This window comes from Pseudopipra pipra, chromosome 17 (assembly GCF_036250125.1).
Source record: "Pseudopipra pipra isolate bDixPip1 chromosome 17, bDixPip1.hap1, whole genome shotgun sequence".
In the NCBI taxonomy this organism is placed as follows: Eukaryota; Metazoa; Chordata; class Aves; order Passeriformes; family Pipridae; genus Pseudopipra; species Pseudopipra pipra.
The window spans coordinates 3556501-3682145 of record NC_087565.1 but is presented as its reverse complement, the minus strand read 5'-3'; the positions used below and the strand labels follow the sequence as shown (position 1 = coordinate 3682145).

The 125645-nt window shown below is 56.3% G+C and overlaps 10 protein-coding genes across 24 annotated transcripts; 5 read left to right on the top strand and 5 right to left on the bottom strand.

The window, feature by feature from the left end:
* Positions 1–2580: 2580 nt before the first annotated feature.
* On the bottom strand, positions 2581–15292 carry STK35 (serine/threonine kinase 35). The gene is made up of 3 exons (XM_064673883.1): positions 14854–15292; positions 8697–9444; positions 2581–2680 (listed from the first exon to the last, which is right to left on the bottom strand). The coding sequence occupies exons 1-2, from the start codon at positions 15275–15277 to the stop codon at positions 8732–8734; spliced, it is 1137 nt and encodes a 378-aa protein (XP_064529953.1). The 5' UTR covers positions 15278–15292; the 3' UTR covers positions 2581–2680; positions 8697–8731.
* A 4692-nt stretch (positions 15293–19984) lies between these two features.
* On the top strand, positions 19985–24582 carry PDYN (prodynorphin). 2 transcript variants are annotated; one of them, XM_064673888.1, is made up of 3 exons: positions 19985–20154; positions 22968–23115; positions 23377–24582. In XM_064673888.1, exons 2-3 carry the CDS (start codon positions 22987–22989, stop codon positions 23947–23949), a joined length of 702 nt encoding a protein of 233 aa, XP_064529958.1. In that variant the 5' UTR covers positions 19985–20154; positions 22968–22986; the 3' UTR covers positions 23950–24582. The 2 variants fall into 2 exon arrangements, with proteins under 2 accessions (XP_064529958.1, XP_064529957.1); XM_064673887.1 differs by lacking the exon at positions 19985–20154 and adding an exon at positions 22109–22282.
* Positions 24583–25527: 945 nt separating this feature from the next.
* Positions 25528–37353, bottom strand: LOC135423546 (tyrosine-protein phosphatase non-receptor type substrate 1-like). 4 transcript variants are annotated; one of them, XM_064673880.1, is made up of 9 exons: positions 37280–37353; positions 36813–36942; positions 29917–30270; positions 29398–29709; positions 28897–29247; positions 28544–28642; positions 28182–28206; positions 27750–27789; positions 25528–27021 (listed from the first exon to the last, which is right to left on the bottom strand). In XM_064673880.1, exons 2-9 carry the CDS (start codon positions 36883–36885, stop codon positions 26767–26769), a joined length of 1509 nt encoding a protein of 502 aa, XP_064529950.1. In that variant the 5' UTR covers positions 36886–36942; positions 37280–37353; the 3' UTR covers positions 25528–26766. The 4 variants fall into 4 exon arrangements, with proteins under 4 accessions (XP_064529950.1, XP_064529951.1, XP_064529949.1 ...); XM_064673881.1 differs by lacking the exon at positions 37280–37353 and adding an exon at positions 37109–37127; XM_064673879.1 differs by lacking the exon at positions 37280–37353 and having other exon boundaries at positions 36813–37190.
* Positions 37354–49925: 12572 nt separating this feature from the next.
* On the bottom strand, positions 49926–53014 carry LOC135423549 (uncharacterized). Of its 2 annotated transcripts, XR_010434831.1 has the most exons (6): positions 52809–53014; positions 51507–51854; positions 51180–51381; positions 50798–50837; positions 50268–50465; positions 49926–50170 (listed from the first exon to the last, which is right to left on the bottom strand). XR_010434831.1 is itself a non-coding variant. In XM_064673886.1 (5 exons), exons 1-5 carry the CDS (start codon positions 52987–52989, stop codon positions 50337–50339), a joined length of 900 nt encoding a protein of 299 aa, XP_064529956.1. In that variant the 5' UTR covers positions 52990–53013; the 3' UTR covers positions 49926–50336. The 2 variants fall into 2 exon arrangements, 1 of the variants encoding a protein (XP_064529956.1); XM_064673886.1 differs by having other exon boundaries at positions 49926–50465; positions 52809–53013.
* A 576-nt stretch (positions 53015–53590) lies between these two features.
* LOC135423551 (signal-regulatory protein beta-1-like) lies at positions 53591–55667 on the top strand. Its single transcript, XM_064673889.1, is given in 6 exon segments — positions 53591–53672; positions 53927–54280; positions 54488–54799; positions 54950–55159; positions 55162–55299; positions 55448–55667. Coding segments are annotated over 6 exon segments (1266 nt in total). The 5' UTR covers positions 53591–53605; the 3' UTR covers positions 55633–55667.
* Positions 55668–56179: 512 nt separating this feature from the next.
* Positions 56180–64128, top strand: NSFL1C (NSFL1 cofactor). The gene is made up of 9 exons (XM_064673884.1): positions 56180–56330; positions 57071–57168; positions 57769–57843; positions 58938–59103; positions 59434–59526; positions 60158–60267; positions 60689–60826; positions 61331–61495; positions 62457–64128. The coding sequence occupies exons 1-9, from the start codon at positions 56229–56231 to the stop codon at positions 62617–62619; spliced, it is 1110 nt and encodes a 369-aa protein (XP_064529954.1). The 5' UTR covers positions 56180–56228; the 3' UTR covers positions 62620–64128.
* Positions 64129–78197: 14069 nt separating this feature from the next.
* Positions 78198–87580, top strand: FKBP1A (FKBP prolyl isomerase 1A). The gene is made up of 5 exons (XM_064673876.1): positions 78198–78424; positions 78540–78587; positions 84546–84658; positions 85413–85565; positions 86565–87580. The coding sequence occupies exons 1-4, from the start codon at positions 78301–78303 to the stop codon at positions 85539–85541; spliced, it is 414 nt and encodes a 137-aa protein (XP_064529946.1). The 5' UTR covers positions 78198–78300; the 3' UTR covers positions 85542–85565; positions 86565–87580.
* A 127-nt stretch (positions 87581–87707) lies between these two features.
* Positions 87708–92733, top strand: SDCBP2 (syndecan binding protein 2). 3 transcript variants are annotated; one of them, XM_064673873.1, is made up of 9 exons: positions 87708–89117; positions 90408–90473; positions 90569–90644; positions 90878–90981; positions 91154–91315; positions 91535–91710; positions 91799–91970; positions 92094–92185; positions 92277–92733. In XM_064673873.1, the coding sequence occupies exons 1-9, from the start codon at positions 89109–89111 to the stop codon at positions 92329–92331; spliced, it is 912 nt and encodes a 303-aa protein (XP_064529943.1). In that variant the 5' UTR covers positions 87708–89108; the 3' UTR covers positions 92332–92733. The 3 variants fall into 3 exon arrangements, with proteins under 3 accessions (XP_064529943.1, XP_064529944.1, XP_064529945.1); XM_064673874.1 differs by having other exon boundaries at positions 89589–90473; XM_064673875.1 differs by having other exon boundaries at positions 87708–89756.
* SNPH (syntaphilin) lies at positions 92586–105753 on the bottom strand. Of its 8 annotated transcripts, none has more exons than XM_064673868.1 (6): positions 105687–105753; positions 105473–105530; positions 98833–98909; positions 97889–98089; positions 96069–96218; positions 92586–95180 (listed from the first exon to the last, which is right to left on the bottom strand). In XM_064673868.1, exons 3-6 carry the CDS (start codon positions 98874–98876, stop codon positions 94043–94045), a joined length of 1533 nt encoding a protein of 510 aa, XP_064529938.1. In that variant the 5' UTR covers positions 98877–98909; positions 105473–105530; positions 105687–105753; the 3' UTR covers positions 92586–94042. The 8 variants fall into 8 exon arrangements, with proteins under 8 accessions (XP_064529938.1, XP_064529939.1, XP_064529940.1 ...); XM_064673869.1 differs by having other exon boundaries at positions 97889–97990; XM_064673870.1 differs by lacking the exon at positions 97889–98089.
* A 2065-nt stretch (positions 105754–107818) lies between these two features.
* On the bottom strand, positions 107819–122856 carry RAD21L1 (RAD21 cohesin complex component like 1). Its single transcript, XM_064673878.1, has 13 exons — positions 119337–122856; positions 119062–119191; positions 117494–117593; positions 116560–116657; positions 115996–116181; positions 115283–115384; positions 114192–114302; positions 112918–113147; positions 111955–112057; positions 111046–111188; positions 110272–110352; positions 109725–109802; positions 107819–108910 (listed from the first exon to the last, which is right to left on the bottom strand). The coding sequence occupies exons 1-13, from the start codon at positions 119478–119480 to the stop codon at positions 108701–108703; spliced, it is 1716 nt and encodes a 571-aa protein (XP_064529948.1). The 5' UTR covers positions 119481–122856; the 3' UTR covers positions 107819–108700.
* Positions 122857–125645: the final 2789 nt, after the last annotated feature.

Here is a 125645-nt window from a genome sequence, read left to right as displayed (position 1 = left end):
TGCAGCCACAAAAGACAGAGCCAGCCTGGCCCAGGCTGGGTAATGGGCTGCAGACTTGGTGTTGCTTTCTTAAGCTCGGGTTTTCCCAGTGGCGCATCCTAATGTCAAAAACATCCACAGCGGAGGGTGAAGTTCAGCCTCCAGGAGCTTAGGCAGGTGAGGCCAGATAGGCCCACCTGGCAAGAGAAGCCTAAACATCCTCTATCCCACAGCACATGCAGGTTTGAGCTGTTCCCTGTTCCCAGCTTGTTCTAGAGGGAGTGCTGGTCTGGGCCAAAGTAACTGGGAGGAGAGATGTGGGGAGCTGTAAACACAAGGCAAGTTCCTGTATAGTCTGGGGAGTTGAGCACAAACAGCAGCAAAATCATCAGGGAGAAATGCTCTTAAAAGGACAAACTAATCAGGGAAACATCCACGTTGGCCAAAGGCTAGCAGCCCTAGGACTCCTCCTGGGAAGTGTTTGCTAAATCCTAAGTAAGGCACTACGGTCTAGCTCACTAACATCAAGCTGCTTTAAAAACACATCTGCAATTCAAAAGCTGAGGTGGAGACGTGTGGTTTGAACATGGCCTGAAACAGCAGTGGACCAAGAGGACTGACCCTCCCAGGGCCGGCCGGGCTCATTCCTGTCCCCAGAGAGGAGCAGGAAGCTGGCAGCTGGCTGGAGGCAATGGTCCCAGGGAGCAACCCCACTCAGTGCCTTCCATCCTCACCTCCTGCCTTTCAGGCTTGGTATTCCTGCTGCTAGGAAGCTCCCTTCAACAGCGATGAGACACCTGCTGAGGTGCCATTCCAGCAGGGAAAGCCCCGTGAGCAGGGCTGGGAGGACAAAACCCTCTTATTGCACCCGTTCAGGCCAGGGTTCGGTTAGAACAGTTGTAACAGTCAGGAGCAAAGGCTCTGCCAGGTGGAGGAAGGATGGGTCCAGTGATCAGGGCACTAACACTGCACTTGTGAGCTACAGGGTTCACTCTCCCCCTCCTCAGGGATGCAACACAGAGAGCTGCAGGAGAGTCTCACCTGGCTGCACCCTACAGAAGCATCCCTAGGGAGAAACACAAAAGCAGTGTGAGAACAAGGGCTTGGCGCTGAATCTGTGCTGTCTGAACCTTCACAAGTCACAGACAGATGGTCTGGAGCCTCCTGGTCCTCCTAAGAGGGACTTGGCCTTCCTGCAGCCACAGCCTTAGCTTTGTGTCCTGGAATAGATGCAAAAGAAGAAAGAAGCCCCTCCTTCCTTTCTCTGCTCTAGCTCTGCCTTAGCCCACCTGAATTTCCTCCATTTCCATTCATTCCCATGAGGTCAGCAAAGTACACTGAGGAGATACACAAAGATGCTGCCAGTTAGGAACCTTCCAGTGATGACACAGGAAAGCTGCAGCCTGCACACAGGCAAAGAGCAGTTCCCACAGCCAGGGGCTCAAGGGGATCCCCTCCTGCCCGTGGCCATGGCCAGCTCCAGGCTGAGCACCCCAGCAGCTTGGGAGCATTGCTGGGTCAGATCAGCCCTCTCCCCAAACCACTGCTGGGTGATTTAACCTGGTGAGAAACATTTTAGGTGGTTCAGAAGCTGCAGGGTGGAGAAGAGGTGGTGCTTTACATTGCATTTACAGTGAGCAAAGTCTAAAGATCATCAACATGGGGGCAGCCCCAGAATAGGAGTTTAACTACAGGCAAGGAAATCGAGTATTAACTGCTCAGCCTGAGGTTCCAACCTCCTTACCTGAGCTGTACTGTACTGTAACCCACCCTGAACAGCAGCACTGCCTTTTGCTTCCTGGAGATCATTAGCTAGCAGGGAAAAGTGTCCCATGAGAGGCAAGAATCCAGCCCATGAGCCACTCAGGCCAAACCTCCTCCTCTCCCCAGCATTGTTCCTAAAAACTAGAGCTCAGCATTAAATGGATCAGAGCAATGGACTGCTTTGTGTTTCTCTTGTATGCAGGTGATGTCCACCTGAAAATGTACTCAGCAGCTCCACAGTTACCTCTGTATAGAGTACCAATCATCATAGTGAAATCCAGCTCAGGGAGAGCAGAGGTCTGCCCACCACAGCAGCAGATATGCCTTGCCAAATGGCTTTCCAGCTTGTTTATCCTACTCTATCCTAATGTCAACTGCTCACAGCCTGGGCAGCACCCACCTATTCAGGAGCTGCCTAGCTATGAAATTATTATTATTTAGCTGCTTGCAACATGTGATTCAAGAGACTGGTTTTTCCTAAAGCACTGCACTCCCAGTGCAAACCTCACCATCACTTTGCTTCCATTTTCCCTAGGCTAAATCAATAGCTTTCAACCCAAAATTGTGCCCAGCTGGACTCAGAGCTGGTGCCTGGCAGCACACCTCAGTGCCAGGCCACCTCCTTATGGAACCACATCTCTAGACACATCTACAGAGTCAAATGGCAGCACAGGGGATGTGGGGAGGGCTGGGCAAGGGCAGCTCCACTCTCTGGATGTTGTTTAAAAGTCTCATCAGTGTGACAGCTGCCAGCTTGTGCTCTTCCACAGGCCCCTGCATCCCCCTCCCACACCCCCACAACACCCCTTCCCGACACAATAAAGTAACACCCAAAGATTTCACATTGCCAGAGATCTTCTGTATTATCATCTTCCCTTATCTTTGACTTCCTCGTTGCATGTAAATAACGGAGATTATGGGTCCCTGGTAAATAAACCTGTAAGAGAAAACAAGAGAGGAGAAAGACAGGTCAGGTTTGTCAGTGATTTGTTCCAGTTACTACACTGTAACTTCATTGTCACTGCTGGATGGAAAGGGTGTAGGACACCACTCCCACTGCCTGCCCACTGACCCCAGTTAGTCCAAAACGGGTGCTGCCACATCTCTCTACCTCACAGTGCTTTTGCTATCGATCCAGATAGGAACTGGGCTCAGTTTACAGTCAGTTCTTTCCCAGAGGGACTCAGCAGTGCATGGAACACACTGTCAAGGTCAGCACACATCAGCAGGAGCTGAGCTGGGGTGGGCTGACTGGGGGCTGAGCGTCGCCCCATCCCACAGGGCTCCCTGCAGCAACAGCCCTGCTGGAACAAGGACAAGTGTTACCATGGCAGAGCCTGGTCTTGAGCATCCACGTAATGCATCCGTGAGCGCTGGCTCCCTGTGCTGCACCAGGAAAGGTGGAACAAGCTGTGATCCTGGGATGCCCTGCACCGCTCACCCGGTGCGTCAGCAGCAGCTTGGGCATCTCAAGTGGCTCTGCAAGGGGTGGCTAAAATCCAGGTTGGTACAACTGGAAGCAGAGCAGGATGGGTTCACAGCTCAGCCCACAGAGATGCTAAGCACCAAGAATTTTAGGGAAGAGCAGGCAGGTATTTGCTGCCCCAATCCCTGTTCTGGCCAAAGCCCTGACACTCAGCATCCCCCATGGTCCTTGTAGAAGTAGGGGTGCTGCACCCATTCATCCACAGCCCTGGCACTGCACCCACCCATCCTCTCCACTTAGGGATGCTGAAATGCTCAACTCCACACATAAGCCACCAGCATTTTCCATCCAATTCATTTGCAACCCAGAAAACTGCCTGCAGACATCCCATGCAGCAGCAGAGCTGGACCCAGCAAAGGAACAGGACACGCGCACGTGATGTCACTTCTGTACTGGAAATACACCCTTCAGGATGCCCCAAACTCAGAGGAAGGGACCAGCAGAGCCAAGGGTAGCAGTTGTGCTGGGAAGCAGTGGTGGCAGTTCCATGAAAGTCTCACTTTGTCACCCCTCCCTCATGCTACACAGGGGTGGTAATTTTCCAGGAGTTAACGTCAGTTTAATTTTTCCTCAAACTTGACCTCCAAGCTCAAGTTATATGGAAAAAAGTTGGGGGCTGGATTTAGCTCCCCCCTTCATCAGGGGCAGGTCCTCCCCCACCAGGGATAGGACCCCAGGCTCTGCAGAGACACCAAGAGAGCAGCAGGAGAGACCTACTGCAGAAAAAATGCCACTGCCCAGCAAATTACTCCAATCCCTTAGCCCTAGGAAATCTCATTAAAGAAATCCATGCCTGAGGAACACATTTCTAAAGGGAGAGGCTGCTCAGAGCAGAAGGCAGGGTCATGGGCACACTCCTTTTCAGGAGAGGTCAACCAAGAGATGCCACTTTTGCAGGCTGCCATCAGAAAAAAAACCCCTTCTGTTTGAGGAGGCGAGAGGCACCCAGACATCAGGTCAGGGGCAAACACAAGGATTTTTCTGGAAGATTTCTCCTGTTATGCAGCTTCATTAGCAAGTAGGGCACTGTTTCTGTTTGTGCTTCCCTGGAATAGGAGCATTTTCAGGGAGGGCTCTTGCTTGAGTAGGCCTGAGCTCACAGCTCTGAGACCCCACTGACGCACGTTGTTGCAGGAGCTTGTTCAAGAGCTTTTAATCCCTCCTCTGATGCCACTTATAGTTTTAATCAGCTCGAATGTTCATTCAGCATCAGCAGGACGTGAACCAGCACCCCATGGAGTCCTCACCCAGCATGCAAAGGTGACACCAATGCGTGAGTCTCGCAGAGAGGGGAGTTGACAATGGGGTCTGCACGGCAGAGAGGCCTCAGTGCAGGGGAGGGAGAGATAACCCATCACCTTCTCGTGCTAACCACAATATCTGCCCCCATGTGGGAACACAGAGTACCAGGGAAGGGGGTTGAGAGTCTGATTTATCTCCTGAGCCCTTTCTCACGCTCTGTACCTATATTTGTGATGCATTCTTTGGGAGCAACTTAAATCCAACTGCAGCAGTCTCCCCTAGAAGGCAAAGCAGGGCTGACAGTGAACAAACACAAACACTAATACATCTGGCCACAGGTGACACGATCCAATTCACCTGCAGGGCTTCATTTCACCCCAGGTAGAATCAATACTGCCAAGAAGAGTATCACCAAACTTTGGGGTGGCCTTGTGATGCTGCACCTGCTGCTACGGCCGAGAAGAGGAACTGACTTTGCTTCTATTGTCCCATGGCTTTTGTCCTTGCCAAGATCCACAAACCACGTTGGAAACAGTCCAAAGTCAAAACCAACACTGTTTCAGGAATGAAATTGCTGTCCTTAGACTGGCCAGTGGGTAAAACTTGAGCTGAGTGGTACTAACAGACAAGATGTAACTTGATGCAGCACCCCTGATCACCAACAGCTATCAGAGCTGCTGCTGTGTCCCCGGTACCTCTCTGTCCTCCAGCTCCAAAATTCCACAGGGCAGCAGTTTATCAGCGGGCTGGGAGTGGCTGGGCACAGCACCCGGGAGCTCTGGCCAGACAGACATTGTCATGCAGGGTGAGCAGATGAGCTTGTTCAGCATCACCTCCCGGTGCACGTTGGAAATGCAAAGAGCAGAACAATGCAAATGCAAACAGCTACTTTCAGCCGAAACTGGAATGATCAAACCCAGTGACAGAGGAGTGCTGGAGAGAACCAGGCTGCCCTCGGCTGTCAGACACCCTCCTGCTGACAGCAGCCCCCAAGATGCTGCAGCAGCCTGCAGATATTCCTGCCATTCATCTTGAGCATCCACCCCAACATCAGACCAACTGTTTCATCCACAGTGAAAATATCATGGAATACAATCTGCCAAAACAAGCTGCCTTCTACACTGATCACAACCATTGCAGTTTGATGTCCTGTGTGAATCAAAACTATAAAGTTTCTTAAAAGCATAGCAGTCAGTGCTGGGCTAGCAATCAAGAGATACATTAGCAGGTACCTAGCACAACCCAGCCACTCCCTAACTGTACCAGAAAGGCTTTTGTCCTCTTTGCCCAAAAGGCTTTGGAAACAGCTATAGAGACCTGTAGATAAACTTGGCTTTAAATAAACTTCTGCAGAAGATCTCAGACTGTTTATAAACTTCTGCCCAAGGTGGGGAAGCAGAGTATTCAAATGAGAAAGAGAATACCTTTGTTTTCCCCAGGAAAACGTTGCCCACCTCTGCTGGAAGCACTGCCCCAGGGCCACCAGCAGTGCTGGGGAGGAGGGCGAGGAGATAAGGAACCATCTCCACCTCAAGCACCCCCAGTGTCCAGCAGAAATCAAGCCAGAAACACTTTCCTCTCTGAGAACTGACATTTCCTATCTGCATTTTGGAAGAGCAGCAGAGCGTGGAGCTGGCAGGTGCGTGCAGCATCCCTGGCAGAACTAAAGGCTGAGACACGAAGTGAAATCTGAAGAGGTCAGTGGCATAGCAAAGAATAAGCAAAAATCCGATTGCCTGGGTCAGGGAGGGTTACAGTTTTCCAGGTTATGACATGAACCAAGGCTGAGCAGGTCTGAACTATCCTGGGGAAGAACTCACTGCATGACCAAGCTACACGCCAGTGGCCACAAATAAGTTGGAAGGGGTTACGTGAGTTTCTCGGTCAACTAAAATTACCTGAGAGCAGAATTCAGGCCCTGCTCTAAATCCCATTTTAAGCTTCTCAAGCAGGTTTCCAATTTAAGATTTGCATTTAACAGCAGCCAGAGGAAGGCTGATTTGAATGCACTACTACACCAGGCATTAGAAAATCCCCATAGCAAAGCCCACCAAATACTCTGGTGCCCCACGAGTGAGGCAGAGGAACGCTCTGGGCTTGCAGGGAACATATGGCTGGTGCTGGGCTCTATGTGGGCCAAGCGACCACGCTCCGTGTGCCAGGTTGGGTTATGTAAGAGCATCCATGGCTGCTGCAGCTGTGTCACCATGGAGAGATCGGTGCAGCCTCATGGATGGAGGGGGGGTGGTTGCAGGAGGCAGCTGGGACTGAGCAAACAGCCGCAGGGTAGGACTGTCCCCTCGGTGTTTGTTATCCCTTCATGTACTATTCCGCAGATCTGCGCAGGATGAATTTTCCCCGGAGGGCAGGGGCTGGTTGCATAACTCAGCAGCATCATGTCAGCACAGAGCAAGCCCAGATGGCACAGCCCGGCCTGACCCTCGGCAGAGCTGCTCCCACCCCAGACCAGCCCCCATGCCTCGCCCCGGGGCACAAGGTGGGGTGAGTGTCTGCTCTTGCCCCGGGGCTGAGCACACCCTTCTTAAGGGCTCACATTTCCGCAGATTCACTCCTCTCACACTAATCCCCAGCCCACACTTGCACTGGGACCAGTATCAAGCCCCAGGCAGCAGTGCTTGAATCAGTTACCTCCACTTGAGACCTCAAGGGTGTTAAATATTTTGTGCTGTGGGATGGTGCAAAGGGGATGGTCCATGCACAAGTTTGGACAAACCAACAGTGACAGAACGAGACCCACCCAATGGGTCTTTCCATTTCCATATCCTTATTTTTCTACATACAGCACAGAGTGTACCTGGGCACACGTAGAGGGGGGATAGGCAGCACATTGTTTTCCATAAGCTCAGGAACACTCAGGTGGGCAGCAATGAGGGGTTTTAACAAAATCTGCCAAAACAGCCCCACCTTCCCCACTACCTGTTGCTGGAGGCTCTCTCTTGGAGCAGGTCAGGCACACAGCCATCAGCTGAGGGCTGGTGAGTGCTGGCCAGGGAAGCCATTTCCTCCCTCTTTGCCCTCTTGTATCCATGGTCTGCTCCAGTCCAGCTGGCTCTGTGTGGTTTTGGGGTGAGGTAGGTGCTGGGGGGTCAGGCTGCAATGCCAGCACCTAACGGGCAGGCTGTCAGAGGTCTCCTGTGATCACTGACAGGCAGGCAGCTCTGCATGAGCCTGAGAAAGGACCTGGGGTAGGAAGAGATCAGCCTCACCCCTGGTAATCTGTAATTCTTCAGTTCCATTGAAATGCTTGGCTGGGAAAATCCCTAGTAACAGCTCCTGTTTACAGACAGCTTTGCCATGTAGGCAACACCTCCCAGTCCTTCTGTGTCACTGGTTAATGACAGGGCCAGTTACCCCACGCCCCTGGGGATCCTTCCAGACCATGTGTGACCACCCAGGTCTCAGGATCAGGACCTCTGAGCTTGAGACTATTTAGCTGGGGGGAGAAGGGAGGGGACTCTTGAACAGAGCAGAGCTCAGTCTGAGCACTGCTGTTTTGTAAGCTTCCTTCCTGAGCAGACACAGGTCTACAAACACAGATGCTGGAGGCCAAAGCATCTCCTGGGTTTGGGCCACTGCAGTTCACACCAAAGGGAAGTCCTACCCTTAACAGGGAAATGAAACAGAGCCACAAGACAGACCCACGTGCCTCATAGGTGAAAGGAAACAGCTTTGTGCCAAGGCAGATGTGCCACTTGGTGCCTGCTGACAGAGCCAGCTGAGCCCCAAGGTGCCCTGTCCAAGTGCCACAGGGGAGTGGGATGGTGCCAGACAGTGAGGTGCTCCCAACACTGATCACAGAAATTACACCACATAGCAGAGGCAGAACTGGCAGCTCCCTCCCTGCCCCTGGGGGAGACAGACACCCCCATATATTATACCAGGTGCTTACAGGTCTCTCTGCCACACCCCAGCCTGCCTCAGACACTGGCAAGAACCTGTGAAGAGCAGGACTCCTGCCCAGCCTTTCCAGCTCCACTGGGCCTTCGGGCAGTGGCAGGACATACAGCTGCTAATTCTATTTCCCACCTCTACTTTATTTTTGCTATTTTTGCAGTAGAATAGGTGAAAACAACCTCAGAAGCACTGCTCTGATGAGTCACTACAGAAATAGCTCTGGGAACATAAGACTCCTTTGTGTCACTACAAAGTGCACTATGGGGCCAGTATAGCAGACAGATTAAGACAAAAAGTGTGAATCACTTACCCAGCTGCAAAGCACAGCAGTGCCCTGCCCTGAATTTAAGCAGCACATGTAACCTGGTCCATTCTGGTTTCAAGCTCAAAGGCATCAGGTCGATCCTGTGGGTTAGCAGCCAACATGTCTTTCAAGAGCTGCTTGATCCCCTCAGACATGGAAGTCCTGCGTTTCTGAGGGATGTGCAGCTCCATCTTTGGGTTTTCTAGCAGCGCTTCCCCAACGGGCACAATCTCGGTCCCCTGCTTGATGTAGGTCCCCAGCAGCTCCTTCTTGGTCTCGGCGTCAATGAAAGTGATCCTCTCAATCATGGCCCAGATGATGATGCCGAGGGCGAAGATGTCAGCCTTGGCAGTGTAGTGTCCTTCCCAGACCTCAGGCGCCATGTAGAAATCAGAGCCACAGGCCGAGGACAGCCAGTACTTGTTCACATTCACATTTTTGTTCTCGTGCCCACCCTCCTTGCCCCGAGCAGTCAGGCCAGCGCAGACCTTGCTCAGCCCGAAGTCGGCCACCTTGAGCACAGGGGTGCCAGACTTCTCTGTTATCAGGATGTTGTCTGGTTTCAGGTCCCGGTGGACGATGTGGTTCTTGTGCAGGAAGGCAATGGCGCTGGTCAGCTGCAGCATGAAGCTCTTGTTGGTCGCCGGGTCGGGTCTTCGGGAGAGCACGTACTGGTTGAGGTCTCCCCCTTCACAGAACTCCATGACGAACCACAGGTAGCAAGGCTCCTCTGCGTAGCCCAGGATCCTCTCACCTAACCAAGAGGGATAAGAGAGTGGGTTTTTCAGGCACATTACAAAGTCTATCCTAACCCAGGGCGGATAAGGCATGGGTCTGGTTTATGCAGATACAGGAACGTGACCGGGATCTGTCACACTGCAGGGCACTATCAGTGGCACTGCTGTGGCTTCAAGTGCCTTGGGATCCCGTTGAGCACCACGCACCAGGCATCCCATTTATCCAAGCCACTGCCTGGGAGCCAGCTCAAGGGACCTCTTCCCAGCAAAGCACAGCGAGTGGCACTGAGAACACCTCTGCTCCAGTCCCACCATCAGGCCATTCTCCCCAGGCTGACAGCCAAGGGACAGAGGCTAAAGGCACAATTAGCAGCAAGTCTACAGGAGGAAAAAAAGTCAGTTCTATGTGAACACCTCCTCTCCCACCTGAGCTCTGCTGCAGGAGGCAAAGGCTGGCTCACTCTGCACAATTTACTGGAACTGCACGTGGGGAGTAACCTACAGCCCTGAACTGAGCCAGTGCAACCTCACTAAGAGTGGTCACACCAGTGTCCAAGCCCTGCAGCCCACGGGGTGTTCCCAGGCCAAATTTGTGTGTTTAGCTGCATTTGTGCTGGGGGAGCTCTGCCACTTCATCCAGCTTTCATTAAGTGCCAACAACTCTTTAACGAGATGAAACTGGAGGTCCAAGCAGCAAACCATGCCTGCTGAGTATAATCTCAGCCACGCTGGTGACTGTTACTGTTGCTACTACTCAATATTATACCCCAAGCAGCTTCTCCCTTCACCAGACATCAAAGTGAGCTCTTCAAGCTCAGAGCATCTCAGGGTCGATTCATTAAATCTGGGTTTTACTCTATAAACCTCCTGCCAAGGAAAGGACTCTTCTGCACATAAATTAGGTGAGTGGAAAACACAGCAGAATTATATCAGCTAATGGGGCCAGGTCTACCACTGGTGCTCCCTGGGGATGCCAGGGTGCCCCAGGGAGCACTGGTAGACCTCGCCCCACTAGCTGGTGCCAAGATGCAAACCCCACTGCCAGACCTCAGGTCTCTTCCATAGAGCACCCAGGAGACAGGCAGAGCCTGCACACACCACCAGAGCATCATTTTACTCTAGAAACTAGCTTTTTTTACCCTCAAGCACCATAAGGGAGAAGCTGGAGGACACCACTCAACTCTACCACTGTTAACAAATCCCACAGCCAAACTCCAGTGTTTTGAAAGCAGTTAAGTAACTCCACCCATTTGACAAAGTTGAGTTTTGTTTGAGCAAAGCCCTAGAGAGCATCTGGGAAAGCTAAAAACTTCCAGCAGCAGGTAAAGCCAAGGACTACCAGGGACACCCAGCTCTGGGCTGCACTGGTCAGTGATCGGTGTGGGTGGGAATATCGGTTATTTGCACAAACAGTCTGTATCCATGGCTACTGCTATGGAAATGGAAAGCTGCACAACACAAGGATTTGGCTGCACCTCTCTGCCCTCAGCAATCTTCTGCTGAGATTAGGTCTGAAGGTTAAATCTAGGGAATGGAAGAACAGGCTGGAGATACTCAAGGCACTGGGTGCACTTTGGGGGTCTCATTTGGCTGGAGGAGGGATCAGCTTGCAAGCCCAAGGGCCAAGTGGGAGCAGCACAGGACAGGCTTGGCTCTGGAGACCAAAATGCTGACTAGGAAAAGCAGCTTCTCTGGTGTGAGCCACCCTTTGGCATGACAGCATGGAAACTGCAGCAGAGGTTGCTTGTCCTAGGAGCAGAGCCCTTGGCACAGCCAGGACAGCCCCAGCTCACACCACTGCCACCACCACACTTTGCTAAGTCCAGTGACATCACAGCAGGACACAGGGTTTGGCTTTCCTGCTCCCCTCAGCATCCATACAGCCCCAATCTGGGGAGCAGGAGGGTCTGGCTCTTCTCTGCTGGGAATCAAGCCATGACAGGGAGCACAGCAGAGCCTCACTCCCCTCACACACAGCCAGGTGGGAGCATCCACACAGTGCTGCCGACAGCCCCTTCCCACAGGACGTGGCTCAAACACTGGCTCAGCAGCAGCCAGGACCTGTTGCCTCTGACAAGCCAAGGTTTGTTTTTAGCATAACGAAGGCTCTGATTTAAAACTTGGCCCCTGAACCTCAGCAAGCGTGGGGAGGACAGCGACCCACCAGTAACTGCAAGCACCAGGCACTTCAGTTTGGGTGGAGCGCTGCTAGGAGAGGCTTAAGCCAAAAGTAATATTTCCTCATTTTCTTTCTATAATCTAAAAGTGGTTTAGTTGTTAAATCATCTTCCTGCCTTCAAAACAAACAGCTTTAAACATAAAGAGCTGGCAAGCTGCTTCCTAAAGATGAGATGTTAGCAAACTGAAGCCAAGCAGCCAAGAGCTGATGACAGGCCAGACCTGTTCTCCATCACCAAACCAGCTCCCTGCCCAAACCCAGGATGGCACACACTCATCCTCCATCCTTCCAGCAGCCCTCCCCCACCTATCCTGGGAGCTCATTAGCAGCATGCTAACTTGCTTGGCTTCAGAGGGAAAACAAAAATCTAGGGAGAGCAGAAGCAGCATCACAGCGCCTACTACCACGTGTAACCTCTGACTCCCTCTGTGCAAAGAGGCTGTGCCAGAGAGATGGGAGCTGGCAGCACCGAGCCGGGTGCTTGGAATGATGGCAACACACATGGGTGATGCCAGGGCAGCCCACAAGTGAGGCTGAGTGCTGGTGGCAAGTTGGTGGCCCCACAGGTGACATGCTAGGAAGCAACACCTTATACCTGTTCGCTTAAGGGAGCTCTGTTATTGCTATAGGTTAGGAGCAAGAGGGCACATGGTGCCCTGGAGGTGCTCCTGTATCAGGGCTCTGAGCACATTGCACTGGTCTGTGCCTCTCCTTCAGCTCAGTGCTGGGCTTTCAGCTTCCTTTTTACACCCTGCCCTTAAATTTAATTATTCCGCATCTCGTTAAAATGATAAAGGTTCAGGTTCCTGTGCTGTAGCTGAGACCCAACATTGCCCGGGTGTCCCGACAGTTGTGCTCCCAATTCAGAAGGTCTTGGATTAATCCTCAGCGTGCCCTGAGCCCCAGCACGTTGGCACAGCATCTGCGCTGGCCTGTAAATAGCCCAGCTGCGGTCGTGCAGAATGGCACGGCAGCACAGCTCCACGGCCACCGCGCAGCCCCGGCACTGCTGCGCACGGGGAACGGGAGCAGGAGACCTGGGGGGGCTCCTCCAGCTCTGGCTTTCGCTTTGGAAATATTTATCCGTGTCTATCTGGACCCAAGGCTCGGGAAGGCATCGAGCACAGGCTGCCCCGGCACAGCGCAGCCCCCAGGGCAGGCAGGAGGAGGGCAGATGGAGGGGGGAATGTGCTCTGGTTTGGGGAGTCAAACTGCTCCTGTTCAGCCCGGGGCTGCAGCAGGACTGGGGCAGGCAAAGCCCTCCTTGGGAGTTCAGGGAGCTCAATCCCCACCTAGAGATGGGGGCATCTATGGGGCTCCCTCCCCACCTGGAGATGAGGCACTTACAGCTGCCCAAGAGTTTTCCCCAAGCCAAGCTACCACTCCTCGGGGTGTGCAACATGACAGAGGGGGTGTGGGAACCCACCCCTGTACCTGCCGAAAGAGCTTGACCTGCTACAGCTGGACACACACTCGAAGGGAAGAGTTGGCTCCTTTCCCAGGGAGCCCTGAGTCCAGGCTGCACAGGAATTCGGACACTGCCCTTCCCGGGGAGCCTCCCTTGGGTGGCTGTGTGAAGGGAGACCAGGAGCTGGGCTGCATGGGGAGAGCAAGGCAGGTCTGGACATGTCCCTCCCAGGGATACAGAGGGGACAGGGAAGGCAGGGGTGGTCAGAGCCACAGGTTTGCTCAGAGGATGGGTCTCAGCAGCCTCACGTGAACTCTGTGCCTGGCACAGGGTTTGGGGGCTGCCAATGCCGGGGCTCAGCTGGGGGGCACTGAGAGACTGAGCCCCTGAGGAGCAGACAGGAGCCCTGGCACACAAATTTGGGGCAGAGGGATTGGGGTGAGCTGGCTCTGCCCACAGCAGGCTGGGGGGCCCAGGGGGCATCGAGGGCTCCAGTATTTTTCCACATCTTCACGGCACGTTGGCAAAGCTGCATCTGACAAGCAGCCAAGAGAGCAGAGGGAGGGAGCATTTTGGAGATGTCACCATCACAGCCATCGGCTGTGACATGAGAAGGTGACCCCTGACAGCCCCGTGATGCTGCTGAGGAACCCCAGGGGAAAATGGGGATGTCAGCCCGGGCTACAGGCATTGATGCTTCTCCTGGGCTGTTCCCACAGAGCCAGCACTGGGGGGGAATGGGGACAGTCCCAAAGCCACGAGAGTTCGAGGGAGCAGGCAGGGCACCCTAACAGCCTTGGGGTGCTCAGAGATGGGACATCAGGCAGAGATGGAGAGATGTCCCCTTGGTGTGACTGGGGCAGAGGCTGTGAAGGTCCCCAAGGGATGTGTGTGGGCTGTGGTAGCAGAGGGAACCCCAGGATTTGGGGTGCGAGGGAGGAGGACGAGGTCAGTGCTGGCACAGAGTGCAGGGAAAGGCTGGGGTCATCACACAGGGATGTCCCCCAGGGCTGGGTCTGAGCCTGGAGGTGGCAACAGGGTCCCTCAGAAGAAGGGGATGGGGCTGGGGTGCTGCAGGACCCCCCCCTCACATGGGGCTGCAAGACATAGGTGTGGGCTTAGTGAAGGGTGTCACTGGGAGCAGCACACAGGAAAGGGTAGAGAGGATACACAGGCAGAACCTAAGGGCAGGGCATGGGGGGACAGGGCCCAGAACAGGGATCCTCCAGGTGTGCTCAGGGTGGGTGGCACAAAAGAGGGGCAGCAGAGAGACCTTGTAGAGGAGCCTGCAGGGACAGGATGGAGGTGAGTGATGGGAACAGCAGGGAGCAAGCCTGGAGCAGGTACCCCAGAGGGAACCCCAGGGCTGGCAGGGCTGATGGGGTGCCCAAGGGCACAGTGGGGGGAGCCCAGGGGTGGTTATGCTGGAAAAACAGTGAGTTAAAGCGGAGGGAGGGGTGTTATGAGAGCTGGGGGGAGCTCTGGGTGCTCCTGAGAGCAGGCACTGCCATGGAAGGATTTGAGCAAGGGGGTGATGGGGAGCAAGGGAGGGCAGCAGCAGTGCCTGGGGTGGGGGGTGTTGGAGAAGGGTGTCCCATGGGAAGGGGGAAAACACCAGGGTGTCCTGCATGGTGTATCCCAAGGGGGATAAAACCTGGGGGTGAGGTGACGGGGGGGGGGGGCAGGAGGACCTGGGGGGGGGGCACTGATGGCAGCAAGGAGGGTGCAAATGCAGGTACTCAGGGAAAGGGGGGGGTGACACAGGTGCCAGGGACAGGGGCCCCGGAGGCCCTGGGCGCGGGAGCAGCCCCGGGGGTGCCCCAGGAGGGGGGTCGGTACCTTTGAGGGAGGTCTCGACGAGGCGCAGGTAGAGCTGGCTGCGCTTGTTGCCGTGGCTCATGCGCTGCCCCAGGCCGTGCCGCTGCAGCACGCACTCCTCGAACCGCACCACGTTCGGGTGCTGCCGCCGGAGGCTCGTTAGGGCCCAGAACTCGGCCAGCGCCAGCTCCACGTTCTCGGGGGCGTCGCAGCGGATCCGCTTCACCGCCAGCCGCGCTCCACTGCGGCCCGACACCGCCTCGTACACCACGCCGTAGGCGCCGCGGCCGATCTCGGCCAGCAGGCTGTACCGCGGGCCGCCGGCGCCGCCGCCGATGCCCGGCCCCACCGCGGCCGCCGCCATGGCCCCGCGCCGCAACGCCCGCCGCCGCCTCCCCGCCGCCGCCGCCGCCGTCCTTTGTGTCCCGCGGCGGCCGCCGTCCATGTCCCCCCCCCCCGCCCGCCCCGCGTGTCGGGCAGCGCCGCGCGGGCGAGGGGGCACGCGCGGGGGCACGCGCCGGGGCCGCGGCCGCGCCGCGGGGCGGAAAAGCGCGCGCTGCCGGCCCCTTTAAGCGCCCGGCCAATCGCGGCCGCGCGGGCCGAACCACCGCCGCGCCGGGGGGTGGCGGCGGCGGCGCCCGCCGCCGCCCTGGGGGTCGGCCTCTCCTCGCCGCCGCCGCCCCGGGTCTCGGAGCGGGGCGTCCGGGTTTGCGGCCCCGCGCGCGGCCGCCGGGGCGCGGCGCCGCCAGCGCGGCTCGGCGGGCGGGGGGAGGTGGCTCAGCGCGGCGGCCGGCCCCCCCCGCTGCCGCGCCGCGGTGGTACGCGCCGCGCCGGTGTAAACAGGCCGGTCATGGGGGCCGCCCCGGGTCCCCCCGCCCGGCCCTCCCGCGCCTCCGGGCGCGGCGGGAGCTCGGGACTGCCCCGCGGGGCTCACCTGGGGCGCGGCGGCGGCGGCGGCGGGGGGTTCCGGGCCGGGCGCTGCGCGGCGTCGTGTGAACGGGCGGGGCGGGGCGGCGGCGGCGGCGGGATAAGAGCGGGGCCGCGCGCCCTGACGTAACCCCTTATGTAACGGCGGGGGGTGACCCGCCCCCACCCGCCCCCTCCCACCGCCCCGGGTCGGGCGATGTCCCGGGAGGGGCCCCGTGCACCGGCGGTGGCCGTGCGGTGGAAGGGATCTGGTGCACCGGGGACGGTCGGGTGTGATGCCGCCCGGCGAGTGGCGCCTTGGGAGGCGCCGGTGTCCCGGGAACCCGTGAATTCCCGGGAGACGCCGTGCCTTGCTGGGTGCTCGGTACACCGGGGAGCGGGGCGATAAACCCGGGGGTGATGCCCTGGGGAGAGGGTGATGCCGTCAGGGAAGTGATTCCCCGGGGAGGGGGTGATGCCCCGGCACCCGGTGAATCCCCGGGACCGGGTGAATCCCCGGTGCGCCAGCGGTGGCCGTGCGGTGTTGGATGCTCGGCACGCCGGGGGCATTTTCACAGCCCCGGCAGCATTTGGGGGCCCCGCTGGTGACGGTCCGACCCCGCTCCCGGCGATCACCGGGAGATTTCAGCTGGAAGTTCCCCGGAAAGTAGCCACGATCACAGGAGGCATCGCCCTGCTGCCCTGCGGGCCGGGACCGGGGTTTTTTGGGGCAGCCCAGTCTGGCGTGGGGCGGCGCGGCACCCACCGGGTGTCCGTGTGTGGGACGTGCATCCATCGCCGAGAGCGGGACTCGGCGACTGCCCCACGCCGGGGCTGCAGTGCGTCCCCCCGGGGTGGCCGTGTCCCCCGGGATTGGGTCCTGGCTCCCTGCGGGGCCGCATTTCTCCCGCGAGCAGGGAGTGTGGGATGGCCGCGTGGCCACGCGGGGGTCCCGGTCCTACGCACCGCCCCCAAACTGCTCTTCACAATTGGGGTCTCATCCTGGTCCTGGCGGTGCTGGGGGCTGGCAGCCTCCTGGGATCGAGGCTTTCCACGCCGCCGTCCCGCTCTCCGTGGATTTCGGGGTGGGGGGGGGGGGGGGACGGGAGGGGGGAGAATGGCGATGAAACCGCGTAACAGGTACTTTTCCAGCCGCGTTTTCCTGCCCCTCGCGCAGTGCCGTTGGCACCGGTCAAGGAGATCGTCTGCAGAGCCTGTTCACGGAGGAGCTCTCGAAATTCCCCGATTTCTCGCCTCGCTGCTGAGCCATGTGCCGCTGCCATCACGCAGCCCCGGCAGCTCCGGGCTGCGTCACGCCGGTCCCCGCGGGGAGAGGACGGCGACCCTCGGAGCCACCGGTGGCTCCAGCGCGGGGCTGCCCCGCGGTGACACGGCGGCTGCAGCTCCTGCGAGTGGTTTGACCTCAATTTGCTTTTAAATGGAGCCACTTCACCTCCCCGGGGGGGGCTGCGGGCGCCGCGTCCGCGGTGCCGCTTGTCAGCGCCGTGACTCGCCGCGTTCGCGTGGGCGCCGCTTCTCGCACCGCCGTCGAGTGGCCCTTGTGCCTCCTGCCCACGCAGGGAGGTCACCGTGTGCCCGCTCCCTGCTCCGGTGCCCTCTTTGCCGGTGCAGTCGCCGGGGGTTCGCTCCGGCGCTGTCACGGGCGGTGGGAGATGGTGCAGCTCCCGCGGGAGGTTTGGAGCAGAAGCTCATCCCGCATTTCTCCCAGTGTTCCTCAAAATGCAGCTCCTGCAGGGCCAGGCAGGAGTGTGAATGTTTTAGGAGTTTCTGGAAAAGCCCTGCCCCGCTGAATGGGATAAAGCTGACCGTGCTGGAGGATCCACTGCCAGTCCCGCCGGCAGCGCTGGGTCACGGTCCCGCTGCTCGGGGACAGCCCCGGCGGACGGCAGAGCTTGTCCCAACCTGCAGGGACAATTTACCCCATCCCGGGATGGGGGGCCGAGCGCCCTGCCTGGTTCGGGCAGGGTCCCCGGGGGGATACTGGGGGCGCAGGGGCAGAGTGGCAGCGCCGTGTGACGTGAGCTGCCATTAAACTCCCACCTTCTTCCGCGAGTGCCTGGCACGCTCGGCCCCCTCCTCGCCGAACCCGCCTTTCACTCATGTAGTTAAGAAAAGTTAACTTTTCTATTACCGCACATTCCTCTTTCCCAGGTGCTTAATTACCATTGTCCCAGGGAAATGTCAGTGTGACTCAGAGACACTTTCCCATTAGGAAGAGACAGATGAATATCAATTAGAGTTGCTGGTGGGTGGGCTGGATCCCAGCTTCTCTCCTGGGGGACCCTGTCACCCCCCACGCCTGCCTGGACCCTCTCACCCAGCTCAGCACACCTGTGACACTTTGCTCTGGGGACAGGAGTAACTCGACTTCCCACCTGGAGCAAAGGGAAGGAACCTTATTCCAAACGACTCTTCCCTCTGTGTCCGTGGGGTTTGCTCCATCCCTAGGAACACATCTCCCTCTGGTGCAACTACCCTGCGCGGGGAGGTGGCTGCACCCCAGGCTGCTGGGTGCATACATAAATATATATATATATATAAATAATGGATTTGGTGCAGAAATGGTCCTCTGCACCACATTTGCAGTGCCTACAGGACAGCCAGTCCCCAGCAGCAAGGATTAAACTGCCAGGGGGCTGCCCACAGCCCCTCACCCAAGGTGTCAGTGGTGGTTTGCAGCTGTGTTTCTTCTCAGCTTTGTTCTGTGCCTGCACAGACCAGCACAACCCAACACAGGGAGGGGGGGCTGTGGCTGCTCTCCGCTTGTGTGCTCCACGGGTCCTTAGCTCCATTCCCCCTCACTGTAGCACCCGGGGTGGGTTCCTCCATTGGCCCTCGAGGGGATGCAGGATGCTCTGCCCTTGCCCCCCACCCCATGCGCTGCTCCCTTGGTCCCTCTGTGCAGGCACAGCCCCAGTCCGGATGAGTTAAAATTCACCTCCAAACAAAAGCTGTGGAGTCCCATCTGCTTTTGGGGAGCAAACATGGGTGCCAGTGGAGGTGACCACCAGCCTAGGGGATGGAGGACCACGTGCCCAGGCTGCTGTGGCTGCTGGGTCCTGGCTGTGCCAATTGCCTCCATGTCCCTCACCAGTGCTGGGAGAGCTGAGCAGGGGGCACCAGGTCCAGCAGCTGGTGTTCGAGCTGGGAGAACGGCAGGTTGCTGGGAAACATCCCTCTTGAGCTCTGATAAAAATAGCTCCATCTTCAAGGCAAGAGGATGGGCTGCGCTGCCGGCGGCACAGGGGACGTGTCTGCGCCCACCGGGCTGTGGGGCCGGGGTAGGCTGGCCTGGCCTCACAGGGTCTGTGCCATGGACCCCCATCCCACACCTGTGTTGTGACACGGTGCAGTGGGACAGTGGTGCACGGGCTCAGGGTGTGCCTGTCATTGCCCAGTGCTACCCTCCCTCACCACCAAATCAGACTTGGAAGTGTGAGAGAACAGGAATGAGGGCTGAGCAGGGAAAGTGGGGTGTCTCTGCCGCCCCACACAGCTCCCCCTGCCCCTTCAGCTCATCTCTGGATTTGCTCCCATGAGGAGGGGTGTGGGGGATGTGGACTTGGGGGGAAGCTCAGTGGGGTCTGAGCCTTGATTTTGTAGAGATGGGAGGTTTCCATGTGAGGATTTTTTCGCCCAACGGCAGCCAGGCTGGGTGGGTTGGGGGCATCCAGCCTTTCCTAGGGCATGAAGACCCTCTCTCCCTTTCCAGCAGCTTTGAATGTGTTCACTCCTCTCCCTGGCATCTCCATGGAACAGTGCCTCTTCCCAGCCTGGGGAGTGGGGTAGGAGGAGGTCAGAGGGCTTCACTCTCTCATCCTTCTTGGGCAGGATTTGAATTTGGTGGCCAAGGGGATTCACATCCCCAGCAGCCAAACTCCTCTGGCACACAGCTGTGGGAGACGATGGACCCCATCCCGGTCCCCAGCCGCCTCCCTTGTTCAGGGCACGCGTTTTGGCCCCGAGGACCAAAGGCTGGCCCCGACGGAGGTCCCCGAGTGATGCAGCCGCCGCGGTGGGACGTGCACCCCGGCCCCAGGAGCGGCCGGGCGGCTGCGGGGAGGCCTCGGCGGTGCAGGCGAGCGAGCTCGGGAGGTGGTGGGGATGCTGCGGGGCTGATTATTCACAGCTTCCCTCGCCCCGATTGGCTCTGCCGCCGCGCACAGCCGGGCCCCGCCGCAGGAGGAGACTCCGTGGCCATAAAAGCGGGGTGGGAGCCAGCGGACGGCGAGTCCGGTTGGCAACCCGGGCAGCACCGTGGGGCCACTCGCCAGTGTGGCCTTGCCACTGCCACCGATGTCTGGCTCAGCCTGACGCCCGTGGAGGGACACCCATCACCCACGACCTGTCCTGACTTGGCGAAGTGGGTGCTCGGCGGGACGGGGAGCAGCACAGGTAGGTCTATTGGGGTTGTCATCCTGCTCCCATGGCATGGGCACAGCTGGGGATCGCTCCTGCTCCCCTAAAAGTGGCTGTTTAAAAACACACCCTGAGCTGCAGTGCTAAGAGCAGCTCGTGGTTGGGCTTGTGTTATTTTGAAGGGGCTCCCACCTGGCTGCAGGTGCTCCTCTTCAAGTGGTTTTTCATAGCCCATGAACCACTGTCCAGAGCTCTGCTGGGGTTGATTTCCATGCTGATGCCATGTCTGCCACACTGGCAGCAGGGTCACCCAGGGCTCAGAGGGGCAAAGGGAGCAGGGAGAGAGGATGGGGCATTTCTTTCTCCCCACTGCTTGGCTTAAGCAGCAGTGGTGGCCACAGCAGCGGGTTTTGAGCGATTCTGTTCCAAAAGTTACCAGCTTTTTTGAGAAGCCAGGTAAATTTTTGCAGTGAGGAAAGGAACAGCTGGAAGGTTGATTCTTCTTCTCCACTAGGAATACCTGCAGGGTCCAAACCTGCGTAGTTAGACCTGTGTGGGAGGAGGGATCTGGTCAGTCTGGGGTTGCTGTTCGTTTCCCTCATTAGGAATAATCACAGGTTAATCAAGAGAGGGTTGGTGTCTGCTGCTTGGCACACTCCATCCTGATTCCCCATCCTTCCTTGGGTCACGAGGTCTATAACTGGCCCCTGGAGTGGATGGATGCAGTTTGTGGCTTTTCAAACACAAGCAAAGCCTGAGCTCTGGAGACTCAAGTGGAAATGGGGCAGGGCAGGAGAGGATCCTGGCAGGCACCTGGCACAGGTAGAACAGAGAGTGGCCACAGTGGCTGGGACCCAACGCTGGCATTTCCAGACCCTGCCACAATCCTGATGAGGTGTTCCTGCAGGAGGGGTGGCTCCGGAGCCTTGGGCTCCTCCAGGTAACGCAGGATTGAGCTGGAACTCTGCTTTTCTTCTTCCTCCCTTTGTGTTCTTTTTGCTTCTTCCCCCCCTGCTGCTTCTTTTCTCTATTGTCCAAAGCCCTTTGTTTTCCTCCTGTTTTCCTGCTCCCATTTTTCCAGTCCCCCCTCCCATCCTCAGGAGCAGGCAGAGGACTGCCTGGACCCACCTGGACACGGTACATTTGCTGTGGGGTGTCTCGGGGTGTCCTTGGACACGCTGTGCCCGGAGAGCTGCAGCTCCCCTGAGTGCCATGAAATCCTCCTTCTGCAGCAGCAGGACAGGGATGGGACACACCGTGTTCAGAGTGCCAGGGGACTGAGCTGTGCAGTGCCACTCTCACCGGCAGCTTGTTCCCGGCACGGAGTGAACATTCCCGCTACTCTGGCGTCACCCACATCGGCAGCAGAGGAGCACGGCAGGGCAAGGGAGGGGAAGCAGGTGGAAAAAAAGGGGAAAAAAGTGTTCCCAGTGGGGCTGCTGGGAAGCAGCTGGTAGCTATTTTTGGGAGCTTCATTCCTCCCGGTGCTGCAGCTGGCACCTACCTGTGCGGCCGGCAGGTCCTCACTCCTCGGTGCTGTCTCTGTGGCTCCGAGGCAAAAGGGGACCGTCCCTGTGTCTCCGCAGTGAGGGCTGGGTGAGGTCCCACCATGCTCATTGTGGTCCCTGCCCTGCTGCCAGGGCACTGGGGGGATGCACGGAGCCGGTGGCAGCGCAGCCGAGGAATGCAGACAGCTCGACACACGATGGTGCAGATAATTCAAATTAAATTTTAATCTAGCGTGAATTAATACTGTGGCATTAACATTTCTTCATCAGTACCAATTACAGTACATTAGCAGCTACTGCTGGAGAACACAATAGTCTCTAATATGCGTCATTAATGTGTAACAGATCCCTCTGGGTCATGCCTTCCCACCCCAGATAAAAGCAGCCACGGAGGCAGGCAGGGGTTTGCAGCCAGCACACCCCTTTGGGGTTGGCTCTTACTCCCGGGGCCATCGTGGTCCTGGTGGCACCGTGATCCTGAGCAGGGGTTGGCACCGGCCCCTCCAGCCTCATCCAGGGTCTGGCTGAGCACTGCCACCTGGAGAGCCCCTCTCTCAGCTGAGCCTCTCTCTCAGCCCTCCCTGGCCTCATCCACGGATGCCAGAGGCTCCGTCACAGCTCCCAGGCGGCTGCAGGACAGCAATCAGGGCTTGCAGGTAGGCTTGAAGCCAAAATCTGGATTTTTCCCCCCTCCCTCCTGATGCACCAGCCCAGCAGAGTTGGTGGGTGGGAGGGAGGAGAGATGAGGCTGCACTGGTGTGGGGTACAGCAGCCTGGGGTGAGTCCGTACTGGGTGATGGCATCACCCCATCTCCTTCCCACCACGGCTCCAGTTGCTGTGGTTCTATTCCCCAAGGCCAAGGGGAAGAGCTGGTGATTCATCCCTCCACACCACACAGATGTGGCAATCGCAGTATCACAGAGAAACACAGCACTAGAGAAAAAAGGCACTTTTCTTTCTAATGTTATGATAAGAGGGATAGAGAGGAGAGAGGGGATGGAGTCGGATGCGATGGTGGCTCTGCCCCCCAGTGACCTTGGTGGCCCTGAGGGCCTGGCTGTGCCTCAGGGCTTGTGCCAGGAACCAGGCAGGGATAAGGGATTGCATCCTGTAGTGTCCTTGCCAGTCACTCCTGTCCCCTCTCTCCTGGCATGGAACCCAAGAGCAGTGCCTGGAGGTAACTCCCTCAGAGAGGGGCACAGGCACAGGTCCCTGTGCGTGTCCCCAGGAGCAGCTCACAGGTGGAGGTGGTGGGTGCCTGGAGCCCACAGAGCAGTGGTGGGTCTCCCAGAGCCAGCACAGGGAGGATGATGGGCTCTGTGCTGTCTCCCCTTCCCCAGGCAGTGGTTGCAGGGCGAGATGGCACGGTGGGCACTGGCACTGGCACTCTGCCTGTCCCTGGCTGCGGTGGCATCTGCTGACTGTGTCACCCAGTGTTCCCTCTGCGCGGCCCAGACCCATGGCACCGAGAGCAGCGTCCGGCCCCTGGTGAGTGCTGGCCCTGTGCAGATGTGAGCGGGGTGGTCATGGCAATGGGGTGTTGTGGGTGCATGGTGGCACCTGGGGGGGTGGTCATAGGCACCCCGGGGTGCTGGGGATGTGCAAGTTTTGGCTCCTCACTGAGCTGTGCAGCATGGTGGGCATGGACCCCTGGGCTTGGGGTGGGGGCATCCCCAGGGTGGGGTGGAAAGAAGGTGGGGTGGAAGGTCACCCTGAGTACCTGGGGCCTCTGTGGCTGCTATTTTGCAGATGTGCCTGTGGGAATGCCAGGGCTCCTTGCCACCCGGCCCCGAGTGGGAGATGTGCAGGAAGGCACTGGCACTCCTGGCCCCGCTGGTGGCCCTGGTTGAAGGGACAGACCCGTCACCACCGGAGGTGGAGGAGAACGAGGCAGAGCTGGAGCAGGAGTTGGGTCCCGGGGAGCAGCCACTGGCACTGGCCAAGCGCTACGGGGGCTTCATGAAGAAGATGTCCAAGGGGAAGCTGCTGTCCCTGCTCCGCGAGAACGCCCACAGCAAGGGCGGCCTCACCAAGAAGTTCGTGGGCTTCGGCCACAAGCCAGAGGAGCGGGCAGCCCCCGAGGACTACCTGGGGCTGGGGCCAGCAGGTGAGGGGAGCGAGGAGCCCACAAGTGCCGGGCCCGAGGGGCAGGAGCTGGCGCAGCTGCACAAGCGTTACGGCGGCTTCATGCGCCGCATCCGGCCCAAGCTCAAGTGGGACAATCAGAAGCGCTACGGGGGCTTCCTGCGGCGGCAGTTCAAGGTGATCACGCGGTCTGAGGAGGACCCCAGCGCCTACTCAGGGGAGGTCTTGGACCTATAGAGCCAGGCGTGGGACGACAGCACCACAGTCCTCACGCTGCCAGCCCCGACTGCTCCGTCGTCCCCAGCCCCGTCCCCTGCCCAGCCCCGCGTGGCTGGTGTCATCCCCGCCTCATTCCCCCAGTGAACCATGGGTCCCATCCCCAGTTGTCCCTCTCTGGTTCACCTGCCCATCCCTTAGGAACTCTGTGCATGGAGGGGACAGTGCCACCCCTCTGGTTGCTGGCGGTGCGGCCGTGGTCCAGCCCTAGAGCTCCTGGGGGCAAACTGCTGGAAACATGTATCCTCCGTTCTCCTGTGGCTGCTAAAGTGTAGCAGCAGGGTCTGGAAATCATCATAGCTGATGTACAGGGCAGCGGCCTCTGAGCTCCAGGAAGGATCAGGGAGGTAGCTCCCATGGCCGTGGGCAGAGGTGGCTGGTGGCACCACAGCCCTGTCACCGGGTGCTCAAGCGGTGCTGAACCCAACCCTGACTCCCCTCCCCGAGATGCTCACCGTGTCCCACCCATCCCAGCGCCCTCCTGGTGCCCCTGGGCTGCCCCTCCAAGAACAACCCCAGAGGCAGGGCCAGCCCCACATCCCGATACCCAACTCCCCCTGCAGTCAATAAAAGGCAGATGCCAATGAAGCCGAAGCCACACCGGGTGCTGGGCATTCTCCATGGGGCAGAGCAAGCCCTTGGCATGAAGGGACCCCCCAGGTTTGGGGCTGGGCTGGGTGTCAGTGGTGCCACCTGCGAGACCTGCAGGCAGCACACAGTGGTCCCCTTCCTGTGCCATGGGTGTCAAAGGGAACGTGGGACCCCATGCACTCTTGGAGCCATGTCCTGGGGGTGACAGGGCACCCCAGCTGAGCAAGGGCAGGGCAGGCATGCTCAGCATGGTGTAGGGGCATGCAGGGTGCTGGCAGGGTACCTCCTGCAGCAGCACTCAGGGGAGGCTCCCTTGGGAATCATGGCTGCTGCTCCAGCAAAGGCAGTCATGCCAAGGGGAGTGGGCACACTGCCCCTATAGTGCTCACGTGTGACCCCACCAGCAGCAGCACAGTACTGAGGAAGCCCAATCTGGGCAGCAACTTCCCTTTTGAACTTCTTCATAACCTCACACTACAGTTCCTGGCTCCCGTGAGACACATTTTGTGTCCCAGACATGGCCAGGCTGCCAGCTCCAGGGTGGGAAAGGGAGGAGGTCACTGCAGAGCACTGGCATGCTCAGCTCACCCACAGCACAGGTTGCAGCCAGCACCCAGCCCTGCCTGCACCCCAGTTTGGGCACCCCAGCTCCAGTTCAGCTCCCAGAGAACAGGGGGCACCTAAAGATGCAGCAGGGCCAGACCCTGACCAGTCCTTGCCCATGTCCACTGCTGCCCTCCCTCATGCTGCCCAGGGGAGCACCAGCACAAGAGCTCCAATCCCAGGCTCAGCCTCCTGCCTTCCTCTTTCCACAGCACATTGCAGGGCTGTGCAGGATAAACCCCCTCCCTTTCCTTTTTGCTGCAGGACACACAGACCCCCAACCCCACCCTGCACGCCCAGTGCAGGTGACAAGGTGGCCTCCCTGAGCACAGGGACACGCTGATGTGCAGGAGCAGCACAGGACTTTTCACTTTTATTATAAAAATATCTTGCAAGCAAAAAGAAAAAAAAAAAGAAACAAACAAAAAAAAGTCTGTACAAGCAGTCACATCGCTCCCAAAGCACCCCCAGCTTCCCCCAGCCCCCTGCCAGCAGCCAGGGGGGCAGCCCCACACATTTCCTCTGCTGCAGGAGCCAACACAGGGCAAGACCCTGCATGTTGGCCCAGAGAGGGGGCACATGGAAGACATTTGTCCCCACGAGTGGCCTGGGGGGAGCCTGCCTGGCCCCCAAAACAGAGCTGGGGGTTGGGGCATGTAAGTCTCTTATAAACTCTGTAGGGGTTGGAGGGTCTTTTTACTGAGGCCTCGGTCTTAATCTCGCACATCTTATTCTAGTGTTAAGTACACAGCAGTACACCCACGTACAACACAAAAACATTGGGGGGTTCAGCTCTAAAAATTAACAGTTACATATCAAACAGTCAAAACATGTTATGTGGTACCTGCGGGGAGCTCCCGGGGGGGGAGCCAGGCTGGGGGGACCCCGCACGCTTTGTACAAGCCTGGGGCAGTGCTGGTGGGTCCCGGTGCAGGGCAAGGCTGTGCAGAGGAAGATGATGATGATGAGAAGGATACTTGGTGCTGGGGAGCCAGACCTGGAGCCCCCCTGGACAGCAGGGTGGGGGCTCGGCTCAATGGCCTTCCAGCCTCTTGGCCTTGGGGCGAGACCGAGGTCCCGCAGAAGGGACACTTGGGAAGAGAGGCGGACACTTCGGTCCTTCCTTTAAAGCCAGAGTGTGGTGTCCAGGCGTGGTGGCAGAGCCCCAGAAGGCAGTGTGGGGGGCCCTGCTGGTCCCGGGGAGCCGTGGGCCAGGCAGTGGCATCCCCATGAGAGCTGGTGTGGAGGCACTGTACCTCTCCCCTCAGCCCAGCTGGAGCTTCCCAAGGAGCTGCTGCTCCGCTGGCTGAACCCGCTCGTGGGCAAACCCGGCACACTGAGGCTGAGCAACCCCCAGGGGGGATCCTGAGGGGATGGAGTGGGCAGCCCTAAGACCAAGCTGGCCCCAAAAATCAAGTCTCTGTGGATGGGAGATGACCCTCCACAGTATTGTGGGCTCCACTTCCATCCTAAAACACAGGTACCGCAGCACATCTTCACATCACTCCCAGTGCTTCCAAGAGAACCCTCCCGGGGAGGAGCAGAGCTGCCCCCCACGGGACAGGGGGTCCCAGCAGCCACTGCTCACTTCCTGGGGATCTGGACGCTGGCATACTCGGAGCTGGCCTCCTCGGGACGCGGGGCCGGCCGCTTGGGTGCCTTGCTGAGGTGCACCATGTCCAGGTCAGCGTAGGTGAGGTTGTCGTCACCGTTGGGTGCCTGGCTGGTCTGGATGCAGGCGTACTCCGACTGCTGGCCCATCTCCACCATGCGGCGGATGGTCTTCCTCTCCTTGTCGAAGTTCAGGTCTGCATAGGTCAGGTTGTTGGGGTCGGATTCCTGGGCGAGACACCAAGAGTTCCTCTTCTGGGAGGACAAGCAAAGACCTCCCTGTACCCACCACCCACTCACCAACCCACAGCTCCATGCTGAAATCAATCCCGCTGCAGTTTGTCTCGGGACACCTCAGTCCCCCTGCTTGTACCGGGGGAACAATGCCAGCAGCCACCATCCTGCAGCCATGCCCTACCCCATGCTACAGCTTCAAATCATGAGCCACCCTGTCACCCTGCCCTGGTAGGAATGGGCTTCAGAGCCACTGCCACAATGCCAGAGCCACCACTGAAGCCACTCCATCACCCTGTCCCAGCAGGGCCAGCCTGCCCAGCGATGCCCACGAGGGAGCTGGCAGAGCCTGGGTGGGATGGACCGATTGCTGCTGATCACGATTTAGCTCGCAGCTGCGTCACCAAATGCAAAATAACTCCACAAATAGCCTGGCTGGCTATCGCACAGCTGGTTCTCCAGGCAGCACAAACCCAGACTTTACTGGGAGGAGGAGGGAGGGCGAAGGCAGGAAAGATGCTGGGAATTGGCTACCCCATTCCTGGGGCAGCTTCTCTTCCATCTCCAGCCACAGTGTGGAGACACCAAGAGGTTTCACTGGGGAACCACCACCCTCCACTGGAGACACTGAGATGTTTCACAGGGGAACCACCACCCTCCACTCCCATCTCCAGTGTCTCTCAGCCACTCTCCCTCCACAGTCCCAGAGTGAATGGACCCACCTGCATCGTGGCCTCGCTGCTCTTCTCCGGTTCATGTAACCTGGAAGGGGGAAAAAAACCAGACAGACAGACTGAGTGCCTTGTTGCCTCTTCCCTGGTGATGGAGCAGCTGGGAAGGTCAGATGCAAACTGAGGACCTTGCAGCTGCACCCAGTAGGATGGGTCCTGAGTGTTTGCTCACGTGCTGGTCCAGCTGCCTCTCTGCTGGCCAGAGACCAGCTCCCACATGCCTGCTCAGCCCCAGCACAAGCCAAAAATCACCATGGGGGCAGAACCCCAGCCAGGGAGATGGGCAGAGCCCATGCTCCTGCCTTCCCTTTCACAAGTTTTGGGGATCCAGCTCTGTCCCAATCCTGAGGGACTCTGTGGCTAGAGGTGTCCCGGTTGGAGTGCCCACAGGATACCCAGTGACTAGAGGAGATCTGCACTCACCTGGCAGTTGGTGAGCTTTTACCTGCTGGAAGAAAAGTAGTTTAGGAAAGAAATAATCCAGGAAACAACATAACTTCCCACATTTCCCTAGGCATGGAGCAGAGACTGCTACAAGGGCAAGGACACATCTCTTCTCAGAGGCAAGTGCCTACATTTCCCTGGAGTTTCACTCCATTCCCTGCAGGAGAGGGCAGGGGTCAGACCAAGCAGAGCTTTCTCTGCTGCCTGCAAATAGCCAGGTCACCTCTATCCGTCATCCCACTGGGCAGGAGCCACCAGGAATTGTCCAAGCACTAATATGAGAGAGAGAAAGGAGGAGCTTGGGAACAGCTGCCTCCCTGCCACACACTCAGCTCCCTTACCCTTGATCTGCTTTGTCCGGATGAGGTACAGAATTGCAGCCACCAGCAGGGCCAGCACCAAGCAGACCACGGCCACCACAACATAGATGAGCAAATTGCCTGAAACATCAATGAAAAGGTCACCACGGCACAAGAACCTGGTACCACCAGTCCCTGCAGACTCACAGGTGGGGTTGGCCCAGTTACACATGAAGCCCCAAGGAGGACAGCTCGATGCCGGCCACTATCACACCCTCCATCCCCCCGGTACAGAGATTTGGTCCTTCAACCAGATTTTGATGGGACTTTGAGCTTTCTCAGGGGGTTACACCATACAGCCACCCTGGCAGGCACCCCACCCAGCTTTGACGCACCACTGTTTATCTGGGACCACTTGCTTGGTCCCTTCTCATCCGGGCTGGCGATCCACAGGATGGCTGACTGGTTGACAGGGGCCTGACCATCATGTACCACCAGGCAGGTGAACACGGACCCATTCCTCTCCTCTGTCGCTTGCACCTCCACCTGGCTCCTCAGCTCCAACAAGCCCTGGCGCAACAGCGATGGCCGGGAGTCGTTCTGCACCTTCATCTTCATCCCGTTCTCCAGCCAGGAAACAGCCACATTTGCTGGGTAAAAGCCCTTCACGTGGCAGGTGAATTTCACGGTCTTGTTCAGCTCAATGGGGCTCATCTGGTCAGGGCTCACATCCACACTGGGGGAAACTGGGAAGAGAGGCAGCGCCTGGTGTCTGACATCCCTGGCTCTGCTGCCCGCAGGGTGCCCTGTCCTCACCCCATGACCCACTGTACCCACTCCAGGACCCCCAGCCCCACAGGAGCAGGACACCCCAGCACAAATGCCCCAGCCCTCACCTCTCAGGACTCTGTTGAGCTGGTACATCCCCCGCAGCAGGGTCTGTGATGCGGAGTGCTGCACCTCACAGATGAGCCGTGAGGGGACGTCACCCTCCCCTAGGACCACTGTCACACTGCTGGACATGTTGTAGGATTTCTCCCGCCATTCAGTGACCTGGGGCAGCTGAGATGAGATGGGGGCCCTGTCCTTGAACCATTTCACGCCGATGTCTTTGGGAAAGAACCCTCCAGCCGTGCAGTTGAAAGCCACCGATTGCCCCGGCCCCGCTCTCTGGTTGGGCCCAGACACGATCGGGGGGGAGGGTTGGGCTGTGGGGAGAAGCACAGGGCTGTCAGACTCTGTCCCCCTGCCCAGCCTCAGGTTTGCAGGGAGTGGGCCATAGGGATACCCCATGGCATCCTCTCCTGGGACCAGCCCCCAAAGCCCCCTCCCCATCCCTGCTCACCCTGAGCGGAGCCCACTGGGCTGGGCTGGGCTGGCTCCCCCCAGGAGCTGCTCTGGGATCCCTCACTCACCAAGCACAGACACCTCTGTGCCAGTTCCACGCCGAAACACCACATCCCCACCACTCAGGGACTTGGTGAATTTCACACAGTAATAGGTGCCGACATCCTCGGGCTGAACATCCCTGATGTGGATGGTGAAGTCTGTGTCTGTCCCGTTCACTGCTCTTGTCACACGGGGAGCAGAGCCCGTGTCCGCATAGATGGTCCTGTTCCCACTGCCCCAGCCCTTCAGCCACTTCACAGGACCAATTTCACTGGATCCAGAGATGGTGCAGTTCAGGGTGAGCGTCTCCCCTGCTTTCACCGACACTTTGTCCTGGGGCTGGTGCAGCTTGAAGTCCTGACCCCCCTGGGCACCTGCACCTGGGGAAAAACCAGACCGAGTCTCAGCTGGCACTGCACATCCAGATGCCCCATTGTTCTCCCAGTCCTGGGACATGCTGAGCACCCCGCTGTGTTAGCAGGGACCATGGGTCATGGGGCTGTCCCCATGCCAGGGAGCCCAGGGCAGAGGGTGTGGTTATGGGCACAGTGCTGTGCCCACAGTGCTCAGCAGCAGAGCCGAATGAAGCTTTGCTCCGTGAGTGCCTGCCATGCTCTGTTTGGCTAAATCATGGAGCAAATCCCAGCTGCCCACGCCTCTGGGCTGCCTCCCACGGCCACCTGGCTTTGTCAGCCAGGAGAAACAAGGGCACAAAACAAGGCACTCCAAAGAGTGCCCCTCACTGGTGTGACACCGTGTTTTCTGCCCTGAATCTGTCCCATTTCTGTATGGAATCCCAGCCCTGGTGATGCCAGTGGAGCACAGCCACCCCCATCACCAGTGCCAGCCAAGCAGGCACCATTCCTGCTCAGCATCAACCGCAAGGAGCCATCTCAGAGCATCTCCACACCAATGCTCCCTAATCCAGCTGCCCGCGCCTCACCTCTCGCAGACAGACACGTCCCAGGTGATCTCCACTACACATCCATGGGTTACCCAGGGGTTAATTTTGTCAGTGCTTCCCATGCCAGTAGAGTTATTGCAAACAAATTCGGTAAGATTTCAAAACTGGTCACAACATTTTTAAGCCACATGGGGAAAGAAGCGAGGAAACCAGTTAGATCCACCTGCTGACAACAGGGCTCACCACTGCAGCCCCAGAGCTGGCAGTGGCACCCAGAACTGGTGTCATGGTCACACAGAGACTGTTGCCTTTGAGAAGGTAACACTGAGCAGTGTGGAGAGCACATGGACCAGCACCCCACATCCCTCATACCAGAATCATGGAATCACAGAATCCCTTAGGTTGGAAAAGTCCTCTAAGATCACTGAGTACAACCATTAATGGAGCACTACCAAGCCCATGACTAAACCATATCCCCAAGTGCATCATCTCCATGTCTTTTAAATCCCTTCAGGGATAGTGACCCACCCCACTACTGCCCTGGGCAGCCTGTGCCAGGGTTTGACCACCCTTTTAGTGAAAAAATTTTCCCCAGTATCCAAACTAAACCTCCACTGGTGCAACTTGGAGCCATCTCCTCCTGAGCTGTCACTTGTTACTCAGGAGAGAAGAATGACCCCAACTTGGCTACAACCTCCTTTCAGGGAAACCCAGGGCAGTGACTCCTGCCAAAGCTGCCTTTGGGACACAATCTCCGGCTGGATGCTCCCAGGAGGACCCACTGTAGGACAAGCTGCTCTGACTCCTCAGGCCACAGCTGGCTCCCACAGAGACCAGAGCTAATTTTTGGCATCTGTTAATCCCTCCTGACTCCCAGCAGTATGTGCCGTACCCACAGATGTTCCTGCTGTTCCTCAATGCGTGGAATTACTCGATCCCAGTGGTCAGAATTACCACAAGCAATATCTCCAGACTTCTTCAGTTAGTCTTTTTGCTTTTTTAGTTCACAACATCCCCAGCCAAAACCTTCAGCCCTCGGTGTTTCCCTTCAAAGGCACATCAGGGTTAACGTGGCAGCAGCACTTGACACCAGAACACGTTTTTCCCATAAAACAAACACAGAAGGACGGAGCTGGTTTGTGTCATGTCCAGATGTGTTGTTCAGTCTGAGACTGGGTCTTGCATTCAAGCAGTGGCAGTCTGGCCATCTGTGAGGTGACCCTGGGCTTCTCAAGTGACACCCAAATCACAGGGAGCAGCCCTGGAGCAGAGGCCTCGTGCACTCCTTGTTCTGAGCACGGTGCTGACACAGGGCACACGCTGCCGGATCTGCTGCTGTGGCATCTCCTGAACTTCTGCATCTCCTGAGCTTCCCCATCGCCTGCTGCCCCCAGACCTTCCACAAGAAGCGGTTGAGAAACACACAGAGGAAGTTTGAAAGCACAGAAGCACCATCACATCATCCGCCTCTCGATGAGCCCCTACATGAGGATGTGACGCAGGCAGGGACTGGGCTGCCATGGGCACGGGGATTGGCACCCCCAGCCAACAACTGCACAGATCCCCCAGCCCCAACATGCACCTAGGGGGGTCACAATGCCAAGTGCTCACTCCACCAAACTGAGAAAACCATTAGCAGGTAGCACTGCAGTACAGCAAGGGCCCTGTGCCCTGTGTGTGCTCACAGGAGCAGGGGGCCAGGCCCCCTCCCCACCACACGGGCTCTGTGCCCCGTGATGGGAGTGTTGCTCACTGCTCCCCTCTGCAATCTGCTGTAAAAGCAACTTCTGGGGGGTGGTGACCCCCCATGTCTCCTTTAGGGTCCCCTGCACCAGGGGCAATTGCCTGTGCCGCCCTGCTTAGCCCAACCTGAGCAAGCTGAGTGCCTCCTCTTCATCCTCCCTCTCTCCATCTGTCCATCTCCCCACAAGGCAGGCGGTGTGCCGAGGGGCTGAGCTGGGGAAGTGCCTACATTGGGGCCCCAGAGCTGACCCCTGATACCAGAGCATGGTCGGGGTGGGCATTGCTCAACCCCAAAGTTCATTTCTTGTTTGCAGCGATGAGTCTCAGAGGAAAATCCGCGTGAGCACTGGGACATTGAGCTGAGCGTGGCCAGGTGCCCTGCCCGTGGCTGGTTGCCACGCCTGGTGGGCAGCACGGGCTCCCCACTGCCTTGGCATGAGGGTCCTGCCTTCCTGAGACTACAGGGATTTATACCTGCAGGCAGCAGGCACACCTCTCCCAGAGCCCAGATTTGCAGGAATGTGGATGGTCTGTATGCATTCCCCATCACCCAGCCCACGTTCCCTCCTCGCCGGGCAGCGGCGTTTGAGCACCCTGTCTGCCTCCTGTGCCCAGGGATTAGCAAGCACAGAGCGTGCTGTTGTCCAGCGACAGGCTGCGAGGTGCTTTCCTGATTGCTGCTGCTCCCAGAGGAATCGGGAACAAAGGGCTTCGCGCTGCCGGCAGGGCTGCCTGCCCCTGAGGCTTCACTGGTCACAGCACAAAACACCGCGTGGCTCCAGGCAGCCTCTCGGACAGGATTAAAATGGGGCTTTGGGGTATTTTTCCCTGTGTTCTGTTCTGAGCCATCACTTCAGAGACTCCCCCCATCTCTGCTCAGACCACCTCGTTCAGGGTTTGCTGATCTATGACACGAGCTCCAGCCATGACCCACCACAGCAACACCTCCGCAGGACCCACACACACCTCTCAGCCCAGGAGCAGGAGTCCCCGGTCAGACCTGGCTTCTCCTCCTCTTGCCTGCACCCAACACCCTACATCAGGACCAAGATGAGCCCCCACCTGCTCAGAACCATCTCAACCCCCTGCAGCAGCACCCAGCAATGCCCCCACTCCCTGGATGGGAAAACACAAAGGGGAAGTTGGTAGAAAACCCCAGAACAGGCAAGTTAGAAAATGCAAAGTTTCCACCAAAGCTCCTTTCCTCTTTCCCCCTGAACACAGCTTCTCCTTGCATGCAGCAGATGCCTCCCCTCCTCCTTCCCCTTTCAGGGCTCTCACCCCAAGAACTGCGGGACCAGGAGCCTATCTGAGCCCCCTCCCAGCAGCTCACAACAGGCTTGTGCACTAGGAGTGGGATGCTGGGAGTCTCTATGCCACAAGCACATGGGACACCACAATTTTTCACTCTTTCAGGGCAAACCTGCCTCCCACCTGCCACCAAATGACACTATTTTCTTCGACTTGGATTTCAAACTACCTGGAATGGGAGCACGATCCTCTCGCCTCCAAGATCATGGGGCATTTAGGTGCTCTGACCCTGTAATCTGCTCTATCCTACACTCCAGAATTAGCCAAGGGTTTTAGAGCCCTGAAAAGCATCACCTGACAGTTCCCATGTAGGTGGGAGCACCCTTGCAGTGCAGACCCAGAGCACTTCCAAGCCCAGAGCAAAGGCAGGAGCTCGATCTGGCAGAGCCTTCCTCCCTCCCGTTATTCAGTTTAATTTGGGAGCAAAATAATCCCAGTTCTCACTGCAGTGCAAGTTTTCCGTGTCGGTGACACATTTTTTTCTATATTCCACCTTTTGAAGTATTTGATACTGAACAGATTGCAAGAGGCCGGGGTTTAATTCAGGAGAGGCTGCTTAGATGCTTCCCGATAAAAATAGATTTTTTTCCTCTGAAGGAGCCGGATAAGGAGCTCTGGGATGGCTGTGTGCTCCAGAAACAACGTGCAGCTGGTCACCGGCATCCGAAGCCCCACGGTCACTCAGTGAAGGAACAGGCCGATGGGCAAGAGAACCCCAAAATAATCCTGCTGGAATTTCACCTGCAGCAGTGCTGCCAGTGGCGGAAACTAACAGGTGCTGCCTATAAAAGGCCTGGAATCTGCTGTTTAGGGAAGCCAAGGAGAGCCCCAGAGATAGCTGTCAAGCCCCAAGCAGATCCCGGGGCGCTCAGGGAGGGCTGTAGTAAAGGCTGTGTTTTACATCCGTGACATCAGAGGAAGCCTCGGCTCACACGCAGCCACCATTTCCAGGCTGTCCTCCTCCAGCATCAGCAGAAATTCATCCCAAGAGCCAGATCCCCAGAATCAAGCAGAATTCCCCTTTGGAAGAGGCTCTGGGAAGCGCAGCTGAAACCCTCTATGGAGACACGGAAGGGCTCTGCAGGGCGCAGGTTTCACAACAGGACTTTGCTGTTTGGCTTCCCAGGATCTCAATGCCTTTGCCCTACAGGAAGGTCTCCTGCAGGACCTTTCCCTTTCCTCTTTGCTTCTGCAGAAGCTTTTGGAGCAGCTGGCAGCAGGAGCCTGGGCCAGCTCTGCTGGAGTTCAGCTTAGTTTGAGCTGTGGCCCAGGAGGGATTCACCATATGGGGGGAAAAAAAAACCCCATCCTGCACGCTTGCACTTGAAATGAGGGACGTGAACCACCCCACAACCCAGGGCTTTCTGCCCCAGGGTGGTTCTTTTCCCATGGCTGGCCTGAAAAAACGGGGCTCTTACTCCAAGGCCACATTTCATTAAGCTCGGGAGCTTTGCTGGAGCCATTCTTTCTCTCACTGGGAAGTCGCACTCACCGCCAAAGTCTTCTTGGCTCTCAGCAGCCGGAGTTTTCAGTTTGGGGCCAGCACTTCTCAGTTGTGATCAGGCGACTCAAAGCAAGGCGTGTTGTGTTGAAAGCATTTGCTTTCTGCCCAAGTTTGCATCCAACTCTTCGTTCAAGTAAAGCTTTGATGGTAAATATTTCCAGTGGGCTTGGGAGAAGGTGGGTTTCCCCCATGGAGCCTGGGCTGTGCTGTTTGTAGTGGGATCCAGCTGGGAAGGGTGGGAGTTGGACAGACCAGGCAAAAAGCTCAGCAGCAAGATGCTCCTGGAATTGTACCAGTATTGCCCAAGGTTTGCCCCAAGAACCTTGTCCCTCCACTGGCAGGAAGGAGAGCGATTCCTTTGCAATTAACACCCAAAATGAAACATCCTAGAAAGGAGACATCCTTGAAAGCAGCAGCCACCACAGGGCTTCGTTCCTGGTGGAACCAGAGACTTCCCGCTGCCGAGAGGGGAAGGGAAACAGATGGGGAGCGGCACACTCTGACTGGCTGTGTCCCCAGCATTTATGAGGGACTGGTGGAGACATGAGCCCTGGGGAGGGCTGGGGAACCCTGAGGCCGAGGTAGCCTAGCGCTGGGTGGTGCCCGTGGATGGTGCAATCCCACCACTTCGGTGCCCAACAGTTGGGTAGAGAAAGAGCCCACAGGGGGGTAGCAAGAAAAACAAGTTCCTGGCAGAGGAGACAGGCAGCACTCACCAGAGCCTCCCCATGCCTGCTCCACCACCATCTCCAAGAGGGAATTTGGGCTGCTTGCTGAGATTTGCCTCTCCCATAGCTGGCAGGGGGTGCTCTCAAATGGGTGGGAACAACATGCCTCTTCATGCCCCTGCAGAATTCCCTGTCTCGCTGGGAAGGGGAATGTCTGCCTGCCTGCCTTGAAGTTTGGTTTGAGAGGAGCCGCCGAGCGAGGGCCCCGCGGGAGCCCCTCGGCCATCGCCGCGCTCTAGGTCATCCCGGGAAAGGTCAAACCAACCGTGCGCGGAGAGACGGCGTCATGTCGCGTACCGGAGGTGTGCGGGAGCGGGGAGAGGAGAGGATGGGGGAAAAGGGAGGACAGGGCAGGGAGAGAAGGGGGGGGGGGGGGACAGGGCAGAGGAGAGAGGAGCAGGGCGGAAAAAAGGGGAAAACAGGGCAAAGCAGAGGAGAGGAGCAGCGTGGGGAAGGCAGGAACAGGGAACAGGACAGAGCAAGGCAGCAGGGTGGGAGGGAAAGGGAGAAAACAGGGCAAAGCAGGGAGAGAAGCTGGATGGAAGGGAAAGGGGGAAAACAGGGCAGAGGAGAGAGGAGCAGGGTGAAAAAAAAGGGAAAACAGGGCAAAGCAGAGGAAAGAAGCAGGATGGGAAAGGGGAGTACAGGACAGAGCAGCGGAGCAGGGTGGGAGGGAAAAGGGGGAATAGGGCAAGGACAGGATCAGGGAGGGAGGCAGGAGCCATGGCTTACCGGGCAGGGCGAGCAGCAGCAGGCAGGGCAGTGCCCAGGCGGCGCGGCCGGGATCCCGGGGATGCAGCTCCATCGGTGCGGGGAGCGGAGCCCGCGGCTTCACAGCGCGGCCCCGCGCCCGGCTCGGCGGCTGGATTTGATATGTAGGGAAAAAAAAATAATTAAAAAAAAATGAGAACTGCAGCTGGCGAAGCAAATCGCTGTTCTCAGCCCCAAAATGAGGAAGGAGGCCGGGCTCCCCCTCCTTCCCCCCCCTCGCCGCTCCGCGGCGGGCGGGCAGCGCACACGCAACGCACCGACACGGACCCGCACCCGCGGCCCCGCCGCCGCCCGTGGGCACCGGGCCGGGCTCGGCTCGGCTGACGGGGCCGCCGCGGCGGGGCCCCGGGCGGGCGCGTGCCCCGGTGCCGCGCGGAGCCGCCTCCCCTCCGCCGCCGCGCCGCCTCCCGCCGCCGTTGCCGTGGTACCGGGGAGGGACGGGGCTGGCCCCGGTCTCGAGAACCCCTCCTGGCTCTCAGCAGCCGCGGTTTAGCGCCGCTTCCCCCCGGTGGCGGGGGCGAAACCAGCCCCGCCCGCCCCGGGGCAGAGTTCTCCGGTCACCCCGGTGTGCGGCTGCCTTAAGGTGGGCTGGGAGAGGACCCCCGGGAGCGCCCGCCAGGAGCCCCGGGGTGCCCCGTCCCGCTCCGCCGGAGCGGATAAAAGACGGTTCAGTAGCCCCAGGGCTGCGGGGAGGGGGACAGGGGTCCTCTGACGCTCCACAGGCTGCCAGTGTGACCACTGTTTTGGCACGGCCACAGCCCAGCATCCTTGCACTGGGATTGGGGTGCAGGGGCACAGCCTCGGGGGTCCCGAAACCCAGGGACCACCCAGGGGACCACCTGGGGCTGGGCTAGGACAGCCTGTAGCAGAGGCACAAGCAGCACACAGCCTTGGGGGTCCGAAGTGTCCAGGGACCACCCAAGGCTGAGCCGTGAAAGCCCGTGGCAGAGGCACGGGTGGTGTTTTGCAAGTGTCACAGGGATGGATCAGCTTGGCCCACGAGGGTCAGAGCAAAGGGGGGACACTGGTGCAGCACAGGCAGTTGGAGGGTGGATGGAGAGGGAGAGGAAATTCCTGCACAGCACACTGGGAGCATGGGGACATCCCCTTGATGTCCCCTCAGCAGGAGCCTGCAGCAGGGAGGGGCGAGAGCCTGAGGACAAGGCAGCTGTAATGGTAGACAGGGCTGAGGAGGAGGGTGTTTTGGTGTCAGCATCCATGGGATGCGTGTCCCTGCACTGCCCTGCTTCTCCCTGTCAAAAAGTCCTTCCCAGAGGAGGCACAAGGACACATTCTCCATTGCCTGCACCTGTCACAGTTTCTACAACTGCCTGTGGGCACTTCAGCAAGGCCAGGACAGGTACCTGGGATGCAGATGCAATCCTGGCAGCTCCCAGCACCACCCCGCTGTCCCCTCTGCCCTGCCAGGGGTGAGGTAGACGCTATGCAGAGCAGGAGCTCCCAGCCCACCCAGCATCACCCGCAGCACCCCCAGCAGCACAGATCACACCGACCGCTCTCCCGCTCCGGGCCGGGTCCCCGAGGGCAGCACCAGGTGCCGTGCTGGGGGACCGGCTGCCGGCTCCCCCCTCCCTCCCTCTCTCCCTCTCCAGGCAGCCGCCGGGGCTGTCGGCTTTATTTAGAGCCTCGCACAAACACACAGCCGAGATATCTGAAGTGACTTGGCACCATCAATCTGCGCACAGCGTCCGCCCGCGCATCCCCGGCCCCGCCAGCCTCCCCCTCGGCCCCAGCTACGCCCACGGGGCACATCCAGCCTTAATTTAGCGCTGCTGGGAGCTAGGACCAGCTCCCCAGGCATCTGCACTCACCTTCTTCTGGGACCCACCAGCAGCTGGAGGATGCACTCAAGGGCTGCAGCCAGTGCTGCTCCCACTGGAGGAGCATCAGTGGCCAGTGCTGCTCCTGAGAAGCCCAGTGCAACCATCATTTCCCTTCACACGGCTGGCCAGAGTGGGAGCAAGGAGCAGGGACCCAGAGGAGCCCTCAGATTTGGCTTTTTGCACATGAGGTTAATTGCCTTGCACAGGGATGGAACATGGAGACACGTCCCCACAGTCCACAGGTTCCCTCCCAAGAGGAAGCAGAGGGGCATGTGCTGAGTTCTACTCTCTCATGACCAGCGACAGAACCCAAGGGAACAGCGTGAAGCTGCGTCAGGGAAGTTTAGGTTGGATATTAGGAAAAGGTTCTTCATCCAGAGGATGGTTGGGCACTGAACAGGCTCCCCAGGGAAATGGTCACAGCACCAGCCTAACAGAGCTCAAGGAGCATCTGGACAATGCTCTCAGGCACATGGTGGGATTGTTGGAGCTGCCCTGCGCAGGGCCAGGAGTTGGACTCAATCCTTGTTGGTCCCTTCCAACTCAGGATATTCCCTGGGATTAGCAGCACTTTGTGCAGCTACCCCATGATGGGCAGTGCATCTTAGTGGGCCCGAGTCCAGAAGGAGGGACCCTTGGGGCAAGGGGGTTCCCAGCAGGAGGGGAAGTGCCAGGGACACGCTGTAGCCATTCACAGCCACCTTTCCTGGTTATTTTTACATGGAAGCACAGTTCCTGGGGCCTGGCTGCCTTCAGCCTGTCTGGGCTGTTCTCCTGCTTCGTGTTGAAGGTTCAGACAACCTGTTTTGAGGTGATTGCAGAGCAGAGCCAGCCTGCACACAGGCAGCAGAGCACTCGGGAAGGGAAGTTAGAGCTTAAAAAAAGCTCTGCGAGAGAAGGTACGGCGCGGAGCAGATGGTGCGGCGCGAGCTTCCCGGGAAGAGCTGCTATTGCTCCCCATTAGGAAGCATATGGGCAGGCTCAGCTGCCTCCCCTCCTGCCCACGGCCCTTCCACTCGGCATTGCAAGGGCCCTGCTCCAGCACAGGGGGTTTGGAGGGTGCACCCCAGTAGGGCAGCACCTGCCCCGTGTCAGCCAGGGAGCCTCAGCGAGAGGAGCGTTCAGCTCCTTGAGCGCCCGAGATGGAAGGAGAACGCAGAATTTCGGGAGTGCAACGCTGCCATCACCATCATCCTTCTGCACCGAACACCCACGGTGAGCAGGAGGCTGTGGTGCTGCTTGGCAGGGTGGGCAGCACTGCCAGGCTCTCCGTGCCGCCAGCGGGCACACGGGCTGCGCTCGCTTTGCAGCATCTTAGTGCTCCAGCTCAAAACCACTGCTCCCACAGGGGGGATTCCAGAGACCCTGGAGGATTCCAGAGTCTGACTCTCCCTGGCCCTGGGAGCCAGGCAGCAGCCAGCACGGGGATGGGGCGGCGTTCCAGGGGAGCTTTTCAAGAATAAGTTGATTTTCGCAGCTTTGAGGCGCAGCAAGGAACTCGCGTCACGCTGCCAGCACCCGTTTGGGGAAGGCACGTGCTCTGTGTGGTGGGTCTGGGCTGGGCTCAGCCACCCCCACAGGTTTGGGTGCTGGGGGGTGGCTGGGAAGGCAGGGCTCTGCTCTCCCTCCCTGCTCCCACCTGGGGCCAGAGGCTCAACGTGCTTTTGCATTCCCCCATTTCCAGCTGGGCGGCAGAATCTGTCCCCTCCCCAGGAAGGGGTGAGGATCCTTCCCCACACGAGGACCCCCAGCCAGGGCAGCAGCACCCATCAGCATCCAACAGGGACAATTACAGCCTCGCCAGGGTGATCCCAGTGGAAAGTCTTGCAGCACTGGTTTTGCCCAGACTGTTGTTTCATCCCTTAAGCAGCTGCCTGTCTGATCCTCTCCCGGCCCCAATGGCCCCTGGGGGACAGCGGTGGCTCACTGAGCTGGAGGGGATTCACAGGGGATGGAGACGGAAAAGGTTCCAGTTCCTGCCCTGCAGAGCCAAACCCGGGCCTGTTAATGAGCCACATTTCATAAACAATGGAGGTGAATGCAGTTTGTTCCCTGCCTGGGAATTTCTCCCTCAAGATCCCCACTCCAGCATGGGATGGCACAGTGGGAAGGGTACCAATAGCTTGACTGACCACATCATACCAGGGCACAGCAGCTGTCCCAGAGGGCTCAGTCCAGACTCAAAACCCAAACCAGCTCAGGGATAAAGGGAAAAAACACCAATACTTTGGACATCAGCCTGGAAAATACCCCAAACTCAGTATCCAGCAGTGCAGTTCTGGAGCTGTGAGCACAGAGCTGTGCCTGAGCACCAGCAAGCAACCAACACCCATGGGAGCCCTCCATCATAATGACTCAATGATCTTAGAAGTATTTCCCAACCTCAATGATTCCATGATAAACACAAATAACAGTGCACACCCCCATCGAGGCACGTGGGGCTGCTGGGACTCACTGCCCCGGGCAAGCTCAGAGCCACCCAGATATATCCTGGCCCAGTCCCAGCCCCAGACAGGCCCCAGCCCAGCTCCAGCACCCTGAGAGGTGCTGCTTTTGCAGCTCACCACAACAAAACACCATGTGGGACCACATCAGAGCACCAAGCCCACACGAGGTCTGCTCGGGTACCCGCAAGCCAGCGCAGCCTCCCCAGCACATGCACAGGGCTGGGCACGTTCACCCCATCCATCCTCCAGCTCCAATCCCAAATTTCAAGAGCCCCCCAGCTTAAGAACCAAGTGGACACATCCTACAGCCCCACTGCTTCTCCTTACCACCCCTCAGGCTTCAATCAGAGCTCACAGAGGGCTTTTAGCTTGGAGGAAAAACACACAAATGTCTCCTGAAGTTGGGAGCACCAATTACACTGCTGATATTTAGGGCTTCCAGCACAACAAATGGAGCTTCAGCTTCATTAGGTACCATGCCAATTTAATCCAAGACATCCAGTACAGGGGGAGCTTAAATTAGTTTATCTGATGTTAACTTATAACAAGCAATATGTTACTGTGGGGATGGAAGGAAGTGACCTGTGAACTGTTTACATGGACCATGACCCATGGAAGAAACACACAGAGCCCTCCAAACACTGATTTAAGAAGCAGGGGGATGTATCCTACCTGTCTCCTCATACTCCTGTCACAGCACCCACCACCATGAACACTATGCAGCTGGGGAGAGGGGCACCCAATCATCCCTTTATATGGGAGAGGCCCTCAGGAGAGTGATGAGCTGTAGGGGCTTTGTTATGGCTGTGATTGCCAGGAGAAGGGTGGGGCTGGGCTGTGGGGGATGCTGTGTGAGCAGCCTGTGCATGGGCTTTGCCCCTCACCTTTTGGGGATTTCACAGGAACTGCCTGTAATTGTTTTGGTCAAGCTTTTATTGGGTGATTTAGGAGTTACAGCTGAGTTATTTCAACTCTCTCACGTGCTTTTCAGAGCTCTCAGGCCCTGTTGGTGCAAGGGAGGTGTGGGGTGCAAGTGGGGAGGAGGTGAGATGCTCCCTGGCAAGGGGGATTTTCCCCTCTGTGCACACTGGCCAGACCTGCTGCCCGCTTCTGCCTCTTCCTTAGGGAGCAGGGCTCTGAATCACAGCCCACTTAATTTAAGTGTCCCTCTGCCACTGAATTAATCCCCTGTACTGCTGGAATCAGCTGGTTCCCTCCAAGCCCCTGAAATGACTTTCAGAGAGGATGAAGGAGGGATGTGGCACTGCCTGCCCACGCTGGGCTTTGCTGGGGTTGGAGTGATGCTCCAAGTGCCCTCATGGCATTCACATGCTGTCATCCTGGACTTCAGCAGTGGCAGCAGAGCCTGAACAGTGTCAGACCACCACTCACCAACATCAGAATGTCCACCACTGTCAGACCATCCACCACTGTCTGCCAAGCAAGCAGGGAAGCCCATGGGCTACAGCAGGGACTGTATCCACAGTGCAGCTCACTCATCCCAGGCCATGCTGTGCTCCCAGGCTGCTCCCACCCGGCAGTAGTGCCCTACAGGATGCTGCAAGGCGGGTGACTTGGCCAGACTTCCTTAATGGAGCCCAGCACGCTCTGGGGGAATTCCTCATGGCTGTGTCAGAGCAGGAAAGGTGGTTTATATCCTGTGCCTGGCCTGGAAGCGGCCCTGGTTGACCTGGGATGAGGGGGTTTAGGGTGAAACTGCTGACAGGCTGGGAAAACCCGTCCACAGGGTCAGCTGGGAAGGACAGAGCTGGCAGTGCCAGTGCCTGTGTCCAATGAGGTGCCGTGAGCGCTGGGAGGGCTCTGCCGACCTTTGCTCGCAGGCAGGGTCCTGCCCCTTGCTCTGGAGGAAGGTTTGCTCACTGTGGGTCTGCAACGTGTGTGGTGTTGCCCAGGAAGTGGTGGAGCCACCATCCCTGAAAGTGTTCAAAGAACGTGCAGATGTGGGAACATGGCTGAGTGGTGGCTCTGCAGCGCTGGGGGAATGGTTGGACTCAAGGATATTTTCCAGCTGTAACTGATGATCAGGGCACAAGACAGCACCCACCCAGGGCAGCTCATTGGGGTTACAGGGTGGCCCCAGCCCTGCATCCCTTGTGCCAGTGGTTGCAAAATTCAGGGGCTGTGGGGAAATCTGTGCTGTCTGGGGGGCACAACCAAGCTCGCTTCAGTTCTGCTGGGGTCCAGAGCCACAGGCAGCCACGGTGCCATGGTGGTAGCCTCAGGACCCTTCCCCAGCCTGGGAGCAGTGGTGCTGTGGAGGAGAAAGTAGCAGGGAGGTGAGGGGATGGCAGGCAGGGAGCTCCAGCCATGCAGGAACATTTCAGAGCTGGGTGTTAATCATTGATAGGTTTCTGGGAGCTGTTTGAGCCAAAGCCTCCCTCCCTGCTCCAGAGGGGGAAGCTCTGCACTGCTCTGGCCCGTGGGGATGTGGTGGCAGTGCCAGTACCCAGATCCCCCAGCACACAGGCAGCCCCATGGGGCAATGCTGGAGAAGACCCTGTTCTCCCCATGGCCATACCACCAGGGCTGTGGTGGGGCAAGGAGCCTGGCCAAGGGAGGTGTGATATCATCTCAGTTTTCTTTTGGCTTCTTCAGTTTTTTTGGTTTAGTTTTTTTTTTTTTTCCTGCATCCTCTCCAAGTTCTCTGTTGATTGCAAATCGTTATCATGAAAGCTCATCCGAGGCTGCAGCAGCAGATAACGCTGCACTGCCGGGCCGGCGGCTGGAGCTCATCGAGGCTGCGCTGCCTGAGAGTCCTGCGGCAGCTGCGGGTGGAAATAAAACTGCTAACGTGGGGGATTGATCATGTTCAGCCACCTCAGCCCATCGCTTCCTGCTCGGCAGAGCCCTTGCTGGGAGATGCTGAAGTGCAGGCTCAGTGGGGGAATTTGAGCTGTGGGATGTCAGCACGTGGACACTTGTGCCACTGGAGCTGGGGAGATGCCCCGTGGAGGCTGAGACACGGCACAGGGGGTGCAGGAAACCCGGTACAACCCCACGTCACCTTTACTATTATTACCAAGGGTCTGGCAGCAGGAGCTTCCCTGGGGTCATTTATGACAGTGGAGGATCCAATGCCTCACAAAGGGAATGGCAATTACACCGGGATGCAGGGGGGATGTGCCCCCCAAAACAGCTGAACCGAACCCTGGAGGGGAGTGTTGACCAATCCCCAGCGCCATCCCCAGCCCTGCTGCTGGGCTGTCCCTGTGGTGGCCATCCCCACACTGTCCCCACAGCAGCCACAAGGCTCAGGGGCCTCATGCCGGAGCTCTTGGCTCCTTATTTTTTTTTGGCCCCATTGAGACCAGGCACTGCCTGACCCAGCACTCTCAGCTCTGTGGAGCTGGGGCCATTCTGGTCCTGCTGCTGGGAGCTGGGTGGAGAAAAATGCTTTTCCAAGGGATTTGTGTTGGTTTGTCCTTTTTTTTTTTATTGAAGTTGAAAGGCAATAAAAAGCTGGAGGATTAATTCTGGCTCTGCAGGATCTACCATGCTCCCGGTGACTGCATCGCTCCAAGGGGCTGGCCCTGATAAGGAGCTGCAAATCCGAGCTGCCAAGTGCTGCCATCCCACCATAGCCTCAGAGGGGGATCAGGGATTTAGAGGGTCTGTGTGATGTCTAACAGGTTTAGAAAATATTGCCTGGGATTATCCACTCATGGTGGTGACCGGAGACCTCTGAGCTGCAGCAGATGCTGGCACCAGCTGATGTCTGCTGAGGGGGGTTCTTGCGTGTGGGAAACCTGTCCTGCGTGTGTTTGCATTGGTGTGCGTGTTCACACGTGTGCACACGCGTGGATGGACGGCTCTGGGACAGGCTGTAGGTGTGCATGGGGCCGGTGGCCCGGTGACATCGCGGGGGCTGAGCCGTGCCCGGCCCCCCACGGCTGCCAGCCCCGTGCTGGGTCTGGGGTGCCAGGAGGGAACCGCGGGAGAGATGCTCCAGCCTCCGCTGCGCTGCGGCCCTGTAACAGCAGCTCTGACCGCCAGAGTTAACGATATCCACCCAATTAGCTCAGCCTAGCCCCAAGGATTAGCTGATGGAATCATCATCCCAAAGCGTAAGCAGTTAACGCTGCTAATTAGTCATCGCGTGAATCCCAACCCAACCACTAACTGCAGCGGCCTCGGTAGCCGTGGGCAAGGGGTGATGCCCACCCGGCCGGGCTCTGGGAGACGGGAGCTGTTTACGGAGAATTTGCCGGGCTCGGGGATCCGTTATTTTTACACGTTGCCATAGCTACTGATACCATTATAAAATTAAGCCTGAACCATGCGGAAGAAATGGATCTGTCAGAAGGAATTATTTTCGGGAGCGCGCTGTGGGTCCGAGCGCTGCCCCCCCCAAGGGCCGGCGACGAGGGGCCGAGCCCGGCGGTGTGATGGGGGTCCCCGCATCCTGCCCACGGGCACGTCGCTGGGCTGAGGCGCCGGCAAGGCTGCGGAGCTCCGGGATCGCCCGGAGCCACCGGCGCCAGCACAGCCCCTCCGGGCTGGCAGCAGCACTGGGCACGTCCGGGGCGAACAAAAGCCCGCTGAGAGGGAGCTTTCAGCCCGCGCCGTGCTGCCTCCCGCAGCGCCTGCTTTCCCCCTTCTCCTGCCTCTCTCAATATTTTTCCCTTTCCCTGCACTTCTCCGCGGAGGGACACTTGTGCCGGGCTCGGGGGCTGCCAGCGCTGGGGCCACGGCCAAGCACAGCCTCGCTTTAAGGTCGCTCTCTGGAGCAGCGGGGAGCTCCAGGGACACCGCAACATCCTGCCCTCGGGACAGGGAGCTCTCCAAAGGTTTTCCCTACCCTGAGCACTTCTCCCTGGACAAAGCCATCTGGAGCGTCCCCAGGAGTGTGCACAGCTCACTACGGGTACAACGTACATGTGGCTGTGGGGGGCACCAGGACCACTCCAGTGTGCCACCAACAGCTGATCCAGCATGAAGAGCCCTTGGCACCCCAGTGCAGGCAGAAAAGTCCCTCCTGCCCACCCTGGAACCCTCACGCAGGCACTGGCAGGACCCAGCTCTGCAGCTGGATCCGCCCTCCCCGTGCTGGCTCCAGAGGGCGATTGTCCCTGACCAATGTCCCGTCCAACACCGAAAGCACAAAGTGAGTCTTTCTTAAGCACTGGATGTTCCTGTTTGTCCCACGGCCCTGGAAACCCCTTTTTAATCGCTGCCAGTCTTGGCCTCATGGCGTCCCGCAGTGAAGGACCGCAAGGGCCAAAGGAGTGTTGGGTACAAAGGATGTGACATTTTCATTTTCGCTGCCTGCCCCCTCTGCCTGTGATAGAAGAGGTGAGGAATGGTCAGAGGGCAGCCCCCCATCCACCTCAAGCCCCTTCAGCTCCATGGATTAAATGAAAATGATTCCAGGTCGGGCAGAGAGGTTCCCACTATCAATAACTGCAATGGCACAGCCTCCTACTAGACACCAGAGAATCCACAGGGACAAGCAGCATCTTCTAAACACCTCCTCCTCTTCTCAACTTAGAGCTCTGGACTGCAGTCTGGGGGTCCCAGTTCACTTTGTGGGCAGGGCCAGGCAGTGCCCAGGAGTCCACCTCCTCCCCAAACACCCCGGTGTCCCAGTGCTCTGGGGTGGCTGTCCCGTACCCTGGCTGTCACTGGGACTGTGCCTGGGGGGCTGGAGAAACCCCCACTGCACTGGTGAGGGTCCTCACTCCATCAGGAACCCTGGAGGGGACAAGGCTGGCAGTGAGGCTGTGGCACTGAAACAGTTCCTATGACAACCCCAAATCCCAGACCTGTTCATCCCCTTTGGTGAAAATCCACAACAACCGTGAAACCGGGGAATAAGATTCAATAGTAAGACATGAAATAAATCAGGACCAGTGTAAAGCATGTCACCGTTTTACTTTGGCTTCGTTCCTTTCCAAGGAAAAGCCTGAGAAACCGGGAGCTGCAAAGGGGTGAGCTAACAGGTTTGGAATTGGAGAGAGAAGGTTCTGACCGTGCAACATTCCAGAGCTTCTCCTTCCTGTTCCCTCTCGTGTCAGGAGCCCAGCCCAGGGAAGACAGGGGGCATAAGCGAGACCCTTGGGGCATTTTTTGGGGACAATCAAAGTGTCTCCGAGACCCTCTCCCTTCTCTCCAAGCCCCTCAAGGCAGCTGGCTGCTCCTTCAGCTCCTCCTGCTGCTCCCTGCTGTGTCCTGGCACACCATCCCCATGGCATTGCCTGGTTCTTTTGGTAGCATGGGGTCCCCCTGGCATCACAGGGTGCTTGTGGCATTGTGGGGGCCCTGTGGGGTTCCTGTGGCATCAGATGCTCTTGGACCCATGGCCTTTTGGGGGATGCTGGTGTGCAAATGGATCAGCCTGTCTCTCCCTGGGGATGGGCTTGTGCCCACCACAGTTACATGGTGGAAAGGACAGGGATGGAAACAGGAATGGGGACAGAGCGGGGGTGCAAGGGTGTCTTGGGACAGAGCGGGGGTGCAAGGGTGTCTTGGACAGAGACAGCCACAAACCAGGCCCTTGGCTGGAGCCACTGCCCTGTCAGCCACTGGAGGGGACCAGTTGGAGCAACACTGGCTCCAGGAGACACAATGTCCCTCAGGCAACTATTCCTGTGACAGACACTGCCACTGTGGAGGATCTCTGCTTCTCATCGTGGAGCCAGAGCATCCCAGGACAGGGTATGAAGCATTTATCCCTGTCTCTCCCTTTTTCTTCTTGCCCAGCCCTGGCTTCAGCACAGCTAAGAATTGTCCCACTCCCCATGAGTGCAGCCAGCTCTCTCCTGTCCCCCAGGACACCAGGGAAATGCCTGCAGCCCCCTGTTTCAGCCAGCCCACACACTAGCTGAGACCACGCTCTTCCTCAGCATTAATTAAACTACTGCTGCCCTCCCCTTGCTGCAAGGACCAGCCCCCTCCATCAGCCACTCTCTCCAGACTAATTGCTCTCTGTTATTCCATGTTTTCTGTCATGCTCCCCCTTGGCTCCTGGCACAGCCCATGCCTCCCACACTGGCTCCACAGCACAGCACAGCACAGCACAGCACAGCACAGCACAGCACAGCACACAGCACCACCCTGGCAGGCCCTGACAGCCCTCTGGCACTGGCACCTCCAGGAGACAATTCCCACCTCCCAGATCAGACGTCAGAGCAGTCCCTGAGCATCCCCTGGCCACCCAGACACACATCCCAGTGCATCCCACATCCCTTTTTCTTGACTTCGCCATCCCATGGGGTCCTGGCACTGGGCTCACACATCACGCAGAGGAAAAGCACAGCTAAACCTGGCACAACACCACCCTGGGGTGTCCGTGCACAGGGTTCAGCAGCAGGACACAGCCCAAAACCTGTTTGGAGCTTGGTCTCCCCCCTGGGACACCAAGCCTCTCCCACCACCCATCCAGGCACCACCTCAGCTCCACACTGAAGTGAAGCCTCTGCCACCTTCACTCAGCCCTGGCTGTGGCAGGAGGAGCCTGGTGGGTGCCAGCCTCAAACCCCAGCGTTGCCCTGTGCCCCCCAGCCATGGCAGCTCCCAACCTCCCACACACCCCTCTCGTCTTGCTCAAGTACCCAGCGGGTGACTCAGTGGGATGTGACAACCAGCGGCACCAGGAAAACACCACAGTGAATCCATGACCCCAGCAGTGCCTGACACTGTCCCCAAGCGAGGTGTTGCCCCCCAAGCCAGGTGTTGTCCCCTGAGGAAGGTGCTGCCCCCCAAGTGAGGCTCTGCTCCCCGAGCGAGGTGCTCCCCAGTGCGCTCCTACCTTGTGTCCGTGCTCGGGCGCTTGTTTGTGCTTTCACTGCCGGCACACCCCGGGCTGGTGGCTTAAAGGATTTTCCTTTAATAACCACCAAATCCCTCCCCTGGGCAGTAAGCCGCAGACCTGGGCCCTTTCCTAGGTGCAGAGCGCTCCACCGTGCTCTGCTCGCTCCCTGCTTTGCATATGCTCCTATCAAACTGGATTTCCCCACTCCTGATCCAGCCCAGTGCTTAAAAAGCTCTAAATCCCCTTGAATTTCATTTCCCCTGGTCCTCGAGGTCTATCCCCAGTTTCGGTCTCACCCACATATTTTAAATATTCCTGTTCACAGCCTTGATGTGAGATTTCCGCCAGTTTTGGTGTCGTCCCTGTGCAGAGCCCGAGCAACCCCTGTCCTGCTCAGAGCAGCCACTGCCTTGGCTGGGAAATGATCCGTGGCATTGTCATGGCTCCACTCAGGATCCAGCACTGGGGAAAGCTTCGGTCTGGCACTCCCACCCCATAGCCCCATGCTGAGAGGGCCAAGTTGAGGAGAGGCACTGGATCCCTGCCCTGGCAAACTCCACCCCCCATCACCATGCCCACAGGGTGCTGAGCGTTCCCGAACTGTCTCTGAGAAAGAACTGACCCCAAACTGTCCCCAGGACACGTCCCCAGAGGAGGGGACTCTTATTCAGTCATACAAATAAATTTCCGTTGTAGCTCTTCTCCCCCCTGTGACAATTCTGTCCTCACGAGGATCTCCCTGCCAGCCACACTCCCCGGGGCTGCGCAGTCTTGTTTCACTTCTCTTTTCTGATTTCACAGGAAAAAGTAGATAAATCTGAAAACTAGCAAGTGCAGCAGCTTCTGAGGTCACAGGCAGCAGCGGCAGCAGGTTCCTCTGCCTGGAAAGCCCGTTTTGGCCTCAGCCCCTCCCGCCAAGGGGGTTTCTGAAGGCCTCATGTGATCCCCCCCAGGATCCTGCAGGACTGGCACTATTGCTCTTGCCCTGAGGACAGTAAAACTGGACAGCATGGTTGTTTGATGGCTTTAATGAGGGTGGTGACAAGATAACACAAATTATGGACCTGTGAGCTGGGAAAGGGCCAGTGGAGGCCTGTGCTGGTGGGCACAGGCAAGCATGAGGCCCCCCTGGCGTCATCAGCACCAAACACCTTGCACAGCGCAGAGATGCTTGGCCTCGTGGTCTGATCCAGTGGTTGAGATGGCTGCTGGGTCCTGGGAGAGCTGCTGCCCAGCCCTGGCACAGCAGGTCCAGCCCTGAGATGGGAATAAACAGGAGGAAGCTTGGCTCTGAGAATGGCATGCTGAGCTGAGACCGGGGTGCGCCACGTAAACAGCTCCACTTCTTCTTTACTCTGCCCTGCAGAAACATCCCTGCTTCCTCCCCACCACGGCTTGGCCGCGCAGGCCGTGGTGCCATGTGTCATTTGGCAGCTACCCTGAGGCTGGCGTACTCCGTGCAGGCTGTGCCCGCGCTCCTGCCGCGCCGGGGGGCTGCGGGCAGGGCCTGCAGGTCGGCGTAGTGGATGTCGTTCTCCTCCTTGCTGCTCTGCTGCAGAAGTGCACACAAATGGGGGATGATGCCACAGCAAAAATCTTGCAAAAATAACCCCAACCCTATTTCATGGAATCACAGGATATCCCCTGGGTTGGAAGGGACCCACAGGGATCATCGAGTCCAACTCCTGGCCTTGCACAGGGCAACACCAAGAACCAGGTTCAAGCCATACGGCTGCAGAGGTGGCCCCGTGCTGCAGTGCAGACTGTGCTGGGACCACATGCAGGCAGCTGCTGCCCACCCGAAGTCCCAGAGACTTGCAGAGTTCCTGCAAGCCGGGGCATTGGCATGGGATGCAGTTCCCCCTATTCACAGATCGCTCTTACCTGGCTGGGCAGGTGGGAGCTCTCTGCATCCAGAACTTCGCTGCAGAGGGAAGGACAACCATTAGAACTAAAGGAATCCAGGTCCCCTCCCACCCAGCACAGCCTCCCTCAATTCCCCTCCCGAATTTCAGCAGGATGCCCATGCTGAAGGCAGAGAGGGAACATGCTGTCTGTGCTCCTGGGCTGGGCTCAGACACCGCAGCGAGGGGCTGCAGGGAGCTCCCTGGTACTGGGTGCTCCCCACCAGGCACTCCTGTGAAACACAGAGAGAAGCAGCACAGCACAGTAAAGGACCTTTTCTGGGGCAAATTACTGCTCCAGAGAGTTAAAAAAAACCAGCATAAAGCAGGTGGATAAGGCAGTTTGCTCAGTGGGTACAAACCTGCGGGTGCTGGGGGTCCCTGCACAGCACTGCAGAGAGGTGGGCGGGAAGCTGCCCACAGCTGCTGGCCCAGCTGGGCACGGGCTGCCAACCCTGCCTTGGCGCTTCCTTCTGTACAGGCAAAGGGCGACGAGGAGGCCGAGGACAAGGAGGAAGCAGAGCACCACAACTGCAGCCACCATGCTGGGAACCACGGCTGCCTCTGTGGAGACGGAGGCAGAGCAGGAGAAGGTGGTGGGTGCAGAGCAGTGTGGGACCTTGCTGCAGGTAGGGTGGGGGCTGTGGGATGGGGTCCCTGGGAGCAGCATCCTGCTGGACTGCACTCACCAAGCACAGACACCTCTGTGCCAGTTCCACGCTGAAACACCTCATTCCCACCAGTCAGGGACTTGGTGAACTTCACGCAGTAATAGGTGCCGACATCCTCGGGCTGAACATCCCTGATGTGGATGGTGAAGTCTGTGTCGGATCCACTCACTGCTCTTGTCACACGGGGAGCAGAGCCTGTGTCCGCATAGATGGTCCTGTTCCCATTGCCCCAGCCCTTCAGCCACTTCACAGGACCAGGTTCACTGGATCCAGACACGGTGCAGCCCAGGGTGAGCGTCTTCCCCACTGTCACCGACACCTTGTCCTGGGGCTGGTGCAGCTTGAAGTCCTGACCCCCCTGGGCACCTGTATGTGGGCACAGCAACAGGAGGGTTTGGGGGTGAGTGATGGGGTGAGGCAAGGGCTGGCTCACAGGCAGAGCAGCTGAGAGATATCCTGGGATGTGGTAGAGGCAAAGTGCAGGCACTGGGAGAGGGGAAACCGAGTTCAAAATGAACAAGGGGCAAATCTGAAAAATGAGCAGGTTGCCCAGGGCAGTGGTGGGGTTACCATCCCTGGAGGGATTTAAATGACATACAGATGTGGCAGTTGGGGACATGGTTTAGTGATGGCCTTGGCAGTGCTGGGGGAATGGTTGGACCTGAGGATTCTGAGATCTTTTCCAAGCTAAATGGTTCTGTGATTCCATGATTTGATAAATCTACACCCTGTCGTGTCATTTGCAGGAGGTGGTGCAGGTGCCTGGAGGCCAGAGAGGTACAGAGGGAGCCAAGGGGAATTCCTGCCAGGAAAAACAACCGAGTGCTGTTAAACGTTAACGCCCTGGCTCTGTTCCATACAAGTCAGGATTACTGGGGCTCCATGAGGAATTGGGGTTCGCAGCCAGGAGCCAACCAGGAGCTGGCTCTGGGCAGGGATGTGCAGCCCCGGAGTCCAGCACAGCTCCCACACTCCTTGTCCCCAAATCCCTCTTGCACCCCAAAACCCTTCCAGTCCCCAAATCTCCCCTTTTCCCAAACCCCTTCATTCCCAAACCCCTCCTGCCCCCAAACCCCTCCTGCCCCCAAACCTCTCCTGCCCACATCCCCCGGTGTGCTCGGCACTGGCTCGGCGGGGCTCGACTCGGCTGTGCTCTTCTCCGGAGCTGGGCTCTGCAGCCCCGGGGACGCTTTGCCACCAAAAGGTGGTCGCGGAAGGAAACCCCCCGCCCGGTGCTTATCTTGGCGCCCGCTCGCATTAATGACCGGTGTGGGACGGGGCAGGGGAGCGGGGGGCTCGGGGGCTCCACTCCCGACTCACCCGAGAGCTGCCGCTGAACGGGGCTGCGCTGCCCGGACTGGAGCGGAGCTGCCGCCGCGGCCATGGGCTCTGCCCAAACTTTGGGAAGGAAAAGGAGAAGCAGGACAGGAAACGGAGGCGAGCGGGTGGTTAACGCTTTGATGCCTGCCCGGCAGAGCCGCGCATCACCCGCGTCGGGCATCAGCCCCGTCGGGCATCACCCCTGACGGGCATCACCCCTGACGGGCATCACCCCTGACGGGCATCACCCCCGGGCTACCCGGCCCCGAGGGGCTGCACTGGGCTCCGGACAGGGAGCCGGACGGGCTCTGCGACCTCCCCAGTTCGGTGCAGGGCCGGAGCACCAGGGGCCCCTGGCCCAGCTCTGCACCACCGACCCATGGGAGACACCAGCCCGCCCCCCCGATCCTGCTGGCAAAGGATGGGTGTCCCCCCGACGCCCCGGGGTGCTGAGCCACAGGCTGGGGCCACATGTGGGAGAGTGTGAGGCATCAGGGCCTCTCTCTCTGGCTGCCCAGTGCCCGTGGCCATGGCCGTGGCTTTGGCACATATCTGAGGGGAAAGTGGGATGGACATCACCATTTTGGACCAGCCTCGTGATGAGAACACTGGAGAACAACTGGGACACGATTGCACAGAGGAACTGGGCCATTGGTGGCCTCTTTCCTTCCCTTTTGCTGGGTGAGTGCAGCACCCTGCTGAGCTGAGTCCAGTCCAGCTGAGCCAAGTCAGGTTGAGCCTAGTCCAGCAGAGCTGAGAGAAGCCCAGACATCAGGGAGTGAGACGTGGGGATATCCATGGCTCCAGGGACAGAGGTGCTGCCTCTCACCTGCCTGATGCTGCTCCTGCTCTGCAGAGCCCCGGGTAAGTGGGGCCCGCACAGCCCCAGAGCTTTTCCAATGCATGCTTCTGCATGCTGCTGGCTGGGCAGTCCTTCCCTGTGCCTGGGGATAACCAGGACTCTCCTCTCACTGCCTCCCTTCTAACCTGCTTTTATCCCTGGACAAAGAGTTTGGTTAACTCCAGTCCTGTCCCAGGAGCTCCAGGCTCTCCCCATCCCTCACTCCCCAGCAGCAAGGAAAAGGAACATCTCTCCTGCTCCTGGCTTCTGTGTTCAGGTGCAGGTGCCCAGTGGGATCAGGACTTCAAGCTGCACCAGCCCCAGGACAAAGTGTCAGTGAAAGCGGGGGAGACGCTCACCCTGAACTGCACCATCTCTGGATCCAGTGAACCTGGTCCTGTGAAGTGGCTGAAGGGCTGGGGCAGTGGGAACAGGACCATCTATGCAGAGACGGGCTCTGCTCCCCGTGTGACAAGAGCAGTGAGTGGATCCAACACAGACTTCACCATCCACGTCGGGGATGTTCAGCCCGAGGATGTCGGCACCTATTACTGTGTGAAATTCACCAAGTCCCTGACTGGTGGGAATGAGGTGTTTCAGCGTGGAACTGGCACAGAGGTGTCTGTGCTCGGTGAGTGAGGGATCCCAGAGCAGCTCCTGGGGGGAGCCAGCCCAGCCCAGCCCAGTGGGCTCTGCTCAGGGTGAGCAGGGATGGGGAGGGGGCTTTGGGGGCTGGTCCCAGGAGAGGATGCCATGGACCATCTCTATGCCCTGCTTCCTGCAAACCTGGGGCTGGGCAGGGGGACAGAGTCTGACAGCCCTGTGCTTCTCCCCACAGCCCAACCCTCCCCCCCGATCGTGTCTGGGCCCAACCAGAGAGCGGGACCGGGGCAATCGGTGGCTTTCAACTGCACGGCTGGAGGGTTCTTTCCCAAAGACATCGGCGTGAAATGGTTCAAGGACAGGGCCCCCATCTCATCTCAGCTGCCCCAGGTCACTGAATGGCGGGAGAAATCCTACAACATGTCCAGCAGTGTGACAGTGGTCCTAGGGGAGGGTGACGTCCCCTCACGGCTCATCTGTGAGGTGCAGCACTCCGCATCACAGACCCTGCTGCGGGGGATGTACCAGCTCAACAGAGTCCTGAGAGGTGAGGGCTGGGGCATTTGTGCTGGGGTGTCCTGCTCCTGTGGGGCTGGGGGTCCTGGAGTGGGTACAGTGGGTCATGGGGTGAGGACAGGGCACCCTGCGGGCAGCAGAGCCAGGGATGTCAGACACCAGGCGCTGCCTCTCTTCCCAGTTTCCCCCAGTGTGGATGTGAGCCCTGACCAGATGAGCCCCATTGAGCTGAACAAGACCGTGAAATTCACCTGCCACGTGAAGGGCTTTTACCCAGCAAATGTGGCTGTTTCCTGGCTGGAGAACGGGATGAAGATGAAGGTGCAGAACGACTCCCGGCCATCGCTGTTGCGCCAGGGCTTGTTGGAGCTGAGGAGCCAGGTGGAGGTGCAACGACAGAGGAGAGGAATGGGTCTGTGTTCACCTGCCTGGTGGTACACGATGGTCAGGCCCCTGTCAACCAGTCAGCCATCCTGTGGATCGCCAGCCCGGATGAGAAGGGACCAAGCAAGTGGTCCCAGATAAACAGTGGTGCGTCAAAGCTGGGTGGGGTGCCTGCCAGGGTGGCTGTATGGTGTAACCCCCTGAGAAAGCTCAAAGTCCCAGAAAAGGCTCCTTCTGGGGCCAGGAATGCCTTTCCTTGCAACCTGGTTGCTCACATCCTCTGTCCCCACTGCAGGTGTGAACCTTTCATCCAGCCTCCTCCTCCTGTGGCTTGGCATGCTGCTGGAGAAGGGAATCCTCGGTGGGCTCCTCTTCTTCCTCTTCAAGCGCACAAAGAAGGAAGCGCTGGGGATGCTGACCTGTCCCACTGTTCCTCAAGGCGGGTCCCAGGGCTTGGCCACCACCAGCCATGTCGTGTGAGCCCGGAAATAAATGCACCAGGATGCAGAGGATGCCCTGGGTTGTTCTGTGCTGTCAGTCCTGGGCACCCAGCCCTGTCTGTGACCCATCCACCTGCCCTCCTCCAGGGCTTGGTGCTGCCCATCCCAATGTTTGGTGCTGCCTATCCCAGTGCCGGGTGCCTGATGCCTTGTGCCTGGTGCTGCCCAACCCCATGCCCAGTGCTCAGTGCCCGGTGCCTGGTGCTCAGTGCTGCCCATCCTGGTCCCCCATGCCCGGTTCCCTGTGCTTGACTCCCGGTGCCCAGTTCCCGGGGCTCAGTACCCAGTGCTCAGGGCCCAGTTCCCAGTGTCCGGTGCTCAGTGCTCGGTGCCTGATTCCCAGGGCTCAGTGCCCAGTTTTTAGTGTCCGTTCCCTGTGCTCAGTGCTGCCCATCCCTGTTCCTGTTCCCGGTTCCCTGTTCCCGGCGCACCGGCTCCTCCCGGCCGCCAGGGGCCGCTGTGCGCGGGCCGGGCCCTGCTCGCCGCCGCGGGTGTTTCCGGGCGGGCGGGTTTGGCGGCGCACGCGGGGGCGGGGCAGGGCGGCCCGGCGGGGTTTGGGTGCTGCACCGCGGCAAGATGGCGGACAGGGAGGAGGCGCTGAGGGAGTTCGTGGCCGTGACCGGCACCGAGGAGGAGCGAGCGCGGTTCTTCCTCGAGTCTTCGGGCTGGGACCTCCAGGTACCTCCGCCGCTGCCCTCCGCTCGCTCCGCTGCGGGGCTCGGCGGCGCCGCGGCGTTGGCCGGGGGGCAGCGCTGGGCCGGAGCTCGGTGTCCCGCAGGCTCAGGCCTCGCCCCCGCCCGTCGCCGGGCTCAGCCCTTGCGGCGGGACCGTGGCCTGGCTGGGGCCGAGGCCCGTCTCGGTTGTCTCGTTCGTTTTCTCCCGCGCGGTGAGGGGCGGTGGGTCTGGGGTGTGCCGGGTTTGTGTGGGTTCTCCTGTAATGCTGGCGAGGTTGTCAGCGCTGTGCTGTTGGTGCTGCCAGCGGCGGCCCCACCGCCCCCACACCGTGGAGGAGCCACCCACTACTCCGACCTGCCCCTGTCCCTGGTCCTTCTCGAAGGATCTGGCTGTGTTAACCTCTGCTTGTGGGTGGCACAAAAGCAGCTGTTTCAGGGAAGTAGTTTTGGCATAGCCCTTGTGTCATTGCTGCAGAAGAAGAGCCCTGGCATTCCCTGGCAGGGAAGGTGACATCCCTGCAGCAGGGAGTGCCCTGCCATGACACAGCCAAACAGTAGAGCCTGCCAAGGCCTCGTCTTTGCCAGGACCTGCAAAGGGGGAAATGGCATGAAGTGTCTTTAGTAAGAGGTGCCTTGAGAGGTCTAGCGTGGCAGATGGTTCAGCTGGGATGTTTGTGTGGGTTTTGCTGTTTCTCTGGAGTGTTTGCTCCCATCCTGACAAGCTTTGCTGGTTTCCCTTTGCAGATTGCCCTCGCCAGTTTCTACGAGGACGGGGGTGATGAGGACATCCTGACCCTGCCCCAGCCCACCCCCAGCTCCATATCCAGAGGCACTGGAGCCAGGTGAGAAGTGAGCTCCAGGTCCATCCTGGAAACCTGACAGTGGAAACTGTGAAAACACAAACTCTCTCTAAAGCACTGATGTGTGTTAGTTTTCGGGAGTAGCTCTGTGTTTAGATTTGCTTCACCTCATTTGGCTCTCTAGAAATTGTGAAAGCCTGAGCATTTGTACGTCACCAGCACGGGTGTTATTGCACAACTGAGCCAGAAATCAGTTAGGAAAGCTTGGCTCATTGCTCAGGAAAAACTTGGTTTGTCTTTTGAGGTTAAAGACGGTCAGTTGGTGACACTTTCATTTGAGCAGACCATGTCTCTGCAGGAAGAACATTTTCTGGTTCTGTGTGAGACCTGAGCTGATCAAGTCAAGCATTTTACAAAATAAGAAGTGAGTTTTGCCTTACCAAATCCCTGTGAAGTCAGGGAATGCTGCCCAGTTTTAAAGAGGAGTTACTGGCTGTATCTTGAAGGAGAAATGCTCTTGGTTCAGGCATCGGTGAACAGAGTCCACCTTGCAGAAGGAGCCTGTTTCAGTGTGGAATGTTTTACCTGGGAATGTTTTAGTTTGGACCGTGTCCCAACATTCTTCTTGCTGGATCTTTGCAGTGACCATCGAGTAACCTCGTTCAGAGACCTTGTGCATGCGCAGGAGGAGGATGATGAAGAGGAGGAGGGACAGCGGTAAGTTTCCAGCTAAAGATTCAAACCCTGGGTGTTTATCCTGGCCCTTTTGGGAGGACTTGCTGCTTGTGTTCAGTTTTTCCTGTAGTGAAGCATCTGAGGTTTGACAGGCGTTTGTCAGTGCAAAGCCTGTGCACGAGCACGTGCTCAGCTGTGTAAGCACCAGCTCTCAGCGCTGAGAGAAAGCCTAAAGCAGGGTATGGAAGCCCTGGGTTAAGAACAGGAAACAGCCCAGATCCTCATTTGTGTCCACAGAGAACGGAAATGTGGGAATAATGCAGAGATTTGTTTTCTTTCTGCTTGGGGTTTTCGGTTTTATTTTTGTTGGGATTTGGTTTTGGGTTGTTTCATTTGGGTTTTTTTTGAAGTGCTGCTTAAGGGTAATGTACTGGAATGTGGAAGTGGAAAGAAAAACAGGAACATGGAATACTAGTGGGAAAGTCTCCTACGATGTCAACTGTAAGTAGTTAAATACCCTTAAGGTTGACAGGCAAAGTAAATGGAATGGAACTGATGTCTCTGAAGGGGTGGTTCAGCCTGGATGGACCATGGTCTGCAGGCAGCTGGGAGCTCACTCTGTGTGTGTTACAAGCCATCTGGAAGCTAATAAACCCAATCTTCCAGAAGTGCTTAATTGCACTTCACTGACTGTGCATCCATTGCTTCCAGCTGAGATCCGTCCTTTGTGTGGCATGACCGTGTGCCTTCCCTCAGAATTCCAGTTGGATGTTTCTCTGATGGGTCAGAGGCTTGCTGGAAGCCTTGTTCAGCCGGGTGATTGAGCTGGTACTGGTGTTTAAAACAGGGCTTGTCCCTCTGGGCTGTTCCTCTTGCCAGGTCTGAGACTTGTGGCCACTTTATTGCTATTGATCCACAGGTAATTTTACAGTAATTGACATAAAAAGAAGGTCTCTGCCGTACAGGAACTTGCAGGTGGCGGCAGTGGGAGACACGCTGGTAGTATCCAGTATTTGTGATTCCACGGTGTTTCACTGAGCTGCACAAATACGAACAAGTGAATCCTGATGTCAAACCGCTGGGTCCTGGAGAGGCAGCGGGTCCAGTCTGACCAGGAGCCGGGTGCTTTCCGTTAGGTTTTATGCCGGCGGCTCGGAGAGAAGTGGCCAGCAGATCGTGGGCCCTCCGAGGAAGAAGAGTCCCAACGAGCTGGTGGAGGATCTGTTCAAGGGAGCCAAGGAACACGGCGCGGTGGCCGTCGATCGGACGACCAAGGGCGGTGGCGAGACAAGCAAGCCGAAGGTGAGGAGGGCTGAGTTCTTCCTTCTGTTCCCTGTTTCAGTTAAGGCTCCATCATGCCAGCTGTTTGGCACTGAGGAGCCTGGAATTACCTCGACAACTAAGTCTGGACTCCTCTCTCAGTGCAGCTCTATTTTGTGTGTCACAGTGGCAAGAAAAGCCGCTCTCTTGTGCCGTATTTATGAACTTGCTGAAGCTGTCACTGTGCCTGCAGGGCAATAGATGTTGCTGATGCCATGAAGCCCCTGTTCATCCACAGGGGTGGTGGGGAAGGGGAGCGGCTCTCTTGGGTTTGTGTGGTTCTGTAACCCTTTGCCTGCTTCTCTCTTCCAGCCTTTTGCAGGGGGAGGGTATCGCCTTGGGGCTACTCCCGAGGAAGAGTCGGCTTACGTGGCAGGAGAGAGGAGGCAGAACTCTGCTCAGGATGTGAGTATGTCTGCACAAGTTTGTAGATGTGACCCAAGGGATTTCTCTGCTCTAGCTACAGAGCTTGCCACCCCTGAGAGTTATAAAGCTTGATAGAAATTCACAAGGACAGAAGTATGGTAAATCCTGCTTCCTGCGGGATTTCTGAGTAGAAAATAGATGATTGGTCTTGGGTAAGCAGTTTTCTGATGAACCGTTAATTAAGAATATGAGCATTCCTTAGAAGTGCAATAATGTGTGAAGAGCACTGGGCAATTAACTTTTCTTTATCCACTGGAGAGCTGTGGAGCTGCCAGCATCAGTGTGAGGTTCCCTCGTGCTTGGTTTATGGCCAAACCTGCTTCTAGGCCGTGGTGGGAGCCTGGTTTAGGCTCCTCACCCAGCACACTCCTGGCTCTTCAGCCATATTTGCCTAAAAGGGGACTGTGGTGCCACCTTCTAGGAATTGATACCTGACCATTACATACATAGCCAGTGCTTTGGGTTTTTTCCCTCAGCCCAGAGGAACCTGGCTGGAGTGTTTTCTGCACCCGAAAGCTCCTCTGCCCAGTAGGAACTTTTCATTTTGCATCGATTTTTGTTGTCACCAAGATGCTCAGTGAGGCTGATTGTTGTTTGGGGGCTGCTGCAGGTGCACGTTGTACTGAAGCTCTGGAAGAGTGGATTCAGTCTGGATAGTGGAGAGCTGAGGAGCTACCAGGATCCATCCAATGCCCAGTTCCTCGATGATATCCGCAGAGGGTACGTAGTGAGAGGGAAGAAAAAGAGCAGCTGTTTTCTGAAAAACAAGTGTATTTGGAATCCAGGCTGCTGAATCTGTGGCACATTTCACCTGAGCTTTCTTGTAAGAAATTAATTATTCTTCATATGGAACATTTGGTTCAGGTAAACAGGGAGTGGCTTTGGTTTGTGTGGGGTTTGTGTGAAGTGAACAAAGAGGTGTTCATATTTGGGGTGAGATTTCTCATGCATCACATCACTCCAGGTGACAGGGAAAAGTAGCCTTTAATTTGTGTGTGTCAGTGAGGGAGGTGTGCGTCTGCCCTGTTAATTAAGCAAGGGGCACACTGCAATTCCTGAAAATCCAAAGGTCTGGGGCTTTTTCTCCACACTTTCCTGCCTTGCTGCTTCAGGCAGCTGCCTTAGGACTCTGTCTTTGCAGGGAAGTCCCGGCCGAGCTGCGCAGGTTAGCACGGGGAGGACAGGTGAACCTGGATATGGAGGATCACCGGGATGAGGAGTATGTGAAACCTAAAAGTGTCTTCAAGGCTTTTACTGGAGAAGGACAGAAGCTGGGCAGGTGAGAAGACGGCGGCGCTGCTTTGCTCTCTGTGTGATGGGAGGGAGTCACTCGAGAGCCTTGCTAGGTGGAGCCTTTTGATTCATCTTTCTGAAGGAAAGGCACTGGGTGCCTGTGGGATGGGAGGTGTTCCTCTAAGGAAACAAGGCTCACTGGCATGTACTGTGGGGTGGCTCAGCCTCTCCCTAGCGGGAGGCGGGTCCCTGGTTTGGAACTCCCATAGAACACGTAGGAGCAGTGTTTCCAAGTCACACTGCCCCTGTTCCCATGAGGATGTAAGGGCCTGTGACGTGGTACCAAAGGAGATGGTAGAGGTGAATTTCTAGGCAAGTTCCTGCTGACTGGCTGACTAATAAATTCTCACTTCCAGCTTGCTTGGTGTCTCCTGTCTAGCAGCCCTGGTAGTTGGGCCTGGCAGGCGATGAGCTGGCTGTCTGATCCTGGCTCCCTGCAGCCAGGTGAGTTTGGTTTTTAACAGCTCCCCTTGTGTCCCCCTGTTGCCAGCACTGTGCCCCAGGTGATGGGCACCAGCTCACCAGCCCAGCAGGCAGAGAACGAAGCCAAAGCCAGTTCTGCCATCGCGATCGATGAGTCGGAGCCCGTCACCAACATCCAGATCCGGCTCGCTGACGGTGGGCGACTGGTCCAGAAGTTTAACCACAGTCACAGGTATGAGCAGGAAACACCAGGAAGGCCTGCATGGCACTGCAGACTGGACACAGGTGGAGCAGGTGTTAAAATCCTGGTTGCCTGCCAAAGGGAGCTCTGGGGATCCTTCTGTATAGATGAGGAGGAATAGAATTATTGTGGGGTTTTAAGGCGGTTGTTAACTGTTGGATAGGATTTGCTTTCCAAATAGGGATAGATTATAGCCAGTGATACCACACCTGGGAGGGTCAGTGTTATCAGCAACACTTTCCTTGATGTCACCTATAAAAAACTGAATCTCTTTTAAGGGCTTTAGAAACTCTCAGATAATTAGAAACCTGTTCAGTTATTCTGCCTCAGTTTAGACTTCTCTACGGGACTGTTCCCTGTGCTGAGTGGAGCACGAAGGGATGTTCTTACCACAGTTCTGTTCCCTTGGACAAGCAGAGCTGGCTTAGATACCCCACTGCTTCCTCAGACTGCTCTCCTAAAGTCCTTCTCACCTCCCTGATTTGAGGTTTATGTTCAATCCTCCAGTTTCTATAAGAGTCAAGCCCAGGGCAAAGACTTACAAAAGCCTTTGTCTGTGACTGAGTTCAGGAAGTGGATCCCGTGTCACTGTGTGGCTGCTCAGGGGAGCCGAAATCCTCTGGGTTCTGCTGTGTGTGACAAGCTCAGTCACTCAAAGCAGCAAGTGTCAAACAGTTTTTTAAATCTGTTCATCATTAAGGGTTTGGAAGCTTTCAGATTCGAATAACCTCCTGACAACACAGACAAAGAACACTGAGCTGAGTCTGTAGCCCGTAAAGCAGCTGCTGTTATTTCACTAAACGGGAGCCCACAGAGGAGCAGGTTAAATCAGAATATAGTCTGGCTGTGGCCTGTGACGTGAGCTGGGAAGCAAATGCAGCACAGGCTGCACACCTTTGTAGAAGCTGTTCAGTAACAGGATCACCCTTGTGTGTTTGATCCCTTTGGACAGGATCCGTGACATCCGGCTCTTCATAGTAGATGCTCGGCCAGCGATGGCTGCCACCAGTTTCGTCCTCATGACCACCTTCCCCAATAAAGAGCTGACTGACGAGAACCAGACCCTGAAGGAAGCCAACCTGCTCAACGCTGTCATCGTTCAGCGGTTGACATAGAGGACCCCAGCTGTGGCCACACGCCTGGCGCGGCACACGGGGCCGTCCCCTCCCGCGCGGTGCCACACGGGCCCACATCTGCTCGTAGCTCTGGGTTCTTAGGTCTTGGTTGGACTTTTTTTCTCTTTAGTTGCATTTCCGATGGTTTTTTTTTTTTTTGTGATGATGATCAGTGGACTTTAAAATAAATAAAACGAAACGAATCCGTTTTGAAAGGAGCAGCCTATTGTGCCCCAGATTCTCCCAGGAGAGTTCAGTTACCTTTGTGGATTGAGTTACTGCACTCAGAGAGAGGTGGAAGGTGAGGGGGAAGGGAGCTTCAGGGAGCAGTTTCTGTCTGTTTACTGCTCACCACAGTCCTTTTGCTCTTCCCTCCAGGGACTGCTGCAAAGTACTCCCTTTTTTTTCCGCACATTAAATATAAACTATCCGAGAATGGGTGATCTAATTGTCAGGATAATGGTTACACTCCTGTAAAAGCACTATGGGGGAAGTCTTTGTGAAAGAGCTCAGTGTGGGGAAAACTCCAGCATCTGAGGTGCAAGGTTTAACACTTCCCAGGCTTTTCCAGAGAGAAAGCCCTGACTTTCCTTCCCTCAGCTGAACTCTTGGGGCGTTCATTGCGGTCCCCACCAGCTCTGCCTGTGCTTTCCCTGGCAGGCCAGACCGGCTGCAGGTTTAATTTGCTGTATTGCATTTCTCTGAGAAACCCTGCTGCTGACTTCTTCTTTCCAAGAAGGTACAAAGCTGAATCAGCTTGAACTGACTGGAAGTAAGAGACAAACAGAGTTTAACTGGAAAGCAAGTTATATCCTAAGAGGTGAATTATTGAGATGATGGCAACAGCTCAGGTGGAAAAACGCAAGGCTGTATTTGATGTATTTCCTCTCCTCTGCTGAGGACTAACATAGCTGAACACCTGGAGTTCTCCAGCTTTGGTCTGTTCTGTTTGTGTTTTGGGCTCAGGTCTCCATATCTTTCTCTCCCTTGAACAGAATCCTATGGGTCAATTCCTTATGCCCAGACACGAGGCTAGAATATTGTGCTGCTTCTGTCCTCATCCTGGGCTTACAAGCAGAGCCCAGAGCTGAGCCATGGGCTGCAGCCACCAGCTCCCTGGGAGCAGGGTCCCTGGGAGAGGCCACGCTCCTGCCCTGCCAAGGGCTGGAGCTCTCCCTCCCCATCCTGAGCCCAGCACTGTGAGTCCACCCCCCTCAGCACTGGGAAGCTTCCAGGTCCTCACCTTGGTGTGAGCAGAGGGAGCTCTGGGTGCAGGGGAGGGGCTGGCAGGTTGGGCGGGTTCAGCGTGAGGAACTCGCTTGGCTGCCTGTAGTAACAAACCAGCAGGAGCAGAGACCAGCCCTCGGCAAGGTCATTTTTACAGCAGTTTCTCGACTGAGAGCTGAATTAACTCACATTTTTCTTTACAGAATGGACATACAATGTGTGTAACAACCAATTTGTAAATTATTGTGAAAAATGCCATTAAAAGCCCACAAAATAGGAAAACAGTGTTTGACCCTTTCTAACTGGCTGCCATCTGGTCTCTGATTTTGGATGATGTTTGTGAGGGTGTCTCATCTTTGGGTTGCTCTGTGAGTAGGCTTCCTGTGCTGAGCTGTCTTTAGCTAAATGAGGTTTAACCTCTCAGCAACACTTATAAAGATTATTTTTTCTGACAGGCGAGTTTGGGGTTCACCTGCCTGCATCACTTGCTAGTGTTTGTTATGATCAGTGAGTAACCTGTGGGAACCAGTACAGAGAGAACTGAGAAAAGGGGGTTTCCCTCGGAGCTAAAAAGAGTCACAGCTGCCTTGTGAGAAGTTGCTCAGAGGAGTTCTTGTATCCTGATCTTCACACATGCCATTCTGGGGACCTGGGACAACGTCTTCTGGAATGCTGGATAGGATGCACCCCGAGACCCAGAGAGAAAGTTTATCCAACAGAAAGGGTGCCAGTTATTTGTCTCCTGCTTCTGCCTTTGTTAGCCAGTGGCATCAGAGCACAGGTGGTGGCCAGCTGGTGTCCGTGGTCTTTGGATGAACTGGCCATGCTGGTGCCCACAAATTCAGGGAGTGTTGGCAGCCAGACAGCAACTCCTTCAGCTGCTGATCCCAAGGTTTTGCTGTGCAGGTTCTGCTCACCGATGGGAACTTTCACATCCAGGTTTGCTGCCAGCTCTCTCCTTGCGGCTGGGAGGGAAAGGGGATAAATCCAGGGGCTCAGGAGCGTTTCTTTGCCAGGAAGAGGGAATTTTCCCTGGAGCCGGAGGGTGGCAGTGCTGCGGAGAAGCCGCTCTCCACCTCGAAGGCTCCTCTGAGGAGCTCTGCCAGATCCTGCTCTCTGTGGGAGCTGCACCTTGTGCTCCGGTGTGACCGGGAGCACCCTGGGACACTGCTGCTGGCTCCTCCTGCCTCTGGTTCTCTCCTTGGTTTTTGTAAGTCATGAGCAGTGCTTATCTCCTGGTTGAGCAGGTCAGCTCTGCCCCGCTGCCTGCAGGATGGACTGCGAGATCAGTGACCAGGACAGACCTGTCTTCTTCCAAAGCTGACAAAAGAGCCCGTGGAACCAACTGGGAGTGATGTACGTGCAATGTCCTGTATTACACTGTCTCCTGTGAGCTGGTAGAGTGTTCCACCATAAAATAAGCTATAAAGCAAAAATGACAGTCAGGCAAATTAATGGGGAAGGGGTAATACACCAGAACAGAAAAAAGGCGATGGTGGAAAGAGATGCTTTGATTTGCTAAAGAAAATCACCTTCCTTGTCACTTGTGCAGCCCCATCCCTGGAAATGTTCAAGGCCAGGCTGGACAGGGCTTGGAGCAGCCTGGTCTAGTGGAAAGTGTCCTTGCCCATGGCAGGGGTTTGGAACGAGATGAGCTTTAAGGTCTCTTCCAAGCCAAACCAGTCCTTGATTCCATGATTCTATTTGGTGTTGTGCCCCTGCAGTACTTAAATCTTTATTTCTGACACTCCTGTAGTTTTTGATGGTTGTTACTGAGTTTATTTGACTTTCCCTCTAGTAAGATCTCTTTCCTCTGTCATTCCATTTCTGTGTTCTAACATAGGCTGAGATTGGGCTTTTCTAAAACTGGCATTTATGCTCATAAAAAAGTGTCTTTGTTCTCCTTCTTTGCCTGGAGAAGTGTTTCCCTGCAAAATTTTCCTTTTTTTTCTCTGATCATTTCCCCAAGAGGAAGTTGTGCCTGTGTTCCTGGCCTTTCACACCCCAGTGTTAAGAAAGTGCTCCACATCTCGTGTGAAAAATCACTTCTTTTCAATTTCTGGATGGTAAGGTACAGTTTCAGGACTGTGCTGTCCTATCTGGAGCTCATGTCTTTCACTGTATCTTACTGTTTTTCTCCAAGTGCTGTATTTTAACAGTTTTCTCTCCCTCAGATGGGTAATTGTAGGACTTCCTGGGATTTTTTTCCTTCGCGTGCAGTTCTTTGTTTCCTCTTTTTTCACATGTCCTTGTTGCTAAGGTTGAGTTCCTGTGTTTTCTGATAGCATTCACACCATTTCCTGGGAACTTTACCTCCCTCTCTCTAATGCTGCTTCTGCTGTGGGATGTTTCCTGGTCCATGTTTCTTGCATGCTCAGTGCTCTGTTTTCCTCAGGAGGTTCTGTTACCCCAGGGCCATATGGTGTTTTAGTGATCCTGGTATAGGAACACCCATTTCTAGTGTAGTTGTACCTTCAGCTGCCTGTTCAGGTAAAACAATGTTAACAGCACAAAACAGTCAGTTTTAGTTGGCTTTTTTTTTGACTCAAAACTCGGGTAGCCCAGCTGGCAGATAAATGGAAGCAGCAACAAGAGACAGGGAGTAAAAAATTCCAGTGGGCACAACAGCAGCTACAAGTCAGGTACATTTCATGACTCCTCCTTAAATTAACTCTTTAATGGCTTACGGGGGACCTACAAGAGCTCCTCTCCTGCCTCATCCATTTTGGTGGCGATTGAAGTCCTGACTCCTGTTCCACCAAGAGAAGGCAGCTGTGCTAAAGGGAATCTGAGAGCCTCTGGCCATGCCTAGAGCAGTCAAGGAGAGGTAAGTCTTTGGAGGACTTGCTGGTTGAACACATCCAAATGCTGCCACTTGCAAATTCCCATTTGATGGCTCTAGACTTCTTTTTACTTTAATTTTTTTTTTTTCAATGGGGCTCCCTTGCCTGAGCAGCCCATCTGTAGGTCCCAGTGCCCTGAGAAAGCTGTTCAGCCAGCATGGCTTGGGTTGGAGCTGTTGGTATCACACATTCCTGGGCTCTGGGCAGGTAAGATGCCATGGTTCTACTGTGGAGAAGAGGGTGCTGGGGAAGGGACCTTTCCTTCACGGTCAGAAACTCCAACATGACTTTGTTTCTTAAGCTGCAGAGCTTTGTTTTCTCTGAGCCTTTTGCTGCATATTTGCAACAGAACAGGGGATGTAGCTGCTGTGTCTTCTGAGTGCTTTCCCATTTCTTTTCCAAACCTACTTTTAACTAAGTGAAGGCAAAAGATCAGTTAGTGATGGAAGAGGCATCATCCTTTGGCTCCAGACCCTTGGTTAGATTTCAGGCCTTGGCACATGGTGTTACTGGAAAGCTCACTGTTTGCAGCAAGTCACACAGTGTGCAGCAGTGATTAACAGTAGGATTGGTGCTTTTCACCAAAATCTGCCCTTCCAGCACCAAGCTGAGCCCTGCTGTCATGCAGAGGGGGGCTGTGAGCTCCCCATGCTGCTCTAGCAATCGTGACATCCTGCCGAGCCCCAGCGGGTGACGCTGCCTCCTGTGAGGCACTGAGAGCACGGCAGAGGCTTTGGGAGGAGCCGAGCAGGGCAGAAATAAAGCCTCCCTGTGTCGGAGATAATTGTGCACTGAATTAGCCAGGGAGCCAGAGCTACTCAGCTACTCCCGGGAGGTGACTGCTGGTCAGCCCTTGGCTTTCCTGTCTGTGAGCAGAAAATGCAGCTCAGTGCACCTGGGGAGTAAATGAGTGCCAAAGAGCCGGAAGATTAAGTGCTGAGTACAATTTCCAAAGTACCTTGTGTCAGTCCAAATGTAATTGTGTGGTGAGTGGCTACAAAACAGTTTAGGAAAAAAAAATAAATCAGGATTTGATATTTCCTTTTGAGTTTGCCCTTTCCCCTTGGGTGGGGAGAGATGTATTTTGCTTTCTTATGGATGTCTATGCCTAGATATGCTGGATCCCACTGCACTGCCTGTGGTCCAGCATGAGTGATATTTGTTATCTGGGATGTCAGTAAAACAGCAGTGAGGAGAGATGCCACTGACTCAGTTGCACTGTGGCTTATTAACCAAGTTCTGACTCAGACGGGGAAATTTGGGTGGTTTAGATTAACCCCCACTGGACAAGGCAGGGCTGAGCTGAAGATGACACATTGTGATGAACTTTGCAGAAAGGGTGCTCACTTCACCTTGGGTATAGGGGTGGTACAGAGACACTAACACAGATTTAACATTCCCAGTGGGAGCAAGGAGAGGGTTTTGCCTCTCCTCTTGTGCCCTGGCTGCTGCAGATAAGTCAGAGATCGAGGCAGGATCTGCTTTTAAAGAGCTGCCCAATGGGACCAGACGTGCCAAATGGATCATTAGCGGGCAGAGCGATGGTGCCATCACTCCCTGCCAGCCTTTTCCTGTGCTTTCTGTCCTCTGAATCCGATTTCTCCCTCTGCTTTGCTTAGCCCAGCGTTCATAGCAGTGCTGGCTGCGAGCTGTGAGTGCTGCTGCCTTGGGAACGCTGCTGCTCCCACACTGCCAGCGCCAAGGAACTGGGCTCCCACCGCCCTTCATGCAGGAGTAATTCTTGGTTTGTGATGCTGAGACTGCTGGGTGCTCTGGGCTATGAAGGGTCTGTGAAAGGGGACTGAAAAGCACATTTCTTGTCACCAGGCTGAAATGTACCATGTGGGGTCTGCATTGTCGAGATCCCTCAGGAGCTCACAGACTGAACGAGGCTGGTAATTGCAGATCTGGCTTAATAAAGGAAATTGTATCCCACACCTCCTATGCTCACTGATGTTGTCCTAGGCAAGGGCAGTGCCAACACCTCACACTTCCTAAGGACAGAGAACAGCAAAGGGCAGGGGGTTTCCACAGCCCTGAATATACTAATGGGCTGACAGAGCTGGGAGAGAAGAGAAGGCTCCAGGGAGACCTTAGAGCCCCTTCCAGTGCCTAAAGGGGTTCCAAGAGAGCTGGAGAGGGACTTTGGACAAGGGCCTGGAGTGACAGGACAAGGGGGAATGGCTTCAGTACGGAGATATTGGGAAGAAATTCTTCCCTGTGAGGGTAGTGGGGCCCTGGCACAGGTTGCCCAGAGAAGCTGTGGCTGCCCCATCCCTGGAAGTGTCCAAGGCCAGGTTGGACAGGGCTTGGAACAACCTGGGATAGTGGAAGGTGTCCCTACCTATGGCAGGGGGATTGGAACAAGATGGTCTTTAAGGTCTCTTCCACCCCAAAACATTCTGTGATTCTGTGAGGAAGGAGCCAGAGTGGGGTTCTGGGCCTTCCTGGACTGCCTTCAGAGAGAGAGGCTGTGTTGGGGAGTGAGCTGGGGTAAGAACCTGCTTGTTCCTGCTGCCCTCTGCCTACCTGCTCCTGCCACTTTGTCTGCCTTTGCAGCTGGTGGTTGCTGGTGCTGAGACAGGAGTCCTGGAGTAGCTCCAATGTGCTCCTGTAGTGCTCTGGAGCTCAGGCAAAGGACTTCTTCCCCACATCCATAAGATCTCACTGTGGGAGCAGTGTGGGCTGGGGAAGAAACACTGGACACAGCTTGACCTTTGAAGAGCAGCGGATTCTCCACTTGACTGTAGAAAGCCTGGGAGCTACTGCCCCAAGTACTTGCTGCCCTGTGAGCTCTGACAGGGTCTTGCAGGGCAGGTCACGTTCCCTCCCTCAGCTCCTCCTGGGGCCCTGCAGGTGTTGTACCTTCACTTGTCAAATCTCCAGCCAGCTCTGATCTACTCATATCTCCAGTACACTCCTTGATGTGCAAAGGCAACATCTTCCTCACCCTGGGTGAGGAAGGCTCTGCTTCCCTGCCACGTGCTGCTGCAGGACATGGTCACGTCTGCTGTCACACTTCTGAGCGGTGACAAAGACACTGAGCTGCACAGGCCGACCCAAGGGGCTCTCCGACAGGGGAGAGCGGTCTGCAGAGAGGTAAGATCAGTGTCCCAGGGTGCTGCTTTCTCACATGCAGAAGCGCAGTTTCACACGTGCAGCTCACCCTCGCGAGCGCGCTCACCCACGCGGAGCCTGCCCGGCTCGAGCCGCAGGCTGTGGGGGTGGTTTGAAGTGTTTATGACTCAGGCTCGAGAACACATTGTTAAAGAAAGGCTCTGCCGTTGTGGGGTTGGTGCTGACTTTCAAGTGAAAGGGGCAGAGCCGTGCAGAGCGCTGTCCTACCTGCTGAGAGCATCAAGGGAACAAAAGCTACCACAAAACCGTACAGCCCAGAGAAATGCCTTTGTAATTTTAGAAACAGAACTGCTGTGGAAATAAGATGTTGTGTGAGTAAGTGCTTCTCGGTGGTGCAAGCCTAATGCCTCAGCCATCCCCGTGGGACAAAGCTTTTTAGACTGAATGCCTGCAATTTGGAATACAAGGGACCTGACCCTCGCTGTGCTGTAAAAGGCAAAAAGCAAACTGAGACCAGAAGCTGAGAGGCAGGATCAGGCTGCTGAGCTTAGCTGGCACGGGGAAAGTAGGTGCTCTGCTCTTCTGGGTGTGCAGAGAGAAGCTGGACCCTCCAACCTGGTGGGCATGGCAGCGTCAGTGCTTTTTCCGTGGCATGGGCTGTGGAGGAGTTATTGCTAATCACTGCGTGAGGGACACTCACTCAGTGCCTTCTGGAATGCTGCTTTTTGGGATTGTGCCCACGATTTTGTATGCGGCTCCCTAGTACCATTACAATGAAGGTCTGTCATCCCTCCAGGGTAGCTGTCACCTTGACTAGTGTTGACGGCACAGTGAGCTATCCCCAGTCCAGATAGGCTGGGGAACTGCCAGATTGCCCCCTCACCCCACCAGAGATGAGGGCAAGTGGCAATGTGAGGCATTTCTTGACTTGATTTCCTGGTTCCCCAGCTGTCCATGTGACACTGCAGCCTGTTCCTCCATCCAGCCTCTCACGCAGCTGCCCCGTGCCAAGTGTTCATCCCTCTTTGCTCTCTGCAGGGCTCTTCTGGAAGAGCTCACAGTCCTTTACAGTCCTGTCTGGACCAGGTGCCTGGGATAGCCATCTGCCCTGCTGGGCAAGGGAGCCTTCCATGTTTTTCCAGAGAGGCAGTGGATTTTTTGGGTGCAGGACAGAGCCCATCTGCTGTGCTCTGAGCTGCACTGGAGCTGCTTGGGAATTGGGAAAGTTGATATGTGGTGTGACTGGGAACCCAAGATGCTGATGAGCCTGTTAGCCCTAAGCATCATCCAGGGCAAGCTGTGCTAAGAGAGAAGGTCAGCCCTGATCTGCACTGTGACCCCACCACTGGTTGCCCTGTCCTCACAGAATGGCCTCAGGACAAGTCTGCTCGTAGGAGAGTGTCAGCCAAGGCCACATGCTGTTCCAGTGGAAAGCTGAGCCTGGACGGGCTGTCCACTCTCTCTGTGGCCTCACCCTGTATCCCTCAGGATACTCCTGGTCTTGTCTGATGCTGAGGTGTATCATGCTAGACAGCAAGTTCGTTTTGGGGCTGTGGGGAAGTCAGTGCTGTAGGTTGCTTCTGGGAACTTGCCAGATACTTGAGGCTTGGTGTGGTGTTTACTAAAGCAAACCACATCCAAATAAAACAGAGGCTTTGCCATCAGCCCTTTTCCTGCACACTGAAACGTTCCTTGTGCCTCCCCTGCTGATCTATAGAAATCCCCTGGGCTCTGGCCTTTGCAGTCTCTCTCCTCACTGTCTCCATTACAGTCACTTTAAGCCGGATGCAATTTGTACTTTTTAATGTTACAGAACTTGAAGCGCTGGATTGTGGCTCAGTAGAATGGGAAAAGGACAGTGTTAGAGCAGCTCAGCAGAGCACTGTGCCTCAGTTAGATCTGTGTCTCATGCATTAGCAGCCTCTCATCTCCTGCAAACATGCCTTGAGGAGAATAGGAGAAACACCAGGGGTGTGACCTTGGTGACAAGCCTAAGAGGAGCAAATGAGACAGATGCTCACTGATCAGCACTTGCCTTGGGGCTTTGGCTGGTGGAGGAGTGGGTGTGGGATCATGGAATCACAGAATGGTTTGGGTTGGAAGGGATCTTAAAGCTTTTCTTGTTCCAATCCCTCTGCCATGTGCAGGGACACCTTCCACCAGACCAGGTTGTTCCAAGCCCTGGCCAACCTGGCCTTGGACACTTCCAGGGATGGGGCAGCCTCAGCTTCCCTGGGCAACCTGTGCCAGGGCCTCACCACCCACAGATGGTGGGCTGGAGCAGGAAGAGAGGCTGCTGGCCCACCTGGCCCCTTGGAGCCACTCTGCAAGAGATCCCACGGGCTTATGATCATGGAACACCACTGAGCAGGACCTGGGGATCCAGGCAGAGCCTGAGGGAGGGAAGCACTGCACCCTGAACCACCGGGATTGCCAACAGCTGGGGAAGCACCCCACAGCACCTCAACTGTCGTGACCACCTTGTTTGTGGGTGTCAGGTGGAGCAACGTCCAGCCAATGACAGGTGTGTTTGTCGTGGGGAGTTATGACATGACTCAGAGTTTAAATCAGGGATAAGCAGCAGATGGGGTTTAGCTGTCAGTCAGAGGTTCATATCATTTCTCAGGTTGGATGATTCCCTGGAGTTTCAGCTGCAGGAGAAGCCAGGGCTGCTCTCTGCACAGAGGTTTGCTCTGCTGCTGGGGCATTCCCTACCAGATGACAGGCAACACCCTGGGGTTTTTCCTCCAAATCTTCCTGTTGGATGTTGCGCAGGTGAGTGGCCATGTGAGATGGGAGTATCTGCGAAGGGGCTCAGCAGTCTGGGGCAAGGGTAGAGTTTGGTGGGTGTTTCAAAGCCCTTGGAATGCTTATTGGAAATAGACATTCAAACTGGACCAAAATCACATGATGTAAACATTGGTGGTGGAGATGTTTCTGGGCCATTTCAACACTTGGAGGGATCTCCAGGGAATGCAGATGAAATGCTGGCTGGAGTGAGTTGCATCATGCTGCTGCTTCACAGCGTTTTGTTAGAATTTCCTTTCAAGCTGTGATTTCCCTTTCTCCCCTGGCTGGAGCCATTCCATGCCTCTTTGATAATTTTCCTTGGAAGAGCCTTGGATGCAGTTACTGACCCTGTTATTGGCTTCCTGGTCAGCAAGAGCCCAAGGAGAAAATACAGCAAGCTGGTCCCATGGTGAGTGTCCATGATGGAGCCTCAGGAGGGTCTTTGCTGGGCTCAAATTCCTTGAGTGGTGGCACAAGGAGGCAGCTGGGATGCCCTGCTGGAAGGTAAGGTTTGTGAGGGGTTCAGTGCTCCGAGAGGCCAGTGAGGTGGCACATACAGAGTTTGGCAGTCAGCTGTGCCAGCAGCTCTTCACCAGGCTCTAACCACGGGCAGATCTCACATGTAGAGGGTTATTGCTGCCCCAGGGTCCTGCTGCAGGGCAAGGGCTTGAAGAAGTTAAGCAAGATGTTGTCAGCTTGGACACTACCTTTTCTCTCAAATGTTAGTGCCTCCTCTCGTAGATCTTGATCTCGCAGCAGCTAGGCTGTGGTTTGGAGGCCAGGGTTTGGCTGTGCTGTGTAGCTTGGCTTGTGCAAGGAGCAGTGTGACCACCTTATCTGAGGGCTGCATCTGGCCAGCTCTGCTTCCTCCCCATGGCTGCAAGCTCCACGCCATCCAGGGTGCTTGGCTACACTGTGACGTGGTCCCACCCCCGTCTCCCTGAAATTCCTGTGGCACCTGTTCAGGTACTGCTTCTTCCAGACTTGCAGGACTGTAAGGAACATGGTGCCTGGGGCTGACTGTCTTTACACACCATCCTGTGCTGCAAGGGACGGGGGCACAGCCAGCTGGGGAGTTCCAGCCTCTCCAGGAAGGGACCTGGAGTGGAGCCTGGGAGACCTCTAGCTGGGGAGCAGCAAGGGGTGGATCCAGTTTAAAGCCATTTCTCCTTGTCCTACCCTTGTCTGGCTTCTCACCAGGTTTCACAAATGCTTGTGTTCCTTTTAACCCACATCAGGTGGAGTGTGGCAGCTGGGAATGAATCCGGGCTGAAGAGGGTGAGTTCACTGTGCAGGACGTGGATTTGCTGCGCTGTCAGGATGTGCTGCTGTCGGGGAAAGTCGTTGCTTCCTGTTGTTTCCCATTCCCTGTCCCAAAGGCCTGGTTTGTATCCTGACCCCCTCCCTCTCCTGGCTGGCAGGCACAGGGAGGGGGTCCTGCTACAGCCCCAGCTCTGCCACCTCACCAGAGCTTTTTCCAGGGCTTGGCCCAGCAGGTCCTGACAGATTTGGACAAGGCAGATCCATGCTTTCCTTCTGGGAGAGACTGCAGTGCTGGGAGGAAGGGCCCCCACCAGCCCTGGAACAGCACTGACACACCAGGGTGTGGAGGTGTCACTTAAGCTGGTGGGAACACATGCACAGCAAACACAAGGGTTGTATTTGAGAGGAAACTATTTTTGACCAGTTTTTAGGGAAAATGCTGCAGAGATAGTGGATTTCTTTGTGCTCAGAGTGCCCTTTCATGGGGAAAGGTTTAGAATTTCTTTGAACAAGGCTGAAGTTGAAGCCAGTGGTGGTTTCAAGCAGAAACAACAACTGGTAGCAGGGGGGTGGGAGCCAGCTCTGTCCACCTGCCTGGGCCATGTCACCTGAGTCACTTCTGGGAAAACAGGAGCTTCTCCCACGAGAATGGGCTGTGCTGCCTCTGGTCAGGCAGTTGGGGTGGGTCTGGCAGCTTGTCCTGGTTTTTGCCAGGTTGGGAGGTTATGGCAGAAGTGTCAAATGAATGCCAAGAAGTACTGAGCTGCTTTTAAATCGTAGCCTGTAGCTAAATCTCCTGCAGCAGCATCTTCAAGAGATGCTGGCACCCCCACATTTCTCCTGGCAACAGTGAGGGGGCAGCAGGGGGAGAGGGGGAAATCAGCCATCCCGGGGCTGTACAGCTGGGCTGGGTTCAGCCTCATGCAGAGGCAGAGAGGGAGGCTGGTTATTTTTAGGGCTGGTGCTGGATCTGACCGTAGGCTGACCTTGCAGCTCTCCAGTCTGGTGCACACTGGCAGGATTTGAGCAAATTGCTCCCCAGTTGTGAGATGAATTAATGCAAAGCCTTAAGTCTCATGGTGCAATGCTGTGATCAACGGAGGGACGGTGTTTTAGAGTGGTATCAGGATGGTTGCAGCAGCCTGGGTTCAGAACCATTGCTCAGATGCACAAAGAATCTCATTTTTCTTTTTTGTTTTGTTTTGGTTTGGTTGTTTGCTTGTTTTGTTTTTGTTTTGTTTTGTTTTCTGGAGGGTGAAGGCTCTTCTTTGGGATCACTTGGCTCAGCCCGGCCAGGTGTTGGAATGTGCTGCACTCCGTCACTGCCTCGCTTCCAGCCTGGCTGCCTCTGATTTAGGAACAGCTCAGGGGCACGGTCACTGCCCTGGTCCTGCTGGCCACACTACTGCTGACCCAAGCCAGGTGCCATTGGCCTTCTTGCCCACCTGGGCATCTGCTGGCTCATGTTCAACTGCTGTTGACCAGCACCCCCAGGTTCTTTTCTGACAAGCAGATTTCCAGCCTCTCTGCCCAAGCCTGGAGCACGCCATGGGATTGCTGTGACCTAAGAGCAGGACCTGGCACTTGGCCTTATTGAACCTCATACCACTGGTCTTGTCCCATCAATCCAGCCTGCTCAGATCCCCCTGTGGAGCCGTCCTGCCCTCCAGCAGATCCTCAGCTGCTGGTGTGTGTGGTGCCTGCCAGCCCACTGCTGCCCGGGGTGGTGCTTCTGTAGCTCAAATAATGTTCCTTTTATTTTTTACAGCATTAGATCTGAATGGTCACTCTTGGCATTTCTTACTTTGTGAGTTCTGCCAGCGGGTGATCCAGAGGGCAGGGAGCGGTTTGGGCAGAATTCACTAGTTTTCAAGTCTTTGTGTTTTCTCCAGAGTTTAGGCACCAGAATTTGACCTGAACCTGTCCTGCGTCTGTCTGCTGGACCATGAGCAGTGAGGGGTGATCAACCCTGGCTGAGCTCCTTACCTCTGTTGAAGCACTGCTTGTTGCAATGCCCTTGCTGCTGGTAAGATGAGCAGGTTATGCCAGGAAGTTAAAAAAAAAACCAACAAAATACCCCACCCAGAGCAAGAGCTGCTGTGTCTGACGTGTGCAAGCGTGCCTGCACCAGTGAGGTGAGGGCTTCAGCATGGGCTTACATCCAGCAGCATTTTCCCCTTTCAGATCCTTGTTTATCAGTGGTTCTTGTAAGGAAAGCAGGCCCAGCTCTCCACAGAGACAGTATGAATCAGGAGGGATGAGAATGTGCCCCTTTTTCTACCCTGTTGTTTTTCACCTTGACTCAGGGCCTCACACATCCACCCTGCTGATGTGGAAAGTCAGGGACCACAGGAATCATCAATGTGCTGGAGCTTTAACGTAAAACATAATACTATGGATCAAACAAGAAAAAAACCCCCTTGGTAGTTCAGTATTTAAAAGATGCAAGGAACAGAAGCAATTAAAACTTGCTTCATGCTATTATCTGTTATTTTAAGTCTCCTCCTCTTGTGTCCCATTTTAATGCACTTGCTGAGAATCCTGGCTTTTTATTAGTCTCTTGGCTGTCCTTGGAACTTCTCTGTTCCCTTGTGGAGGCTCAAGTTCATCTCCTTGAAGTAAAGAAATAGGACACTTTGAGGCAAAAATCCTGTGCTTGGAGTGATTCTTTTTTTGACCAAAAAAGAAAATAGTTGCTGCTTTTCCCAGAAAAAAAAAAAAAGTCCTTTTGAGTGTTAGATTGTTCAAACCTGTGTGTCTTCTTCTGAGCCTGCCCCTGCCCTATCTGCACAGTGGGGAGCAGCACAGGGAGCAGCATTAATCACAGAATCATTTTAATCAGAAAAGACATTTAAGATCATTGAATCCAACCGTTCCCCTGGCACAGCCAAGGCCACCACTAAACCGTGTCCCCAGGTGCCACATCCATGCGTGTCCTAAATTGCTCCAGGGACGGTGACTTCACCACTGCCCTGGCCAGCCTGTTCTAATTCCTGAGCACCATTCTGGTGAACAAATTTTCTCCAATACCCAACCGAAACCTCCCCTGGTGCAACTTGAGGCATTTTCTCTTGCCCTGTTACTTGTTGCCTGGGGGAAGAGCCTCACCCCCACCTCACTACAATCTCCTGTCAAGGAGCTGGAGAGAGAGAGAAGGTCCCCCCGCACCTCCTTTTTTCCCAAACTGAGCCCCCCCCAGCTCCCTCAGCTGTTCCCTGTGATCCAGCCCCTTCCCTAGCTCCACTGCCTTTCTCTGGACACATTCCAGCACCTTAATATCTTTGTTGCTGTGAGGGGCCCAAAACTGACTCCAGGATTTGAGGTGCCTCAGCAGTGCCCAGCAGAGGTGGACAGTCACTGCCCTGGTCCTGCTGGTCACACGATGGTGGGCACAAGCCAGGATGCTGTTGGCCATTGCCATTGGGGTTCCTGAGCAGCAACGAGGCTGCACTGTGGTCTTGACTGCGTCCAGTTCTGGGCTCCTCACTGCAAGGAGGACATTGAGGTGCTGGAGCAAGTCCAGAGATGGGCAATGGAGATGGAGAAGGGTCTGGAGCACAAGTGTGATGAGGAGCTGCTGGGGGAGCTGTGGGGGCTCAACCTGGAGAAAAGGAGGCTCAGGGGGACCTTCTTGCTCTCTACAACTCCCAGAAAGGAGGGTGTAGCCCGGTGGGGGTCGGGCTCTTCTCACACGTAACAAGCAATAGGACAAGAGGACAAAGTCTTAAGACATTGGAATGGGCTGCCCAGGGAGGTGGTGAATTCACCGTCCATGGAGGTTTTTAAGATGAGACAGGATGTGGCACTTAGTGCCATGGTCTGGTAACCACGGCGGTGTTGGATCAAGGGTTGGACTTGATGATCTCGGGGGTCTTTTCCAACCCAGTTGATTCTATCATTCTATGATTCTAAGATGCACCGGGGGAGGTTTGGGTTGGACATCAGGAGGAATTCCTTCACAGAAAGGGAGATTAGATACTGGAATGGGTTGCCCATGGAGGTGGTGGAGTCACTGCCGCTAGAATGCTCAAGGGCAGCCTGGAACGCGGCACTCGGTGTCATGGTCTGGTTGACACGGTGGTGTTTGGTCACCGGTTGGACTCGATGACCTCGAAGAGGTCTTTTCCAGCCTAATTAATTCTGTGATTCTGTGCTGGGCCACACACCTCGGGCCCAGGCATGGCCATACACGGGCACAGCCCACAGGGGCCCGAGCCCGGGGGTCCCTCACGGCCGGCCCGCGTTTCCCCGGCAACCGCGTGGAGCCGAGATGGCGGCGGGGCGGGGGGGGGGGCGGAAGATGGCGGCGGCCGGGGCGGGACCGCTCCCTGGCGGGGCGGGAGGGCCGCATGGCGGTGACGGGCGGGTTCTGTGGCGGTGGTGGGTGGGCTGGATGGAGGTGACGGGCGGGCTCTGTGGTGGTGATGGGTGGGCTGGATGGCGGTGACGGGCGAGTTCCCTGGCGGGGCGGGCGGGCTTTATGGCGCTGACCGTCGCGGCTGCGCACACGCGGCCCCTCCTCCCTCGGGCTGCGGGCGCTGCGGGTGCGAGCGGCACCGGCACCGGCATGGGCGTGCATGTGGAGACCATCGCCCCCGGCGACGGTGAGCCGCGGCCGTGCCCTCTTCCCCCACACCCCCCATCCCTTGTCCCTGCTCTCCCCGCGGGTCCCGGTGCGGGTCCCGGTGCCGCGGGGTGACGGTGCGTGTCTCCCCGCAGGGCGGACGTTCCCCAAGCGCGGCCAGACCTGCGTGGTGCACTACACGGGTGAGTGCGGGGCGGCCCCGCCGGCACCGGCAGCGGAGGGGAGGGTGGGTCTGCCCGGCCGGGGCACCGAGGGAGCGGGGACTGCCGCTCCCCACCGCCCGCCGCCGGCTGCCTGCGGGGACCCCGGGCCCGGCGGCCGGGATGGGCCGTGGCGCTCCCCGGGGGAACCGGGGGGGTCCGGGCCACCACGGGCGGCTCTCCCGGGGGCGGTGCGGGGACGGGATGGGGGGTCCTGTCGGTGCCCCGTGGCCGTGGGGAGGCCCCGTTGTCCCCGTCTCTCCCGCAGCCTCATCCATGGAGAGCCTTTTCCCGCACGCATCTCGCCTTGTTTTTGGGGGTGCACCGGGAGAACAGCTCGGGGGGTCCCCGGGGGACAGGAAGGGGCACCCAGGGCAGAGCCCAGCGCGTCTCTGGGGGTTCCAGGGCAGCCGAGGCCTGCGGGCTGTGGAGCCCAGAGCCCCCACGGGCTCCACGAGTCATCCCCGAGGCGTTTCAGGGTCCGCTGCCTGGGAGCAGGACCCCCCTGCCAGAGCTCCCTGTAGGGATGCAATCCTCCTCCCCACTACTGCCCCAACCCCTTCTCCCTTGTGGGGCGACACTAGGGGTGCCTGTGGGGCAGATGCAGACCCAAATTCTGGGCTTTTCTGGGGCAACCCCAGTGTGGGTAACCAAGGCACTGTTTAGGGGTCGGGGCAGTGCTTCGATGAGGGGCTTCCCCAAAGCCAGAGAGGGTCATGTTCCATTCGGTGTTCTCCAGCAGCCTTCTGCAAGCTCGGGGGGCGGGAAGAAAACAACCTTGAGACCCCAAAAAATGCTTTGGGGGGTCACTTCTGGAGCTGCTGTCCCCCTCGGCCTCCTTTTGTACAGCTCTGGCTCATCAGGTTGGGTAAAAACGAGTCAACGACTCATTTGTGACTGTTTTTGCTAATAACCAATTCCCCTTTCCGCCTCCCTGGCCACGGTGGGGGGCTGGGGAGCCCCTCTGTGCAGGGCCCGGATAGCCCAGCCTGCCGGGAGGGCTCGGCGGGCATCCAGCCCATCTGCTGCTCCTCCGTCTCCCCCGTTCTTTCCCCTTCCCTCGTCAGCAGGGAGAGGAAGCAGCTTGGTCTGCCCGGCCGCCCCGTTTCCTCCGCCGGTGGAAGAACAAAGAGAGGCTGGCAGGCAGTCAAGTGGCTCCCGGTGGGCCAGTCCTGCCGCCTGCCAGCCCTCCCAGCTCCCAGCCCTTCGGCTCCCAGCGCTGACTCCCCCCCTCCTGCGGCGCTGCCGCTCTCCCCAGCTCCGTCCCCCCCACCCTGGCAGAGCTGCCTGGGGGGTCACCGACGTCCAGTCCCCACGTCATGGTGCTTCAGGCAAAGTGCTACGTGGTGACTTGCTCCCGACAGGCGCTCCCCAGCAGCAGCGATCCACTGCGCCCCTGGGAGCGGTTCTCTAATTTCCTTTATTTTGTTTGTTTGTTATTATTGTCTCCTTTTGTCCTTTATTCCCCCCTTCCCGCTCCCCCGCCCGTTCCGTCCGCAGGCGGCTCCTGCCCCCCGCCAACCCGCCTCGGCAGGCAGCAGGAATCAAACACCTCCAGGCCCTGATGCCGTTTCCCTGCGTCGGCAGCATGGCTCCCGCAGCCAGCCCTGCCAGAGGCTGGAGCGGGGCTTGGCTCTCGGGAATCCTTACAAACCTTTGATTCCCAGCTCCGTTGCAGAGCAGCATCAGGGATGGCGGCAGAGTGCAGTGCTGGAGGTGCCGAGCTCCGAGGCTCCTTCCAGAGCCCTGTGTTGGCTCCGTCCCCGGCTGCCCTTTGCTCCAGTGCTGGGGAGATCCAGCCTGTGGTGTGCAGGAGGCAGCTTTCCCTGCACTGGGTTACGGATGCACAGTGATTTGGGTAAAAACCATTTTTGGGAAAAAAACAGTGATCCAAGGGTGAGGGACTGTGAGGAGCTGGCTCAGTCAGCCAGAGGCTGGTGCTGCTTCTGCCTGTGCCCCAACTACTGCTCCATGGGGCCTGGCCCCACCGAGAGCATCCCAGGCATGAGGGATGGACAGATAGACATCCCTGGTGTGGGAGGGCAGTGCTGGGGAAGGAGGTGGAGAGCTAAGAATCCTCTGGGCCTTCTGCTTGAGAGATGCCAGTTGCTTATGCTGGGATTGCAGAGGTGGAGGTGTATGAGGGGAGCTGGGGGAATTTGACCCTTTCCCCCTCCTCCATCCCAAGACCCAGGTCTTTTTGTGGAGAGCTCACACCGTGGGGCATCTTAAATAGCCTTCGATATGAAATCTGCTACATAGGGCCCTTAAAGGAGCTAAATCAAGGATAAAGTTCACTGATACGTTCAGGATTGCTCGCAGCAACTGGCATGGGATGGGAGGGTGGTGTGGGAGTGAGTTGGTGGGGAAGGGGTGTGGGTTTGGGGGCCAGCAGAGCTGAGCCCCCTGGGTCAGAGCAGTGGGCAGAGTGGGGGGTCTGGCAGTGCTGGTGCCAGAGGGACCTGCTGTCTGAGCACACAGGGGCTGCAGAGAGTATGGGGAGAATGTGGGCATGCCACCGTGCTTCTGGATGGGAAATGGGGAGCCGTGGTCATGCTGGGCAGTGCCAGGACAGGAGCAAGTCTGACATGGCTTGGCCAAAGGGCTTTGCCTGAGTGGCAGAGCGCACTCAGCATCTGCAGTCTTGGAAGGAGAGGGGTTTGGAGCAGGGAGGGATACTAGAGAAAACTATCTTTCTCCAGCAAAGTAGCACCGAGGGAACCATCCTCTCCAGCACCTGTGGGGTGGTGGTGCTCTCCCACTGCTCTGGGTGCTGCTGCCCTTGATGCTCTCCTGCTGCTCAGTGAACACCCTGTGGTTGTGAGACATTTCCTACCAAGGCATCCGACTGTCATTTTGCGGGTTGTGACACTTGTGGCAGTTCCTGCACCCCCTTCCCTGCCTGCACTGGGGTCGTCTCTCCTGCCAGGCCATGAGAACAGTGGACAAAACCCCCTCTGCATCCAGCTGCGGGTGGCAATGGGTGGGCTGGGTGATGGGGAGCACTGGTGGAGACAGGATTGAACCTCAGCTGTGCATCCTGGTCCTGAGCAGAGGGGGGTTGGAGCATGCTGGGTATCCCAGGGCTTCTGGGAAGGGTTTTCCATCCTGTCCCAGCTGGAGCAGGGAGGCCTGCACCACTGCTCTGGTCTCTCCCTACCTCTCCTCAGGAAGCTGGCTCCACGTGGGAGCCCCTGGGCGATGATTGTGCCAAGGATTGGCAGCCTAGAGGGGATGGAGGAGGTGCAGGTGGGGCTCTGCACCCCCAGCAAAACCCGACCCGGCAGGTTTGTCCCAGGGCTGACTCTGCCTGCTCCAGCGCCGCTCTCCGCCGCCTCTGCCCGCCCAGGGGGGCCCGGAGCCAAGTCGCACGTTGCAGCCGGCGTCTCCCAGCTCCTGCCTGCCAAGTGTGGCAGAGACCTGGCACGGCCACTCTGCCTGTCCTGGGCTGGGGCTGCACTCCAGAGCCCCTGCTCTATCCCACGACTGCTGCAGCCCCTGCAGGGCTCCGTGCTCTTCCTCACTGTCGTTCCCTGAACCCTCCCAGGGTCTGTATAGCCCAGGTGGGATTTCTTGAGTCTCAAAGCCCTTCAGGCTGGTAACCAGGGTAGGTGGATCTCTGTAACCCACTTCCATGAGCTCTGCTCCCCTCACAGGACTGGTGGTGGCAAGCACAGAGCTGTGCCAGGGACTGTCTGCTGCTCCTGGGGCTCTAGTGGGGTGGCTGCTTTTGCCAGAGGATGCTTTGCCTCCATAATAGCTTTAAGATCTCGTTATCTCCTTGCTCAGGGATGGCAGAGATGAGGAAATGGTTGCTCATACTTGTCCAGGGCTGGAGAAATCTCCCGGGAGGCTTGTGGGCAGAGGAAGTGCCTGAGATGAGGATGCTGTCTCCGAAGCATTGGAGCCTCTTTGTTTTCCCCGGTGGCGTAATGGGGGATCATGGCAGCCTCACAGCAGCCCCATGCTGGGGAGCAGGGATGGGCTGTGTGTGACCTCTGTCCTGGGCCGGGGGCAGCTGAATGATCAATCCCTTGGGCTACTGCAACCAGCTTAGTCTGTCAGTCCCTCTCTTCTGCAGGCAGGGTGCTGCCAGCCCCAAAACACTTCCCGAGGCTGGACTGGGTCAGGTGAGCTTGGCAGCAGGGTTGAGCAGTGCCATCCAGTCCTGTGCAAAGTTGGCCGCATCTCCTGGGCCGCTGATAGTGCCTCTACGTCGCCCTGCTCGGGACACCAAAGGGGATGTGCTTCTGCAGGCAGCGGATGCCCCAGGAGCAATCCCAGAGGTCCCTGCTTGCTGTGGCGAGCAGGGGATTGTGCTGCACAGCCCCTGGGGTTTTCCTCGGTGGGGTCCAGTGAGGGGGATGGCAGAGAGCTTCCACTTCCATCCTTCCTCAGCCACCCCAGCTTGTAGTGCTGGAGGGCTCGGAGCCGAGGCGGGGTCAGCTCGGGGCTCAGCCAGGCAGCGCTGCCGGTGCCAGCCGGCACGGCCTGCCCCGTGTCCCTGCTGCCAGCGGCCCCGCCGGGCGGGAGGAAGGCCAGCGGACGGGAGCAGGGAGCAGTGCCAGACGGGGCTGGAAGCAGGTTCAGCGGCAAGAGGTTTATCCTGGAAGGAGGAAGTGAGAGAACTCCAGACTTACTGTTCCAAAGTCCAGGGCTACAGCGTGACTGGCTGAGCTGACGCTTGACATCTTGGAGGGGGGATTTTTGCTGTTTGTAAAATTAAAAGCTTAATTCTACTCCCTGAGAGAAAGCTTCCTGCAGCCCAGAGGTCTCGGTGCTTTTTGCCCCTGCAAAAGTGATGTATTTTTTCCCGTTCTCTTCTTTTCATTTGGCATCTCCCATCTCTGTGGCTGCTGGTCCCTGCATGCCATTTGCTCTGGTAACAGTGCAAGCAGGGGCCAAGATCCCCCATCCCATCTTTTTCACAGACACATTTTCCCTTGCCCATGTGCCCTGGCAAAGGGAAGTCATTCTGCTCTAGGCCTTCCTGGGAAAATTTGGTTTTTCAAGGCTACAGAGCAGTTTCCAGCCAGGAAAACAGGTTTTTTTTGGCTGTTTCAGGAAGTGAAGAAGTGAAAAGCATTTGGAAGAGAGTTTAATATTGCTCTTATCATACAGGGTTTATTGTGCAGGGCACTGGCTGTGTTAATGCAGAGCTGGAGCTGCCTTATAGGAGCTGGCCAGTGGAGTTACTGCTCCTATAAGGCAGTGCCAGCTCCAAGATTCCCCAAGAAGGTCAGGCAGGGAGCAAGGGAGGGGAGGAAATTCCTCCTTAGCTCATGTTGGGGAGTTATATTTAGCTCTGGGGATATCAGCCTGGCTCAGCCCTTGCTGGGGAACGAGGGCTGCCCCAGGCACACGCATCCAGCACTTGGTGCTGCCTCTCCCCGTTGTCATTCCTGGGCCCGGGAGGGATTTGGCACAGATCAGCAGGACACAGCTGGGCATGGGAGGGCTGGAGGCTAGTCCAAGCCTCCAGATGGGGCACTGGAGCATCATCAGCGTTTTGGATGACTAAAGGTGGAAGCCTGGCAAGGAGTGAGAGGTGTGTGCCGGTGTGATAGGAAGTGCCGGGCCGGATCCTGCTGCCTGACAAATGGCTGGCAGTGGTGCTGTGAGGTGGGCAAGGTTTTCTTCCCCCCCTTCATCTGCTCCCCTTATCAGTCCTTGGTCCCAGCCCAGAGGACCACTTCTCTTTGGGCCGAGACAGCCAAGAGCCATCCTGCCATGCCCCGGGCTGGGTGATGCCCCAGGGGCTTTCCCCTCCAGGACCCCTGTGCAGGTGTTTCCCAGGGAAAAGGAGGCTCAGCTGAGACACATCTTTGACTCAGAGCCATGTGAGCTGTCCCAGGGGTGACTGTCACAGGTCACAGCAGGTTCACGCTGGCGCGCGTGGCTCTGTCCCTGTGTCACCATCATCTCTCTCTCTCCCCCCAGGTATGCTGGAGGATGGGAAGAAGTTTGATTCCTCCCGCGACAGGAACAAGCCGTTCAAGTTTGTGATGGGCAAGCAGGAGGTGATCCGCGGCTGGGAGGAAGGAGTCGCTCAGGTGCCTGGAGCTCCTCAGAGTCGCGATCCGCGTGCCGGGCTGTGCCGAGCCGTGCGCCGGGAGCTGCAGCGTGGGCAGGAATCGCTGTGTGCAGCTCATTCCCTGTTTTATTATTTTATTCTATTCCCCTGAGATTTCCACCCCTCCGCCCCCTCGGCGCTGGGAGGTGTGGGCGTGAATATCACCTTCTGCATTGCCACCTGCCAGCTGGCAGGGATGGAGCCGGGCCGGGCCCCAGCAACACCTACGGCACGTCGGTGACTCAGCGGTGACATTTCTCCACTGAGTCAGCTCCGAACAAGCGCGGCGGGAGCGCTCCAGCCTCCAGGGCTGTGAAGCCCACAAAGAGGGAGGGCTGGTGGGCACGGCACAGCTCCAGGCTGTGAGCCCACACCAGGGAGGGCTGGTGGGCACAGCACAGCTTTGGCTCCTGCCTGTGTGACTGCACCCGCTCCATGCCATGCTGGGGACATGAGCACAAGGGTGACAGTGGCTGGAGGGAATTGCCTGGCATTCCCTGCTGTCACCTGTGTGAAGGACATCTCAAGCTCTGCTCATTTTCCAGCCCATGCTGCTTGCCTTTCCCCTCTGATGTTTTCCCCATTCCTCTCTTGCCCCTCTGGTTTGTTCAGCCCAGGGCCTTGCTCTTGCCCAATGTAAGGAAAGCAGTGGGGACAGGCCTGTCTCTCCCCTGTCACTCACCTGGCGGCTGTGCCCATCTCCTGACATCCCTGTGTTTCTGTCCCTGCCCCAGATGAGCGTTGGTCAGCGGGCAAAGATGACCATCTCCCCAGATTACGCCTATGGCTCCACTGGCCACCCAGGGATCATCCCGCCAAACGCCACTCTAATTTTTGACGTGGAGCTCATGAAATTGGAATGACCCACCCCAGCACCCTGTCCTCGGGTAAGGAGGGGCAGCTGCTGGCAGGGAGTGTGTGGACTGGGGACAGCTTAAGGCCCCTGTCTTTGGTCTTGGGACAGTGTGGGGAGGTGGGATGGGGGTGAGAGGCAGGAGGAGTGGGTGGCAGTGGGGAGTATGAGAAGGAGGGGGCAGGTTTCTGGCTGTGGGTAGAAGTTGCTCTTGGGAGTCTGGTGAGCTGGGGATCAGATCACTGCAGTGATCTCCCAGCCTGGCAGGGCAGGTTCATGCCATGGATTTGTTGTGGTGCTGGTTGTCTGTGCCTCAGGTTCCATGTGCTGTGTTGCTGCACCACGGGGCTTGGCTGCTGCTCCCCCTCCTGCCTCTCATGCTGATGATGCTTGAGGCTGATGGTGTGGACAGCAGGCTTTGATTATGACCCAAGAGCTGGAGCACCTCTGCTATGGAAACAGGATGGGAAAGCTGGGGTTGTTCAGCCTGGATAAGAGAGGGCTCTGAGGAGACCTTAGAGCTCCTTCCAGTAACTAAAGGGGCTTCAAGAAAGCTGGAGAGGGACTTTGGACAAGGGCCTGGAATGACAGGACAAGGGGGAATGGCTTCACTGACAGAGGATGGGGTTAGATTGGATATTAAGAAGAAATTCTTCCTTGTGAGGGTGGTGAGGCCCTGGCACAGGTTGCCCAGAGAAGCTGTGGCTGCCTCATCCCTGCAAGTGTTCAAGACTGGGTTGGGCGGGGCTTGGAGCCACCTGATCTAATGGAAGGTGTCCCTGCCATGGCAAAGGGTTGGAATGAGATGAGCTTTAATGTCCCTTCCAGCTGAGACCGTTCTGTGATTCTGTGGGGCTGTGCTCTGGGGTGCAGGGTCCCAATGGTGGGGGCAGGATGGGGCTGTGCTCCCCCTGTAATTGGGGCCTGACTTCTGCTTGAAAGGCCGGATGTGGTTTGTGCTGAGGCTGCCGTGCCCTGAGCTCCCTTGGCGGGTGGGCGGCTCTGTCACGCTGCCTCTCCTCTCTCCCCGCAGGTTTGGCACATGGAGGAATCCAGAATCTCAACTTCAAGAAGAGTGCACATGACTTTGTACGGAGCTTTTCCTGATAGTCCACTACACTCATTGTATAACCTTACACCTTGATTGAATGCCTTTGGTCACTAAGCTTTGCGTCTGACTCTTCCTCCTCGTATCGTGTTTTTATGTCTTTTTAAACTATACGCCGTAAACCTCAACTCTTTTTGGGTCAAGTTCTTAATCTTATTTTTGTTCCAGGTGTAGACTGCGTTTTCCCAGTAGCACGCAGATGGGTTGACCTTAGATAGGAGTAATTTGAACAAAAGGAATCCTGTTAGTTACTTGTTTTGGTGCAGATTTATGGTGTTTCCAAACCAGAAATTGCTGCTGCTGCAAAAGCCATAGCAGAGTGAGCCTGTTGAGGCTAAAGGGATGCAGAGAGCAAGGTAGCACTAGGATTGTTCATAGGAATTCTGCCTGGAATGGGACAGCGAGGGAGCAGCCTGGCCTTTCCCTGTTCTCCATGCAGGGAGCAGCATCGGGGAAGGGGGGCTGCTCTGCCCCTGCTTCACCCTGCCACGGGGTGAGCCTGCCTTCCCCCCAACCCACTTTTGAATTTAGGGAGTTGGGTTTCCATCAGAGCTCCATCGCACCCTGAAAATCCCACAGCATGGAGCATTCTGTAAAGAGAAAGGAAAACAGTGGACAAAGGGAAGGTGCTGTTAGCAGGGGAGGTGATGGAGGCTCAACTCAACAAAAACGCCCCTGTCCTCCCTCCCTCCCCTGGGAAAGGAACCATCAGCCCCTGCTGTCCCCGCTCTGAGCACACCTGCCCGTTCTCTCCTGCCACCTGATGCTGGTCATCGCCGCTTGCCTGGTCTCACAGGACACATTGCTGCCCCCCCGTGCCCCCTCCTCTGCTCTGCCCAGTCCGTTGATAACAGAAATTCCTGCCAGTCACTTCCTTCTCCGCCGCACAAAGGTATCCAGTTTATTATTGCAATAAAAACGCTTTATGCTGGCTTTTCTCAGCTCTGTGTCCTGGAGGTTTTTCCCTTGCCCGTCTTTCGCTCAGCGCAGCAGGGGCTGGGCTGGGCTTGTGGGGTGCTGTGGGTGCTGTGCCCGGCTCACGGGGTGCTGTGGGTGCTGTGTGGGGTGCTGTGGGTGCTGTGTGGGGTGCTGTGGGTGCTGTTCCTGCCTCACAGGGTGCTGTGGGTGCTGCTCTGCGCTCCCAGGGTGCTGTGCCAGGTTCATGGGGTGCTGTGGGTGCTCCGCCAGGGTTGTGGTGCTGTGCTGGTGTGCCTTGGTGTGAGGCTCAGGTGCTCAGCTCTGGGAGCGCAGTGGGATGCCTGGGGCTCCTGGGCTCTGTGGGGAGCTGATGGCAGCCTTCTGGAATTTGCATAATTAATTGCCTCACCATAACCTATTAAGTGTTGCCCTCACAGCCTCGTGCCCTTGCAGCTGTGATTCACCCGGACTGGGAGCATGAAGGGCAGACTGATGCATGTTCCCGGGGTCCCTGTACCTCTGGGGAAGTCTGTCCATACATCTCCCTGGATTTATCTTGGCCCTTTTTGGAAGCCGGACATGGCACGTGGGACACGGCACATCCCCCGCTTTGGGCTTGGCTGCTCCAGCTGTGGATGTTGTGTGTGTAGGAGCTGCTCGGGCACCAGCACAGGCCAGCGCCTGGCTCCTCAGCTGACAGCCTTTGATCCAGTGCCATGACTGATAACACAGCCACGATTGATAACACAGCCAGTGCCAGCTCCAGAGCAAAGTTTGTGTGTAACAACAGGGCCTGGAGGGAACTGTGGCCCTGGGGCAGGAGCAGCTCAGCCACTGGGATGCATTCAGGAATAGGGGGCTGTGCAGGATTGGGGCCAGGCTGTGCAGGAATTAGCACTGCCCTTAATTGCTGCTCAGCGAAGCAGAATGGGAGCTGCTGGGGCACCAGCAGCCCACTCTGCCCTTGGCTGTGGCTGTTTCTGGGCGGAAGCTCAAGGCCAGCTTGGGTTTCTCTTCCTGCAAAGCTTTTTGCTTTAATTATTAACCAGTGCCAGGCAGTGCCGTGGCTTCTGGCTGGAGATAAGCCAGGGCTGGGGAGAGGCTTGGGGGACCTTGCTGACCTCAGGCCCGCAGCCCCTGCATGGTTCCTGTAGCACCTATAAGTGCAGGTGGGGTATAGGTTCTTCCAGATCTGGTTTTAGGGGGGATGAGGGTTTTGGGGAAGGGACAGACTCCTAGGAACCATCTGTCTGTATAGGACTCTCCCTGCCACTGGGGCTGTTCTCGTCCCGGGCTGGCCACGGCAGCCAGGGACCATCCAGCTAAAAATAACACCAGTAAATAAAATGCTTCCTCCTGGTCTGGCACGCAGGAGTGGAGGCACAGGGAGCTGGGACTTGCCTGGCCATGGCTGCACAGCAGGACTGGCCCCAAGCCAGAGAGCTCTGGGCTGGTGCCACCGGCTGTGGGCCCGGCTGAGCACCCTCAGCACCACCCTGCCCAGCCCCTGAGGACACAGCATCCTGTGGGGTCCCTGGTGCGAGCAGCAGGATGTCACAGGTGAGTGCTGGAGGGCTGGATCCCAGAGTGACACAGCGATATCCCATGGCAGTGGGATGCCACATCCACCTCGCGCTGAACTCCGCACTGGTTCAGTTTTTCCACCTGTGGTGTGGGACTCCCACGGGGCTGTCATGCCTGGCACGTGTCCCAGGTGACAGCTGGAATGGTGCAGGACACGGCATCCCAGTCACGGCTGTGTCAGCCCCACGTGCCCGGGCAGTGAGGTGTCAGCAGGAGCCACCGCCCACGCAGGGACTCACGGTGGGGCATCCCCTTCATCCCCCAGCAGGGCTGTGGAGCCCAGGATGGGGTGTGGTGGGGGGCCCCCCCTTGGGGGGGCCAAGCCACGTGCTGGGGCTGACAGGAGGGGTGATGCAGTGTTTGGGGAGAGTGCTACAGGCCCATCCCTGCTCCTCCAGGATGCCCAAATCCATAGAAAGCCATCCCTGTCCTCATCCCTGTCCCCAGGGCCCTGCACAGTGTTGCCTTCACCTTCCACTTCCTCTTCCTCACCTATGCCCTATCTGTCCGGGCTGCAATCAGCTGAGGCTGCCTGGCCCCTCCCTGGGCTGGGCATGGCTATAAAATCCAGCGGCCAAGCAAAGGGTGTCACAAGGATCTGGGAGCTGTTGGCAGGTGAGTGCAGGGGTGCCAGGGTTGGGCTTGGACAGTCTTGTCCGTCGGATGCTGCTGCCATCCCTGAGCTGCGGGTGGGATCCTGCCTGGTTCCCGCAGGGCTCAGAGCTGGGTCTGGATTTGGCCCCTACCCACCAGTTTTGGATGATACTTTTTGGGGAAGGCAATGCTGTGGGGCAGAGCTGGGGGAGTGCAACCTTGCCCTGGGCACAGTATGAGGTGCCCCCCCCTGGGGACAGAGGGGACTAATGGGGGGCAGAGAAGCTGTTCGCATGGGATATCCCTCTCCCTTGTCTGGATGATGCCAGGCTGGTCCCTCAGGGCAGGTGGACATGGGGAGCAGAGGGGCTGATGGGAGGCACAGGGTTTGTTCCCATGGGATATCCCACTCCTCTGTCTAAGTGATGCTGGGATGGCCCCACTGGACAGGTGGACATGGGGAGGGGGACCTGCCACCAGGAAAGCAAAGCCCAGGTGCCTGTGCCTGGCAGCCACCCATGTCCCAGCCACCAGGAAGTAGTGGCCCTGGTGACACAGCCTTGAGTCACGCCAGAGGCTCTGGGTGACACCCTGTCTGGGACACCTGGGCCGGGAGGGGGATGCTTGGAGAGAGGTATCCCAGTCCCTGAACTGCCCCATCCCTGTCCCCAGGCAGCAGCAGCGATGGCAACGCTCTACCCCTCCCTGGAGGACATGAAGGGCCATCAGGTCCTGCAGGTCAGTGCCAGCAGCATTCCGGGGGGTGAGCAGACCCCAATGGAGGGTGCACAGGGTGGGGGGCACAGCACTGAGCATACCCCATCTCTTGGCAGGCACAGGCAGCTGCTGGGGTGAGGACCCCCCCCACCACAGTGGTCACGGAGAAGCCAAAGCTCACCTCGGGCACCGGTAATGTGGGGCACAACCAGCTCACCCTGTCCAGGGGCTGCCTGGGGGGGTGATGCTCACCATGCGGGGGACTCAGTTGAGATCCCCCAAAAATCAGTACGTGGGTGGGGGATGGAATTTTGGGGGTTTCTTTCTGCTGGCCCATGGTCCCAGGGGGCTCACAGGCTGGAGGGTGGCAATGTCTGTGGGTAGGGGACCCCAGGAGCTGAGACCACCCTCGGTGTGTCCCGCAGAGCCGCCCGTGCTGTACCCCAACCTGTCCGAGCTGGAGAACTACATGGGGCTCGCACTCTCCAGCGAGGAGATCCAGAAGAACCTGCACCCAGAGGACAACACTGTAGGTGTCTGAGCCAGCTGCTCTCCCTGTCCCGCATGGGGTCCCTGTGCCACGGTGGGGGTCCTTTTGGGTCCGCATCCTACCCAGAGAAGGCATGCAGCAGCCCCCAAGGGCTGAGGTGCACAGGGCCCCGTGTCCCCCCCATTCCCACTGACCCCTGGCTCCACCACAGGCCCTGACCCCCGTGGGCCCCACCCCGGGCCAGCTGGTTGCCCCCCTGACCGGGAACAGCGTGGGGCTGCGGCGGGCAGAGATCAAGCCGGGCGTGCGGGAGATCCACCTGTGCAAGGACGAGCGGGGCAAGACGGGGCTGCAGCTGAAGAACGTCGACCAGGTGAGGGGCTGGGCTGGCACAGGGCTGGGCACGGCACAGGACAGTGTGGCACGACGTGACGTGGTGCACTCGTGGCATAATCATGACAGTGTATCACGGCACGGTGTCTCATGGCACGGCAATGTGTGGCATTAAATGCCACAGAGTGCCACAGCACAGCACAGCAGGGTGCAGAGGGCATGGCACGGCATTCCATGGCACGCTCCTCTGTGTCCCCAGGGCATCTTCGTGCAGCTGGTGAAGGCCAACTCGCCGGCGGCGCTGGTGGGGCTGCGCTTCGGGGACCAGGTGCTGCAGATCGACGGCAAGAACTGTGCGGGCTGGAGCAGCGACAAGGCACAGCGGGCACTGAAGAAGGCAAACCCCGAAAAAATCGTCATGGTGGTGCGGGACAGGTGAGCGGGTGGCAGTGCGGGTGGCAGTGCTGGTGGCAGTGCCGGTGGTGGCAGTGCCAGTGGCAGCACTGACTGTGCTCTCCCACAGGCCTTTCCAGCGCACTGTCACCGTGCACAAGGACAGCACCGGCCACATCGGCATCGTGGTGAAGAAGGGGAAGATCGTGTCGCTGGCCAAGGACAGCTCAGCTGCCCGCAATGGGCTCCTCACCCACCACTGCATCTGTGAGGTGAACGGCCAGAACGTCATTGGCATGAAGGTAGGGCTGTGCCCTGCTGGTGGCACAGGATGTGCCCAGGGAGTTCAGGATGTGGCCAGAGAAGCTGCAGGGGTTCTGAGCAAAGCTGGGCACCCCACAACCCCTCCCTGCTCTCCCCCACAGGATAAACAGCTCACGGAGGTGCTGGCAGGGGCTGGGAATGCGGTGACACTGACCATCATCCCCACTGTGATCTACGAGCACATGGTCAAACGGTGAGAATGTGGGGCTGCAGGGACCCCCACACCCCACAAGGCCCCCTGGGTTCCCCTCACTGATCTCCTCTTCCTCTGTCCCTCTGCCCAGGCTCTCATCAGGGCTGGTGAAGTCATCCATGGACCACTCCATCCCTGACCTGTGATGCCATCACTGCCTTCCTGGGGAGCTGACACTGGAAGCTGGGAGGAGCTGCTGAGGGGACCCCACAACATCTGAAAAGCTTTTTTAGTGTGAATCTCCTCATCGCTCCAGAGGCTGGTGGCTGCTGGGTGGTTCTTCCTCTCCTCAGAAGGGGTGGGGCAGGTGTCCTGTCCCAGGGTCCCCATGTCCCCCTGTCCCTGCTCAGGCCAGCCCCCCTCAGGGTGGATGCCAAGGGCTGGCTCCAGCCAAAGCAGACACAGACCCAGCGACGTTTATTACATCCACCACAGAGAGTGAGTACAGGACAGGGGAAACAAGAAAAGGGGGGTTTACAGCTTTTTCAGTTCTGTATTTAAAAAATATATTATATAGATTTGTCTTTCAAATATAATCGTTACATTTATTTCTTGGCAAAGCTTTGGATAGTCTAACAGACGTGTACACAGATCCACAAATACATTGCACGAGAGGCGAATATCCCAGCTCCGCTTACACCTGCCCCAGCTGCCTGGACACTGCTGCTCCCCAGATCTTTTCCCCGGCACCTGGTGCTGGGCTGGTGGAAGAGCTGCTGCCCCCCACTGCCCCCCAGCACAGGCAGAGCCGGCGGATGGGGGATGCAGGGAAGCGTGGGGCACGCGGGATGTGGCTCGTGCCCCTGCAGGGACCGCTGGGTGCCGGTGTGTGGAGCATCACCAGCTCCCAGGGCACCCGGCCAGTGGCACCCATGGGTGGGGGAGTGGGTTTGGGTTGGGGTGGGGGGAAACACTGTTAGTTCAAGTCACGAAGAAACCACAGACATTCGTGGGGTGGGAGCGCGGCGCGCCCGGGGGGAGCCTGAAGTCCCGCGCCCCAACAGCCCCGCTGAGCAATCCTCGCTGTCTTTGCGTCTCGACAACAACAAAAAAAGGCATTTTTCTGGAGGCCACCAGCAAAGCAGGGATTTGGGTGGGCCAGGGGGGCAAAGGGCTTGGCTCTGCCTGCACGGCACTGCCCACACCCCAGCAAAGGCATCCGAGCTCCAGCACATGGTGGGATAACCGGCATCACCGCTGCCAAAACTGCGAGAGGCCCCTGACCCGCTGTCTGGTGGCCAGAGTCCCAACACCCGGGCTTCAGTCTGTACCCAAAAAAAAGTGAATATAGTGCAAAGCAAAGGGAGGGAGAGCCCACGGCTTCCTCGGGGCACTCCATGTGTGAGCAGCAGCACAGTTCCATCCTGGTGTGGGGAGGCATCTCCCAGGGAATGGGCAGCTGGATCGAACCGCTCCGGAGCTGGTTCCTGTTTCCGGGCAGGATCCCCCCATCCTGCTGCCCACAGACAGACTCTGCACCTGGAACAAGGGACCACTGCACCCCCAGTGCTCCCCACTGCCAGAAGCTGCTTGCCATCACCCACCCGTGGCAGGGCTGACCCTCGGGACAACCTAGGGACAACCAAAAAGCAAGTGTGATGGAGGGAGAGCCCACCTGGTGGGTGCAGCCCCCCACAGCCAGAGGCACGGGCAGGGATGTCCATGAGCAGGGGGTGATGCTTAGTGCCCCTCTTCCAACAACAGTCCTTTCCCTCCTCCAGGACAGAGGAGCTGGAGGGGGTAGCACACCCCGACACACCCACAGACCCATCCACCCCATCCCACCCGCCAGTGCCACACCAGGGTTTTACAATCAGCAGTCGGGTCCATGGGGGCGGGTGGGGGGCCTCGGGGGGGTCAGGGCTGGGCGCTGCCCCCGGGGCCAGGGCTGGCGACGGGGCGACAGCCCATCCTGCGGATGGAGTGGAGGGCGACGGTGCAGCAGCCCCGCAGCAGGGAGCTGATGTTGTAGATGGGCTGGCCCTGCCGCCGCTGCGAGCGGCACAGCCAGGCCACCGTGGGCACCGCCGGCACCACCACTGCCAGCAGATCCACGATGAAGTGGCGGCTCCAGTAGCTCTTGGAAGGGTTGTTCTCGCAGCCGGTCGCCTCCGTCAGCTCCTCCTCCGCCACGCAGGCGATGGCCACCGAGGGGCTGGCGCTGGGGGGCTGCCGCACCGCCGGGTTGCAGGGGGCACTTCCCTCAGCACCGGTACCCGCCGTCGTGGCATCGGGCTCGGCCACCAGCATGTCCGTGGCCCCAGCGGGGTTGGCGAGCTCAGGGACGGGCATCGTGTCTTCCATTTCGGAGACCCAGGCGGAGGTGGGGCTGCCCAAGCTGCAAGCCTGGGACTTCATCACCTTCTCCAGGATGGTGTCCAGGTCGGGCTGGCAGGGCACAAAGTCCGTCTGGATGGCCCGTTCCTGCATGCAGCTGGCCTGCACCCCTGCCTCCACGCTGCCCCGCAGTCCCAGCACCTTCTCGTAGGTGTTGTTGGGGGGCAGGCGGGTGCCAGGCTCACCCCCCACCTCCAGCGGGTCCGTGTGGCCTGGAGCCTCCTCCATCCCCACGAAGCCACTGTCGGCCCCCTCGTCCAGCGAGATGGTCTGTGAGCCCCCCACGTTGCGGTCCCCGGCCCCCTGGTCGCTCAGCTTGGTGTAGGTGGAGCTGCGGGTGAGGGATCGGGCTGGGGACCCCCCGGCTGACTCGCCGGCCCCCTCCTCCTTCAACGCCCCGTTCTGCGCCACCTCCATGCTGTGCAGCAGCGTCTCCAGCTTCTTGTTCTGGATGTTGATGTCCACAAAATACTTCTGGAGGCCCTTGTCCTTCTCCAGCAGGTTGTTCTTCACTGTGTCGATGACCTGCTTCAGCTGCTTTATCTCCTTGCGGGCCTCCTTCAGCGCCAGCTGGGCCTCCACGCGGTGGCACTCCTCCTCGATCCAGTCCTCCTGCATCCGTGACAGCTGCGTCTTCAGGTCCTCGATCTCAGCGTCCCTGCGGAGATGGGAGGGCACCGCCACGGCGCTGAGGGGGCTGCGGGGACAGCCCTGCCCTCGTGTGCCCAGCACTGAGTTGGAACCAGATCACCCAGTAACACTCGTGACTGGATCCAGTGGCTTGAGGACCCTCGGGAGCAATGCTCAGGACCCCAGGGGGTGACACTCAGGGACCCCGAGGAGGGATGCTCAGGGAACCTCAGGAGCAATGTTCAGGGAGCCCTTATAGCGATGCTCAGGGACCCTTGGGAGTGATGCTGAGGGACTCCTAAGAGTGATGCTCAGGGACCCTCAGGAGCAATACTCTGGGACTGTCAGGATTGATGCTCAGGGACTCTTGGGATTGATGCTCAGGGATCCCCTGGGAGTGATGCTCAAGGATCCCTGGAAGTGACACTCAGCCCTCTCCTGGAGGGGCTGCAGCACCCAGGGCTCCTGAGGGCTGGGGGGGGGGGGGGGGGCGGGCAGGTGCCCTGGGCAGGCGTGTGGCAGCTGGCATTCCAATGAGGACATGCCTAAGCCCGAGAGGAGCAGATGGGGATTAGCCACCCTCTGACGCTGAAATTCAGCAAAAGCACGGCAGGGACTTAACCGGGGCGAGGGGAGAGCGCAGCCACCACAGGTGGGACGTGGGGCTCTGTGGCCCCCTAATCTGCAGCTCTGGGTTGGATGGGCAGCAGTGCCAGACCCCTGCAATGCCACAGTAGAGCTGTGACCTTGGTACCTGGGCACGAGCCCGAGGACAAGATGCCGTGCTGGGAACTGAGACCCCCAGAAGGACCAGTCCCAGACAGGAGCTGCCACAGCAGGTGGTGATGGCTGGTGCCAGGACCCTTCCTGGCAGCTCCCGTGCCAGGGAGTCAGTGCCTGCTGCTCCCGTGCTCACCTGTCCTGCAGCCGCTCCTGTGTGTCCTTCAGGCGAGCCTTCAGGTGCCGGATGCAGACCTCCTTCTGCTGCAGGGGGGTCAGGTACTGCTCCGGCGTCGGCGGCTTTATCCCATGGTTGTCACTGCAGAGGTTGTACTTGGACGAGCGCCTGCAGGGACATGGATGTCACCCACTGCCAGTGCCAGGGTCAGCACAAGCTCGGCCCAGGGGTACCAACCTGCTCCCGGGTTGGAGTAGGTCCCAAAGGAGCTCTGAGAGCAGAAGGGGCAGGATGAGTGCCCGAGGGTGCTGTGCTGCTGGCAGGAGGGGCAGGATGCATGTTTCAGGTGCTATGTCACTGGCAGGAGGGGCAAGGTGGGTGTCTCAGGTGCTGTGTTGCTGGCAGAAAGGGCAAGGTGGGTGTCTCAGGTGCTGTGTTGCTGGCAGGAGGGGCAGGGTGGGTGTCTCAGGTGCTGTGTTGCTGGCAGGAGGGTAGGTGCACCTCCTAGACCCACTAATGCTACTGGCAGGCACTGAGCCTTCTGTGGAGCTGGGATTTTGCTAGAGCATGAGCAGAGCTGGGAGCAGGTGGGCACGGAGGTCTCTGTGTGCCCATAGTGAGCTTTCCAGGAACGACTGATGTGGATGGAGACCCCAGGGTGGGATCAGCCCCATCAGGAATGGAGGCGGAGGATGGGGAATGGAAGGGTTTGGGAAGGAGTAGGTCTGGAGATGGCGGCTGTCCTGCCTCTGGAGAACAAGCCAGGGCATCCAGCATTTGCTCCAGGCTGGGCCAGCGGCACATCTGGACCCTCCTTGTGCTACCCCTGGCACTGGGGTGGAGGAATTGACATCTCTGGCCCAAAGCCTAGGGCAGTGTAGAGAGCTGGGGCTGGTCAGGGAGGCTGGTTTTGCACATTTAGGGGTATATGGTGGGCTGGGAGGCACATGGAGAGCTGGGAGCAGAATGAGTGGCTCCTGCATGGCAGTGGGGGAACCGAATTCCCCGTGCATGGCAGCAGGGTGGTGGGAATTCCCTGTGCATGGCAGGGGGCCATCCCAAAGCCCCCATGAATGGTGGCCAGCAGCCCAGCAGCCTTCGGCCAGGGACAGAAGCATCCAGGCAGGACTGTAGCCTTGGACTGCCCCATGGCCACTGTCCCCAGTTGCAGCACTCATGGGCCCTGATCACCACGTCACCCACGGGCCCTTCAGACCCTCCCAGACTGACTCCACTGGGAGCTGGAAGGTGGCTGGGGACACGCAGGAGTTGGGCCTCACTCCCTGGAGCAGTGCACCATGGGCTGCTGTGCCTGAGGGGCTGGGGCTCGTCCCACAGATTGGTGTCAGCTGTTTGTGCCCCAAACACACCAGCAGCTCCCTGCTAAGAAGCTGGGGTGCCACCAGCTCTTGCCAAACCTTTGCCAGGCAACACAAAGGGATGGAAGCGAAGTTCTTGCTCTCGTGCCTTTGGTCTGGAAGGATCCAGGTGCTCCTTGGAGTGCGGGAGCGGCAGGAGGGAGCGTGCAGCGTGCAAGCCACAGCCACAGCAGGACGGAGGGAAGGGGATGGGGGTCCCTGAGTGGCAGGCAGGGGGACAGGGAGGGACACAACACAACAGCAGCAGTGGAGAGGTTTGGAGGAGGATAGTGAGGGTCTTTGGAGACACGCCAGCAGCTCTGCCAGCTCCAGCTCCCCCAGCCACCACGCGCACAGCCTCACTCCACTGGGCCCTGCGCTCCTGTCCCCGCCGGGCATCGGCACCGGCAGCGTGGGGGGGCTGCTCCCCCTGCCCGGGGGCACCCGGCAGCCACCCTGGGGCCACGGGTGATGGGTTACCTTGGGGTGGGGCTGCTGTCGCTGCCCTTGCAGGAGCCAGAATTGCTGCTGCTGCTCAGCGAGGAGGTGCCGTAGGTGTCCCTCCCGGGGGGCGAGGGGCGCCTGGAGGCAGGGAGAAGAGGCTGTGTCTCAGGCCGAGTGGCTGAGGGCGCTGAAGACTTAAAGAAGGAGGCAAAGCCACTCCGTCCATAAACCCCGCGACTGCCAACCACCACACCGAGAACACACAAGACAAAAGGACAAAACAAACAGCAGGGATCAAAATGGCACGGACATGGCGACGGGCACAAAGGCAGGGCTGGGGGGGACGCCCACCCGCTCCCCCCTCCCTGGCGTGGCAGCCCCTGGATGCTGGCACAGCATCCTTGCACCCTGAGGACCTTGGGAGCCCCTGGAACCCCCCGGGAGCCCCTGGAGAGTCCCCTGGGAGTGTGGTCCCGGCAGAGCTCGGGCCACGTCTGCCAGAGCATCACCTCCACATGGGCAGCTCTGCCTCTTCTCCCTGCCCATTCTGGGCCTCTACCTCCATAACAGCAGACCAGGTCATGGAGACATTGGAAAGGAACAAACGCTTTTTTCCTCCCTTTTTTGCCTCTATCACTCAGCTCGAGGAGAGACTTTCCAAGGGCTAACACACCTCCCAGTTTCACTGCCCCAACCCCAGTGCTCTCCACCACTCACTGCCTGCCTTCGCCCAGATGGACGGTGGGGTCGATCCTGGCCGTGGCACAGACGGACAGAGGGACGGGGAGTGCAGCGCTCAGGGGGCCACATGCACGGACAGGGAAGTGCTGTGCAGTGGGCAGCGCCATGCAACCCCCCGAAAGCTGGGCTGGGGGTTCGTGCTGCGAAGTGGCAGCTGGTGGTGGAGGCGTGGGGATCATCCCCTCCCGGCTGCAGGTGCTGGTGCCCGGTCCTGGAGCCAGAGGTTGCAGCATATTCACCTTCGTGATCCAGTGGACGAGCGTCTGCTCCCCGGCATGGACATGGCCGCGGTGCCACGGGTCCTGGGCACGGGGAACTGCGGGTGAAGGCAACAGAGAGAGGAGGTGAAGGCAGGAACGTGGCCCCGAGGAGGCAGAAACCCTGCAAAATGAGAGGTGAGCCCTGGCACCAGGGTATCAGTGTAGGCCCGAGGGCCACCAGTCCCAAGGCAGACGTGGACAGCATCCCCTGCACATCTGGGCTGTGCTTCCTGCCTGCCTCCCATAGACTGGGAATGCTGGGATGCAGCATGCCTTGGGCCCATCGGGATGCTGTGGGCACAGGGCGAGGGTATTCTTAATTTAGAACAGCAGAGCAGGTGCCTGCCCATGGTCTGGAGCTCCTTTCCCACCAGGATCCAGACACAGGACAAGATTCCCGCTGCCCCCAGGTGCCCATCCATGCCAGAAGGAGAGTATGCCACAGAGACACAGGGTGCCTGCAGCGGTGGCATTACTCAGGGCAGAGATGAGACAAGGGCTCTGACACCCGTCCCTGGACCTCCCTGGGCAGGCAGCTCTCCCCGCAGTGGGATGGGCGCCTGCTTTGCCATAATTAAGTCCAAATCACGCATTCAGCAGTGAAATCAGGTGAGGGAGAACAGATCCCTGCATGATGAGGCAGCAGCAGCTAATCCCTCGGGAACCACAGAGCCTGCTTTCCTGTAAATAAATAGGCCAGATCCAGAGGCTTGCAGCACCTCGGGCACACACAGGATGTCAGGGAGTGAGGGAAGCATCCGCTCAGCACCCGCATCCTGCCAAACATCCCACGGCACCGCTGGGATCCCCACTGTGCTCACAGTCTGCCAGAGAAGGACGGGATGGGGGCACTGTGTGCTCCTCCCTCCCCCCATGCCCAAGCCCATTCACAATGCCAGCGTTTATCCCAGATTTTGGCAGAGCAACACGAGCGATGGGACCAGCCAGCACATAATCGATGGGTGACAGGAAACACCCGGTGCTGCTGGCCCTGCTCCAGGGGAGCGCGAGGAGTGGGACAAGAGGGGAGGCAGGAGAGGAGGGGGGGCACAGCCAGCTCACCCCAGTGCACCCTTTTGCATTTGCCACCCCAGGGTGTTTTTTTCCAGGCTGCCTCAAAGCCCACCCTGCCCAGCCCAGGCCTCTCCTTTGCCCAGGATTCGCTGTTCCCCGATCTCCAAACCAGGGCACTGAAGAGCCCAAAGTGCTGGGGATGTGCAGCCACAGGGTACCCCCAGCCCCAGCCAGGGCGGGGGCAGCACCCCTGGGACACTGCAAGAAGGAGCTGGGGGTCCTGCTGCTCTGACCTGGGGTGGATTTGCCAGGAGATGACCTGGGCAAGGGGAGGCAGTGCTCTGTCCTGCTGGATCACTGCTCCTGAGTGGCTGCGAGCTCTGCTACTGCAGCAGCGTGAATCAGCATCCATGGAGAGCCAAGCGTGGCCAGCAGGAGCATCCTCCAGGATTCTCCGGCATCCTCCAGCAGCGCCATGCAGGGCTGCGGCACAGCCTGCACTCCAACAGCTCCTGAGCAGGGATTTAGGGAGATCTGTGGCCACGGGGGTTGACTCCTTGCCCTCTCACAGCCCCAAGCCCTGTGTCCTGGGCCCTGCAGCCAGCGATATCCGTTATCAGCCCAGTGGTATTCCAGCATCAGCCCAGCGGTATCCCAGTATCAACCCAGTGTGCCCAGCATCAACCCAGTGTGCCCAGCATCAACCCAGTGTGCCCAGCACCCACCCAGTGGTATCCCAGCTGTACCCAGGTCTTTCCCCACCCACGGTAGAGTCACCCTCATGCCAAGCCACTCTGCACAGGGGTCCCTCTGCCCCCTCCTAACACGCAGCACCAGTAAGTGCCAGCACCACAGATGGCATGTGTGTGTTCAGCACTTGGGGCTCCTGAGAGCACCCTGTGCTGCACCCCAGGTACCCCCTGCCAGCATCCGCAGCCAGGAATGGCTCTGTGGGGAAGCCTGGATTTGACCTTATGTCTGAGGAGCTCATTTCGTTCTCTTCCTCCTCCCACTGCTGCAGACTTGCCTGGTGCCCACGCTGAGGCTCAGTGCCTCCCACAGCACCCAGGGTGTCTGGAATTCAACCACCGGTAATAAACTGTCACTGTCTTTATTCTCAAAGAATCAACGGGCCACTTCAGTCTCCCCAGAAGCCTCACCATGCCCAAGGGCTGCCCAGGACAGGCAGGGTGGGCAGACTCAGCACCAAAGCCAAACACACACCTTCCCGTGTGGTGCATGGCTCCTAAAGGCTGAGGAAATTATTGGTCTGCACACAGAATTACCCCCATCACGTGGACCAGGATGAGCTGCTGCAGCACCAATGGAGCCTCACTAGGAAGGCAAGGAGAAACCCAAGATTAACTCTGGTCTAGTGGGTGGCATCCCTGTCCATGGACGGGGGTTAGGATCACAGAATGATATGGGTTGGAAGGGACCTCAAAGCTCATCTCATTCCAACACCCTGCCATGGGCAGGGACACCTTCCACTAGACCAGTTGCTCCAAGCCTCATCCAACCTGGCCTTGAACAATTCCAGGGATGGGGCAGCCACAGCTTCTCTGGGTAACCTGTGCCAGGGCCTCACCACCCTCACAGGAAAGTTTCTTCTTAATATCCAATCTAATCCTGCCCTCTGTCAGTGTGAAGCCATTCCCCCTTGTCCTGTCACTCCAGACTCTTGTCCAAAGTCCCCCTCCAGCTCTCTTGGAGCCCCTTTAGGCACTGGAAGGCACTCCAAGGTCTCCCTGGAGCCTTTTCTTCTCCAGGCTGAACAACCCCAGCTCTCCCATCCTGTCTCCAGAGCAGAGGTGGTCAGGACAATTCCTGGAGCAAGATCAGGGGGCACTGTTTTGTCCCCATACTGGGGGGACCAGAACCAACACATTCCTGGAGCCTCCAACAGCAAAAGTCCCCATGAGTCTCCTGGCACATGTAGAACAGAAGGGGAGCACTTTTAGAAACAACAGCACAAACCAGGGCTTGTTCCATGCAGTGGAATTAGCCTGAGGAATTCCTGATAAATGAAAGCAATGAGCCTTAACAAGGAAACAACTGGAGCTACAGCACGAAAAGCAGATCCCCCACAGAGGGCTGGGATGCAGAACTGGCACAAGACCCACACACTGCCACTGTCCTGGCATGGGTGACCACAGGGCACATCTCCTGGTGGGTCCCACCAGCCACAGAGGGGACCTGGGGCTCTGCCCACCTACTGATCACACCATGACAGTGGTGCAAAGGGCAAAGGATGGCAGAGCAGTGAGAGCAGGGGTAGAGCACCCTGAGGCTCAGCCTCATGCCCCAGAGGAAGATTTTCCCAGGAAGAGCAGCTCAGCTCCTTTTTGGGATCACTGCCCTGCAGAGACATCTCTTCACCTCCAATCCTGCCACTTCCCCACTCCATCATGGATCCACCACCTGTGCCAGTGATACACTGGGCTGGGCAGGTATTGCCCCTCCTAGGTGTTTTCCATTGGGAAATGGGGCCATGGAACCCTTGGAGAGACCCTCACTATCGGCTCAGTGAAGTGTCCGATGGTTCCTCAGCTTGTTCCTCTGAAGGTTTCATGGCCACAGGCTCACGAGCTTCCAAAGTTCAACTCCTGTGGGATTCAGAGGAATCCAGCTGCTGTGCTGGCCTGAGACACCCCAACAGCTCATCCCATCCCCACAGGGAACACGGGAGAAGGTGTGAGAGCCCAGGGCTCACCGCCAGTGCCAGCCCTCAGCACAACGCTGCTGTGCCAGCAGCTGCCACATTTTCCCAGATTTCTCGCTCACTGCTTCCTTTGTTGAGGCTCCCATCACCCTGCCCGCTGCCGGATTCCCGTGTTTCCCTTGGCACATCCTGTGTGAGGAGCGTTTTGCAACGGTGGCACTGAGCCCAAGCGTCTGAGAGCAGCTTCACCCACTGCAGAGACCTGGGAGAGGAACCGTGGTGTCCCCTGGGAGATCTCCAGCCTCCCAAGATGAACAAGATTAAAAGCAGAGGGAATGCGGGGAGGGAAATCACAGCTTTGTTTTTCCACGGGGCAAAAAGGGCTCCACAGGAGCCTCCCTGCCTTCCTGACACTGCCTCTGTTTTTCTTCACACTAAAAATAAGCACAGTATTGGAGGTGGCCAACCACCAGCAGCTGATGCAGGGCAGAGCCCTGTGTCCCCAGACAGCAGCAATGCCAGGGGTGGCTTGCAATGGAAAAGGGACTGGGATACAGCCGGGTTGTGGTGGGAAGGAGAAGGATCCAGCAGCCAGGGCCAGCAGAAGTCCTGATGGAGGAGGGGGGTCAGCACTGGGGGCACCATCCGAGCAGCTGGGGGCAAACACTGGTGACCATGTCTGTGCTCCTACTCCTGCCATGGGGGATTTTTGGGATACAGGGGTTGCATTGCTCCTGCTCAGGAGATTCCAAGGATGTGGTGATACCTCCATAGGCTGGGAACCTCTGCTCCAGTGGAGATGGCTCATCCCAAAGCAGGCAGAGCTTCACCTGGGTTCTGGGCAGAGGGAGATCATGGAATCACAGAACCATTTAGGTTGGAAAAGACCTTCTACATCATCAAATCCAACTGCTAACCCAGCACTGCCAAGGCCACTGCTAAATCCAGCTCAGGGCAGAGCTGAGTGCTCAGGGCGCAAGCAGGGACAAACCCCACGGGGTGTTTATGCAACACCACCAGAAAAATCAATGGTGCTAAAAGTGGTTGTATCCCATTCCAAAGTGCAGGAGCATCTCCTTTTATTCTCCTGTTTGTTATAAAATGCTGAGTTGCCACACGGAGATTACAGGAAAACAAAGACCATTTGGAAAGCTCGGGTTATGCAGTTCATCACTTTTCCAGCTGACCTGGCTGTACCTCCAAATGGGGAGGTGGCAATTCCCAGACCTCACCAGCTAAAAACAAGGTGCCTGATCAGAGGGCACAGTCTGGGCTCTTGCTGGGCCCTCTGGAGTCAAGAGGAAATGGGAAAAGAGCTCCATGACATGCTGTAGCAGCATGACAGCAGGAGCAGGACACCCAGTGTGCAGACCCCATGTCTCACCCCGGGCTGGGAAGGTCAGCAGGATGGGATGGAGGTGACATCGCACCGCACAGCCCATCCTGCACAGGTGCTCTGCCAGGAGCAGAGCTGAGGACTGGGAAGCAGAAGGAAGAGCCCACTCCTTCAGGACACAAAGGCAAAAACATGGAAGACAAATCCAGCTTCCAGTGCAACAGCTACTCCTCCCCTCTGTGCCTCGGCGCAGCGGAAGCAGGTCTCCCCTAACCACCATCCACCTTGAGAGAGGGCTGGGAATGACGGCGGTGCCGGGGGATTAGCCCTGGGTCTCCGCACTGCTGGAATGGCCTACTTTAACCACACACCACATCTCCTGCCTCAGCCCTCTGCAGCGCTGCCGAGGTGGGAGCAGGGGCACTGCTCCTCTGACCCCCACCCTGGGACCCTACAGCCCTGGACACCGGGATCTGCACCTTCTGGCACAAGGTCACAGCACGGCGTGTCCATTGCCCAGGGAGGGTGGGAACACCAGGATTTTATAAGCAGAACAGGCGCCCAGCAGCGGGTTCTGTGCGACAACCACAGCGCTGACCTTGCGGGGAGGAGAGAACAGAGCACCCGGCTCAGCCCACTCGGGTGTTTCCGTGTCCCTTTGGAGATGGAGCATGAAGCCATTAAGTAATAAAATGTCAACTGCACAGCAGCTCCAGCTCCTGCAATGCCCCATGGAGCCGGAGACACACTGGGATGCTGCACGAGCAGATATGGGGCTGGTGTTTGCAGGGACAGTCTGGTGCATAAGATGAGAGTCTGATCCCTATGACGTGGGACTGGTGTATGCAGGAGGGTCTGGTGCAGGAGAGGGGGTTTTGGGGTGTGCAGGGAGGGTCTGGTGCATGTGATGTGGGTCTGATCCATGTGACATGGGGCTGGTGTAAGCAGGGAGGGTCTGGTGCATGAGATGTGGGCCTGGGGTCTGCAGGGAGGGTCTGGTGCTTGCAGGGAGGGTCTAATGCATGTGATCAGGTCTGATGCATGTGACAAGGGTCTGATATGGGTCTGGTGCATGTGATGTGGGATTGGGGCATGCAGGGGAGGAGCTGGTGCATGTGATGTGGGTCTGGGGTGTGTAGGGAGGGTCAGGTGCATGAGATGTGGGTCAGGTGCATGAGATGTGGGTCTGGTGAGTGTGATGTGTGGCTGATGTTGCTGTGTGGGTCCTAGTGCATGTAATGTGGGTCCGGGGTTGTGAAGCAGGACTGGTGGGTGTGGTGGGGGGTCCAAGTGGCTGCAGTGTGGGTCGGGGTATGCCATGGGGATCTGGTGCACGCCGTGGACTCCGGCGCACGCAATACGGTCCTGCCGTGTGTGCCGCGGGGGTCTGGCACACGCAATGCGGGTGCGCTGCGGGCCTAATCCGTGACCCGCCCCGAGAACCCCGTGCCCCGGGAAGCCCCCCATTCTGACCCCCCGCGATGCGGAGCGGCGCTGGCAGACCCGTGCTGCGCCCCCCGCCTCCCCTCTCCGAATCTGCAGCCAGAAAGGGATGAGTCACGGCGGCCCCGCACCGCGCCCCCCGCCCCGCACCGCGCCCCGCTCACCTGCGCGGGGCCCCGCCGATGTCGGGGGCGGCAGCGCCGGCGGAGGGGGCTCAGCGACCTGCCGGGGAAGGGAGAGAGCGGGCGGTGAGCGGCGGCGGCGGCGCGGTGCCCGGTGCGGTGCCCGGCGCGGTGCCCGGCGCGGTGCCCGGTGCGGTGCCCGGTGCGGTGCCCCGCGCCACCCCCCGCTGCCCGCGCCCTCCCCCGCCTCCATCACCTGCGCCGGCCTTCATGGGTGCGGCGGGGCGGCCGGGAGCGCTGGAGGGATGAGGGATGGAGGGAGGGATGGAATGGGGAGGGAGGGAGGGAGGGATGAAGAAGGGAGGGAGGGATGAGCCGAGCAGCTGCGTAATTTGCTCCCTCCTCTGCGATCTTAAAGCGACGGCGCCGCGGGTGCCTCCCCTCCCGCCGGGTTTCCCCCCGTTTCTATGGCAACTCTCCTCTGCCGGGGCGTAACCCCCTCAAAAAAGAAAACAGCCGGTTTTGGGGTCCTTCCCCGTCGGCGGAGCCCCGCGGACCGGGTGAGCTCTGCGCACTGTGGCGCTGAGCTCCTCGCCCCGCGTAACCCCGGAGGAGGAGGAGGAGGAGGAGGAGGAAGGGGAGGGGGGGAGACGGGGTAGCCCCGCTCTGCGGCCACCCGGCCCCTGGAGTCCCATCGGCGTCGTAATTTTCATTTTAGCAAGTCCAGCTCTGAGGAGATCCCTGCCCCAAATTAGTGACGCATTTTCATAAAGAAAAATCAATAAATAACTGGAATTCTCTGCCCTATTTCCATCCGCTCTGGGTGAGCGCGAATTGCCGGGGCTGGGGTGGAGAAGCAGCATCAGCCACAGCGAGCTGCTGCCTCGGGGGTTTGGGACATGAGGCTGGAGGCTGGCACGGCACGGCACGTCCTCCAGCACAGCCCAGGTACTCATGGCACTGCCCGCACGCTTCCTGCGGTAGCTGTCGAGATTAACCTTCCCAAATTATTCCATGAGGAAGCGTCTCGGGAGCCCCCGCGCCACGTCCTGCAGCCTGTGAGTGGGTGGGTGGGGGGAGCAGGAGGGCACCGGGTCTGGCTCTGCTCCGGTGTCCGCGGCCGGGAACGCCCAAGGTCGTCTGCGGACACCCCCGTGGAGACCAGGAGCATGAGATGCACGTGTTACATACACCCAGGTAACATCCGACGTGTGTGTGTCCACATACGGAATCATGGAGGGAAACGTTCCCGTGTCGGCGCGGTCAGAGCAGAATCTGCTCCTGCTTTGGGTCCGGACCTGAGGCCCATTGTGCTTCCCAGCCATTCCCACCTCCCTTTGTCACACCCCCACAGTTATTCTGGAGTTCTGACAAACCTGTTTGCTTAATACATGCCCGTCTTTCCTCCAGCGCTATTTCCTGCATGATTTGTACCTCATTAATCCCGACACACAGACTGTTTTCAGTGTGTCTATATATCTCCCATTTATTCCTGCCCGCCTCCAGCTGCCTTTTGTTTCCCTTGTTCCTGGTGAATCCAGTGCACAGCCTCTATCCTTGAAAGGAAAATTAATGAGTTATCACATCTGCTGCCACTGGAGCAGCTCTGACCATGTGGCGCAGGCAGCAGCTCTGCTGTGAGATGCAGAGTCATTCCTGATGGCTTTTGGGGGAGACAAATAGTTCCTCCTTCCCTCTGCAGTCTGCAGTGCTTGGTTTCCTGGGATGCTCAGACTCTCAGAGTGGGAGCACTGCTCCAAGGGGACTGGACCTACCATGGGAAGAGAGGGAGAGGTTTTCACCAAAACCAACCCCTTTTCCCACCCAGGTCAGCACTTGGCTCTGGAACTGCCAGGCCCGGCCCAAGGAGAGGATGAACCCACCTCAGTTCCAGTCTTGGCCTGGGCCATGCTCCTGTTCTCACCCAAAAAGGGAAATAGCATTTGTTTTGCTGAAAAGGGAGAGGTATTTTACCAAACAGGGACACTTTTCCCTTTCTTACACCCCTCAGAGAACAGCAGCAAATGTTTATTGCTTATTTTATCAAAAATTCCTATGTGGAAATAAAAGGACACCAGCTGGAACACCCCATAGCCAGTGGCCACCCTGTGCCATCCTCCTGCCCCAAACTGGGGCTTCACCCCTTTTTAAAGCCTTTTTACTCCCTTAAACAGACCCTCAACCCAAACCTCACCTGCCCTGAACCCTGTGTGACAGGAGCCACACACATTTGAGGGCCCAGAGACAAAGGGGTGCCACTGAGGTGAAGTGAACACTCAAAAGCCAGGTGACAATATCACCCATCCTTTCCAATTTTAAGTAAAATCACCACATCCCTGACTGAGATGAACCCACAGGATTCGATCCTTCAGAAGAAACACCAACAAGTGAAGGAAACATCTCATTTTTATTGATTCCACATGAAGGGAGAGTAGTGTCCCCACAGCACCAGAGCACCTGAGTGGGGGCACAACCACTCCTCTGGTGTCTGTTGGGGCCAACTGGAAAACAAGAGCTTCAGAAAATGACAGTAAAAGGGGTAAAATTTATCTTAAATTAGACAAAAATACAAGGAACTAGTAATATTTCAGTTAACATCAATTTTTAAGTAAACCTACACATGAATAAAGGTGCTAGTAAGTAAACTATCTCTGAAATCTGAAATTGCAGGACTTCTAGGTAATAGAATTTCTTCCTGAAACTTATGGACACTTCTAGGGCCAGTGTAACCTCTGTCTCTCTGGACACACAAAAGCAACACTGGAGACAGGACCTTGCTAGATCTTAAAATATCAAATACTGAACGTTCTTTGAAAGGAATAATTTTAAATAGACTAATTTTTTTGCTAAGGAGAGTTAACAGATGTCTCTTACTGATGGTGTGAGAGGATTAACAGACACAAGCCTCCATAAAAACAATTTAATCTCCAAAAGTGGTCTATGAGAAACGTTTTGAAGGACTTCTATAAAATCCCTTCAAGGACTTTTATAAAATTCCTTTAAGGACTTCCATAAAATCCCCAACACTGTAAATCTCCTATGTAGAATATATGTTAGTGGTATCTTATTAACCTATCATATAACCATCCTATAACTCATCGTAGAACCATGAATATTAAAGATAAGCCCAGCAGTGAACACCTGGGGCAGCACACCCACACAGGCCACTGCTGCGTGGTGTAAATGACAGGGAGCTCTACTCAGCTCCCATGGTTGGACAAGGCACTCAACCCTTTTCCCAGGAAAACTGTTTGCTGAGAAGGTGTAACTTCAGATGTGTCTTGATGAGCTGATGATTCTGTCAAACATGGGCCCGGCCGTGGCCGTGAGGTCGGCGAAGGGCTCGCGCTGCCGCAGCTCCAGGACCAGCTGCTTCTTCAGGACCAGGAAGATGTAAAACTTGGCTGCAGCTTCTTTCCGGCTGTTGTTCCGACAGAGCTCCCGAAAACTGAAGGAGCACGAGCCTGATGTCCTCAGTTGCTGCGTGAGGGAAATGAGAAATCAGTCAGGTCAGCTTCCCCACCCGTCAAACGGGATCCCACGGGCTCCAAGCAGAGAGAGCTGCCCAGAGGGAATATCTGTGCTTGAATGCCTCGAACAGGATCCAGCCTTCGTGGAATCATGGAAGAACAGAACAGGTTGGGTTGGAAGGGACCTTAAAGATCATCTCATTCCCCCGCCCCAGGCAGAGGCACCTTCCACTAGACCAGGTTGCTCCAAGCCCACATCCAACCTGGCCTTGAACACTTCCAGGAGTGGGGAGTCTACAACCTCTCTGGGTATCTTGGCATCCGTGTTTATGGAAATGGCTCTGAACATTTTATTGCCACAGTATTGCTGGTACCTACATGTGTTACTAAAATCTACAATTCCAATGAATTCCGTGACACCAACGGGTCACTTCCACCATGGTTCGTGTCTGAAAACACTAAATATCCATGTGCAGCCTGTTCTTTGGTTACAGGGACCTCACAGGCAAGAACTAAGTGTTCTTATCTCTTGTTTTTTAAAGGCTACACTGAGGTTTAAGTATGTATTTATTATTTGCACAGAGCCTTTGAAATGCGTTCGTATAAAATAATGTTCAGAAAATTCTCGTGATTCCTGCAGCTGTGGGAGGAGACCCCACGTCAGGCACCCCAAATCCTGACATAAATACCCAAAAAAGCACAGTTACATGCTGCAGGTGAGGGGCAGCAACATGGACAGTGTGGAAGGCGGAGCTTTTCTGACACGGTCCATCTGAAATCAACACCTGGTTTTGATGTCTAATAACAAGATCCAGAACTGGTACCTGTAAAGTTTTGTGTAACTGAAGAGTTCTTTTGCTCCATTTTATTTCTTCACTGTGTTTCTTGATCCTTTTTTGCTCCTTGAGAGGAAGTAAACAGAAGGTTAGTGTTTGTAAAAAGTCACACACTGTGATGAAAAGGACAGGAGTTCCAGCTTGACTGAAAACCTGAGCATCTGGGTGGCCAAAGTCAGGGAATCTGACACGTCAGTGCTCACACAAGGTTTTGTGAACAGAGAGAAGAAGGGTACCTGTGTGCTTTCTGCTGCAGAGACAGCTCAGGTGCAACAGGCCAGGTACCAAGGAAGGCATTCCAGTGAGGCAGCTCCACAGCAAGGGACTGCTCTGTGGGACTGGGATTCTGACAGTATTTGTACTGGATGTTCAAATATTTGGTATGGGATTTTGGGCTTAACCTCTGAAGCTGGCAGCTGACTGCCCTGGTTCCTGATGCCACATTTTCTTTTTTTTTTTTTTTTTTAATGTTTCTGAGAAAGAACAGGGTTCTCCTCTGAAACAAGCCAGGGCCACCAGCTCTGAGGACACACACCTTTGGCACCTCCACCTGCTGTTCTTCAGCTTCCTGGCCCAAGGAAGTTTTTGAGCTCTCGGAGAAAGCTGCTCCATCCAGCTGTGGGCACGGAAAGGACAATCAGCAGGGCTGACCATTTATCCTACAATGAGATTCTCATTACTTAGCTCTGCTCAGAGGATTTAATTATAATGAAGTTCTCCAAAATTAGTTAACAGTTGCTATTTCCACCATGCCTTTCCTGACACTGGGAAGGACCTTGCTGTAAGAGTTATCCTACAGCTGAACCTACACCTATGGGCACAGTTCAGGCACAGAGCACATGTTCTCTGCTGCCATTAGGTCCAATTTTGTCACTTTTCAACTTTAATGAGGCTCACATTCTCTAAAGAATGCCCTTCACCCTAAGTGAAGATGGTAGAGATAGATAATTTGTTATTGCTTAAGTATTTCCTCAATATGAGACACAAAATCCTTTATAAAGATTATTATATTTATCTTGTCAGTACAATATTTCATATTTAATATTTAGCTTTCATTTATACTTAGTGATTAGACTGTAATCTATACTTATCAACAGACAGTTTCATTAACCATTCCTTCACTGTGAGAGTTTACCAAAGTAATTATAAATAAACTTTTATGACACAAGCTACTTCATGTTCTCTTGGTTGGCTTTAGCCTCCTTTTCAAACATTAATAATTTCTTAATGTGTTTTAGGTGGAACCTTAGCACAAAGTGGAACCAATATAAACACACTTAGGTCTCTAAAATTGAGGAAAACTGCTCACTATAGTTTCATCACAGTTCCCATTGGTTTCATTTCTGGCATTCTGTGGTGGAATAACCATAAAGGAGTCATTTCTAATATTTCTCTCAGTCTCAGAATGAGCTGACTCCTGCAGGTAACTTGGCTCTTCTACTGGCAGCATCCCTGTATTAATAGAAAACCAGAGTTCAAGAGGCAATTACTGTGAGTCACTGTCCTTAAAAAAAAAACAACACTGAAACCCAAATATCACACCCTAGTTTGCAATCTTTGAGAGTAGGAGCCATAATGAGCAAGTATTAAAGAAACATCCTTCCCAACAGGAGAATGGAAGAAGAACCTTCCAAGGGAGTGTTTCCTTTTCTAAAAGTTGACCTTTGTGGATCCACAGGAGGTGGGTTTGTTGATTCATTTCTGAGGCAGAAACACAGGTTAGTTTTCACAGAGTGAAACATGACATTTTTTCTTGCCTGATATTAAGAAAACCAAATCTTCCAGATAGAAATAGAATTATTTACATGAATTTGAAAATTTGGAGAGCGGTTTGATTAAGCTCACAATAAGTGGGAATATTTTTTTTAATTATATTAAAAAAAAAAAAAATAACACCACCCAAATCTGCAGTTTCAGAGACAGTCAGAGAAACCAAAGGTAACACTAAACATATCTCTTCATGCCACAAGGAAGAAAAAGATTTGCATTTCATTTAATTTCTAAAGAACAAAAGAACAGCAAAGGACAATAAAAGCAAACATACAAACCAACCTTTTTTATTAATAACAACAGTCCCTTAACTCCCTTAACATTTAACTTTTTTGGCCTTTGATTTGTAGACTACTGCACACAAACACCGTGCATGTGTCTCAAACATTATGTAGAATAGAAAATAGTTTCTAACAGCTAATTCTGCACAAGAGAATTAAAATATTACCTGTGGTATCTTGGTCTTTTCGCATTTCTTCTATTTCAGAGACCCTCTGTACTCTACCTCCTCTCATCTTAAATCTGACACTCTTGAAGCATTTTTCAAACAACTGAAAATAATTATTTTTTCTTTGTTTGCTTTCAGAATACCACATCAGATCATTTGCAAACATCAACACAAAGGTATGAATACGAGCTGCACGTTAACTATCGGTACCCAGAACTTTAATATTTAAATTAGGTCATTCTGAAAATCTGCAGTTTTGATTTTTTTTTTTTTTTTTTTGAAGTAACAGCGTTCTGCAGCTTCAGCATTGTCCATGAACTCCATAAAAAAAAAAAAAAGATCTTAGGAGCAGCTTGGATCATTTTCCCTTGAAGCCAGGAAGGATGAAAGAAAGAAATGTCTTCAGTTTTTATCCTCTTAGAGAGCAAGTTGTAATTCTGCAGCTGGACTCTAAGTGGTGAAGCTGCGCTGCTGCGGTGAACCCTTCCAAATCCGTCAGCAGTACTCTAACAGTAATATTTAAGTCTGATGCACATTTAAAGTAAATATAGGCCAAAGATGTCTCAGATTCATTACAGAGAGGGAACAAGCCAGAAAACAACAAAACAAAGGAGAAAGTAGAAAAGAAATGGACAGAAATGCAGAAAGTTGTGTCTTAGTGTAAGATCAGTCAGGTGCCAGTGTGTGAAATGAAACACCAGCTCTCACGTCTTTGTAATTTTTCCCTTCTTGTTGGACTGCAGGAGGTTAAGGCTGTGACTCTACAGATGATGAAGTAATTAGTGGTGAGTGTGCAAATAATCCTCAGGTGTCCAGCTGACTTGCACTGCAGAGCAATGCTTCCCCTGACACTGAAATTCGGATCAAACTGAGTCTGCAAAACCCCTGTCAGCCAAATCCCACCTCTGCAACGGTCCTGGAATCTACTCGGTGGCATAAAACCCACAGGGAGCTGATCTTTACCTTTTGCAGGTCAGCGTGAACCACAGGCTGTGTGGAGTGGGACAGGAGTTTATCCACACCTCCCCACTCCTTCCACATCATCGTTTTCTTGGTTGGGGGAGCGAGGTCCAGCGTGGCCAGGATGTCTGTGCAGTTGGTGAGCTGGTTGTAAATGGCACTGCAGCTGAGCTCCTTCTGTACATCCACCAGCAACTTCCTCTTTCTTTTGGTTTTTTTCCTCGGGGTCACAGCTACATAGAGCAAGTAATAAAAAACAAGTCTTAAGGTCTATTCCCAGGACATTAGGCACAAAAAATAAAATAAAAAACAAAAGCCCCGTGAATCAAACCAGCTGCTGACCCCCCAAACACCACCCAGACTTGAAAAATCAAAGTACAAGTGCAGAGGCCCTTTCTTCAAAAGATTGCATGAAATTTTCACTCTTTGTACTCCTGTACAGGAAATTCCCATATGTTTCATTACAGAAGACATATGACTATTGTACTAAAGAACTGGGAACAGGAGGACTTAATGAGAACACGTGATATAGCAGCAAGACTGAATAAGCTGTCTTTAATCCATCAGGAAGTTAAGTGTTCCAAAAACTGCTGGTGCACTCAAGAGGTTTCATTACCTCATAATTCATATCTGTATTTGTCAGTTTAATCCTTTAGCAATTTTATCAAGATGTAAACACAAAAGGAAGACACAGGTTGGTTATATAGTCATAACTTCCTGAATATCGTCCTGGCAGGCTGGAAAATTCCAGTATGGTAAATATTGCTGTCAACGTGAGCTTGTTTATTTGCAAACAGCCAGCAAGGTGATAGGTAGCATTTAGATTTACTCACAGAGGAAATGTAATACTTTTTTTTTTTTTTGGATCTTTAATCAGAGTTAAAAGTTCACAAACCAACATTTTCCAAAGGCCTGAAAGTTTTAAGATCGTTATTTTAAACATAAAAGTCATTGATGTAATAAAATTAAAAATCACTGGTGATGAAAGTTCTTCAGGTGAAACTTCAGTACCACCCCTGAGCAGGCCAGGCTTGCAGTGCCAGCAGAGCAACAAAACTTGATTTGGTGCATGGAATAAACTGCAAGAAGAGACTTGGGCAGATCAGACAAATGACCTGACACTGGTTTTGTATAATAGTTACCATAAAATGGAACTCTGACAGAAGGAGCAGATGAAAACTAGAGTGGGAATAATCTCTTTTGCAAATATTTTGACTACTAAGGAAACCAAACATAGTTAATGCAAACATCCAGCAAGAAAGTGATCAAGTTCTGACCTGTGTCATCGACTGGCTCAAGCACAAATCCTTCTTCTTTGAACAAAAGGAATGTCTCGTTCATTGTGTGACTTACATCCTTCATGGTAGTGTCTGCACAGTTGGACTCAACTGCAAGAAAACCCAGCAAATAACCCAAATGCAAGAAAGCTCACAAGATGGACTGACATCTCAATTGCACAACAGAGAATGATATCAGAGGAAAATGGTGAGAATTAGACAACTGTGGCTTTGTTTATAATCTCATAGTTATGTTCAGCAGTAATCACTGGCACTGCTGCTGCTCATGCCCTGCCCTGCACGTTTCCCTTCGCTGACCCCAGAAGGACCAGGCAGTGGGAGAGGCAGAAGAACTGATCTGGAGAAAAAGTGTTTGGGGGGAAATGTGTGTAGTTTCAATCTGTATCTGTTTGCAGTTCCAGGCAAATGCAGGACAGTGTGGACATTTCTATCAGTAGAGAAGGAACAGGGAGCACCAGCACTAGCACAAGCAGAGGCAAGAGCCGCTCTATCCCTTTAAAGCTGTTCCAGAATTCTCAGTTTTAAAGCAACACCGTGATGGGGGAGCAGGGATTTAAGATAACAAAAATTTCCCAGAAACACTTTTCAAAATGTAATTTATTTCATCAACATCAAACCAAAAGATTAGCAACACCTTTATGAACTACTTCAGTGTCATTTGTCACAGAAATATGAAACCAGAAATAGAATTTTTTTAGGTTGGGAAAGACTTTTTAAGCTCTCATAGGGAAAGTTCACAGTTATAGCACACCCTTATAGGGTTCTCTTCCCCCTCAAAAGGAACATCACACTGTGAGCAGCAGGGTGGACCAACAGCATATCCAACAGGATGCCACATAAAAGAGTTTCTAAGCAAAGTCAGGTTACAAATTTGGAATCCCTAAATCAAATGAAATTACCCTAAAGTAGGTGGATGAAGCAGTTTAGAAAAAAAAAAAAAAAAGAAAGGCAAAATAAATGAGGAAAGGAAAAAGCCACAGGATACTGCACAAAGCTGAATGTGTGTGACCTTAGGCATTAACACAGGAACAGAGGGTTTGTGTGAGATGGAGCAGACTCTGCAAACTCACTGGTTGTGCTGTTCTCTGGCAGATCTGGTGACAAAGGACGTGCTTCCTCTATATCCAGAATATCTCTATCTAGGCCATTTTGCTCATCCCTCAACAGGATTTCTTAAACACAAAACACACAGTTTTAGTCATCCTAAGCCTTGGTAGTCATGAAATAGCCTGATACAGCCTGATGTTACTTAAGGTTAATTCTCTGCAAAGAAAGCAAGCTCAGCTTCCCCAGATGGCTGTCAGTGGTGGGGCTGTCTGCAACAGCACAAAAAGGAGAAGGTTAGTCCTAAGTTAGAAATTTCCATCTTTTCTTTGAAAAACATGATCTTGATAGTGTTAACAGGTATAAATCTATAAGGTTTATACAGATATTCTAAGCCATAACAATGTAGAAGCTACTTTGCTGCCTTTGTTATTTCAATAATAAGGATAAAAATGCTGCATTATTTCATCTTTGGAAAAAGAAGTTAAACTATTAAGCATTAAGCATAAATTTAATGCCTTTAATTCTAAAATAATGAAATATAGCCTTTAAACCAATTTGGCAGTGTCTAGGTGATCATAGATTTAGTCATAAGTAGAAAACAAATGAAGCATGAAAACAACAAATAACACAGAATTTATGTTTGAAAACAACCACTTTGGTGCTGTCTTGTTTGTTTTCCTGTAAGAATAAAAATATTTGGAGAGAAACTGATTCTGTTGTCTGTTGCAAACCCTACCAATCATATCTGCAGCATCCTCCTCATCTCCAAAACGGTCATGCTGGAAGCAGAACACATCTTCATGCAGCACAGACTTATCTCCACTGGCACTGGCCGAGTTGTGATCAGTCACCAGACTGTTGCTGCTCGTCAGGAAGCTGCCCTCAAAGAAGCTTTGTCTTCTCAGTGCATCTGCTTCTTCCTCTGAGGAAACACACAGCTTCTGATGCTTCATCTGCCTGAGCTTTGGAAACCCAGATCTATCCATTTCCTAGCTTTTTCAAATAATTTTTAAAAGATTGCAAGATACCCCATACCTCAGTTGGGATAATCAATAAACAATTCTGCTAGCTCAGTAAAAGCAGAGAATGTTTAGTTTGATTCTCACTCTGATATCAGATTATATTGCTTACATAAATTTTTAAGCACAAGATGGTATGACAGACCAACCAGAACAAGCATGGAACAAATGCATGATAAATCACAGCTTTTTCACATGTGGAAAGGGATCAGACTGTATAAAATTTTGCATAAAACACAGTTTCCCTTATGGAATATTTTTAATTTCTCAACTTCTCTCACCAAAGTTTCTGAATATGTTGCTTTCGTAATCCTCTGTAAGTGTGATGTCTTCAGCTCTGCTCTGATTCAAGGTGAAATGTTCAGCAACATCAATGGCACTGATGAAAAAAATATTATAAAAATAGAGGGTGAATTGAAACCCATTGAGCATTCAGCTGGAATGTAAAAATTGCTTCTAAATATCCTTCAATCCTAGAATTTCATCACAAACCCTCACATTTCTCCACTCTCTTTTGCCAGTAAACTTGGACTCATTTGATTTTGTTCCTGAAACATCTTTTAAACAGAATGACACAACTATTTGAGCTGGCAGAAAAGGCACCTTTACAGAACACACTTACCACACCAAGGCCCTTGAATAAATGGTATTACATTGCAGCTGTACTTACAAAATAATAAACCCTTACTGATCCCATCAAACTGTATTTATGGGGAGGTACAGAGGAAGCCTCAGTGGAAATCTGTTACCCCGGACCTTCAGGGCATCAGAGTCATCAGAAATATAACTTGGCCTCCTGCTTTTTTTTTTTTTTTTTCAGTTTTCTACTGAATTAATGCTGTTCTGTGTTAGAAAAGCCAAAGAAGTCACACAATGGAACAGTACAACAGTGGGGTTACTGGCCAGAGCTTCCAGGATTGATACTAACTTTTATATCTTCTCTTGAGATCAGAAAGCTGTTTGCATCCTTCACTCAGACAGTTTAAAATCCTGAAGTCTAAGTTCAATTCATTGTGAAGGTCTGTTGATTAAAAGACTGAGGAAAACTACCAAAGCACAAAGACTGCACCTGTAGCTTTGTAAAGCTCAGAATTTAGGAGAATTCAGTTATCAAATCAAAACAACCCCATCTGAGTCTTGATCAGGTAACAGCAAGGATAGCTTTTACGTCTGAAAATACTAAAAAGAATGAATCAAAACTAGGGAAGCATTTACTTTACATCTGGTAGTGGTGTTTCAAAATCATGAAATTCTTCAGGTAATGTAATGGACTGATAAGCAGCCTCAAAGTTCTCTTCTGGAAGGTCAAGAAGCCCTGAAAGAAACAGACAACATAACAAAATAAGTATCAATAAAATAGAAGTAGTGTGCTCCCAAGTAGGTATAATAAGTCTATAAACCTGTCAGGAGGGGCTGCTGCCATTCTAAATCACAGCATGGTAAAGCTTAGGCACTCCAAAGTGGAATTTTATTTTCCACATCTTTTAGAAGATCTATTTTTTACAGGCAGATACAGAAGAGTCTGCTGCAATAGGACCTGAAATATGTAAGTACTTGTGTTTCTGAATAGTTGCTTTAAGTTCCTGGAAGATTCTCCCAGCTGACATTTAGCCCAGAGTCTTTCGTGGCACTGCAAATGAATCACTGTGGTTTCCTTTTCTCTCCTGTGTCTCCAGCATCAAATAATTATGTACTGAGACTGCAAGTACTTGGAAATCAAGAGAATCCTGGAACAATTTGGGTGAGAGGGGATTTCTGAAGGTCATCAAACCCAACCTTTTGCTCAGAATAGAGTTCATTTCACAGTCAGATCACTTTTGACTATTTCTGCTGATGGAGATCCCATAGGATCCTCTTTCAGCATTTTACCACTTCCACTGAGATTTTCTCCCCCCTTCTGTCTAGTTTTAGTCTCTGTTTCTGCTGTGACACTTGTCTTGTTCTTATGCTGCATGGTGCCCTCCAAGCTGCTATAGTACCTATCCAAAATAGCCTCAAGATGTGCCGGGGGGTTTCAGTTGAATATTAAGGAAAGTTTCTTCACTGAATGGGTTGTAAAGCCCTGGCACAGATTTCCAAGAGCAGTGGTGGAGTCATCATCCCTGGAGGGATTTAAAACACATGCAGATGTGGCACTTGGGGACATGGTTTAGTGGTGGCCTTGGCAGTGCTGGGAGGAACAGTTGGACTAGATCTTTGGAGGGCTTTTCCAACCTAAGCAGTTCTGTGAGTCTATGATTCTATAATCATATATTTGAAAATAATGCAGAGTAATTTTTCTCTATTCTGCAAACAGACCAGGTCACAAAGCAATTAGAGCTGGCAATAGACATTGGTGTCCCCATTCTCAGCCTGTTTTTAGACAACAGTGCCTCCCATTTGTTGCCTAAGTACAACAAACATAGAGCCTGTTGGATAAGGATCCAGTCATCTCAGCTCCCTTCTCCCTGGCTACATGGCCAGAGCTCAAAACATGCTGTCAGGTCTGGCACTGACACTGTTAGACATGCTGTCAGTGTCATCAGAAATTAAAATTAATTATCCAGCAATGGAGGCTGAATTCAAGCATCTCCTTGTAAGCCTACTTAAGATGCTGCTTCTGTTAAGGGAGTCAAAAACTTGAAATAGCATTAAATTAAGCCAGACTAAACACCAGCAGTAGGCACAAGTATGTTCAGTTGCCTTTGGGATCAATAACGTGTATTTAACAATATCCAAAAATTAATTTTTAAAATGAGAGCTGTAAAGGATACAGCTGGGAAAGTGCTGGATTTTGAACACACCTGGGCGAAAGGCTGACTTCATCTTGGTCAGAGCTTCGCTGCAGTCTGCCAAGAGGTACTTGGCTTTCCTGTGGTAAATCCGCACCACTCCCAGGAGTAAGTGTCCAGAGGTTCGCAGAGCTATAGCAAACTTAAGGATTAAAAAAAAAAAAAAAAAAGTTGTTCTGGAGTTGGGATTTTTTTTTACATTTACAGTAGTAACAGAGTTCCCTATGAGAGACAAACACCTTCACCCCGGGACTTTGCAGGAGATTGCTCCTCATGGCACAGCCTACCTTTGGGGAGATGATCTTTTGCACGGTGTCCTCTAAATTGCACTCAAAGATATGTGCCTTGGTGAGCTTCTTCTCCCAGTGGGCAGCCAGCCAGATTTTGGCCAGCGGCCCCCGCTTGTTGATGAGCAAATGGACGTAGAACATGGTGCCTGGCCAAGGGTTGCAGGGCAGCCCTGCTGAAATTCCCCTTGGGAAATTCTCCCTTCCAACGGGAAATGGGTCCTGGGGCACCAAGTGGGACTAGGGGTTTAATGGGATCTGAGGAAATGGGGGACCCAGTTGGGTGCTATGGGGAGGAGGGGATTTATGGGATCTGACTGGATTGGGGGCAGGGGAAACCCAGGCAGGTATTGAGGGAATGGAAGGATTTACTGGGATCTGAGGGGATGTGGTACCCAGGTGGGTATTGAGGGGATGGAGGAATTCAGTGGGATCATGAGGGGACGGGGAGATTTAGTAGAATCCTGAGGGGATGGGGACACCCAGCTGGGTGCCAAGGGGATGGGGGAACCCTGAGAGCACTGAGGGAATGAAAGGATTTAGTGAGACCCTGAGGGGAGGGGGACGGTGAGGGGGAGATTTGGCAGGACCTTGAGGGGACGGGAGGGGGAGGATTTAGTGACCCAGACGGGCGCTGAGGGGATGAGGAGATTTAGTGGGATCTGAGGGGACAGGGTGCCCGGACAATGCCGGGCTGGGGAGGGTGGTGGTGGTGTTGGATTTAGCGGGATCCTGAGGGATGGAGGGGCCCAGCCGAGTTCTGAAGGGGCCCAGCTCGGCACTGCGGGGATCGGGCGGGATCAGCGGGCGCTGAGGGGGCGCGGGGGCTCGGCGGGGCGGGCGGGCCCTCCTCAGGCCGCGGCTCAGCCAAGGGCGGGAAGGCGCCGCAGGGCGGTCCCGGTACCGTCCTCGGAGCCGCCGGTTCGCGGCAGCCCCGGCCGCGGTCCTGCAGGGTCCGTGTCCCCTCGCTGCGGCCCCGCACAGCTCTGGAGCCTCCGGCAGGGCCCTGCCGCTGGAAATTACTCCCCATTCCTTCCTGGGGCTCACCGGGAGCACACACATATCCCTGGGAGCGCCCACACATACCCGGGAGCACGGTGCTGCGCCCCGCATTTCAGGTTCCTAAGAGAGGAGAGCAGTCTCCCTCTCCTCCTTCTCCTTCCTCTCCTGCCCCCCTTCCTCTCCTCATCTTGCCTCCTTCTCCTCCTCTCCTTGTACTTCCCCTCCTCTTCTCCCAGCCCCTTTCACCCTTGACATTCTAAGAGCCTGCTTGCAGGCACCACCCCATCCATCTCTTTCTCTGCAGGTGAGCAGCTCCTCTGTGGCTCCAGGCAGGCCTGATAAAACTCCCTTGTGAAGGACATTTGCAGAAGAAAAAGAAAAAGAGGAAAAAAAGGGGAAAAAAACCCCAAACAAAAACAACAAACACAAAAATTCCCCAAAACCCCAGATCTTCAGACGGGACCTCTGTGCAGAGGGAGAAGGGGAAAGGTTTGCAGCCACCCACCTGCACCAGCCCCAGCCACCACCGAGAGCAGAAGGCAGTATGTTTGCACACTTAAGTGTCATCAGACAGGAAAAAATTAGTTTGCAACCCTCTGCTTCGTGCTTTCCATGCTTTATATTCAGGCAGAGCACAGCAAGGCTCCCGCTGCTCCCAGGCACAGCCCAGTGCATCAGCTGTTGCCATATCACAAGGCACCTGTGGTTTTCCCTGTCTCCCTGGTGTTAGCTGAAGACAACGAGATCTTAATTATCACCAGAAAAGTGCTGAGCCTCTTCCCAGTGTGGCTCTGCAGTTGGTCATAGTGGGAAGCAGGGCTCTGTCCTTCCATCTGCCTTTGGGCAGAGTGGGAACACTGGGCTGGGGCTCAGATGTTTGAGGAAGGAGAGGGATTTTTGCTATAAACCACCCTTGGAATGGTGTATCCACAACAGGGATGTGGAGGAACTTCCCATGAGCCCCAAAGCAGGTGTCCACTGCCCCTGCCAAGGCACCAAACCTGCTTGGGTGTTCCACCCCCTATGAGAGGGAAATTGCCCTCTCTGGTGCCCACTCTGCTGCTCCAGACCTCCCCAGTGCCGAGGCTGATGTCCAGCCCTGCCTGCCTGGGCAGTGGCAACAGCTCCTGGGGGCAATTTTCAGAATCAGAACCCCCCTGCCCTGTGGGGAACACTGGGGTGCTGTGTCTGTGTCACACAGGGACCAGCAGTGACAGGTGGAGAGGCTGTGATGTGCCAGGCACCGCTGGTCCTCCCAAACTGCTGGATCTCTTGACGGTGTGGAGCCAGCTCCTGAATTGCCCAGCTGCTTCTTCCCTGACCTCTGAGTCACCTTGAGCCATGCTGGCTGCGGGCGCTCGCTCTGCCATGGGATGCTCTGAATGCTAAGGAGGCAGGAAAGAAGCTTCACCTCAGTGGTGGGGCTGGATCAGGGTCAGTACTGCCAGGGGGCACCAGACAGCTGTGCACACCCCAAAATCGGGCTGTGCTGCACAGGGCTGTCCTGGGGGACAGAGCCAGGTATACAGCCCATCCAGCTTCATCACATTCCTGCTCCTGCTGTCCTCCTCTGCCTGCCTGAGGCTCCCATTTGCTGTCCCTCTCATCCACGTTAATAATTTCTTCTGAGCAGTGACATGTGCCCATCCCTGGCAGCCCCATCTGGCTCCCTCACCCTGCTCCATGTCCCAGACTCCCCCGCCCTTTCCTTTTCTTTCCAAGCCCTCTGTCTCTCCCCTCCAGCACTCCTGCAGTTTCATTGTGAATTTTGGCAGTGCTCTCTCTGACCTTGGCTGTCTCCCTCCTCTCTTTGCTCCTGTGCTGGCAGCATAAATCCTGGCTGTCTCTGTCTCCTTCCCTTCCCTCAGTGCCAGCACCTTGGGGACGGAGTGGCCTTTGCCAGCCCTCAGCCTCACACTCAGCCCCTCAGGATCAGGCTGGGGAAGGTTTTTGGGCTGTCCTGGGGCCCTTCAAAGGCCTGGGGTCACCTCCCGGCTCCCATCCAGCAGTGGCAGTGGGATCCTGGGGCAGCACAGTGCCAGCAGCAATGCTGGCAGGATGTGTCCCTCCACCTCATCCATCACAGGTGGCCTCCCGAGCATTGCTGTGGGATTGGGGTGCAGGAGCAGCCCCCCAGGCAGCACGGAGCCCTGACCCCATGGCAGGCTCAGCCCTGTCACTGTATAAAGGCATGAATAGCTCTGTTTCTGCCACCCAGATTCCCATTCTGGCGGGGCTCCCAGCCTTTGCATCCCTGGGCTTGGGTGCTCCAGAATGGAGGGCTTGACCAGGGCTCTGTTCAGGAGCAAACTGGCGTCGGTTCTGTCTTCCCATGGAATTTGGCAATGGTGAGACAGCAGATCTCCTCCTGCCCGTCTGTTCACAGAAATGTGCCCGCCTGCTCCAGATCCATCTTTTCCTGCTGATTCGGGACAATCTGTGTCCCATGACCTACTTGTCTCCAAGCATCTCCTGCCTTCCCGTGGAGTGGGTTGATACTAAAGCCTCTCTAAATGTGGTTAACGTGTCAGGATGCACTTACATTTATTTTTAATTCTGCTTTTTTCTCGGCCCACTTTTGGCTGAGTCCCCAGGGACATTGTGCTGGGAAGCTTCTGTGTTTCATAGAGTCACGGAATGGTTTGGGTTGGAAGAGACCTTACACATCATCTCATTCCAAGCCCCTTGCCTTCGGCAGGGACACCTTCCTTTAGACCAGGCTGCTCCAAACACCCTCCAGCCTGACCTTCAACACTTCAGGGATGGAGCATCCACACTGAGGAGGCAGGAGCAGAGAGCAGGTGGGTCACGGCACACAAAACTTCCACTGCAAACTTAAAAAATAATAAAATCACGTGTATCCATGCCCCTGAGATGGGAAACAGTGATGCTATCAACCACCTTTGGAGTGATGTTTTCCTAGCCCACCCCGCAGCCCTGTGCCCTGCTGCAGCTCGGGGAGTAGAGGTGCCATGTGTTGGTCTGGAGAGTGCTGGTCAGCATCATGGATAGGCACTGTGCCTGGATGGGTGCTGAGCTTGGATGGGCGCTGAGCCTGTTCAGCCCTCAGAAAACACAAATGCACCTCTTTATTTGTGCGGCACTTCCTAAACTCTCTGGTGCTTTTCGATCCCTTTTAGCTGCATCTGACAGAGACTCCAGAGAAAATCCCTGGCCCTGTCATGACACAGGTGGCAGGAGACTCCCATCTGACATCCCCACATAGGGCAATGCTCTCCAACTGTGACTGGCAGGGAGCCCAGTGTGGCTGCAGAGGAACACACTGAGGGGGGATAGGGTTCAGGACATGGGCGGGACAGGGTGCAGGGCATGGGGGGGGCCCAGGGCGCTGGTCATGCATCCCTGTGTCCCTGGCACTGTGCCAGCAGCACTGGGTGAGCTTGTGGGAGATGCTGGAGGCATGTGAAGCTGTTGAAGGGAATGGCAATGTGATGGACAAATCTTCCCAGCAGCTGTCAGCAGCCCACCCGCTATCGCTCGGGATTTACATCCACATCCCCAGGCACCGCTCCAAATGTGGAAATAGACCACGTCTTATTAACAAACGAGGGGAAGTGTGCGGCTGCCAGCAGGTCACTGCCGGGGCACGGGCCTGGGTCCAGTGCCAGGTCAGGGAGAAGCAGGGTGTGGGTACTGACGTGAGTTCTCTGTGAAAAATTGAATAAATTGTGTGTGCATGTGTGTGTGTGAAGGGGGGACTCTGTGCCATGGGACTGCAGTGGGACTGTGGTGGGACCACGGGGGCCAGGCTGTCTCAGTTTGGAGCATTTCATACCTGATGTAAACCCGGGTCAAACCCCCAATTCCCTCTGGGGATTTGGGGACAGGCTGTAACCTTGTGGAGACTCAGGGTGGGCAGCGGCCGGGTGGGAGCTTTTCCTGCTGCCTTTAGGACTGGAGACCCTCAGGTTGCAGCCCCAGTGTCCCCATCCCAGCTGTGCCCCGTGGTTGTGGGGAGCACGTCCCCCAGGCACACCCCATGCAGACCCCACGGTTCTGCCCTGTCCTCTCCTCCAATGCCCCTCCCCACACAGCCCCCCGCGGTGCCCACGGAGGGTTCTGGCGCTGTTGGGGGGTGCACGGAGGGGTCCCTTTGCACGGGGTACGTGCGCAGGAGGTGCCGGTGTGCAGCCGGGTGTGTTCATGTGTGTGCCCCCCGTACGTGTGTGTGTGTGTGCGTGTGCGTGCGGCTGCCGTGCGCGACCGCAGCTCGGGGCACCCACCGCCCGCCCCGCGGCGGCACCGGCACCGGCACCTGCCCGGGGAGCCGGGGCGGCGGCGGGGGTAGGCATCCCGGCTCGGGGGGCCGGGAGGAGAAGGGAGGCAGCTCGGTGCGGGCACCGGCGGGGCGGGCAGACCGAGCGGAGAAGCGGGAGCGGAGCCCAGTGCGGGAGCGGGGAACCGGCGGGCAGAGCCCGGCGGGAGAACCGAGTGCGGAGGGGGGCAGCTCGGTGGGGTCACAGGGACACGTGTCCCCACGGGGGGTGTCAGCCCGGTTCGAGGAGGTGGGTCGCGCAGTGGGAGCACGGTTTGGGAAGGGGGAAGAGCCGGGTTCGGGGAGGCAGGTGCCGCGTTCAGGGAAAGGGAGCAGCCCGGTGCGGGGACTCGGGGAAGGGGAGAATTCCAGTCTGGGGGCTCGGCTCCGGTGAAGGGGGACAGTCCGGGCGGGGACTCAGCTCCAAGGGGTAGCCCGGTACGAGTAAGCGGGATCCCAAGAGGAGAAGCCCGGTTCGGGGCAGCGGCTCTGGGGACAGAGAGCATCCCGCTCCCAGGGGTCATCTCGGGTTTGGGCGAGCATCCCGTCTCCTGTCCGCGGGAATATCCCATCCCGGTCCGGCCGCTCACCTCTGGCCGCGCAGGCCGGCGGCGGTTCCATGGCGTCCCCGCGGGTGGCAGAGCTGCGGAGCCCGGGCGAGGCGGCGGCGGGTGCGGCGGGTGCGGGGGCTGGTGCGGGCGCGGGGGGGCCGGTACCGGCGGGCCCGGGGCTGGCGCTGGCGCTGGGCTGCGCCCTGGGCGGCGCGGCGCTGGTGGTGCTGGCGGGGGCCGTTCCGCGGGCGGCGCGGCCCGACCCCGCCGTGCCGGCGCGGCAGATGGAGCGGCTGGAGGCGCGGGCAGCCCGGCTCCGCGCCCGCCTCGACCGCTGCACCGTGGCCGGGCTGGCGCTGCTGGCCCTCGGCGGGCTCCTGCTCGCCGCCCTGCTGCTGGCCGCCGCCGCCGCCCGCCGCCGCGCCCGGGCCGCCCGCCGCACCGGTGGCACCTACGGCTCGGTGCGGCTGCGGCTGCGGA

Bases quoted from the DNA above. Each gene is read 5' to 3' on its own strand.
- LOC135423549 (XM_064673886.1), bottom strand. From the start codon at position 52,989: ATGCCCGACGCGGGTGATGCGCGGCTCTGCCGGGCAGGCATCAAAGCG. The intron at 51,382-51,506 runs GTGAGTGCAGTC...CCGTCTCCACAG, and splicing joins CACAGAGGTGTCTGTGCTTG to AGGCAGCCGTGGTTCCCAGC. The intron at 50,466-50,797 runs GTAAGAGCGATC...GCACTTCTGCAG, and splicing joins GCTCCCACCTGCCCAGCCAG to CAGAGCAGCAAGGAGGAGAA.
- LOC135423546 (XM_064673880.1), bottom strand. From the start codon at position 36,885: ATGGAGCTGCATCCCCGGGATCCCGGCCGCGCCGCCTGGGCACTGCCC. The intron at 28,207-28,543 runs GTAAGGGAGCTG...CTTTTCTTCCAG, and splicing joins CCGGACAAAGCAGATCAAGG to CAGGTAAAAGCTCACCAACT. The intron at 27,022-27,749 runs GTGGGTCCATTC...TGTCTCGCCCAG, and splicing joins GCAGCGAGGCCACGATGCAG to GAATCCGACCCCAACAACCT.
- SDCBP2 (XM_064673873.1), top strand. The intron at 91,316-91,534 runs GTGAGGGGCTGG...CTGTGTCCCCAG, and splicing joins AGCTGAAGAACGTCGACCAG to GGCATCTTCGTGCAGCTGGT. The intron at 92,186-92,276 runs GTGAGAATGTGG...CCCTCTGCCCAG, and splicing joins TACGAGCACATGGTCAAACG to GCTCTCATCAGGGCTGGTGA.
- FKBP1A (XM_064673876.1), top strand. From the start codon at position 78,301: ATGGCGCTGACCGTCGCGGCTGCGCACACGCGGCCCCTCCTCCCTCGG. The intron at 78,425-78,539 runs GTGAGCCGCGGC...GTCTCCCCGCAG, and splicing joins GACCATCGCCCCCGGCGACG to GGCGGACGTTCCCCAAGCGC. The intron at 84,659-85,412 runs GTGCCTGGAGCT...TCCCTGCCCCAG, and splicing joins GGGAGGAAGGAGTCGCTCAG to ATGAGCGTTGGTCAGCGGGC.
- PDYN (XM_064673887.1), top strand. From the start codon at position 22,224: ATGCCAGAGGCTCCGTCACAGCTCCCAGGCGGCTGCAGGACAGCAATC. The intron at 22,283-22,967 runs GTAGGCTTGAAG...CCCCTTCCCCAG, and splicing joins ACAGCAATCAGGGCTTGCAG to GCAGTGGTTGCAGGGCGAGA. The intron at 23,116-23,376 runs GTGAGTGCTGGC...GCTATTTTGCAG, and splicing joins AGAGCAGCGTCCGGCCCCTG to ATGTGCCTGTGGGAATGCCA.
- RAD21L1 (XM_064673878.1), bottom strand. From the start codon at position 119,480: ATGTTCTACGTCCATTTGCTCATCAACAAGCGGGGGCCGCTGGCCAAA. The intron at 115,385-115,995 runs GTAGGGTTTGCA...TTTGTGTTTAAG, and splicing joins GGATGCTGCAGATATGATTG to AAATCCTGTTGAGGGATGAG. The intron at 109,803-110,271 runs GTGTGTGTCCTC...CTTCCTCTCAAG, and splicing joins AGCAGGTGGAGGTGCCAAAG to GAGCAAAAAAGGATCAAGAA.
- STK35 (XM_064673883.1), bottom strand. From the start codon at position 15,277: ATGGACGGCGGCCGCCGCGGGACACAAAGGACGGCGGCGGCGGCGGCG. The intron at 9,445-14,853 runs GTACCGACCCCC...CCTCTTGGTTAG, and splicing joins CGTCGAGACCTCCCTCAAAG to GTGAGAGGATCCTGGGCTAC.
- NSFL1C (XM_064673884.1), top strand. From the start codon at position 56,229: ATGGCGGACAGGGAGGAGGCGCTGAGGGAGTTCGTGGCCGTGACCGGC. The intron at 57,169-57,768 runs GTGAGAAGTGAG...GGATCTTTGCAG, and splicing joins TCCAGAGGCACTGGAGCCAG to TGACCATCGAGTAACCTCGT. The intron at 59,527-60,157 runs GTGAGTATGTCT...GGGCTGCTGCAG, and splicing joins GGCAGAACTCTGCTCAGGAT to GTGCACGTTGTACTGAAGCT.
- SNPH (XM_064673863.1), bottom strand. From the start codon at position 98,826: ATGCTGCAACCTCTGGCTCCAGGACCGGGCACCAGCACCTGCAGCCGG. The intron at 98,090-98,569 runs GTGAGTGGTGGA...GGTGGTTGGCAG, and splicing joins CATCTGGGCGAAGGCAGGCA to TCGCGGGGTTTATGGACGGA. The intron at 95,181-96,068 runs GTGAGCACGGGA...CCATCTCCGCAG, and splicing joins CAGGAGCGGCTGCAGGACAG to GGACGCTGAGATCGAGGACC.